Genomic DNA, 136587 nt, shown 5'->3' with positions numbered 1-136587 from the left:
TAGGGAGGGTGTTCCAATACAGTTATTTGTTTACTGGCTAAAAACTCTCTCATAGACGGTGCCTCATGGAGCTGGTGCATTGTCGTGATGCAAGAGCCATGGATTGTTGGCGAAAAGTTCAGGTCATCTAACTTTTTCATGCAGCCTTTTCAGCACTTCCAAATAGTAAACTTGGTTAACTGTCCAGTTGGTACAAATTCATAATGAATAATCCCTTTGATAACAAAGAAGGTTAGCAACATTGTTTCAACAAGTTTGCACACTTAATTGTCAGTCCTTGTGTATATATAGTGCCAAAAAAATGTATACACATTTTAAGAAAGGAAAACTGTATTAAAATAGTAATACTCAATACATACCAATAACAAAAGATGAGTACAAGCCACCTTTGACTTCTGCAATTACAAGAGGTGCTCAAAGTAGTTACCATCAGCATTCAGACACTTCTGATTATGGCGAACTACTGCTTGAACGTTGACCAAATTGTCCACTTGTATACATTTTTTTGGCACCCCCAGTATATGTGTATACACACATATGCTAGGTGTGTATATATATATATACATATATATACATACATATATATATATACATATATATATACATATATATATGTATATATATATACATATATATATACATATATATATATAGATATATAATAGATAGATAGACAGACAGATAATAGCTTTGTTCTCTGAGGAACCATGGCTAATGCAGAGCCCTGAGCATATTTCTATCTCTGGATGGCGACCAGCAGAGCCTTTCATACAGAGGGATTAAAAGCTACTTGGCCTGTTCAGGAATTCTGAGGAAGCCTATGTGGCTAGAGTGGATTGAGAGAGATGGAGAAGGGTAGGAGATGAGGTCAGAAAGGTAATAGAAGCTTAGGTCATATGGAACTTGTGGAATTTTCATTTTCCCTCTGGGTGAGATATGGTAGAATGACATGATTTGTCTCACATTTTGAAAGGATCAGTCTGACTGTTGAATCGAGAAGAAACTGCAAGATTGCAAGCCTGGAAGGAGAGGCCAGTTAGGAATGTTTGCGTATAATCCAGGCAGAGCTGATAGTGGTAGTGGCAAAGCGGAACTTGTTCTGAATATGAAGCCAATAAAAGGGTAATGGATTTGATATAGAGTGTGAGAAAATGACAGAAATAGAGTGTCAGAGGAGTTGCCATTTACTGAGCTGGGAGACACTGTGGAGGAGAAGGTTTAACTGGGGAAACAGGAATTGGTTATGTTCATATTTGAAATGCTATCCTATTGGACAGTCAATTGAAGTTGTTGAGTAAGGTGTTCAATAGAGAATTCATTGCCAGAGATGTATATTTGCTGAGTCAATGTATAGATACATTTAAAGACATAGGAGTGGTGTGATTACCTAGGGTGTGAGTGTAGATAAAGAAGACATCTGAGGATAACTGAGTCCTGGGATGTTCCATCATGTAGAAGTGTGGGAGGCGAGACAGAGTCTGCAAAGTGGATGAGAAAAAGGTCCCAGTGAGGCAAAAGAAAACCGAGGGAGTTCATGAGAGAATGCTTTGCTGAGGTTGTTGACCTTACTCAATTATAAACGTGAATTTTAAATCAACAACCTATGCCTTTCTGATAATTTCCTAATAATATAACCACATATTCTTGTGAATGTTCTAGCTAATGGAGTATTTAACACCAAATTGAGCATTCCTAAAGCAGTGATTTTCAACCAGGGCCGATTTTGCTCCCCAGGGGACATTTGGGAAAATATCTGGTGACATTTTTGATTGTCACACTGGGGCTCATCTAGTGCTACTGGTATCTAGCGGGTAGAATCCAGGGACGCTGCGAAGCATCCTACAGGGCACAGGAGAGTCCCTCATGACAAAAGATTATCTAATTCAAAGTGCCAGGAGTACTAAGGCTGAGAATCCCTAACCTAGAGTAACTACATTTCAAAATGGAAATGAAGCGCTGTGTTACTACAGAGAAATGTTACGGAAAGGAACTGAAACGAGATAACACCATGAGATAAAATAGCTGCTTCCTTTTTTTCACATGATGTTTCACATAAAGAACCAAATAAGATCTCTGAATCAGTAAACTAAATAGTCTTATCATCATGAAATAGAAACCCTATACCTAAGACCAAATTAATTATTAATTATATCCAAATATATGGATACAAGTATGCTACAGGTAATATTTTTAAACATTTTTAAGCTCTACAGTTTTGATATTCTATATTTAAAATGCATATTGCTGAATCGTAGTGTGTGCGTTTCCTATTGCTGCTATACCAAATTATTCCAAATTTAGTAGCGTTAAACAAAACAAATAGATGTCCTTCAGTTCTGGAGCTCAGAATTCTAAAGTGAGTCAATAGGGTTGTGTTCTTTCTGGAGGCTCTAGGAGCAGAATCCCTTGCCTTGCCTTTTCCAGCTTCCAGCGGCTTCCTACTTCCCTTGGCTTGTGGCCACTTCTTCCATCTCTACAGATCATAGTGTAACATCTTCAAAAATCTCTCTCTCTCCCTATCTGACCTCTGCTATGTGACCATCAGTAACATTTCCTTCTCTGACTGATTCTCCTGCCTCCCTCCTTCACTTATAAGGATGCTTGTAATTACATTCCCCCCACCTGCAATAATCCTGGATAATCTCCCCATCTCAAGAGCCTTAATTTAATCATATCTGTAAAGTCCCTTTTCCATGTAAAGTAATATATTCTACAGGTTCCAGACAAGATGTGGTCAGAGGGCTATTCTACCTACAGCACTAGGTAAAAAGGTATACAACGAAATCAGTATTCTAGTTTGTTGGCATTTTGGGTAAAAGCTGACAACCTGAGAAGTTAGTGCATTTTTCCACTCTCTGTCACCAATTCCATCTTCAGCCTAGACCCTCATTTCTAAAATAGAAAGTAAATATAATTGTAGCTGGGGGAAATCTAGTCAGCATTCCATCTCTTTCCTAATCCTTGCAAAGCTGCTGTTCTTGTTCCAACCTGACAATCTTATAAACAGGGATAGAAAGAAATCTCTCATTCTGGACTCACAAAAGGCAGCTGCTGTCTGCACAAGGATAGGAACACTACTGGAAAGACCAAAGTGTAGGCGGGACAGTTACGGACACAGGGAGTGGGTAGCTATCTCATTTGAGTCTAACCAAATATTTTTGAACAACTCTTAAGGCTCTTGAGATGGGGAGATTATCCAGGATTATTGCAAAATATTTTTGAACAACTAAACATCTAATTTAATAAGATAACTTAGAGCTTTGGTTTTTGAGAGTGGCATTTTTCTATTCTCAGTCACAGGATATCTGTAAATTTTATGTATTTGAAGATCCAGTGGGGACATTGCTGGAATGGTAATGTTCTTAGTGAATCATCAGTGAGGGTAGGCAACAGGCTTCTAATGGCGCGTAATATTCAACCCAGGTTTGACTGAAAAGAAGGATTATTTGAGATTTTGAGTTATGAATGTAAAAATGCTTCTAAAAAGGTGATATTTATATAAGGTCAAGTATTATTTTACCTGAACTTTTATTGAGGGCACCAGAGACAACATCTTTTTTTTTTACAATCTTTGAATTGTCTCATTTGAGTCTGCATTTTATTCTTTCGTTGTAATGTTTCTGGCCCCACGAGGTCATCAGTGACTGAAAGCAGAGAATTTTCATAGTGCCTTCACATCCCATTGGAATCCACACAATCCCTTCTTTATGTTCCTGTGATGATATTCCTTAAGAGAAGAAGTCACTGCCAGACACAGTATATTTCTCAAGGAATTTCATAAATGACACATAAGAGCAAATCATTCTATATTCCAGCACCCAAACCGCTACAAGCTCAGAAGAATGTGTAGGCAAAAATAGTCACAGATAATGAATGATTCCCCAATTTTTAATGAAAAAAGAGTTAATAGCAAAAATTATAGAAATGATGTTGTAGTAGGCTGGTGCAAATGTAACTGCAGTTTAAAAGGTTAAAAATAATTGCAAAAACCACAATTATATTTGCACCAACCTCATATTTCCTAACAAAGATTATGGGAACGCTGTAGTTTGTTAAAGTATTCTATGATCCTAAAACTTCCAGCTCTATGGGTTTCTTTAAAAATGTACTTGTTGGCTTTTAAGGTGACTATTAAGTAAGACCAAAATGGAAAGGATGTCATTTTATTCAATTTTCTAGACGTGGTTTTCCACCCCAGGAAAGTAATCTATTCAGCTTCTGCAGAACCAGGTACCCTCTTTAGCATCCCCATGATGACACCTAGCAGTCAAATATAAGGGACAATCAGTGATGCTGTTGGACTTCTCTTGCTTTGTCTGGTTGATTATAATAACAGTGCAATACTAATGAACACTGTGTGGTGTCTCGATAGGTCCTTTAATTAGAAGGCCCTGGGAAGAATCCTGACCCCACCATTACTCCACTGGGTGCATTAAGTAAATCAATCACTTTTTAACCTGTTTCTCTAGTGGTTAAGCACACATTTGCCTACCTCCTCACCTTACAATCCACATATCAGATGGCCTTCACTGGTTAGTGTGGGTGCAGGGGAAAAACCTAGCATTGCTGCAGGGAGTCAGGAGGAGGTCGTTGAGCTGCTGCCCCAGTTTAAGCCAAATGAGAAGAGAAGAGGAGATTTAGGAGAGCAAGGCATAGTCTCAGGACATACAGAATGTAAAGACAGAAGGACAGTCTGAACAAAATAGTTTGAATAAACAGATACATCGAAAAATGGGTATGCTGAGGAAGGGAGTTATAAGCCTAATTGTTCAACTGCTCTTGGAAACCTCGGGGGGAAAAAGGAGGGGATATTGGGAAAAGCTCAAGGATTGAGTAAACTAAATAAGTAAAGCAATAATGATGGTAAGCATGGAGTAATGATAAGAAAACTGAATGCCAGAAACTATTACTAGTTTGAAGTACTTTGTTTTTGCTGAGATCTGTTATACATACACAGGTGAGAAATAAAAAATGAACACCTAAAAGGTCTGACAATTAAGTTCACGAACTTGTTGCAATGATGTTGCTAACCTTTTTGGATATCAAAGGGATTATTCACTGTGAATTTGTACCAACTGGACAAACAGTTGAATAAGATTACTATTTGAAAGTGCTGGAAAGGCTGCATAAAAAAGTGAGATGACCTGAACTTTTCGCCAACAATTCATGGCTCTTGCATCATTACAATGCACCAGCTCACATGGCACTGCCTGTGAGGGAGTTTTTAGCCAATAAACAAATGTATTGGAACATCCTCCCTACTCACCTGATCTGGCCCCCAATGATTTATTTCTTTACCCAAAGATAAAGGAAATATTAAAAGGAAGACATTTTGATGACACTCAGAGCATCAAGGGTAATATGCGACAGCTCTGATGGCCATTCCAGAAAGAGTTCCAAAATTGCTTTGAAGGGTGGGCTAGGCTCTGGCGTCAGTGCAAACCTTCCCAAGGGGATTACTTCGAAGGTGACTGTAGTGATAGTCAGCAATGAGGTATGTAGCACTTTTTCTAGGATTAGTTCACAAACTTAATTGTCCGACCTTGTACGCTGAAGGTAGAGAAAATTCCTTCCAAAGGAATTTTTGAGAAGGAATTCTTTGGAAGAAAAAAATAAACAGTTCTTATAAGTATATTTATTAACCATTTTATATATTCACTCACCTTTTTCATTATGTATCATATGTAGTCTCCCAACATCAAATACATCAGTAAGAAATTTTGAACATTTTAGAAAGTAGAATTTAAAAGTTTAGAGAAGTATTCTCTCTAGCTCTGAAAAAACCTGGTAACTTGAAGGACAAAAGACAATAAAAAAAGCAGAATGTAATGTAATTTAAAAATACTCTTATTGCTTAGTGACTTGGCGCTGATAAACAGTCTGAATAGTCCAAAGGTATGAAATCTAGGTTGAAAATATATAATCTTGTATGTGATTTGGGAGCTAAAAATATTGTTTCTAAATGCACATGTTTATTTCACCCAAAGTGATGTCAAAAAAAAAAAAAAGCAAAGGAAGAACAAATTATATTACTACGATATTTATGTCTGCTAATTGGTCTCTATTATCTATTCTTTCCTTTTTCCTTTTAATACTATAATAGATACCTGCCTGCACTACGTAGTAGGTCACGTTCTCTGTCTCCCTGGCAGCAAGGTATGGTCGTCTGACTGAATTCTGGCCAATGACATGTCAGTCAGCAAAAGATCTAGTTATAAGGGCACATTTCTAGTCACTTCATTTAAAAGGAGGCTCTTCGTCCTTTACTTTTCTATTCTCCGTTCTGCTGGCTAGGAAGTGATGAGAGTTCCTTAGACCCAGAGATGGAAGCCACATGTAGCAGAGTTTCCCTATCACGGCTGGATATGCTTATTTAAAGACTGACAGATAAAAAGGAAAACCTTTCTGTCTTATTTGAGCTACTGTATTTTAGAGTCTATTTTTAGAGCAGTTCAGCCTGTACCCTAATTAATACAAAAATTGGTATCAAAAGTGGTTTTGGATAAAAATTTTCTAATGTATGTGACCGTGCCTTAACGGTAAACTTGCTAAGAGTGAGTAAATAGATATTGCAGGCTGGGGAGCCAGGAATCCTTTTTTATGCTAAAACATTAAATAACACTGTTACCTGTGGTAACTAAGAGGGCAGATCATATGCCTACCAAGGCTGTATGTGCCTACTAGAAAAAGGGTTAGGAAAACTCAAAATATTAATGTGCATTGGCCGTTGCTGGTAGCTTTTAGCAATGTACTTACTATAAAAGAGATGAAATCAGGCAAGAATTAATCAGTTGAAAGCAGAGATGAAGGGTGGGAGTGGGGGATAACTCTGCTCTATTCTCAGCAGGTGTTCTTTAATCTCAGTTGAGTAAGGGATTAGTGGCTTGGAAAAGCCAACTGTTTCTGTAAACAAAATAACAGCAGATAAAGTTGTCCCTGGGGACATTGCTCAAGAGCCTTCCCTATGTGTCGTCAACCAGTAATGTGAGTCAATCCAAAATCAGATTAAGGTGTTGTTTTCACACCCAATGTAGCTGCTCTTAATTCAAGGGAGAAAGGGCTTATAGCAGTCAGGTTATAAGCCTTTGTCTGTGGTATATTCAACTACCTGGAACCAAATAGACAGGGTCAAATGTGTTTTTGAGCAAATTGCATTGCTAAAGAACTTGCAAGTCTAGCCTACAAATGTTTGTGATTGCTTGACCATAAAGCACCTCCTGAGATCCTAACACTGGCAACAAGTTGAGAAACTTGTGCTGCATTCAGCTCAAAACCTAGAACTCTTTGTCCATCATCCCATCTAAAGTGGAAAGAAGGGATGCTTTCCAACATGCACAGTAGATGTGTCCCAGAAGATTGTGGACAGAGAATTTCCCAAAGGACAAACCCAGGAGGCCAAAAGGACAACGGGCTGAGAGAGTTCCTCCCTCCCCCCCACCTAGAGAGCAAAGCCAGAATTTCAAGATACTTACTGCACTGTTAGTGAGGGAAGCCTTTGCAATTTCCATAGCAATGCGGAAAGATTTCAGCATTGCTACAGACAAGTGGCCCTGTGTTTCCCTTTCTTCTCTTTCCCAAGTACAAATTTCTATCGCAGTTATCCTGATTCTATTCCACTAGGTGTATCAGTGTATTTGTGTGTAGGGATGTGGGGGCTGGAGGGAGTGGCAGTGAAATTATCCACTAGTTTATAGGTCACTCAATCAGAAGAAGCCACATCAGGCTTCATGGAAGGAACTTGGAATCATGTAGAGATCCTAGATTTTGAGCTAAACTGGGTTAGACTCCACATTGTTCATCATTGAAAAAGAGGTGTGCCCTTCATGTGGGATGAAAGAAACAAGAGATAGAGTGATCATACAATTGGTTATGGTAGAAATTGCTAAGTGTCCCCTAGAACTCAGCATCCCTAATTCCTTCTAACCATAGAACACACTAGAATTTTAGCAAAGATGCTGTTGTCCAGATAGAACTGAAATTTCTCGGCCTCACTTGGAGCTGATTATGGCCACATAACTCACTACTCACATTTACCTAATAGGACATTTGCCTAAAAAAGGAATGAATCTTCTTGCTACAGCAGCTCAACCTGTAGACTGATAAAGGTAGCACTTCTGCATTCAACAAGAATGATATAGCAAGGTATTTAACTATTTCTAGGAATAATAATGGAGTGAAAAAGAATAAAAATATACATTTATAACTATGAAGCAAGCTTAACATTATACTTGTTTAAGGATAGTGAGAAGGAAATTTTTAGAGTATTGTTTCACAAAATTAGTAAAGAGCAAGGTTAGTGGGTCAATGTTAATTGTATTTGACTATGTTCTGTAGCTTCGCTACTGGCTTTTCTCATCTCCAATTTTGAAGTAAGGCCTCAGCTAATACTTATTGAATGGCAATCTCAAAAGTTCTCTGGATGACAAGATAATAAGGTGGACTATTGTGAGAGCGTATAATGTTCATTCAATTCTGTAGCAAAGAGTTTTAACCTGCCTTCACAAAAGGAGAAGGGAACACAGCTATATAATTTCTGAATGTGTCACAGGAAAAATATATGCACTCAGAAGGCAAAAAAGAAAAACATGATACAATTTAGTACATGAAAATATAAGACATACATAGTACCAAAAACAGATGAGAAACTTAGAAATTAATGTGTAATTTCTTTAATGTGTACAGTTAACATTATACTAATTTCTTTTATTGAAAAGAAACTCATATAGCAACAGAGCCAACAACCCAATGAAAAAATGGTAAAAGGACATGAAGAGACAGTTCGCAGAAAAGCATAAAAATAACCAGTAAATATTGAAAAGATGTTCTATGGCACTTATAATTTAATAAATTCAAAATGAAACAGGAGAACATATTTTTTTCCATTTACCAAATTGTCAAATGGTAAAATATCAACATGTTACTAATCATCAGGTCCACAAATATACTGTAAATGGGTATATAAATTGGTCAAAACTTTTTGATCTATAGCAAAGTGTTATTTTTATAAAGAAAAAAATACTCCTGAAACATTATGCATTTATTGAATATATACTAATCTAAAATCAAAGACATTAGATTGAGAGGGATGTATGTGTTCCCAAGGAAACTTGCATGTTGATGTCCCTTCAAACTGATATATTGCCATATTTATCTAATATTTAATTAGAGGCAAGGCAAGACAGGATCCAGATACACTATTAGCAGAGGTCAGTCTCATTTCTCCTCTCTGCTCTCAAATGTGCATACTTTCCTCAGTCAGTCAGAAGTCCTGAAGTTACCTTGGAGAGCCATTCAGAGATTGCCTATGTTTATTGAAGCATGATTCTTGGTATTCTCATCTCCTATCTCAAGCAGCTTATCAAATAGTTTTCACACCACCTATTTCTCATAGCCCTGGTAAAGAGAATTGCCTTCACATTGCATGTTTAGTAATGGCCTCCAGCAACGGTTAGGAACCCACTATAGATTTAAACATTACACATCTGTCTAACTTGCTCATCATTTGATCATGCAGAAGTTGTCACACGGGTCATTTTCCAAAGCTATACACTGTAAATGTTTATTGTTGTTTAGAGAAGTCAGCCCTTCTACTAAAAAATAATAAATAAGCTGAGACATACTTTGAATTAAAAAACAACTAATATTTATTTTAAGCCTAATGCATTTGAACTAGGTTTGAATTTAAAAGTCTGCATATGCCCAGTATGTTAGAATGACCACTCATTCCAGTTTGCTGTTGTCCTTGGGTAAGATAAACAACAAGAGAGAGAGAGAGAGAGAGAGAGAGAGAGAGTCTTCTAAATGCACTTCACAAAGAATGATATAAAAATGCCATAAAACCTCTAACATGTGGTTCAACCTAAGTATTCATTAGGGAATGGCTAAAATCACATATTTTTACTTGGCAATATCAAGTAAAAATATTGGCGAGAATGTGGTGCAACTGGGACTCTCATCCATTGCTCGTAAAAGTACAGATTGATACATTGGTTTGAAAAACTTTCACTTTCTATGAAAATGAATGTGTAGGGTATGTGTATATGCCCTATGACCCTGAAATGCCACTCCATGGTATGTGCCCAACAGAAATGCATACAAAAGTGCACCAGAGGATATACTGAATTTTTAAGTGATAAATTTCTTTTTTGCATTGACAAAGAAATGAAGAGATTGATTTCCTTGTATAATGCAACCAGGAGAAGACAAATCAGAGGTATTATTATTTTCCCTTGTGCTTTGCAACTTGTGTTTCTGTCTTTCATACTGAATGTGAAAAGCAGCCTACTATTACATCAGCCCCTTAAGATGTCATTTTCAGTATATAATTGACTATGACCCTTGCATGTATTTCATCAGATCTCCTTCTCTTCAGAATGATGATTTCTAATATTTTTCTCCTAAGGTAAGAATAAGAATTCAGTAATCATCATGTTTTTTTGTTACCTCTGAAAAATAAGTCTTTTAATTTAATTAATATGACAAAGTCCATCTTATTTAAAGGGATTCTTTTTAATGTTATTATAATAAAAATGACACCTTTATTTAAAATTCTTGATCATAAAATACTTTTGCATTATTTCTGCACTGATTGTAAATAGTACTGAATTAAAGTCTTATTCCTGAAAATTAACTGACTCGGTATAAGGCTTTAATAATTCATTAATTTAGATTAATATTGATGTTATCCATATCATTCTGTCTAATGCCGACTCCTACATAAATAAGTAAACAAGAAAGAGTGAATTTCCATTTTCCTAAGTATCTGACATTGGCATTAGCTTGTGCTAGATCCATAGCTGGAATATAGTTTTTCCGATCTTTGCTCCCAGGGGACTGATGAGGCCTCACTGGAATGGAGAGAGAATGACAGGGGATGGCCTTCGACTCCTTAGAATGGTCAGAGGAGGAGGTCAGCATTGAACCACCAAAGATGCTATGGAGGTGGAAATTGCTTGTGATTCATTCCCTTTCCAATGAACAGAAAAGAGCAGGTAGGCATGGAGTTATCCGTATCACAACACCTTCTAGAAAACAGTCTCGCTCCATGTTTTAGGTTTTTGGTATGCATAATGGAGTTCATGGCACATCAAGTTCAGGGCACAAGGTGAAACCAGGAAGGGAGGCACCTGAAGTAAGGTTGTCTCCATCTTTTTAGACACGCCAGGTTCTTGGAAAGAGTGACTGTAATGACAGGTGGTGCCAAGACTCACATGTCTGATCTTTTTCTAGCTTCGTGCTGCTTCCTGCTTTTTGTCTGTGGGAGGGAGTCCAGACAGTATTTACATATCTATCTATCCTTTCATTTCTTTTAGATAGATCGACTCAGGGGACTCAATGGAGTGTGAGAAACAGAAATTGTAATTGCTATAGAGTATGGAGTGTTCTGGGCGGAACTGCTGTATGTTTTTAATTTGATGGGTTAAACATTGCTGCATATGCTTTTTGAGAGCACATTTGATCACTTATTTGTGGATTAAATCCACTTCTCTATGGATGGTAAATAATGGGCGGGTAAATGCCAACTTGGCTATATTTAAACACCACCTTTAAAAATCAGAAGTCATAGATCTGGTAGCTAGACCTGACATGGAGTTAGAAGATTCACTGAACTGGTGATGCCTGGAGTGGAGATAAGAGGTGTGCTAGAGGTAATGTGCCATTTGGGCTTGGATATACAGCACTGCCATGATAGCATTGGATTAATGAAAGAAATAAAATTCAGAATAAGTTTCTCCATGGCCATCCAGGGGAAGAAAATGACTTAGGTAATCCATTACACGGTGACTTAACCTAGAGACAGAGAGCACATGTAAACATAATACCAATCACTGTCCCTATTCTGAACCATATTTGATATATTGATAGAGCCACATGAGCTGGCTATAATGGCACAGTGACAAATCCTGGCCATAGGGTGCCCCATGCAGAATATATCATCCCCCACTTTACACAGAATGTTCTGCACGTGGTCTTGGAGCTTTTAGATATGTAGACTGCTGCGTGTAAGCATCTGATGTTCACAATGGCCTCACTCATTCAGCATCAAATGGGAATCAAAAGCAAGGTTTCCAGAGCAGAAGTATTCCCTTGTTTGGGCCTCTTCTTTTACTCCCTGGTAACTGGGCTGTGGGAATTCCTGAGTGTTTCACAATATTGCTGTTGCTGCTGCTGTTGCTGTTTTGGGGGGTGCCCAGCATGTAGATTATGGTGCACACGCAGTGCTAAAATCCATAGGCTATGGAGCAAAAAGGAGGAGGATTTCCAGTTGCCTGCAGCTGTTCCAGGCTGAATTTTAACTGGATTAGTGCTACAGAGCCCCAAAGGCATACTTCTGGGGTGAGTTTCCCAGGCAAATCGTGTAGTGATAGATGTTCTAAAGACTGGGAGAAAACATCTCTTGTCCAACTGGAAGAGTAGATCCTGACTGTGGAAGTCTGGATACATCAGGGTGCCTCGCAGAGCAAAAGTAAATGAATCTTTTCTTAAACATCTGTAGCTGTCTTTGAATATGAGATATCACAAGTACCCTAGTATACACACACATACACACACACACACACACACAACCTTATACATTTTGTTTTGCCAAAGAGAAATTACCTTCATTTTATTTTCTGATTATAAAAATGTGACCTAACTTAAATATTACATACCACCCCACTAATCTCTTAGTAATACATCCTAAAGAAACAAAGACCCAGCCCCAGAGACCCTCTGAAGCAGTTCCAGTGTTTACTGACGTCCACTTGAGAAGGCAACAAATGGGGATTTATATTTTAGGACATAGAGCAAGCCTTCCCCCAGATCTTCTCCTTGTCACAGAAGCTGCTCATTTTTTCTAGTTTTCTCATGCCCTTCCCACCCTCCCTGTCCCCAGCTTCCAGCCCAATCCCTGCTCTTCCTGTTACCCTCTTTTCCACCCCTCAACATGATCGAGCACAAAAAGAACAGATACGCACAGTAGCTGGCTGAGCTGGCAAGTGCTTCTTCCCCTCCAGAAGGGAGGAGAGAAGAGAGGATTGTAAATGTTGTGATTTAGTTGCATTATTTTGTCGCTGTCACAAAGATTATAGGTGCAGTATTAGTTTCTTAAGGCTGCCGTAAAAATTACCACAAACTTGGTGGCTTAAAATAACAAATTCATTCCTTCACAGTTCTGGAGGCCAGAAGTCCAAAATCAAGGTGTCCTCAGGGCTAGTCTCCCTCAGAAAGCTCCAGGGAAGAAGCCCTCCTTGTCTCCTTGAGATGCTAGGGGCTCCAGGCATTCTTTGGCTTGTGGCAATGTCCCTCCTTTGACTGACCTCTCTCAGGTGTCTTCTTTTCTTAGAAGGACATTTGCCTTTGGATGAGGGCCCACCCAGTTAATCCAGGATGCTCTAATCTCAAAATTCTTGATTAGATCTGCAAAAACCCTGTTTCTAAATGAATTCACATTCACAGGTATAAATTAACACTCCAACTCACATTTCCCAATATAACTATGCACAGCAGAAAAGCCTAGTTGGATATATGTCTTCCCTTGTTATGTTCCCTGATATAGTCCAGAGTGCAGTCTTGTCAAATTGGCTGAGCTGTGATGTAAATGCAGGTAGCTTGTCCCCATAGCCTATACCTCTAACCTCAAGGCCCATCTTGAGCCAGTACTCTCGAGCGTGGGTTAATTGCTTCCACCTGGGAATGAACCCCCCCCTCCCCGCCCTGCTAACTAGACCTGTATGAGAACGTGGAAGAGCTTTTCCACAGAAGAAATACAGACTATGATTCAGAGTAGGGATTGAAAGATGAGAGTGTCTTCCTTTATCAAGATAGTCTCCATCGGCTCAAACTGAGATTGTACCACAGCCCCTCCTTGACTCTGTCAGTGTCCAGTCCCACCCGACGAGAGTTGTGGGGAGCGAGGAGGGCAGTGCAAGGTTAAGAAAAGACAGTAGTCAATAATACATTATAAACTAGTCAATATTAGATTATAAACAGGGCCAAGGGACCCCCAGTCTCAAGGACGCCCCAAATCGGGCCTAGCATCAGCTTTTATTAGTTAGGTGGGGGAATAAAGGAGATAAAGCTTGTCAATCTCCAGATCTGTGAATCTTATACATCATAATAGGAAACTGATTTGAGCCAATCACCCTTGCCTGCAGGCAGCAGAACCATGAGTCTCAGAATGTCTGTACTTCCCCAAGGGACAAAACCTTTATGCATATGAATAGATGGAGAGCACATCACTGAATCTCTTCCCTTGCAGGTTTTGGGAAGGAATGCAGCCACAGAGGCAGAGGCTTTTCTTAGCCTGGGGAAGGTGGGGGGCTGTGCCCACCGCCCACCTCTACAAACCCCATGGATTCTCCTGTTGGTCTCCACTCGACTGCGCCTGGCTTGAGTTGTCTCCCCCATGGGGAATCTTACTCGTCATTGGCTGACCAGCCATCTTTTTTGGGACAAACAGGGAGATTATAAGGTGCAAACACAAAGGTGTAGCAAAGTCCCTGAAAGGATCCGTCTCACAGACTCTCCTTTCTTTGGGGGCAGGTACAAGGAGACAAATGGGTAGGCTGCTGCGTGACCACATGTCAGGAGAGGAGGGGGATTGCTTGGGCACCTTGAGAAATCCTGAGCACATCCATCAACAATGGACCCTCGATGTGTTTATCCTTCAGAAGTTAGGAAGATTGTGGCCTTGTAACAGTTTAACATGAAGAATGTTCTTGAAACCTTCTAAGAAAGGAGACTGTGAAAAAAATGAGGAGAATGTCTTGGCATCCTTTAGAGTTTTGGTGGCCACATCTCCCCGAACATATGGCTCAGTGCTTCTGGGGAGCTAGGGGTGTTGTTGACCAGTGTTCAGCTTGTATGAAAGGACACTGTTACATATCACTCTGCCTTCTCCAGAAGCAAGCTTTCCTGCCTTCCTCCTTTCCTTCCCTCCTTCCTTCTTCCTTTTTCTTTTCTTTCTTCCTCTCTCATTTCTTTCTTATCGTGTAACATCCTCTTTGACAAGTATTTATTATATATAAATTTACTTCTGCAGACCATTTTTTGACATTCATTCAAACAATTTTTGATAAATGAAATAGAAATATTAAACAGAATATATTACTGTTGCAGAATCCAAGACTGGAAAGAACCCAAGCGGCACTCAGTGAGTTAGGAGAGTCAGCTTTATTACGCTGGTGGGCTCAGCAGGATCCTTCCCAAAAGACTGAGCCCCTAGCAAGGTTTTGAGCAGGTTTTTATGGGTTGGGGACTTTCTTGAGTCGAGGAAGGGGTAGGGTGTCATCTGGTGATTGGCTCAAGGTGTCGCTTGGAGGGGGTTATGCAGAAGTGGCTGGGGCTTAGGCTGGGGACCTCTCTCTCTACTCGGGCCACTATTTTAGGTCAGTTCCACATGGCAAGGAACCATTTTAAGGTCAGTGTCCCCATCATTACCCTTGTATAAATCAGAAAAACTGCTTTCCTCATCATCTTTTTAGGAAAATCCACTGAAGTTATGAAATGAAGGTTATTTCTTAAAGAATGCACAAAATGATTTCTTAAGAAATGTTGGTTCTACCTTGAAGGCATCTGCTTAGCAAAGTCAGACAGAAAAAGACAAATGTGTGGTAACTCTTACACGTGGAATCTAAAAAAAATAAAATATAAAACATAAAAAATAGAACTCAGAGGAGCAGAGAGTAGAGTGGTAGTTACCGGGGTTTGGGTAGGGGAAATGTGGAGATATTGATAAAAGGGTACAGACTTCCAGTTATAAGATTAACAAGTTCTGGGGATCTAATTATATCATGATGATTATAGCTAATAATACTATGGTATATACTTGAATTTTGCTAAGAGAGTAGATATTAAATGTTGTCACCATGAAAAGAGAAATGGTGATTACGTGACAGGATAGAAGTGCTAACAAATGTTATGAAGGTATCATTTTGCAATATATAAATGTAGCAAAACATCTTAAACTTAAATAATATTATATGCCAATTATATCTCAATAGAACTGGGGGAGGAAATAAAACAAGAGAGAGAACAAAAGGAAAATATTGGTTCTAGGTTTGGGAGCAAATGTTTGCCCAGCAAAATCTTGGAGGCTTCCCTTATATCAGGGCATGTGATAAATATGGATGAAGATATAGAGAATGCTTAATTAATGGTTTATTTATGAGTTGGCTTTTAACTTCACTTATACCTTGAGGCCATTCTTTATTTGTTTTCATCATGTTTTCGCAATCTTATGATAGCTCACTAAAAATATCAAAGCTTCACCACAGATTGTCATCGCTTAGTGTCTTGCATTATTCATATCAGTGAAACTTTAGTTATATTGTATATTTTATTCCGAGATATGGCTAATTTTCCCAAAGCATATTCTCTGATGTCTATTCCACTTAGAATGATGTTAGCAAATATAAATTCTTTCTGAATCTTAATTTTCAGTGTATATTTCAGTTTTTATTTATTTTTTCGGAAAGCATTAATCATAAGTAATCTATCTAGATTTGGAGCCCATGTTTAGTCAAAAGTGAGGATTTCTGTGTTAAATCATCAGTACTTGTCATAAGAGAATGATTAGGAAAGAACAACAGAATTCTGCATTGAGAAAAAATTAAGCCTGAGAAACCAGCAAGGGGTCTCGGCCTTTTGCAGAATTCAACATGAAAATCCCTAGGCAAGAGTTTTTTCCTAAGCTTTATCAATCTCCACCATTTTTCTCCCAATATGAGGAATAATGACACATCCAGCCACTTTCCCTGCATGTATTTCATTCAACAAATATTCATTTAGTTTCTGCTAAGTGCTAAGACATTGGGAAATGTGAGAGGATGTGTAATAATATTTGAGAGTTGAGGCTGGAAATAGAACTATTTCTTTTTTCATTTAGAGAGATTTCATTGCCATGGTGAGATAGAGAACTATTAGGATCTCTCCTTTGATCCATTACCCGACATACGCTTTAATACTTGTCCTTGTACTAGTCAATCATTTCTTCAAAGTAACTAACTTTATTAAGTCTCATCTATCTGTTTTATATGTACTGACATCTTAACGATACATCTGAGAAAAATAAGCAAGTGGCCCAGGGGAGAGTAAGGCCAGTCCATGATGGGTGGGGAGCATATTATTAATTGCAAGCAAAATTGATCCACTCCATATGATTCACCTCATATTTCTTTTCAAGTATGTTCTAATGTCGTGGATCTCTGTATACTGTGCTTCATATATATAATATAGATTATAACATATAATGTATACATCCTTTTGATCTCTATCATATTCATGTTTATTTCATATTCATTCAACAGCTTATCTTGAATGCAGGTATATACTATGTACTATGGACATGCAGTGGTGAGCAAAACAGGCATACACATAGTCTAGTGGGATATTCTGAGAATTTAAGAGAAAATGATAATCATATTTTAAAAAAACAAATCTTGCTGAGAATACATAGGAAGGTTAGTTTGAAATTTGAGGGTGGGTTGGATAGGAGGGGCTCAAAGACGACATTCTAAAAGAAGTACCATTTAAGCTAGCCCTGAAGAATAAGTAGAAGTTAGCCAGGCGAAGAAGAGTTATGAACCTGTTCTAGATGAAGAGAGCAGCAGAAACAATGACAAAAGGACATACTAGAGAAAGTTTTATATTTTAGGATTCAGAGAAGGTTCCTGGGGTATATGCTGTTATGTAGTCAGAGCTCTGGCCAATGAGACATAAGCAGATGTTTGGGTGATGTATGAGTAGGTTTTGCTCTCCTGATATAGGCATTGTCTCTTCCTTCTTGTTGCTTCCTTTCTCCTCTCCTATCTGGAATGTGGCTGTGCTGCTGGAGGTGGAGCAGCATCTTGTAACCATGAAGTAACCACAGGGAGGAAAGATGTAAGCTATGGGTGGTAGTATAGAAGGATAAAATAAGGAGCCTGGGAGGTTGATGATATCATGGAACCTGTGTTCCAGCCCTGAACTGTCTACCCCTGGATTTTTTGATATGGTAAATAATAATAATAATAATGCCACCACCAATCCCCATTCTGTTATTCAAGTCACTACTTACATGTGGCTGGATGTAATCTTTAACAGAGCCAGTGCTTATGGCTGGTGCATTGTGTGTGAAGACTAAGGCTGACAAAGCCAGTAGGAGAAAGCTCAATGAAAGACCTTAAAACATGTTAGTTAATGCATTTAGACTTTACCCTTGAAGACTGAGATACTAGGAAAATATGTTAGATGAAGAAGCCAGTAGCCAAATTTGCATAATAGAAAGTTCAGGTTCACTGTAGGGTAAAGAATGAACTGGAGGGAGCAAGAATGAAGGCCGGGGGACCACTGAAGCTGGGAGCCAACCAGACATAAGTTAGTAAGGGCATAAACTAGTGTAGTAACTTCAGGGAGGAAAAAAAGTGAGTGGTGCACAGATGTATATTGAAGCGGTAAATCAGTAGGGAGAACTTTGCAAATGATTGCATATTAACGGTAAGAAAAGTAGACGCCTGAACGGTGAAAGCAGTTTCTGGCTCAGTCAGCTGGGAGGATGGTGTCGTTCCATGAAGATGTGGGAACAGGCAGATTTTGAGGGAGGAATTATGAGCCCAGTTTTGAGCATTGTGAGTCTGTGATGCCTATGGGATGTCCATGAGGCCATGTTAGTTAAGTGTTGGTAACACAGGTCTGAGCATAGGTGATATCTCTAGGTAGAAGATACAGATTCGGGAGTCATCATCATTTAGATCATATTTGAAATCCTGAGGGGAAATGCGGAAGTCCAAGGAGATGTGCAGAGGGAGGAAAGGTGAGGTCAAGGACAAAGGCTGGGGGATAACGACATATTTAAGAGATAGGCAGTAGGGAAAAATCAAAACCTTTCAAGAAGCCTGAAAAGAGGCCAAAGGATGCAGGAAAGGAGGGAAAGACTGTGGTATCAGAGAAGTTCAAGGAAAAGGTGTCAACAGTCTCAAAGCTGCTTAGTGATCAAGGAAGATAAAAATCCATGAACTGTTTGTTAGATTCAGCTCTAACCGTCTTTGGTGACGGCTGTGACAGCAGCTACAATGGGATAGCAGGGGCTAAAGACAGACTAGGAGGTGAGATAATAAAGCTGGTACAGGAAACTCTTGAAAGGAGTTTGGCATCGTTCTTAGCCATGCGGTTTCTAAACCAAGTTCTCTAGCCCTCCTATAGATTCAGAAAGCTACCTAACATCCTTATAGTACGTCCCTTTTCTGCTTAACTAACTAGAACTGATTGGCAGCTAAGAATCCTGACTGCTACATGCAGACCAAAATGTTACAACTGAAAATGTCTTGAAGGAAAACACGATCTTTTGATGTAGTCCCCTCTAATGCTGACCTCAGTGAAAGCTTTGGTTCCAGAACATTAGTGAATAATCAAAAAAACCCAAGATCTCAGAAGAGTCCCCAAAGTTGTTTCAGCAGATAATTTCAGTTATCTCAAAAATCTATGAAAGAACTAACAGTTTCTTCCTTCCATGTGTGAGATGATTTGTTGTCAGAGCGCTTCAGGGTGGAAAAAGAGAAAGCTGGTGTCCTGATCCCTTAGATGTCACTTAAAGTTAGTGACTTAAGTAACTTAAGAAGAGGAGTAAGGGGAAAACAAAGCAAATTTAAATTTTAGTGTTCTGTGTATTTGATTAAATAATTTACAATGTGTTTAGGGCTAACATCATGAAAGAAAATAATATGTGGTGACATCTATTATAACAATGCTTAAAGAAAGTATTGTATTTCTTTTGCTTTTTTTTGCATACATGCATGTTTAATTTCCAAGACATAAATATCAGTTGCCAGAGGAATTCATATACATAGCACTGTATGTGTTTATGTCAAAGTTTTACCAGTCACACGAGTGTTCAGCTTGGTAAGGAGTCTGAGAGTTCAGTCTAGATTAGAATGTATACAACGCAGCTGCCAAAACCGAGTTCTGTCTCCATCCACTGGCACAGTGGATTGCCAAATACCTTTGGTTAATCTTTGTTTAGACCTCTTCTTTGATGTTGCAGCAGTGTAATTTTTATATTACATTTGGAGTGGATTATCTGTGAGATGAAAACATGCAGTAGACACAGTTCTAAACCTAACCCCTCAAAGGCCTTCTGCTGTTTTGTGAAGTCTTGCATATGTAACTAGAGATAGTCAGCTAGTACATGCTAATTATTTGCTTGGCAAACAATCACTCTTCAGATGACCAGATATTTAGATACAAACACTCAAGGCGATCTATTAAAGCCTGATGATATTTTCCCTTTGAAGTAAAAAGCTGTAATGCATTTTATCAAAATTTAGTTCTTCTGAACACAACACATTTAACAGCCTATATACCTATCCTGAAGAGCTGGAGTATTGCAAATGATTTTTTTAAAAATTTCTATAAGTATGCTAGATTTAAATATTCTTGTAGCTGGGAAAGTGTGTAAAACTTTTTAGGAGAAATGTGATTTACTCGTACAAACGGATTACTTTTTGAGTGCTTGCTTTTGCCCACCCCATTTATTTATTTATTTATTTATTTATTTATTTATTTATTTATTTATTTATTTAACCAATTCAATGATTTTGGGTATAGTCACAGTTGTATAACCATCATCAAAATCAATCTTAGGACATTTTAATCCTAAATAGAAACTCCATACCGATTAGCAGTCACTTCCCATTTTTCTCCAACCCTCCCCCTTCCCAGTCGTAGGCAATCACTGACATACTACTCCCTCTCTACAGATTTGCCTGTGGTGGACATTTTATATAAATGGAATCTTGTCCTTTGAGACTCACTTCTTTCACTTAGCATGTTTTCACGTTTCATCCATGTTACAGCATTAATCAGTATTTCATTTATTTTTATTGCCAAATAACATTCCTTTGTATGGATACACCACATTTTGTTTATCAATTCATCATTTGATGAACATTGGGTTGTTTTCACTCTTTGGCTATTATGAATATGCTGCTATGAATATTTACATACAAATTTTTGTATGAACATTTTCATTTCTCTTGGGTATATACTTAGGAATGGAATTGCTGGCTCATATGATAATTCTACTTGTATGTTTAACTTTTTGAGGAACTTCCAGATGGTTTTCCATAGCAGCTGCACCATTTTGTATTCCCATCAGTAGTTGCATATAATTTTTTAATATCAAGCTATTTTTTATATTTTTGGAATTTATTAAAACTTTAACCTCATATTCAATAATATATTCCTTAGTATTTGAGTAAAATTTAATCAAATGGAATTTTTAAATTGTTTGGAAATTATAGTTTGAGATCCAAAATATTAAAACGTTTGATTTTCAGAAGCCTCATTTTAATATCCATTTCTCCAAAGAAAGGGAATTTTTTTTGCTTTATTGCATATAATTATATTTTGTAAATTTACAAGTTGTATATGAACTTCAGAAGATTCAATTACAGTGTACCTCATATTCCTGCATTACACTAATCCAATGCCTACCTCTAACCTCCAACTAAATATGAATGGAAAGTCCATTTAGTGACAGAAAGTACAAAATATGAACCATGTCCATCATTTATAATTTCCTTTTTTAATAGAATATACAAAATTCTTAATATTTTACAGATGTATTTACCTATATATATATATATTTTTTTACCTTCTGACCCCCTTCGCCCATTTTTCCCACTATCACCTCACACCTCTGGCAACCACCAATCTGTTCTCTGTACCTATGAGTTTGGTACTTTTTTATAGGGGCTAAGTGTTATTGGATTCCACATATAAGTGAAATTATATGGTATTTATCTTTTTCTGTCTGACTTATTTCATTTAGTGTAATGCCCTTGAGGTCCATTCATGTTGTTGCGAATGGTAAGATTTCATTCTTTTTTATGGCTGAATAATATTCCATTGTATATGTACACCACAATTTCTTTATCCATTCATCCATCAATGGACACTTATGTTGTTTCCGTATCTTGGCTATTGTAAATAATACTGCAATGAGTGACCCTTAGCAGTGTCCTGATGAAAGATTGGGCCAAATAATCTGCCAGGGTGAATGACTCAACCATTCATTCATTCCACAAACATTCCCAACAGACCTAAGATGCCCTGGAGAAGCATACAGACCAGTATGGAGGGCAGACACAATTGGAAACCTGGGGTCCATAAAATCTTACCTTCACTAGCCATTTCTTTCTTCTTTGCTTTCCCTGGTTACTCAATAAATGCATCTCTTGAAAAAAATAATAATATTACAATGAACATGGGGGTGCATATATCTTTTCAAGTTGGTGTTTCAGTTTTTTTTGTTTGTTTGTTTTCTGGTAAAAACCCAGAAATGGAATTACTGGATCCTATGGTATTTCTGTTTTTAATTTTTTGAGGAACTTCCTTGTTGTTTTCCATAGTGGCTGCACTAATTTACATTCCTACCAACAGTGCATAAGGGTTCTGTTTTCTCCACATCCTTACCAATATCTGTTATTTACATTTACCATTTATAGATATGAATAAACAGAACTAAGAAATAATTATAAATTTACTCTCTAAGTTACAAAACATTACATTTCTCTTGGATAAAAACATTACATTTAAAATTTATCTTCTGATACTAATAGTTCAGCAATTATTGGTATGGTCAGATTTTAACACACACACACACACACACACACACACACAAAGATCTGTAGTCATCCCAAGATATTCTGGTGGATCATTCATACTTTCTCTATGTATCTGTTTTGGAATGAAATACAATTTTTTCCAGTGTGAGACTGAAACAGTAAGACTGAGTTCTAGTGTGTGGTCTATGTCACAGACTGTTTTATATAGAGCAGGATTTCAAATTGAATACTACTTATCTTTGTAATCATTCAACACAGAGCTTTCTAACATCTCAGATTTTTCCTGAAACAATGTTGCCTTATTATACTTAGGATATCTTGAGTACAAGTTTAATTTCAAAATTATAGAAATAGTTGAAAACCTGACTTATTACACATTTTTATCTAATGTCTTAAGCTATGATCTGAAAGAGAAGTGATTTACCAGTCTGAATATTAGACTGATTTAATGTTTAGATTCCTGAGGAAGCATATTGCCTCCCAGTTTAATAAGCCATCCAGCATACTTTGAATTTGTATCACAGAGAGTTACTATTCTAAAGAAAATATAAAGACCCACTGGTTTGATGTATAATGATCACTTGGGGCATTAAGAAAACCCCAAATTTTCTATTAAAAGGCAGTTTTATCTTTAAATAGAAGATAACGGGGCAGTCCCCCAACACTAGTTATTTCTGGGTAAGTGTTCAACTTTAAACTTATTTCATTCCCATATTTGGAAACCACATCTGTATATGTCTTAAGAACATAAAATCATTTTGGATGGAGAACATCATAGATTTGTTGCCAACTCATAATACATTCCTGACTGATTGTTATTAGTCCTTACATATCATATCCTCGTGATAAATGAAGTCTACTGAGGGATTATTGTGCTAAAAACAGGAAATGTACTTTCAAAACAAGGACACATTGATCTTCCATATTTTTTCACTGCCCTAATCTGTTGTAGTGGATACTTTCTGAAAGAACCTTCTTTCCTCCCTTGCACTCCACATCCCAAAGAGAGTTAGCGTGTGGTCACAGGCAGAGCTCTTACATGGAGTCAGCCAAGTGACAACTTCAAAACACTAGCCTAGGGACCCTCAGCAAATAAATCACTTACCCTCACAGAGGCTCAGTTTCTTCATTTATAAAATCAGAATAAATCACACAGATCTTGCTTTCCTTATAAGGCAGTTTGGAGGATAATTGATAAATAAGGAAAATTCCTTTTTAAGTAACTTTGTAAACTGTATGTGTTCTTCATATATTTAACAAATACTGATTTTTATAAAATGCAAATGACTTACTCAATATCAAATTAGGATTCAGTTTGCTCATTAAATTACTTGAAAATAGACGGCAATTTTATTTTTCTCTTCAATGGAAGGTCAAAAATAACGAAGTATTTTTGCTCAGTTGTTTCACACCAAAAACATTCAGCAGCTTAGAGTAATTTTTAGATCCTAATTATTTATGACTAAAATGCTGTTGAGTTAATACCATCAGGAAGCTAAAAAATAAAAGTAATCATATACCAATAAGGTACTATTTATCTAACAATTATTGGGTTATGCATAGAGTAAATTTATTCAATGTCCAAAAACAATTCAGGGAGGAAATGAGGAACGAAGAGTCTAAGACACACTTAATTTCCTCATTCATTCATTCTGCAAATATTTTCGAAATGCCTATCAGTTGCCAGGTCCTGGACAAGTTGTAGAAATGAGGATAATTAAGGTTCTGTTTGATTCTTTCGTTGATTCTGTACCATCGACAGAGGACACTCTTCTCACTCATGTCTCAGATATTCCTGGTAATCTTGTTCTACTCTCATAGCACAACCTTCTGGGCCAGGGCTGACCTACATTCCCTCTAGTGAAAGGAAGGACCTATGTATTAGATCTTTACATTTTTTTCTGTTGAATTTTGTTCTTTAACACCCTCAATCCATTTTCTCCGTTATTAACCTTGTTTGTTTAGGACTTTCATTATCTCTAACCAGGAGTCTTAACAAGCCTCCTAACTAGTCCCCTCCCTCTAATCTTACCTTTTTTATACTAGCGTTATCTTCCTAAACCACAAATCTGATATTGGCAGTCTTCAAATGAAAAAACAATACATATATTTGATGACTATTCATTCTGTGTTTGATATGATTCACCTCAAGAGCGTGGGGTACAAGTAAGATCACAGATCTTATTTTTCAAAATAACACCACCTCAGGATCAAACATTAGGATAGCGGGAAGATTGGTATCTTTCTCTCTGAGCCTCTCCTCTCTCCCTGAGTGATCCCATAACGATGGGAACTTAAAGTGCCAACCTTCCTTCTAAATACTGTGATGAGTCAAAGATAATCTGGCCAGTTTTCTATAGACGTCTGTTTTTCAACCACTATTGTTTTGGTCTATATACTGCAGTATTGCTGTTCCAAACAGGACCTACTATCATAATGTGATTATTGAGCAATATCTCTGACGTAAAGGAAGAATAAGCCTATATCTGGAGTAAGTCCATCATGCTAAGAAGACAGGATAAGGAGGGACATATATTAACTAACAAGCACAAACATAGGATTGTATGACATGAAACAAATTCAGAAGGGGAGAAAAAGACCCGATAATAGTGTCTTGGATATCTTAATAAGGAACTTGGACTTTAGCTTTGGCAACTCCTTAATATTACCACCTCCCACCCAGTTAGCTCCAAAATCCACTTATGGTACTTAGTAGAGTGGCTGGCCAGAGCAATAACTCATTAAAAGAAAGTGATTATGTTTTCTTTCCTGATATGGATAGTAGTTACATAGACAGAGAGGCATGAATTAGCATGGTATACTATGAAATATCTGGAGAAATAAAAGTAGTTTCTACGCAGATGGAGCACAGGAATAAGAGTGAGGGAGTGGGGATGAAAGAATGGTGCAGATGAGGTTAGAAAGCAAGCCAGAAAATAGTAATCAAGGGCCTACAAATTGAAGTTTTATATTTTCAGGGATACAGGAAGTTGTTTGGGAGGCTATGCAAATCTATAGTATAAACATGGTGCATTTTGCTGAAATATTAATTTCACTTTCTGATGAGAAGAGTGGAATTTATGGTGTGGATGAAAAAGGGGTCACATACTTAATCTGACAAGCTCATTCGAAGCCAGCATGGTGGGCCCTACAAACTCAGAGACCGAAAGTAACCACACAGGATGGTCTGAACTTAAAAGATTTCTAACTAAAAGCAGGTCATGGTGGATAGTTACAGCCAAGGCCTGTAGCTTCCTTGACAAGGTTATTCTTTACCTTTCAATTTCTCTATTGTCTTTGTACATCTAAGATAATATACCTTTGAGGTTGTCTATTTTGTTTGTGCATCTAAGATAACATACCTTTGAAATGTCAGTGATTTTCTTTTCCAAACTGCTCAAAGGCACAACCAGTGGCATCAAAGTATGAGACCACATTATTATCTTGTTGCCTACATACCATCTTTATGTGCTATTAATATTAACTACCCTGTACCCCTAGTGAATTCTTATGTAGGTGCCACTATAAGTGAATTTTGGGTTGTACTTTCCTCTTAACATCCTCTTTTTATAGTCTTGTCAAAAAATGTACCCTGGCTTTATGTTATGGTGGATCAAAGTGAATTAACTTAAATGTGGACTCCCGACAATGTAATGAATAAGAGAATATACTCTGGTGCCAGACATAGTGGGCAAATCCCAGCACCGCTGCCTGTTCACTGAAAAATCAGTTAGGAGGTGAATTAACTAGTTTAGGGGAGACATCATGAGAACCAGATGTAAGTGGTGGAAATGGAATGTAAAGAAAGAAATTGATTAAAGAGACAGTGGTGGGTAATCATAAGTGGGGCATAGGAGAAATTTGAAAATAACTGAGATTTCTACTTGGGGCTCTTAAACAAATTACTATCAGCCAAAACAGGAACTACCCTGTTTCCCTAAAAGTAAGACCTACCCCCAAAATAAGCCCCAGCTAAGATCTCAGCCAGACAGACGCATTTAGTACGTTATGACGATGTTCCAGAAGATGATGACATGACTGGAATTAAATAAATGTAGATTGCTGTACATGAAAAAAATAAGACATCCCCTAAAAATAAGCCCCAATGGAGCAAAAATTCATATAAGACCCAGTCTTATTTTCGGGGAAACACGGTAACACAGGAAGACAGAGGTGACAGTGAAGTGATAGTTAAGTTGTGAACATGCTGGGTATTTGGCAGAGGAGTTCAAGAGGCAATTGGAGATAGAGTCTAACTCCAGAAATCTTCATAAGGTTATGAAGCATTCATAAAGTATCACGACTATGAATGATATTGATATACTTCAGAAACATAAAATGCACCAATTTTCTTCTGTCATTTGGGGCTCAGGAATATAGCCTTTTTCTAGCACATCTTTCCCCTCAGCTTTATTGAGATATAATTGACATATAACATTGTGTAAGTTTTAAACATACAAAATGACTTGATACATGTATATATTGTGAAATTATCACAAGGTTAAAACATGATCTCCCATAGTTACCGTGTGTGTGTGTGTGTGTGTGTGTGTATCAATAACATTTAAGATCCACTCTCTTAGCAACTGTCAAGTCACAATGCAGTATTGTTAACTATAGTCACCATGCTATACATTAGAACCTCAGGAATGTATTCATCTTACATTAAGTTTATACCCACATATGACTTGACCAATATCTCCCCATTTCCCCTACCCCACCAGCCCTTGGCAATCACAATTCTACTCTGATTCTGAGTTCAAAGATATAAGTGATATCATATAATTTTTATCTTTCTCTGACTGATTTAGCATAATGACCTCCAGTTTCATGTTGTTGTAAATGGCAGGGATTCCTTCATTTTTAAGGCTGAATAATATATATATATATATATGTATATATATGACATAAATATATGATATATACATATATGACATAAATATATGATATGTGTATATATATATATATATATATATATATATATATATAAACTTCTTTATCCATTCATCCATTGGCACTTAGCTTATATCCATGTCTTGGCTATTGTGAATGATGCTGCAATAAACATAGGGGTGCAGACAGTTCTTCAAAATAGTGATTTCATTTTCTTCGAATATATACCCAGAAATGGGATTGTTGTTCTATTTTTAATTTTTTGAGGAACTTCCACACTTTTCCACAGTGGTTGAAACAATTTACATTTTCACCAATGTGCATAAGAGTTACCCTTTCTCCACATTCTTGCCAACACACATCTCTGGTCTTTTAGATAATAGCTATTTTAACAGGTGTGAGGTGATACTTCATTGTGGTTTGGATTTGCATTCCCCTGATGATTAGTGATATTTAGCACCTTTTCACATAACTATTGGCCTTTTTATGTCTTCCTTGGAAAAATGTCTTTTCAGGTCTTTTGTCCTGTTTTAATTGGATTATGTTTTTCTGAAAGGAGAAAACTTACACATTTCCTCATAATGTCTAATCATTAATACCTGGGATACGCGTTGGAAATGCAGATCTCTAGCCCCTCCCCTAGTGTTTCTGATTTGGCAGGTCTGTAATGGGGACCAGGAATCTATTAATATAGTTTTACAAGCACTACCAGGTGATTCTCATTATTAGCCAAGCTTGGAAAACCAGAACTAAAGGCAGAGTTTCATGGAGTCCCTAGTGTCTCAGTAATTTTCATGGTGCCTCAGGCCAAAAGAAATACCCCAAGGTTCCATTTAAGTACAGATTCAACTTTAACAGTTGTAGTTTTTAAAAAGGTCCAACAGATGGCACTGTGTTTCCCTCAAAAAGTTAAATTATCCCATAGAATCCCCAGGAGTTCCCTGAGGGACCCCAGAGCACCTACCTCAGCACAGTTTATGAACTGTGACCTTAAGAGAACATTTTCCTGGCATAGCCTCTAAATAAAATATCTGAATGGGCCTTCTATAGGAAGATTGTGCAACAAAGGAGAAAGTGTATGCCATGAATTTCATCACTTTTTATATCATTTGTTAGTTTCATGATTATGATTGCTTATACAGTAGAAATATCATTTTCCTATGAAGAGCCAGGCAGCAAATATTTTTAGGTTCTGTGGGTCACAGACGGTCTCCAATTCATATTTTTATCTTGTCTGTTGCAGACCTTTAAATATATAAAAATCATTCTTCTCTTGAATGTGGCCTAAGGCTGTAATTGCCACCTCTTGTTCTAGTTAAAAGCCTAGTTCTAACATTAAAGTGCAGTTCAGTGAAGGTGCTCCCGCAAGGCTGGACGTTCTCAAGTTATTTTCCTATCTCATCCGTTTTGCTCCAGGGAAGTCTCTGAAGAAATGCACCCCTGCAACTAATATGGGAAGGGCCTAGTTGATTTTGAAGTTATTATAAACAGAAGGCTATCATTGAATCTTGCTCTTTATTCTTGATTTAATGAGAATTTGCAAGTTTTTCCAGTTTAATAAAGAATCCTGTTAAATTTCCAAGAAAAGGAGACTAGCTGTTCCATTAAGCCCTTTGATGATTATTATAAATGGTTAATGAGATTACATAATTATAACTATTAATAATAAGGCCTTAGCTTATAATAGAGTCAATACATAACTTGGTGGAAAATGCCATTTGAGACTTCCAGCTTTATTTCCAAAATTAGTATGGCTGTCTTGGAAATATACATTGTCCTTAGTCCTTAGGTTTTATATCAGTTATTTTTTAAAAATCTAGTAGGACAAATACTGTTCCTATGCTAGTCATAAAGGAGATAAATATCACTAAGAATAATGGTTTTGAGAAAAATCAGGAAATTTCAATCCATATTTGAAAAGTAAAAACTTTTTAAATGTACCATATAGATTCTTCGAAGTTCCAAACTATTAACAATCTTCACCAAGAAGATGTTTGTTCATTAACGCTTTCCCAGAACTTTAAGTCAGTACCCGTCCTTCTCTGTTGCCACAAGGACCCTGAAATTATCAATGATCACATTTTGTAATTATATTTATTCATGTGGAAATTTGGTTACTTTCTTTTTCTCCCAGGAGACTCTAACACTCCAGGAGAGCGGAGGCAATGCCTGCATTTGCTCACGGTTCTATCCCCAAGCACACAGAATCGTTCCTACTAGCGATTAGGTGTTCAAACAATATTTGAAAATTTATGAGTCAAGCACACAAATTGCGTTTAGTCAGAAGTATCCAATGAAGGCATTACGCATTTAATGACCAGTAGACTTCAAAATCATGTTCCAGGACCACTACTGAGCTTCCTTGGGTCATTAGAAACAGCCATTTAATCTTTCACTGCATTTCCTCATTTATAAAACCCGGGTAGTTCTACCTGTCGCCACGTCACAGAGATGTTACTACGATCACGTGGGAGACAGAGCGTTTACGGGCTTTCCGAAAGAAGGTGCGTTACAGCCACCAGTCCAGCCCAGGCCACTCAGGACAGCTACTGGGACACGTCCACGTCACCCATAATATAAGGGGCCCGCCCGTCCGGTGTCCTGTGAAATCCTTGACCTGCGTCACCGGCCACCGCCCCGAGGAAGCCGCACGACAGTGCCCGAGAACAGGCGGTGCGGGGCGGGACCCGCCCCCAGCTAGCGAGCGGTCCGCTGAAATGAGCGACCGCTAAGGGGACTGAGACCGGAAGCCCCACCCGAGCTCGCCCGCCGCTCGCCAGCTCCAGGCCAGTTCGCACACGACCTTGTTTTGTGGTTGCTAGGAGACCTGGCTCCCGCACGCCCCCGACGGGCCCGCGCCGCGGCGGACGCTGGAAGGGGGCGGGGCCGCGGGAGGCTCGGGAAGCGGGCTGCCGGGCGCCGGTAGGACAGCCCGGGCGCGCGGCGCGCTGTCGGCGCCCCTCGGAGCGGCGTCTCAGCTCCTGCTCCCGCCCCAGCCTCGGTGGTGCCCTCAGGCACGTCTCAGCGCGCTCCCCAGCGACTGTGAGCGACGTGGGGTCTGGACGCGACACAGTTAGGTGAGCCGCAGCGGGGCGGGCGGCTGGTGTGGCCGCGCCCTGTCGAGGGAGACACCGCGGGCGGGTACGGAGGGACGAGGTGCAGGCATCGGGCTGCTGGCAGAGTGGACCACCCCGGCGAGGGTCGCGGATCGGATCATTCACTCCAGGGGGTGGCGCGGCCGCAGGGAGCAGGCTCCGGCCCGCGTACGAAGGGTTAACGCGCCGGCAGTGCCCGCGGGCCCCGGATGTGAGAGCCGCGGTGTGGCGTCCGAGGGCAGCGCTGCAGGTGCGCCCAGGCGGGCGGAGCGAGCGGGCTGGCGACCGGACGGACCGGCCGAGGCTCCCTCTCCCCGGCAGGGGGCGCTCGATTCCCTCCGCGGGCGCCTTGTTGTCTAACTTGAGGGCAACAGGTGGTGCGTGCGGACCGAGGGAGAGTCCGGCACCGCGGCCCTGGGAGCGGCAGTTACTGTCAGCGATTAGGCTGTGGGGGCTGGCCTAGCGCGGACGAACTGCCGCGGGTGACCAATGGGATTGGGGCTCATGGGTGGACCATGAGAAGTGGGCGTGGCCAGAGTCTGAATCCTCGGTTTCTAGTGCAGAAAGCGCCAGAGCTGCGTGGAGAGCTAAGCAGAGCAGACCTGGGGTGCTCTCCCTCTCCGCGTAGAAACGCCTACCAATGTTTGCTCCTTTGGACCCAGACTCCAGTTCGGGAGGTGAGAGCATTGTGCTGTTTTGGGGGGGATGAAGGAAGGGTACTAGTGACATTGGGCAGGCTGTTGAGTAAGTGGAATTAGATCCTCAAGATAAGATTGTGTTGTGCGTTTTCTGCCAAAAAAGACACTTGTGTGGTTACTGTGACCTAGACTAGTGTTAATAGGTTGTCTCCGGGATGAGGTCTTTGAGGTTTGGGGACTCGGGGGCGGGGTCAAGTACCTACTACAGCGATTTCAGTGCATGTTCAAGAATTGCAATCACAATGTTTATTTTATCGTTTGCCTCGGATTGCTTACGTTTCTTTATTTCATTTGGTTTGTTTACTGAAGCAAGTTTTATTAAGTTCCTCGTGTTGCCTATTTTAGCACAAAGAAATAAAAAGGGTGCATATTTCATAAGAATAACTTACTCATTTTCCCCCTCAGCAGTCTTGTAGCTGGATCTTCTAGGAAGAGAAGTCGTAAAGCAGAAAGAAGAAAGCATTTCAATTTGGAGCACTCATTTGCAACTGAAATGGGGAATGGACTGTCAGATCAAACTTCTATCCTGTCCAGCCTGCCTTCATTTCAGTCCTTCCACGTTGTTATTCTGGGTTTGGACTGTGCTGGAAAGACAACTGTATTATACAGGCTGCAGTTCAATGAATTTGTAAATACCGTACCTACCAAAGGATTTAACACTGAAAAAATTAAGGTAACCTTGGGAAATTCTAAGACAGTCACTTTTCACTTCTGGGATGTAGGTGGTCAGGAGAAATTAAGGCCACTGTGGAAGTCATATACCAGATGCACAGACGGCATCGTGTTTGTTGTGGACTCCGTGGATATTGAAAGGATGGAAGAAGCCAAAACTGAACTTCATAAAATCACGAGGATATCAGAAAATCAAGGAGTCCCTGTCCTTATAGTTGCTAACAAACAAGACCTGAGGAACTCATTGTCTCTCTCAGAAATTGAGAAATTGTTAGCGATGGGTGAACTGAGCTCCTCGACTCCCTGGCATTTGCAACCCACCTGTGCGATCATAGGGGATGGGCTAAAGGAAGGACTTGAGAAACTTCATGATATGATAATTAAAAGAAGAAAAATGTTGCGGCAACAGAAAAAGAAAAGATGAATGGTTAGACCTTTCATATCTGTGTGGAGTAGGTTTTCTCTGGTCTGACTTTGACAAATGGAAGCGTGTCTACAGCCTGGTTTGCCTGCCTGCCCTCCTGGATGCTGTTAAAGCTTTGTTTTGTTGAACAGTCGGATGCCCAACTCTGTTGCCTTGTGGAAGATGAGTAAATGCAGTGCTTCTTAAAATGGTCTTTTCTCCCTACCCTCAAATCTTTTGGTACTACCATTTTGGGAAGCCGAGCAGGGATAGTTAATTGACCAGAAAACAGTTGTGGGAATTTGACCTGAAGTTAGTGAAATAAAACTTTGAAGAATGTCTCCATAGTGTTTTGTCCTTATATCTTTTTTGCAGGAAACCTTCATAAGGAAATTGCATACAAGTCTTTGTATGTTAAGATAAAATGCTAATGAATGGAAATGTTAAGATAGATTAATATATATATTTATCTATATTGGTAGATAGATATATAGATAGGTAAATATTGATCACATTGGTCCAGCGAGTAAGGGACAAAGAGGAAGTGTTTGGTTTTTTAAGTTTTGGCCAAATGAATTTTGACATTTTCTGGAAACAAATCATGTAATTCTAGATCTTAATTCTAGTCAATGTTTAAGTTGGTCTAACTTAAAATAATAAAGGTAAGGTATTTGGGGCATATTCAAGTGCATGGATCAGTTTTCCTGACAAAGCATGTTTTGGTGTGTAGTGTTCTTTTTAGAAATAGCTATACGTCTTACTACACTGTCAGGTTTAAAACACTTTTGGGATTTAGGGCTGCTATAGAAGTAGTTTGTTGTCTGAAGCACTTTCACTTGGAAAACCTAAAATAACTTTTTCATACAATAAATTTGGGCATGTAGACTGAACAAAAATTCATATGCTTGGATATATGAATGGATTTATGAAGCAAGTAATTGAATTCAGACAAGTGGATGTAATAACAATACATGGTCTCTAAAGTATTACAGTTATAAAATGTTTTATTAATATTTGCTGGCTGAACAGAGATGTGGTTTTTCGTATATTTTTGTAGTATTTTGAGAGGAACGAAAGCTTTATAAACACCACCTGATGCACTGTGGAATGAGAATGTAAGAGATATTGTGCTCTGAGCTTTAATTTTTTGTTTACAAACTGAAAAGTGTTACACAAGCAGTTCAGTCCTAATGATAAGGTAGAAAGAAATGATACGATACCGCAGAAAGGAATTACAATTATATAAAATGAGGGGAAAGTAGCAAAGCTGTGTTTTGTGAAAATTCACTGGTGCTATTTACATTGGAATCCAAAAAACCTAAATTACAGGAGAAACCTTTATCTAAATCTTATCTACAGGCAAAGACTTAACTTCCAGTGATCACATATGAACAAATCAACATAATTTCTACGTGTAAAGCCAACAGCTGTTTGTTCTGAAGATAACTAAAAGAAAAGCATTTTGCAAGCAAGATTTTATTTTTGTTTGGTTTTGTTTTGTTTTTTAGTGGCACAGCTGAGTTTTGGAACCTTGATTCTTGTTATACACAAAATGAAATAGCTTCCTCTGGAGCTTTCATATGTTAAATGTACCTGCACTAGTGACAGTCACTTAGAATGTTTATAGAAATGTGGATAATAATTACCAATAAACTACTAGAGGCTCTAGGAGAGCAGTGTTTTGACTTTTCATGTATTTCCACTTTCACTGAAGCTTTTAATTACCATGTGTGAAAACTTTGACATCTGGGTTACATAGTCCTATAGCAGTTTGGTTCTGCTCAAGTGTGACAGAGTTACTGGAAGCTATTTTCTGGGAGGACCTTTATTTTGCCCTTCATTGATATGAAATCATAGTGTATACTACAAACATCACTAGATCCATGATGGATTAATAAAGCTGGCTGAAAAAAATGAATCAATTTAGATTTTCAGCCTTCCTGTACTTTTTATATACTTGCTATACAAAACAGTACTGTTTTAACTATCTATTGAAAGTTTAAGTGTGTTGACCTTTATTTTGTACCCTAAGAATTTGATAAGCAAGTTCATGTTATCTAAGTTTTTCATATTTAGTGAACGACAAAAAAAGATGTGAACACAGTACTAGCTTTTATTTATAAATGTCGATTACAAAACTCATTGTAAGATTTTCCAGGTCGCTAAATTCAAGTTCTCCACCACCCTGTTAATACCATAGATGTTAATACCATAGGATAGTAGGGTGAGTCTCAAACCTGGAGGAGTTCAGACAATGTTTTTATGTCTAGTTTTCATTAAGGTACACCTTTCCAAAGTATATTTCTAAAATATTTTTATGTATTTGAGGTTATTCGGTTTAATATCAGATATTAATCCAGGACTGGACAACTCTAATTTCAAATTACTGTCAAAGGCAATGTTAAAAGAAAAAAAAAGTTAAATGTCCAGACTTGTTTAAAATGGATTGTAAGCATTTAGGAAAAAAAAAAAAAAAAAAAAAAAGCCAGCATGTGTTCATTAAAAATCATAGAAAACTGAATAAGAAAATCATTGAAAGTCAAAAAGTGAACTTATTAATAATATATGTATATAGAGAATTACATGATGGTTTATGAACACAGGGAAAGGCATAGACTTAGAATGTTTTTGTACAAGGCATTTGACACTTCAAGAGTGTTTCATTAATTATTCACGTTGACCTGGAAGCAGATCTTGGGTAGAGTGTTTCAAGGTTCTATTTAATACAATTTCATCAGTAATACAAACAAAATGGTTTCATCAGCAATGACACAAATGTTTCTTTAAACTTTTCGGTGGTATAACACAGTATTTAGCTAATACAACTTGGAGGCTTACATATACCAATATTTAAGTTGGAATTTTACATTTAAGATTTAAATTTAGCAGTACATTCTGTAAATGAATAGTGATGATGCTTGTGCAACATGGTCAGTGTACTTAATGCCACTGAATTATACATCTAAAAATAGTTAAAAACGGTAAATTTTGTGGATATTTTACCACAATAAAAATTTAGCATATTAAATGTACACTTAGTTTCAAAAATCAGCTAAGAGTAGAGTGAGGGCAACCTGATTTAGAGGCCAGATTTAATTGCAGATTATTGAACTAAACTGAAGCTTAATATGAACCACCAGCATGATAAACTAATAAAGTTAATGAACATGTATGACAATCAGATCATAGTCTCAACCAACCACAGCTGAAGTATGTATCCCATTCTGTGTATGCAAGTTAGTAATGTAGGAACACCTATATGGGAGGCTACTTTAGAGGGATGTTAAGTATTGTAGCTTTAAACAGCATGAGCTTTGGAGTCATATCAGGGTTCAAATCTGGACTCTCCTGCTGCTGCACTTGTGACTTAATTTGGCAAGTTCCTTGAAACTTCTCATGGTGTGAATGCCCTCCTGGTAAAATGAAGACTCAGAATTTTGAGACATTTGAATGAAATAATCTAAGCTATTTAGCCCATCACTAAACATTTGATAAGGGCTCAATAAATTGTAGATATTATTGAATCAATATGTGTTGAGAGGCAATGTGGTATAGTTAACAATGGCCATACAAGTCCAGGTTTGAACCCTGGGCCCACCACTTACTAGTTTCATCTCGGATAGTTTACTCTCAGCCTTAGTTTCTTCATTGGTAAACTGAGGCATGTACCAATTTGGCTTAAAGGGATTAAATGAAACATTTAGCAGAGTAACACAGTAAACATTTAATTGATGGTTATTAATATAGTAAGAATATTTTCTGACATGTATTTAAAGAAAACTTACTCTGAGGGGGACTGACAAAAAGCTCTTAATATGTTTTTCTTAGCACTCATAGCATGACAGAATGGTAGCTTGATGGAACTTGAAAAAGACTAAACATACTGAATTTTATTGAAATCTGAGTCATTTCTTTAATTTTCTAAAGCACCAGTATTTTAGCAAGTAATATCCTCCCCAGTAAGAAACAAAATTTAAAACCCTGGTTATTTTTTGGTATACACACAAATCAAAATAGAATACTTCACTTTGCAGAATTAAAAATCTGGAACTGTACATTATGGTTCTTCAAAATGCCTCAAGACTGTTATCAGTCAATTCACAAATTTTATCTAATGATAAGTGGGGATCTGTCTGCTGACCCTTCTATGGAAATTTGAAAATATTGTGGGCACGTCTGATAGATCATGGTGGTGGTTTGTGTTTGTGGGGCAGGTATGTGTGATGTGTTATTTTTCAGTTACTTTCAGGTTTTGGTCTTGTTTTTATGTCTTCTGCTTATGTTTTACTGGAGTTGAGATTACCATATTAGGCAGTGGGTTATAAACAAGTTGAGTAGAAAATTCTGGGTTATTAGCCAAAATAAACCCAGACTTTCTTGGGTCCTCTCTTCCCTAGCTCTATAATAAGGAAGAAATTAAAGCATTGCCAAAACAGAAGAATTACCTGGAGCATTGTCCCTTAGCCCTTCCCCTCCTGTTTGAAGACTAACTCAGGTAATGCAGCTTAGATACATACTGTATTTTATTACCTGTTCTCAGCGATTGGAAATGGTATGTGTTAACAGTGGTTTTCAAAGTGTGGTCCCTAGACCACAAACATCGTTAAGCAAAGAATTGGCTAGAAGTGCAAATTCTCAGACTCCACACCTGACCTGCAGATACAAGTTTGGGGTTGGGCCCAGCAATCTGTGTTCTCACAAGTGCTCCAACTGATTCTGATGTTCCCTAAAGTTAACCATTAAATTAACAGAAAACCTAGTCATTTGTCATGCTTAAAAATTAAGATAAACTTTTAAATAATTTCAATGCTATAAAATTCAGGCCTTTTTAAAAAGTGCTTTTTCAAAAAGCACAATGTTTGCTTTATTTATAGTATGCATCCAGTAAAACTTTGTTGAATGAACTTTAATTGATGTCAGCAGAAAAACTATCTTTGTCACATCTTACAAATTTATACGTAAGTATACATATACACACAAGAAGGGAGTTTTACTTGTGAACTATGCTAAATATCCTAGGATGTGTGGCGTTCTAAAAATCGGTAGTTGAAGAGAGATGTTGAAGTTGATTCATTTCAATGATGCTCTAGTTTTAAATAAAAATCTTAACTTTTTATTATGACAAACTTACACAAAAGTAGCATAATGAACACCCAACTATCTCTCACCTAGTTTCAGTAATTATAACTCATGGCCACTCTGGGTTCCTCTGTATTTCCATCCATTTCCTCCTCTGCCACCTTTCCTCTCCCCTCCCCCCCGCCCCATCACCCCTCTATTAATAAATATTTTGGTGTCTCTAAAAGATAAGGTCCCTTTTTAAAAACAACATTGACACATGTAAAAAAAGTTAATACTTCTTTAAAATAACCAAATGTCCATTCAGTGTTTAAATGTCCCCAATTATTTTAAAGTTTTTCCAATTCTTTTTTGGAATCAAGATCAAACCAGTAACAGTCCATACATTGTGATTGGTTGATCTGTGTCTCTATAGGTTCTCTCTCTCTCTCTCTCTCTCTCTCTCCTCTCTCTCTCCACCCCCCTCTCCCTCCCTCCCTCCGTTTCCCTTTCCCCCCCACTCCCTTTTTTTATTGCAATTTATTTTTGTATAGTTTCCCACATTTTGTATAGTTTTGTATAGTCTTGCTGAATGCATCTCCCATGTGGTGTTTAACAGGTGCCTTTGCACTCTCTTTTTTTTTTTCCTTAAGACTATTTCAGAGGTGGTGGTTTATCTTTCATCCATAGACCCTATGTCTGGTTGTCTTTTTTTGTGAAGTTAGCAGCCATTGATGGTCCTTAACCAATAGATCTAATGACACTGTGATGATGAAAATATTGTATATCTACACTGGCCAGTATGGTAGATATTAACCACATGTGCTTATTGAGTGCTTGAAATGTGGCTGATGTGACAGGAGAAATAAAATTTCAAATTTAATTCAGTTTTAATTAAATAGCCACCGGTGGATCTGGCCACTGTCCTAGATAGGGCTGGCCAGATTTATTAATTCACTAAGTCTTGCAAAATGATGACATTTTATATTCTACCATCTTTTTCATTTGTGAGCTGGAATATTTCTATATTTTGATTATTCTGAGGTCCAATTTTTAAAGGAAAGGCAAGACAAATGTTTGTTTCTCTTGAAACAAACAAATTTTCAATTTTCTCTTGAAATCAAATTTTCAAAATGAGTTGGTTCCCTAGCATCCTCCAAAGGTAAGCAATGAGTTTTGCTTTAAGTATCATAACCTTACACATTTCAACATATTTGATACATTTTGATCCTTTGCAGTCTGTTATCCCCATTTATGTTTACATTGCCCTATCTTTACAGAACTGAGGCCTATTGACATTTGCTAGTAATCTTTGGTAGTTTATTTGCTTTCTAGTTTTACAAAAATTTCCTGTCTTACCTTGTACATTTCTTGCCCCAGACCTGTGGTTTTTCTAGGATCCTTTTGGTGGGAAATAGTATGTAGAGTCCACAGTATAAACTACTAGATTTGGCTCTATATCTAGGCCTTTTCAGCTGATTGGAGCTAGAGCTTTTTTAAAAAGATACATCATTAATTCACACTGATACTTCCACTTCAAATCTTAAAATTCACCATGGTAAGGTTTTTACTTGACCTTAGTGATATTACTTATTATCTCTTTTCACCAATGCCAAAAGTCCTACTTATCATCAGCAACACACACTTACTCCTTTGCTTTATTTCACTCTAATCTCACTGCAGTCTCAAGAATAATACATTACTGCAACAATATGATTGCTGTAAATGGTTTAACAAGTCGTAGTTCTTTTTATCCTTAAGTTATACCTCACGAATGGTATGCAGTCAAATTCATGTGTTTTAATTTATTTTTCTTTTAAATGTGTGATGATGCCACAACTGGTATGGGTTTAGGTACATTTGTTTCACAAAAATTTGTATTTGCTTTATAGAAATGTTGACTGGCTTATTTAATATATATAGTTCTTCCAATACATTGGAAAATTTCAATTTAGGATTAAAAAATTTACACGTCATACTGAGCTACGTGAATATTTTCCACAAGAATGTTTTTCCAGGCAATTTATTTTTAACCATTTTTAATTTGAGACCCATACTTTGCAGTGGAATTGTTTCACGAAAATTTAAGTTCATGTCGTTTACTTTGGAAGACATCAGATATAGAATAGTCTCTGAATGAAAACGGATTTTTGCCATCCTATTGAAGTTCTATATCATGTCAGTAAGAATATGCATAGCCATTTTTTTAAATTCAGAAACAGAGTAAGTAAGCAGCCAGTAATTAGAAATCATGGGCATCTAGTAGACCAACATATTTTTGAAATACTAAAACAAGATGTGCTTGTTTCTTTTAATCTGTCATCTATGTGTAGATCCCCTGAGATGGATCAATGACGTAACAGACTTCCCTAGAACAGTCTTTTTCAAACTGGCTATACTTCAGAGTGGCTTAAGGAGCTTTTTAAAATCTCTAGACTCCACCTCGGACATTTTTTTGAACGAAATCTCTAGGAGATGGAGTCAGTAATTTATAATTCTAACTCCTCCTAGATTTTTAACACATTTATACCAGCCAGATTTAGAAACCATTCCTTTGTGGGAAATGGCAGAAGGATGGTACTTTTAGTGGCGGGAATGAAGGGATCATAAGTACAACTGGCCTAGGAAAAATTTACCTGTCTCTGTTGGATCCCTTTTCTGCTGTAAGGTGTGATTTTTTTTTTTAATTTTTTTTTTTTTTTACTGTGTTGACATTGATATCAAAATAACTAACCTGAGAACATTGTCTGATCCAGGGATGTCTCACATCAGATGGCTTAGGGGACATTTGAGAGCACCCAGGGGAAAGGCAACATGGAATAGACACTTCCTTCTATTGGCGTTGCATATACCTTGTGCTAAGAGGTGTCAGGTGTCCTACAAATTCACAACAAGTCCTATCATATCACAAAAGATAGAGACCATTAGCGATTTAAAGTACTAACTGGTGCCTACAGTGCTGCTTTTCCATAATCCTCGGAAACTAAGCGTCACAGGTTTCACTGATCATGATCATAATCAATTATTTGGGGACTAGCGGGAATGGTAAGGAAAAAATCAAAGGCATATGGCAATAGCAACACCTGAAGAAAACGGACATTGTCAAATGGCCTAGACTAAACCCTGACACATTTGATTAATCAAATAAAACATTTTTCAATCTCTCAGTTTGGTAGACGGTTCCTTTTGCTCAATCTATCAACTCCCCAACCTAAAAACTGGGCGCTTGTTTTAAATTTTACAGAGAGTTTAAATCAGGATCTTGATATATATTAGCTATGTGACTGAATGCAAGTTACTTAATTTCTCTGAGCTTTACCCTTGTCACCTTTAAGTGGTGACACTACCTCTCTTACAGGATTATGTGATGAGAAGTTTGTACATCGTCTGGCATAGTTTCCGGCACAAAGATCAAACATTCACTCAAGAAGTATTTGAAGGACTGCCTCATGCTGCCAGAAGTTTGGGATACAGCGGTAAGCTACAGATGGGTACTGTGTCTCTCCTACTTTAGAAAGTAAGCTCCACCATCCACTGCCGTATCCTTAGCTCTTAACGCCCTACACGGCACATGCATGCTCATACGGAACATTCACAGGTGCGTCATGAACAAAAGACGCTTCATTTTAATTGGGAAGCCAGACAAAAGTTAGTAAACAAAATAAATATAACATGTGAAGAGCACTATAAACGAAGCAAAGGGCTGAGGAATGGAAAGCAGTATTGATAACTTTCTTTCAATAAAGTGGTAGGAGAACATTTCTCTGATGTATCTAAAGAGCTACAGAAAGACTAGAGGGAAAGGCATGTCAGGCAGAGGGAACCTTATATGCTAAGGACCTAACATGGAAAACGCACTTAATTAGAGTTGAGAACCAAGAGTAAATTAGGATGGTGGGAGCTTGTGAGGAAAGGAGAGAATGGCAGGCTGTGATGTTGAAAGATGAGAGTAAAACATTTATTCAGTCTGACAAGTGGGATAACAATAACACTCCCCTTTAGAGTTATTATGAGAATTACAAGAGTCGTTACTTGTTAAGTATTTAGAATCTTGCCCCACCCTTTCTAAGCATTTGATTTATTATTATTATTATTATTATTATTAATTTTGCCAATAAAGTTTTCTCTAAAGTTCCCCAGATACAATAAGGTTTGTGTAGAATATCTGCAATCCCTGACGTCCTGTCTATTGATGTAATTTTCAGGGATTCTTCAGCAGTTTGAATGAGCTATGGCTCTCTCCAATATGACGTTGTTTATATCTGTACCAATTCTATATATAGCAGTCTGTGATCTGTGTAATAATAAGCAAATGTTTATTTTAAAATCAGTGTTGGAAGCGGGAAGGGTAGATTTTGACATAAAGAAGTAATAGAGAATTGGAGAGATTTTTCAAGAGCCAGCATTAAAAAGTTGCCTCTTAGCTGTAGAGAGGAATGTTCAGGGAGCTGTGATTTTGAGGGAGCAACAGCAGCCAGCCACTGGTTTTCTCAGGTTCTGCCTTTATGGGGTTCCTCTGGCCCCCTTTGTAACTGAAAGTCAGGTGGACAGAGGGCTGCTGCATCCTGGAAGTCACCGATATTCGTAAGTAATAAGAGTTACCACTCTAATTACACAGCCTTGACGAAATGTTGACGGTTGGGGTTGCACAGGTGTAGTGTAACATAAATTGGCCATGACCACAAACAGGATGTCATTGTCATTCCTTTCAAATTACAGGGCAGTAATTTGGTAATGTGTGAACACCTGGATTTGTATCTCCTTTAACCTGAAATAAAGGGGGGAGGAATAGCTAGTGTCTAGTTTTATCTTTGTGAGATCTGACCCATGTTTCTCCTTTAAAAATATTGTATTTGGCTATGTGCTTATGTATACGTAAGTTTTTTTTTTTTTTAGAAGAATTCCTTGAGGGAACCATTACTTTTGCTATATTATGTACAACAGTTTGGGTGCTAAATTAATATTAAATACTACTGATAATAATTCACAGATAAGACATTTGGTGAGTGTTCAGTGTTTAAACCTGGTTATGCAAATGTATCAGATTATTTCTTTTATGAACTTGACTCAGAATATTTAATCACTGGAGTCATAGTCAAGGACTTAATTTTTTTTTTTTCACTTTTAATTTTGGAACAATTTCAAACTTGGAGAAGAGTTGCAAGAATAGTACAAAAAATTTCTGTATACCCTCCACCCAGATACTTCACCCAAGGTTGGCCAGTTGTCTCAGTATGTCAATCCAGGGTGCAATCCAGGATCAGCTGTGGTATCTGTTTATCTCATTTATTCTAGAATGGTTTCTCTTTCTTTCCTTGACTTTCTCAGCCATATCATTTTTGAAGATTATAGGCCAGTTATTTTGGAGACTGTCCCTCAAGTAGATTTATCTAATGTTTCCTTATAATTATATCCAGGTCATGCATTTTGGGGGCAACATTTCACAGAAGTGATGCTTTGCTGTGTTTCTTGCATCCACTCATGTGGCACATGGGGTCGGTGTTTTTCAGTACCGGTGATGTTAACTTTGATCACATAAGTGTGATGTGCCTCTGAGGTTTCTCTACTGTAAACGTACGGTTCCTTTTTTACATTTTGAAGTTAGTCATTATTTTGTGGGGAGAAATTTTGAGGCTGTAAAATCCTCTTCCTAAGCCCACATTCACCAATTAGTTTTAGTATGCCTGGTTATTTCTTGCCTGATTATTGTTATTATTTTGGTTGAGGAATATTGATTTTCTAATCCCTTCATTCCTTCTACATTACTTATTATTAAACTGTGAGGAAGGGCTTTTTTTCCTTCCCGTTGATTTACTTATATCACAAAGACTTCATGAATTCCTATTTTATTCAACCAGCTATATAATTCAGTGCAGTCATATGCTGCATAACAATGTTTCTGTCAACAATGGACCACATATATGATAGTGGTCCCATAAAATTATAAGGTCTCATTTATTCTGGAACGGTTCCTTTTCCTTTCCTTGACTTTCTCAGCCATATCATTTTTGAAAATTATAGGCTGGTTATTTTGGAGACTTTGGTGATGTGGTGTAAACAAACCTACTGTACTGCCCGTAATCGGCTGTACTATCTGGGTTTGTGTAAGTGCACTCTGTGATGTTTGTAGCAGGACGAAATTACCTAGCTACACATTTCACAGGATGTATCCCTGTCACAAAATGGCGCATGCCTTGTACTATCATTATTTATCTTTATGCTCTAATTGTCCCAGGTTTGACCAGTAGGAACCCCTTTACACTGGCTTCTGTGGCATGTATCCATCATTCTTTGAGCACTTCCTTACTTTCTGGCACAGTCAGATGATCCAAGCTCATCTTCTTTCCTTGTATCAGCCCTGGGATCTCCCATTTCTCCAAGAGTCTTTTTCCTTTTAGCAGAGTGGCATCTAGGAACTAAAATCTGAATGCAAGATGTGTTCATTGCTGGGATACTACTACTTCTAGGTTCCTCTAATAAAAAAGGATATGTATGCACATATACATACCACTCTCTTTCACCCCCCCATATATATACATACCACATATACATACGACTCTCTTTCACCCCCCATATATATATATATATATATATATATATATATATATATATATGTATATATGTATATATATATGTGTGTGTGTGTGTGTATATATATATATATATATAGTGTGTGTGTGTGTATGTGTCTGTCTATATAGTCATGAATATACACTAATACCTCCAATTTCTGCTTCCTATCACCACAGAATTTATTATAGCTTTATTCCTTTCCATATTTGTACCTTCCTTTTCTGGCAGTAAGAAATCTAGTTAGATGAGGGTAAAGGGAATCAAATATATGGTGATGGAAAGAACTGACTCTGGGTGGTGAACATACAATGTGATATATAGATGATGTGTTACAAAATTGTACACCTGAAATCTATGTAAATTGTCAACCCAATAAGCTTTAAAAGAAAAAAAAAAGAAAAAAGAAATCTAGCTTCCATTATCTTAATCTATTATTTGCCCAATCTACCTATATGTAGCCAGTCTTTCAGGGCTGCCTGCCTGCCTGCCTGCCCTCTTACACCTGCCTAATGGCATTTTCACTGAATAATAAATAAGGGACAGAAAGAAGGATAGAGGGAGGGAGGGAAGAATAAAGGGAGGAAGAAAAGAAGAGAGGAAGGGAGGATGGGAATAATACATTTTAAAATAAATAAAAATACTTTTTTTTGCAGATATTATGTATAGGTATGGTAGAAGTAAAGTTCTGGGAATGGAGTTATTTTTCAGATCTTGAATATATATTCTATTGTATTTATGTATTTCTTCACAGCACTTAATGGTAACAGGCATTAGGCATACAAAGATGAATGAGGGGCTCAGTTGGTTAGACTGCAATGCTCTTAACAAGGTTGCCAGTTCGATCCCTACATGGGCCACTATGAGCTGCGCCCTCCACAACTACATTGAAACAACTACTTGACTTGGAGCTGATGGGTCCTGGAAAAACACAGGTAAAACAAATAAAAAAGTTAGAAAAAAAAATGAATGATCCATAGTCTACAAAGAAGTCTGCATTTGATAAAGCAAGTAGATATGCTGACAATTCCTATGATAGTAGGATAAGGGTTATAAAAGATGAATACAAAAAGATCTAGGAGCACAGAGAAGAGGCCCATAGATTTGACACAGGCAGCTGAATGATTCTCTTTTCCATTAAGAGTAAGAATTGACATGCTAAAGGCTTCATTTCTAGTTGGCCTTCTGAATTCTTAATCTCCTTTTCCTTCCTCTCTTGTCAGTCTAGAGAAGGCCAGAGAAGCCTGGACAGGAACAGTCTCCCTCCACAGTCAGTTAGAACAGTTACTGAGCAATAGGAAATACCACTGTCCCTTAAAAGTCTATTGTCCTGTGTCCCTAGGTCTGAGGTTGGGGGCCTTTGGCAAATTTTGAGGGTAGCTTCTGACTTCAATAGATCAGAATTTTTTTATATTTAATACCACATAATTCTTTTGAATATTATACTTTTTCAGTGATTTTTAAAGTCACTATTATACAATTTCTTATCAAATGTCAATATTCTAGAATTTTTATGCAAATCAACTGTGTCATTATAATTAGTGGACTTATAGGCAAATCACTTCAATTTTAATTATTTTGGTTAAAGCTTTCATTGTATAAGGTGTCTTTAAAATATGCTTATTAGTTAAAAGTCTCAACAATGTGGAAATGTGGGTTGGTTTTATTGCTCTCCAATTAAAAGTTATGGCTCCATGGTTTTCAAGGAAGGAGACATTAGTTCAATTTTACATGATACAAGTAAAATAAATAAATCCAGATGAATGAATCTTGACCTGTTTTCTGCCCCAAGTCATCTGAGAGAGAAATACAGAGGGTGCCAAAAACATGTATACATGTTTTAAGAAAGGAAAACTGTATTAAAATAATTGTAATACTCAATATACACCAATAATAAAAGATGAATACAAGTCACCTGTGACTTCTTCGATTACAAGAGGTGCTCAAAGTGGTTACCACCATCATAATCCATACACTTCTTTTTTTGTTTTATTAGTTTCGGGTGTACCAAACGATATAATAGTTAGACATTTCAGACACTTCTGATGACAGCGAACTACTGCTTGAGCAATGTTGAACCAGAGTGTCCACTTATATACATTTTTTGGCACCCATGGTATACCCTCTGCTCTGATTGTCTATTCCTGTTCAGAAAACCATTGTGCCTTCTCAGCACTGGCCTTCAAGAACTTGAGATGCTCAAGTTTTAAATGAATCAATTTGAATGAAAAAATAATCTTTGAGATTACAAAAAAGACAATCGTAACGAAATACAAAAATCCATTAAAGCTATATTTCCCCCTGCGTTACAGAAATTGACAACTCTTTAAATATTATATTAACCATATTACACCCCCATCATATATTTTGCAATATAAAGACATTTCTTAAACCAAGTACTAGTATTACAACCACAATTATCTGTCTACGGTTGATATGGAGCATGGATATTGATCATATCTTGACAAGGATTTCAGGTCTGTTGAAAGCTGGTTGAAACTCAGGGTGGAGTCTGCATGAGAGGCACGATATGATTATATGTTGGGCACAGCACAGTGACATTTTCCTAATAGCTTACAAGTTCACAGAGTTCAGAGGCAATTCGTATAAACTCAAAATGTCTTAGTAGCCACGTAAAAGACTACTTGTACCTTGGAGGCACCTGGGTCTCAGATTGAGACTCATTTCTATATATCTAGAAACTGCTAGAGTCATCACTTTGGAATCCTATCTTAGTGTAGGTATAATTAACTCTCATTACTTACTTTGGATTTGGATGATTTTATAACCAGAAACTCACTAATTACAGCACAATCTTCTTGTTCATTTTTTAAAGAGCTTTCTTCCTATTTTCTTTGGTTTCACTCATAAGTAAAAGATAAATGTCATGTGAATAGATAAGAATTTTTGAAAACCTGTTTTCAAAGCTGTTAATGGAAGATAATCATTCTAAGATTTACCTTCTGGATTGCTTTAGTTAGAAGCATACCATGATGAAATACTTTCACAATTATTTTTATCAAGCATAATATCCAGCAAACTATAATACTAACCTTATCATACAGTTTCAGGAAATAGGTAATAAGTATTATTATTTTGTGTTTAGTGATAGAAACATTAAAGCTGACAGTAACAAGTGATTTTAAAATAATGATTAAGTTCCAGCTAAACTAGTGTTTTGACAAGCATTTACTAAAAATACTTGAGACAGCAGCAGTGGTAATGATACCAGTAATAAAACATAGCAGGACAGACTTGCCTGTTTCATACCCCTGACTCTTGTGCAACGTGTGTAATTAACAATCCATCGAAACCATTGGAGGAACATCCTGTAACATGGTTTAGGGAAACCTTTGTCCTCAGATTTATTAGCTACTGATATTCTATGGTGATTTGGTAAATAATCGAATTCTATTGATTTTTGAATACATAGTTGAAAAATATAAAGTCTGGTGGAGGACTTGGAGTTGATACCTTTTCTTTTAAACTCTTCACAGTAACCTCCCAACATGTTCTCCGTTTCCCTGAAATACCTAGAGTGTCTATCTCTCAGCAGATGAAATGAAGTGTCAACAAGAGACTTTCGTTTTGAAATCCAGCAGTTACATAAGCGTATCAAAATTAGGTTCATCATTACTAAACTCTACTGGTATAAATATTACGTAACAGAATTGTGACTTATTGGTAAATCCATTCATTTTAATTTGGGTAACACAAAGATTCAGAAATGCAGCATGTTCTGCATTTCTTTCTGCCAACAAATATCTAAATCAATATATTTTAAAATTATAACATCTGCAATTGTAATAAATGTCATAGGTCTTTAAAAGTACAAAGTTTTGAGGAATAAAAGTTATATGAGATGTACCCACTCACAGTGGCAGTAATATGAGTGCTAAACTGAAATGTAAAAATTTGGCTGAGGATTTGCTGAGAATAAGTGGGTAAAATATGTTTTCAGGGGAAAAGAAAAAGTAAAATAGATTGAAATTAATTCTTTTTAATACGGTTTCAATTGAATTAAAGAAAACAACAAAAATAGGCCACTTCTTATTGCCTTCCCCTGAAATAGTGTCCACAGATAGGCATGTTTAAGGATGTTCCTAGCACAGTTTCTTAAGCTTTCTTAGTTTCTGGAAGTCTTAGTGTCTCCGTAATTTTTTTCTGGCGAGCCTAGGACAAAAGGAATATTGAATATTCTGTTTACTAAGTAAGTATAATAGTTAGGCCCAAATTTAATGGTAATGTGGCAGTGGTAGTTTGTCAGACTGATGTCGCTGCGCTTCCCTCAAAAGTTAAAAATGTCCCATGATACTCTGAGTATGCAGCAACCGTCACAGTTTGGGAACCATGGTCCTGGCAGCATTAGTGGCAAAACACTGGTGATGACTCACGTGCTCATGAATTAGAAGGTGTTTAAGTGATAGTGTTTCTATATGATGGAATAATACGTAGGAGTTAAAAAGAATTAAATAGATCTGTATACTGATTTAGAAATATCTCCAATACATACCATTGAGTGAAACTTGGAAATATTCAGAGGAATAGCTTTAAAACGATACCATTTAAAACACACATATATATATAGAAGCAAAACTGTGGGTATGTCTGTATATTATACACACATACACACAATGTATATATATATTCTCTCTCTCTCTCTCTCTCTCTCTCTCTCTCTCTCTCTCTCTCTCTCTCTCTCTCCATATATGGATGCATGGAAAAGAGCCTGGAAAAATCTATCCCTGACTGATAACAAAAAATAGTCTTAGATATAAAGTTGAAGATAATTATCAAAGGGACCTTTAGCTTTATCTGTAATATTTGTAATTTAGCTATAATATTTATAGTTTAAGACATTAAATTTATTTAAATTAAATATATATAATATGTGTTTTAGTTAAGCTCTGATATTCTTCTAACAGCTAAAAGCCTAAGATAATATAATTTGAAGGCCTAGATCTTCCCTTAAATATAAACAAATGAATAGAAATAAATATAAAAAAAATCATCCTAAGATCACTTTAAAGATATACAGGCATAAAAGTATTCTTTCTTCCTTCCTTCCTGCCTTGACCTATGAAAGCAATACATGTTTTTTAATAATAATAATAATAATAATAATAATAATGATGTAACACAAATAAAAAGACAAGTCTCCACTTCTCCCCTAATCCCAGTCATTGAATGCATATGTCTCTACGTGTAAATTTAGATAGTTCTTGTTTTTGTTTTTTTTAACTATTCATATATGATAACTTGCTTTTGTCACTTAATGTTTTTGGAGATCTTTCTAGGATGACCAATTCGTTCAGGTTTGTCAGGGAATTTCCTGATTTCAACATTGAAAATCCTGAGCACTGCCCCTCCCCAATCTCATACAAACCAAGAGGCTGGTTACCAATCTCTAAGTCAGCTTATATATATCTATCTCAGTGGTAATAGCTGCATAATAGTCCATAAAATAGTAATACCTCTATTGCTAGTCACTGAAATTGTTTTCTTTTTTTTGCTATTATAAACAATTAGATTTTAATTTCTCTGTTATAAATTGTATTAATTATACATCAAGTATCTGAATCATTCTTGCTCTAAGAAGGAGTAAAGCAATGACTTGTGCAAGCCTCTTAATGGTTTTCAAAATGCAGAGCTTTCTGATTAAGAGAGTAGTTTGGCAAAATTTTGATCCAGTACTTACAGCATGAAGTACCATCTCCAGATTACCCCTAGCCAAATTTGAGGTGTTGTGTGTTGTGGGTTTGCACACATTTTGTATGTTGTGTGTTGTGGGTTGCACACATTTTGGGCTGGTTCCTGAAAATCCCTGATCTGTTAAGCGTGTTCCCACCCCTTACTGTTATTTCATCTGAAGTGTGGGGTGGAAAAATCCAGGCTTCTCTATTATTGTCTTTTTCCCTTTTTCCCCAAATTGCTGTATCTGGTTGTGCATATCCCATTCCCCCACCCCCTTTTTTTAAGAATTAAGACAATTTTGAAAAGAAACTACATTGTGAATGGAGTAAAATTTAAAGTTATTCCCTGTAGGGCTTTCCTGATGATAGAAGGAAATCAACTAAAATCGTAAAAATTTCTCAAGGAATTTTCATTTACAGAGCGTATCTACCTAACTAGGTTCTTCTGAGCTCAGGTGCATACAATTCTCTCCTCCTTGTAACCTTTTCTGTGAGGGTCTCTAATATGTTACACAGGAAGCTCCAAGCCCTGCCTACTGTGTATTCTCATTCAGTACATTCAGATCTGCCCTGCCTCTGCAGTCCATTTCCCCATTCTTCCTTAGCATGTTTCCCCTTGGCCTAGGGTATGAGGTGGGAAAGAGTTCTCTTGGTCAGTTCTTGACCCTCACAATTTTTCAACCATGTGATTTGCACACATGTGCTTTACCTACCAGGCATGCACACTTGTTTCTGCTCTAGCTTATTTCTGGCATGCTGTCAATATCACATTCCCTTACAGAGGTCTTTCCCAACCTTCCAATTTATTAATAAGAAGTCTCCCAGATAGAGATGCCAGATAAAATACAAGAGGTGAGTGAAATTTGAATTTCAGATAAGCAACAAATATCGTGTCCCAAATATTGCATGGGACATATTTATTCTAAAAACATTATTCGTTGTTTATCTGAAATTTAAATTGAACTCTGTTTATTTGCTACTTCTAGTTATTTTCTCTTATCACACTCTATTGTAATTTTATTTTTGCATTTCCCACTATTGTTTATTTAGTTGTTTTTGTGTTTAATGCCTGTCCACCTTCACAGGAATGCAGGGTCAAGGAGAGCGGGAACCCTGTCTGTTTTATTCCCCACTGTAGGCCCAGAATCTAGGGCACTGCTAGATATTCAACACACTCTTCAGGGAATGAATACACATCTTCCAATGACAAATGGTAATTATCAATGGTAATGCATTTTAAACGGAAATATTCTCTACCTGCCTTGAATTTTGTAAGGAACTTACCTTTCATGGAGTTTTGTTGTCACATAATTATAGACAGTACAATTTATCCTTTACTGCTCCCAACTGTGCTCTTCAGAACTTCTAGGATAAGAAAGGAGTCATGTAATCAGTTACAGAAAGAAAAACTTTCAAAAGACCATTCTAAAAAAACCCACCAAAACCCTATTACCTTATTACATTTACTAATCTCGATGAAGGGAAGGGGGATCCTATATTTTTGTCAATCACACATACTGTAAACATTCTTTAAAACTTTAATAAAAACATTCAAGAATGTATAACATTTTAACCCATAGGATACTGTCAACATATTGGATTGTCCTGGGGTTAACTTTAAACGTTTTTGCAAAAATCTCACAATAAAACTTCTCTTAACTATACATATTTTTGAACTTTTTTGTAAATGTAGCATTCTATCCAATTCATGATTTTTTAAAAAATAATTTGTTCTTAATAACAGCTTTCTGGTAGTTTAAGGAAAGGTAAATTAACTGTTTCTTGTTCATCCTAGTAAATTTTATTTGGAATGGAAGTTCCACAGAACTATAATCTTATTAATAGAACATAAAGTTCGGTATGATCTTTTTCACAAATAGTTCTACTTCTTTAGGTGAAGTTAGTTAAGTGGTATTTAGACAAAATGATCTGAGTAAAATTAGAGTTGAGCAATTTCATCATCACTGTGGACTGATTTTGCATGGTTTAGACCTCTTTTCCTTAATTCCAGATATAGGGATCAGAAAATTTTAAATTATGTAACAGTTTCTAAAATATGCTCTGTTTATTTATATGAAGTCTAAACTGCTGGGGGTAATGATGTGTTTCTGTGTAGAATCAAAAAACTACATGACTGAAACATTTGACGGATTTTAACTCACCAGTTCATTTGTACACAGCAAATGTGTAACTATCAATATTTTGCTTTCAAAACACAGACCTCTTTTGGACATTGATAATCAAAGCATCTATTTATCACGATATTCAGAAATCCTCCCAATATTAAGTGGGGATGTTTGATGTGGCAGCCTCTTTCACCGCTGATGCCAAAGGTGATTCAGCATACGGAGTGGGCCTCCCTCACCCCTGACACCTACTAGGTTTTGCTTGAATAAAACAACGAAAAAGCAGGAAGCTGCAGAGAGGTTGTAAACAGCGGGCAGTGGCTTCCACCAGAGTTCCCCACGGGCTTATCTCATCCTCTCTTCTGTGTGTGTGTGTGTGTGTGTGTGTGTGTGTGTGTGTGTGTGTGTGTGCGCGTGTGTGTGCACGCGTGCATGGCTGCTGAAACCCCTTTCCTGTTGAACTGGGACAGAACTAAGTTGGGAAGGTTAGCTTGGGGTGGGGGCGGGGGTTGGTTCTGAAATCTAAGAACAAGCTTCCTTTCCCACCACTTTCCGCTGAGTCAGTTCACTGCCGCATGCTCTGCAGGATCTGAAGCCTTTGTGTTCCGATTATTTTACTAGCTACAAAAGCCACACCCTTGTACTACACAAACAGAACACTTTGTCCTTCCCGGAGTTCCCTACTTTGACCACAGCCCTGGGATTTCACAGCTGCCTCACAGTGGCTTTCCTATGGTGATATGAAGCGTTAGGCTGGTGAGAGTCTCCCTGTCCTAATGCAGATTTTTACAGTTGTGAACTCTGGGACTCCCTTGCTGGTAAAGACTTTGAACAAAGATTGACTCTGTCACTTAAAACAGGTTCAGAAATCCATTTATTATACATTCAAAAAAAAAAAAAAAAAGGAAAAGTTCAATGACAGTGAGAAAGAAATATATTAAAGTGTTTTGATTTAGAAAATCATTTTATTTTTTATTGTTTTAAATTAAAGTTTATTGGGGTGACAGTTGTTAGTAAAGTTACATAGATTTCAGGTGTACAATTCTGTAATACATTATCTATATCTCCCATTGTGTGTTGACCACCCAGTCAGTAGTTCTCTTTTCATCACCATATATTAGACCCTGTTTACCCTCTTCTAGAGCCTTCCTCTCCCCTTACCCTCTGGTAAACCCTAAACAATAGTTTATGTCTATGTCTATGAGTTTTTGTTCCTTCATTTGTTTGTCTTGTTTTTTTGCTGTTTTCAGTTTTATATCCCACATATCAATGAAATCATATGGTTCTCTACTTTTTCTGTCTGACTTATTTTGCTTATCATTATAATCCATGTAGTCACAAATGGTACTATTTCATCTTTTCTTACTGCCAAATAGTATTCCATTGTGTATATATATACCACAACTTCTTTATCCATTCATCTATTGAAGGACATTTTGGTCTCCATGTCTTGGCCACTGTAAACAAAGCTGCAGTGAACACTGGAGCATACGTGTCTTTATGTATAAATGTTTTCAGATTTTTTGGGTAGATACCCAGGAGAGGGATTGCTGGGTCATATGGTAATTCTATTCTTAATTTTTTGAGGAACCTCCACACTGCCTTCCATAGCGGCTGCACCAATCTGCATGCCCACCAACAGTGAATGAGGGTTCCTTTTTTTCCACAGGCTCTCTGACACTTTTTTCTGTTTGTATTGATGATAGCCATTCTAACTGGGGTGAGATGATAGCTCATTGTGGTTTTTGTTTGCATTTCTCTGATGATTAGTGATGTTGAGCATTTTTCATATGTCTATTTGCCATTTGTATGTTGTTGTCTTTGGAGAAATGTCTCTTCAGGTCCTCTGCCCATTTTTCAATTGGGTTATTTGTTTTTTTTGTTGTTAGAGTTGTATGAGTTCCTTGTATATTTTGGATATCAGCCCCTTATTGGAGGCACTGTTTGCAAAAATCTTCTCCCATTCAGTTGATTGCCTCTTTATTTTGTCGATGGTTTGTTTTGCTGTGCAGAAGCTTTTAAGTTTGATTTAGTCCCATTCATTTATTTTAGCTTTTACTTCCCTTGCCTTTGGAGTCAAATTCATAAAATGCTCTTTGAACCCAAGGTCCATAAGTTTAGTACCTATGTTTTCTTCTATGCAGTTTATTGTGTCAGGTCTTATGCTTAGGTCTTTGATCCATTTTGAATTAATTTTGGTACATGGTGACAGGTAATAGTCTAGTTTCATTCTTTTGCTCGTGGCTTTCCAATTCTGCTAGCACCATTCATTGAAGAGGCTGTCTTTTCTTCATTGTATGGTTTTTGCTTCTTTGTCAAAAATTATCTGTCCATCTTTATGTGGGTTTATTTCTGGGTTCCCAATTCTATTCCATTGGTCCTGTGTGTCTGTTTTTCTGCCAGTACCATGCTGTTTTGATTATTGTTGCCCTGTAGTACAAGCTAAAGCCAGGGAATGTGATACCTCCAGCATTGTTTTTTTTTTTTTCTTAGGATAGCTTTGGCTATACGGGGTCGTTTGTGGTTCCATATAAATCTGGTGATTTTTTTTGTTTTATTTCTTTAAAAAATGCTATTGGGATTTTGATGGGAATTGCATTAAATCTGTATATTGCTTTGGGTAATACGGCCATTTTAACTATGTTGATTCTTCCAATCCATGAGCACGGCTCTCTTTCCATTTCTTTGTGTCTTTTTCAACATTCATTTACAGCAAATACTCATTTATATACATTAGGATTGCTAATGACCCGTTGGTCTACACAGGCTGCTGCAGGAAAGAAGGGGTGTAGTGGAAGGAGGGCTGAACTAGGAGACTGAGCTGCAGCCTAAATCTCCTGCAACCTACATAGCCACAGTCTTCTTCACGAGATTTTAAGTCATGTTCCTATTCTCCTCAAACCCTGTTACAGGATCAAATGCTTCTTACATGATATTACATTATGAACTTAATACGATAGACAGTACAAAACTACCTTTTTATTGAATGGTGATTACAGAGGCTACACTAAATGCTACTAAAAAAAATTCAACTGAATAAATTTGAAGATCTAATTGACTTTATTAAGCCATTCATGAATGGGGAAGCATCTCATTTAGCAACAGGAAGGGTGACGCAAAGGAGCTATTTACAAAAGAAAAGTTTATTTTCAGACCAGGACATCTTTTGGGGAAAGGGAATGGGAAGGGTTTTTATCATGCAGATTGCCTCTTCTCTCTATGGGGAGAGATGGGGGCCCCCCATCACAGATTACCTTACTGGTGCCTAACCAGAAAATTCCAGAGTGGTTGATTAAGTTTATGTTTCTGGGAGAGGTTGAAACCGCAATTAGATCAGATATTAAATCTAGGTTTGGTATCATGAGCTTTAAGTCCGAGTGACACCATTTTGGGCCTATGGTTTTCTCTTTAACAGAGCTATGTTCATTTTCTCATTTAATTCTTTGCATAACTGTGAAGTAACTTCAGTAATCTGCTTTTCACTCACAAGGAAAGAGAGGCTTAGAGGTGTTAAGTCTCTAGACATGCATGGTCACTCAGTTAATAATAGGAAGAAAAGGGCTGCTAACAAGGCCTGGTAGAATCCAGAGCTCAAGATCTTAACCACTAAGGAACTCAGCCCGCTAATTACAGGCTGGCTGGTCAAACTGGGGCGGGGGTGGGGTTGGGGTGGGGGTGGGGAGGACTTGCTTTGAGGTACTGGCATAAGAAGCATATTGTTTTTAATGTTTTTATTTAGATTGGGTGCTTACCGGAGGAGTGGATGATGTTGATAGATATTACTACCAGATAATAAGTACTTCCTACACTGGCCTCACAAACACTCCTCCCCAAACCTTGGCACCATTATGTCTTCTGTTGCTTTGCAGCCTTCATAAAACTGTTTGGGATAGAATTGTCACTCTAGCCAAATGAAGTCTTTCTTTTTATTATCAAAGCCCCTCAATGGAATAAATAGGTTTTCACTATCATCCATCAAACTATGTCCTACCCCTTCTACAAAGTGAATCTCAAAAAATTTATTATTAACATTTTCTAAAGTCTCACATTGAGGGTAATCCTACCAACTTCAGTCATTGCAAGAAATATTGTAAAACAACCTAGTCCTGCATTTCTTTCTTGACAAAATCCAATTGGGTCTCTCTGAGGCATTTTTTTACAAATTTTGGTTTATGTATGCATATTTTTTTATTTTACATATGTGACTTTAATATTAGCCCAAAAAACCAATACAGATATCATTCATTTGGTGAGCTCTTATTTATTTATTTATTTATTTATTTATTTATTTATTTATTTATTTATTTTAAGAGGGATGACTCATTCTAGAAACATTCTATTCTCATGGATTCTGTGTCTCCACAATTGTCATCATCATCATCATCATCATCATCATCATCGTATTATTATTATTATTATTGTTGTTATTATTTTATGTTTCATTTGCTGTTCCTCCTTGCTTACCTTGCTAGTTTTTCCTTCTCTACTCAACTAGTAAATGCTGGAGGACCTTAGATTTGGTTTTGGGCTTTCTTCTCTGTCCATTCTGTATCTTTTTCTGATTTCATCTGGCCCCACAAATTAAAAAACCATGTCTACGCTGATAAGTCTAAAATTTTTCTTCGGTCCTGACATCTCCCTAGTACCAGATGTCTAGTTCACATCTCCCTTCATCTACACAATTGCAATGTTTGTCACATGTACAAAGAAATGAAGTAGGAATATTTTCCCGTGAGTCCCCTAATGATGTAAATGATGTTGGATCTGCCGGCAGTGTCTGAGTGTGGGCTGGGATCCTGTCTTGTGAAGTTGTAGAATGGACACACGGACCAGGGAGAGGCAAAAAGTTGTAAAGGAAGATAGTTTATTAGAGGCAGGAGAAGAGGTTGCAGCTCCCAAGCAGGAAGGGGTCCCGAATGGGGGTGCCCACTGGCTAAGGCAAAAGGCTTTTACTTTTATACTTTCCCCTGCCTGCTTGGGGAAGGGGGCTGGAGACTTCTAATAGAATTCATCTATTAGGTTTGTCCTGTTTGTTCATCCTGAAGAGATTAATGAACCAACCCATTCCTATCTATCATATCTGCTTCTTTGTCCTGCCAGAAGGGATTTGAGATTATCTATTAACCTTAAAGCGCATTCTCATGTCTTTGTCCTGGAGTGAAGGAGACATTCCAGGGCCTGGAGTTTGGGGATATGGCTGTTTTTGTTTGTTTGTTTGTTCCACCGGGGACCCCCTGTCTACCTAGCAACCATAGTGACTAACCTGTCTCAGAAAGACTTTAAATTTTCATTCTTCCTATCCCAGTATTGTCCATTTTAATTAAATCACCAACTACCTTATAGTTCAAGCTGTTTTGTGGTCTCTTGTTTCTGCACCTCTTCACATCTCTTTCATTCTTTTCTCCCTCTACAGACAAGCTTTTCTGCTATATATTACTTCCTAGTTCTGGCAGCCAGGAGAGAGGGACAAAGCTTCTGAATCCCAACTTCAGCCCTGGCTTAGAAAAGAGAGTCATTTGGATGAGCTCTCATTACCTGTCTGCCCTGATGGATGACAGCAAGAATGGGACTAAGGTCTTTTCTATAATTAGGCCTGGTTATGGGGAAGGTAATTGTTAGAGAAGGGGGATTGGTGGTGCATGGGTTGGACAAACATCCTGATAATGTTACCATACAAAATTACCAAATTTTCAACATTTTTTATATCTGTGACCCGAGTGACTTCAACATTAATGTAAAAAATCAGAAAGGATAATATTTTTATCAATAATGATTGTAGTCAAAAGATTTCTTTTTCTGCTCTATCATTTCTCTTTTTCCCTATTGATTAAGAAAGAACTTAGACTGTAAGGTTTCCCAGCAATCTTCTCCTTCATATAAGCTCTTTCTATAAGCTCAGTCTACCAAATTTGGTTTTATTTTATTTTTTTCTTCTCTGAATATGCATGCCTAGTTTAGACTACCAGCTTTTGCCAAGAAAACCTTTTGGGGGCAATCAAATATAGTGGGAGTGGTGGTGACTAAGTAGCCTCAAATTCAATGGACTCTGCTAAAACTGACTTAATATTAGGTTGGTGCAAAAGTAGTATGTCCCCAAGTAATTGAAAATAATGTACAATTATAGGAACTCCCCCAAAGAGAAGAAATCTAGTGAGAGGAAAAACTAGAGCAAATACTCTTAATTTTGACTATTCAGTGACAGTCTGGTGGATGGTATTTACCTTTCCTTTAGCCAGGATTTTTATCCATAGTCAGCGCATCACAAAAGGATAAGCTGATTCTACACTGTGATCTATCTTTCTACAAGAAAGTGGCGTTGCTGCTTAAGGGGAAGACCTCTCTTTTCATGAACTAGAATTAGTCATCTTATTTCTTACCTTATCAGTCTCTCAATAGTAATGTTCAAACGGAAATCTACTGGGGTTTTTTTTGCTGGGATGGACCTTCCTGTCCAGCCATGCAGCTACTTTCATTTGATAATTACATAATTGTTATGGAAATTCCCTTTTAAAAGAATTACTTAAGAACATTCTGTAACATTTCTGCCTAGACTTAAAGAATACATCTATCACACCAAGAATAAATGATGTTGTGAAATTGCTTTTCTGTGATATTGTTGCCTTTAGAAAGAAATTAAAGCAATGTTTTAGTAGCCTATTGCTTCACAGAATAAGCATCATGTTTGTCATTATTCATGGATGGATTTTGTCTTTTTGACAACAGAATTCCTCCCATGATAGCTAAATTGTTTTAATTACTTAAAATGTCACCATACAAAAGGTGGTACAACTGTAATTTCCTCATCTTTAATCCAAATGATGCACCAAAACTGAGAAAAACAAGTCTGTGGATATTGGAGATTCACAAGCAAGTGAAAAGTGGAGAATAAAAATGAAAGAATGAGTCATAAAATACATTTGTTAGATAAAATCCATTTATCCTTATGAATGATATTTCTTTTTCCCTTTTTTTCCCCAACACCCAACTTTCGTTTCTTCTTTAAAATATCACAAATAAGTCTAAGGAATCACCTGACATCTTGGTGTTTCTGTAGCTGGACAACTTAGATCTTATTCGTCAGCCTGCTGAACTGTTCCTTTTTCAGAAACATAGATACCATCAAAAATTTTTCTCAGATCCTTGTTTTTAACTGTTGTGACTTGTTGAATCAAAGCAGCTGAATTTGATACAAGCTCAATGTCATTTCCTTCAAGAATTAACTTATCTTTCTGGGCTTGAGATACTGAACAAGTAACACCTGACCTCTTTGAATCCTGAGGATGTATTTTTCGCCCAAGAAATTTCAGATTTCAACAAGAGAACCATTCTCTTGAATAACTCCGTTAATAGGGAAGTGAGCACACACAAACCTTATCTTGTAACAGAAGCCCCATATAGTAACACCCTTGAACCTGTCCTGTACATGACTACAGACAGTGCAAACAGTAGCCGATTCCTTTTGATTTCCCCACGGTTTGTCAACCTGGAGCTTCTTTTTCTTCCTAAGAGACTGAGCTCTACATTGATGTAATAGGAGTCCCTCCACAGGGTGCCTCTGGGACCACAATTACAGTGGTCCTTTCAGACCATATTTTGTGGTCCGCATTTTCTGGAATGTCCACGGTCTGATTGCTGAGAATGGTCTTTATCCTCACAATAGATGCAGGAAAGAGATGAATATTTCTAACATAGTTCAAGTAAACTGATAAAAGGTCTTTGATAGAATAATAAAGACTATGTAGAAGGTTCAGATAGGGGTCCCTGCTCTGTCTTCTTCCTAATTTTCTTTAATAGCTAATCCATTGTTGAAAAAAATGGGAAGGACTCACTGATAAACCTTCATTATTTTCTCAGAAGGAGAGAATTATAAGCTCTTCTCAGAACACTTGCTTTGGTCAGATGAGTTTGGGGATCAGTATTGTATACACACCCCGTGATTTCAGCCACGACCCAGGCCTCTTCTTAAGTGTCAGTCCCACACATTCAGCTACCTTTCTAACACGTCCTCCTGGAAGTTCCACAGGGAATTCAAACTCCAAAACTGAATTCATAGTTTTTTCTCTCCGTAACTGCTTTCTTCCATTAATTTCTTGCCAATTGTCCTATTGCCTCAGTCAGAAAACGGGTATTCATTCCATATAGTACCTCTCTCTCTTTGTCACCTCCCCACCCACCTTGATGGAAGTCATCCAGTTCTTATCTCATGCCTTTGTGCTCCCTATGACACTCTCTTTTTCTCCCTTGTGAATCAGGCCACTGTCCAGGTTCTGGCTTATTTAGCCTGCATTCCTTCTCCTCCTCTTCCTCTAATTCCTCTTGCACACTGTTGACACAGATTTCATACACAAATCCGCCCCAGCAGGTCCTCTAAAATATTTAGATGGTTCCTCTTCAGGGTAAAGTTCCTACCTCCACTCTTTCCCCGTCACACTCCCTATCTCCCTTCCACGAACCCGGTGCTTCTCAAGTTCCCTGAAGCTGATGCTCTCTTTCCATCACTGTAAGTGCTGTTTTACTGAAAGCACCTTTCCCTTCCTTGTGTGATTGGCCAATTCCTTCTCAGTCAAGGCTCAGCCCTTGCATAAACTTTCTGACACTTCTGTCTCCATCTTTTTCTGAATTATATGCCTCTCCTTTATGCTTCCTAAACACAGCTCTGACATAACACGAACAGGCAATAGGATACTCTGTAGCTGAGAGATTATTGCCACCTAGAATCAAACAGATCTGGGTTTGAATCATGACTCTACCATTTACTTATTAAATCAAAATCCCAAAATATAATTTCATCTCAATATACCTCAGTTGTTTACTTGCTATTAATTGCATTAATAATACCTGCCATATGGAGTCTATGTAAGTTTTTAGTAAAAGTAAATAAAGCATAAAATAATAGTGCCTGGTATGATAGGGAGATATTGTCTGATCTCCCCCTTAACCATTGTTGTATGTGTTCTCCATAGGGTTCTCAGGTCTGGAACAGAAATGGCCCTCAGATATGCTGATAAGATGTCAGCATTTGACATTGTTGCCAAATTTCTCCTAAAATACACTCTCCTGTCTTGGATTTCTTTACACAATTCTCATCTAGGTTCCTCCTATCCTTCTGGCTACTATTTACCATATATATATTTGCTGTGGATTTCTGATGTATGGTGGGGGGAACCTTTTCCTCTACCCTCTTAGGTTCAGTTTTGGAGGATGGCAAATTAAATTGGCAAAAGACCGATTCAGAGGAGGAAAAGCATAAAAATTTATTTTTCATTTTACATGCATGGAGTCATCACAGAAAAGAAGTGAGAACTCAAGGACGCAGTTAGACTTGGTGGCTTCAATACCATTTTAACAAAGCTTAATAAATTATGGGAAGGTGACTAGGAAATGTATGGTAAATACTGGTTGTTTAATAAGGTTTGTTACTCAAAGTCATCTCTTTTTATCTCTGGTCTTCTTGGTACGGAAGCAGTGAAACACCTTTACCAATAGAAATTTATGTTACCTGTATGAAGGGAATCTTATTCCCTGCTTTAGGCAAAAGGGAGGAGGACAGAGAGCTCCTCCTACGTCTGCTGTTTCTCAGTTTCCTTCAGTTCAAAATAATCCTTACTCCAAAATGGCATGTTTTGGGGTGGCATATTCTGATCCACTTCATATATTTACCCTTTCAGTGTTATTGTTAATCAAGCCCTGTCCTAATCCTCTTTCTTCTAACTCATTCTCTCCTTCTAGAGTTTCTTAAAGTTTAATTGACCAACTATGTAAGAGTCACCTGCCTCTCCTTTCCTGGATACATGCAGGGTAAGAGTAGTGTGAGTTGGAGGGAGATGGGATCATGGATTTGCATTTTTAGCAAGTTCTTCAAATGAACCTTGGACAACTTGCACTTGAAATTTTGGTTAGACATTTCATTCTCTCCTGTGGCTTTCATAACCACACATCTGCTAAAGATTTCACATTTCTCTCCTCCTCCCAGACCCTGGTATTGGACTTCCAACCCATATAGGCCACAATCTCTTTGGCATTTCCCTTTGGAAGCTTTTCAGGTAACAGGTTCAAAAGTAAAATTTTCAGACTCCTCTGCTGAGTGTTTCTTATCTTAAAGGAAGCGACATCTACCCAAACGCACAAACCTAGGGTCAGCCCTCTCCTCCCTCTTACTTCCTGGACTCCAGCACTAAAATGCATGTCATACCTTGTAAATCTTTATATTTCTCTCTAACCTCATTCTGTACACCACAGTTATCTGAGTTTCTGTAAAGGGCTCTTAACTAATCTTGTGGTATCCACAGTAAATAGTAATGAAGTATGGACTCTGAAGTCTGACTTCTAGGTTTCAAAATCCCTGCTTGTTGATACCTTGATTAGCCTCAGTTTCTTCTTCTATGAGATGGGGATACAATAGTTTTTACCTCAAAGGGTTTTCCTGAGGATTACGCAAGGTAATGTGTATAAAGCTCTTTGTATTGTGTGGGGCACATAGGAAGCTCACAAGTGTTAGTTGTTGCTCTGATCCACTGCTACGCCCTTGAGCCCACCGACCACCCAACATCAGTGATCTTTTAAAAGTGCAAATCAAATTACATTTCTACTAAAAACTTTTCAGTGGCTTAGAGGCATCTTTAGAATATTGACCTTTACAAAGCTTTCATGACCTTCTGTGATCTGATTAGCTATAAAGCCCAAATGCTATCTTTTATTACCCTTCCTTTTGATTTTTTTCTCAGCAGTTCTGGATTTCTTTCATTGCTTAAATATATCACCCTCTCTTTTGCATCCAGGCTTATGCATTTACAGTTCTTTCTTGTCTGGCATATAGTCCTGCCACTCACTTCACTCTTTAGAGGATTCTACTCTTTCATCATTTTTTGTATTTGTTTGTTTTAGTTTTTACTCTAACAGGTTTGCTTGTTTTTTTTTTTGTTTTTTTTTTTTTTTTGGTGTGGGGATACTTCCCTGGGGTCAGAGCCTTCCTTTGGATTCATTTTTTCCTTTTTGTAGCATTCATCACAATTGTAAATTTTCTTCAGCCATTATTCCCATGTTTCACTTTGATGATGGGTAACATATCTGTCCTCTTCAGGGTTATGTTCCCCAACGCACACAATGTTGAAGACACTCAGTAATATTCATTAACTGAATGAATATTATGATCAAGGTATTGGCAATTTGCCATTTGTCCTTTGCACATTTATTTTCTCTTAAACATTAAATCAAAATTTTATTTTCTCTAGAGTTTTCTTTGGTTATTAGATTTGAATTAGTATTAAGAACAATTGAACGATGTTCTAAAAATCCTGACATTTTTCTCAGAAATGTCTACATCTGCAAAATTTTTCTTAGAAAATGAGTTTCCAAGAATGAGACATTTTAGATGTTGAGTAAATTATTTAATAAAATTGAGTGTTCTTGATTATGAAAACAATTTAAAAATAATGTACAGTAAGTACATAGCTATTCCATTTAATATGCAAAACTGTTTTCAGACATATTTTATCCTCAAAAAGAGATATTAGGTTTTGTTTGGATAGGACTAAGTATTTTCTAAAATGTATTTTAATGATGGTTTGACTTTTTCTAGTATTTAATATGATAGTTTATATAGAGAGAATTGATCAGTTCTGTAAGCTAATGGAAAATTTGGGGTCTATTGTATTGAAAGCATCAGGGTCCCTTAGCTTGTTTCATGTTTTACTTATTGTGTATGTGTTTTGTTTTGTTTTAAACAGTAAAGAGAATATTTAGCCTTTTCTTCCTCCAGACTTGTAGCAGGTCATCAAATTTGTCCACAGCTGTTCTTTTCATCATTTTGTTGCTTGCTCCACCCTTTTTAAAAAAATCCCTTCATTTGTCTCACACAGTTCATTAGAACCCAGCCTTTTAATTAGTTACAGTCTCTTGGACCCTGACCTTCCAAGTCAGCACCCAAATTGCCTCTACGATTTATAGCCCAGGATGAGAGCTATAAATAGCTCATTTCTATCTACATTTAAGTTTCAAGAAAAGAATAAAATGGAGTGTTGCTGTGGATAAGGGTTGGTGAGGAATGCAATTCTTGTAGGACTGCTAACCAGCTGCTAGACAGAAAATATTATGAGGAAAGAAAATTTGAGCTCTAGGTCTCCACTGTTTGTACACTGTCACACATCTTGATACTTGTGATTCTAATATCATTTATTTCACAGAGTCTCTCTGTGCCTTGCATATGAGCTCTTCTCTGAGGATGTGTATAGGTGTGTTTGAAATGGAGAATCTGCATGTGAACATGAATAAGTGATGTGTGATAACCCTGTCCAGTAAGTTGTGAGGTGGTGTCCAAACCCAAACCTTCCTGACAGTAGAGTCTGTTCACTTTCCAGGTACCTCGCTGCTTCCCTTCAACATGCAGAGCAAGACTACTCTGTTCCAAGTGGCTGATTTCATAAACGATCCTTCCTATTTTATGTTTATTGCAGCTCTCTGCCACACTAAGTAGCATGAATGCTACTCATGCAGTAGCATGCATGAAAGTCCTCCGTTGACTTTTCCCACTATTCCACACCTCCCTTCAGCGTTTGGGAGGTTGGCTTCCTTGAAGGCATCGCATTATCAAAGTACTCTTTCCATTAAGGGATAAATCTACTAAGAACCAGCTTTGTTCATAATAAAGTAGTCTATTTTTTTACAAGGTATAAAATGAGGGAAGGCCTTAGCCAAAAACATGTCCACATAAATCCCGTCAATAAATATTTGTTCCTTAGGCTATACAAGTCACCTAAAACTATATAATTTCCCTGGGAGGGTTAACACTTCTTGCTGCTATTTAGCATAAACTGAATGTTTTAGTCAATAGCTTTCCTTCTCCCAATCAGCTGAGATCAGCTTTCCTGAATGAAGGTAAATATTAATGTGCTATGGGGTAGAATAAAGGGAGTGGGAAGGGAAAAATAGTTGGAGGTGGGTGGTACTGTGACTTCCATTTTGGAGTACAGCCCGATCTAGGGAAGGCCATTCTGAAACAAATTCTATTTTCTTGTAAAACTGCCAGGAGTTGGCAAAATCTGCTGCACCTTTAGAGCAGGTAAGATGAGACACAAGGAAGATGGCTCAGTCTCTGTGTTGGAGATAAAGTGTTTCCCAGTTTGGGGGAGGGCAGTCCCTGAACTCTGTAAAAGTGATAATTGCATTCCCATCTTCACCCACTAGTTTTGCTGCGGCAAAAATGCTTCCATCTGAGCATATTTTTGTTTCATTCTTTCTAAGTCCTATCAGTCTTGGTGAGAAATTGCTAGGTTGCATGCTACCCGCTCAACCTGGCTTAGGAATTTTCTATGGAGCATCCTCGTGGCTCTCATGAAAGAAAATTGCAGGACATATAGCTGGCCTCATGTGAACTGGCTGGACATTGGTCAGGAACTGGCTTTCTTTCTCTCCTATTCTTGGGCCACCTAGTTTCTTCTTGTCTCAGCTTCTCTCTTGGAGTCAGCTATATTTTTTGGTCTCTGGAGACTAATTTCCTATAAACATTTCCAAAATTCTATGTAGGAAAGGTTAAAGACAACACTCTGTGGTGGTTGTGGCCGGAGTGTTATGGGACTTATACAGAAACTTTGAGCAAACTTTTAAATTAAGACTGTGTATTGATTTTGGATGAGATGGGGGCCCAGTGAAGCCACCCATCCACACACCAACACCCCCCTCCCATGCATTTGGCCTATTTGTGAGTAGCCTGGCAGATGACTTAATGCACCCTTTCAGTGTCCTGATTCCAAATTCCTAGGCCAGATAATATACTTTCCCCAGCTTCTGTTTTCATCTGGTAAAAAAAACATCAGTGCTCAACCTGTTGTTAATAGTTCCTTCCTCTTCCTGCCTGTGTTTCAGCCCAAATCAAGAAAAACTGGCACTAGGCTTCAAGTGAACAGCTTTCTGTAATAGAAAAAAGCTTGGGGCTTATACCCTTCTAGATGTTATCTTATCACCTTGGTATTCCTTTTTTGTACATGTGAAAGTCAAAGCATGAAAAGCAAAACAAAAGTACCCACTGGGAAAAGCTTTCCTCAAATCCCTTGAACCAGACATCTCCCATTTCCTTTGCTTAAGCTCATTTCCTGACAGACAGCCTTATGCCTTTCTGAAGTCTTTTATTTCAGTTTACTAAAAAACAAGTAGCTCTCTGCAAGCCCTTTGCTTGCTGACATCATCTTTGGAAGGTAGTTTCTGAGACTTTTCATCTATGTGAATTCTTTGATGGGGTTCAATTTTCTACATACACGTCTATAATTCTAGAGGAATTATTCATTGATACTTTTCAAATTTTTGAAATACAATTGTCAGCAAAGTTATATGCCTTATTTTCAGATTTTATTCTTAAACACCAAGAAAAATATCGAACCTTTGCCCACTTACTCTAAGGAAACTGCTTTTCTCCCTCTGTAGCTTCTGAGAGACAAGCAGACTAATTTATTTTTTATTTTTAAATTTGTATCTGTGCATAAAGTTGGATATTGATTGGTGATATTTCTGAGAAGTCTTCCAATAAGGTTTGACATGCTCGTTGTCTCCTTTTTTCCTTTCTCCTTGTGCCATGCTTTTCCATTTCAGTCATTTACCTAAACTTATTTCTTATAACCTTAGATAACTTCATCCAGAACTCATTTTTCTGGGTTTTCTCTTTTCAGTAAATCAAATAAAACCTCTATCTGCAGTTTAGGCCAAAATGTGTGTGATCATTCAAAACAAAACAACACTAAACCACACACGCAGGCTATAGCTCTGGCTGGTTTCCAGGTTCCATAGCCAGACAATGGAGGCCCCAGCCCACAGGAGGGGGGGTGGGTGGGAGAAAGCCTGCCTTGCCCTCTTTGGAGTGTCAGAACCCTAGGCAGGGTCAACAGCAGGTTGAGGCTGGGAATGAGATAGACTGATTGTTTCGCAAATGGTTGGTGATAAATATCTGACATGGCCTGTTTCACTTATACTTCAATTAAAAATGAATTAAATTTGGTAGTACATGCTTAGAAATCCATTTTACAAGTTTATTTTTTTCCCTCATAGAGCAGTTCAAACTAGACTGTGACCAATTTGGGAACAACTAGAGCCAAACAAGGAATGGTTTAGTAGGAAGCTAAAAATAGATGTCTGCCTTTAGATTTTTTTTCATGTTTATTTTCAAAAAACTTGCCAGCGTACTTGGGATTATAGTTTAAAGACTAAATTCGTCAAATAAAACAATGAAAAATGCACGGATTAGCATTTTATTGCATAAAAAAGTAATTGCTGTTTTCTGTATTTGGATTTCTGAATTCTTATAGTGTCTCAGCAATTGTGTATCAATGTTGGCAAGAGATTGACAAAAGTGAAGAGGACTGATATATGAGAACTATACATGCCTAAAGTTGTATTTTTGAGGTGACATTTTAATTTAAAACACTAACATATAAATTCAGTTTACTATATGTTATTTCAGTTACTCCTCCAAATAACCCCCACGATTCCTAGAATGTACAATCCACAAATGTGGGGGATCTTGGATTACTAACCATGGCATCCACAGACCATATCCATGCTTCTCAGCTCAGATATGAAAACCTCTCCAAGAGGGAAAGGGTGAGAAATCGCCTACCCATTGAAAGAGAACCTGCCAAAGCTGTGCTGGTGCTTCACATACATAATTTCATCTCATAACATGGCCTCCTCCCACCTTCTCCTCTCCCCAGAGTTAGGAATTTTTATCTCATTTTACAGATGAGCAAACCGAGGCTCAGATAAGACCTACCCATTCTTACAGAATGTATCTTTTTTTCTTTTTTATGCTAAACCACAACACCACAAAAATTATATCTTGAAAATTGCACAGCTTCTAATTGGCAGACCTAGTACATCTGTCCACAGGTTACATCTCCATTACAGTCCCCTTGTTTTACTGCATGTCACCTGTTTGTTGTATTTTTTAAACCTACCTTTTTGCAAATATGGAATAATTGGGAGACACTGTTTAAGACTGGGCTGGAATAGACAGGAAGAATTTAGATTTTGACTTGGGAGATCTGGCAAGGGTCTGGAAGGAAGACCTGCATAACCTCCCAGTAGGATTGTAAAGAGTCGAACAACAGCATATAGTCCCCAGGTTGGCACGGCTAACAGCAAGGTGGGAAAACAGGATATAGCTTTTAGGATCCCTGTGTTCTTGCTTCTGCCTTCCTCACTGCTTTCCCTGTTGGCGAGATACTCATTCTTTGAGATCCACTCCTTTGTCATCCTCCTTTTATCTTTTCTCTTCACATTTTAAAGAGTAACCATGCCCCAATCTTTTAAAGAAAAGTAGGGCCTGCTGACTTGAGTTTGGAGCAAGGTGAGCATCTGGGGAGAGAGATTCACAGGTCTCGTGTATCAACAACATGTGTTGACTTGGATATCCTGTTCCAGTTTAAGGGTGACTTGGTAACTTTACAAAAACATCTACTCTAGGTTATTTCTACCATATGAATGTGAGTCAGGTGGGGTGGGGGGGTAGAGGTGGGGTAGGGGAGGGAACGCTATACTGATACAACAGGAGGAAAACACCAGGCATGGAGTAAGACAGACTAGGTTTTCTTTGAGAAAGGAGGTCTGCATGACCTGAGAAAAAAAACAAGAGACAATGAAAATTTTAGGTACAGCTTTTGCTTAAGTTTTGAACTTACACAGAAAGAAGTTGGGTTTGGCCTGGAGGAGGAACAAAAAGGAATATTCTAGTTATCTACAGCAGAATTGTTTCTAACAGAAATACATTGGAAAATCTTGAAATCCTTACTATGTGTTCATTTTCTTTTCTATTTTGTTTTTTTATTGTATAGTTAACATATTTCATTCCGAATACAAATTTGACCTAAAATATTAATAATTCTGGACTTCTTGTTTTGTATTTAAGAGAAACTATATAATACTAATTGAATTCACACATGCATACACACACATACTTCTTTTTAATAAACATAAGGGAGTGAATGAAAAAGACGGGGGTTTTATTTTGGCCCTCACTTAGAACTTTTTTTTTTTTTTATCAAAGGATGACAGGTTCTCCAGCCACACCCACCCAGGAAGTCTCTTAAAAATATTGATAAAGTCGTTGCTGCAGACACATCCTTAGGTAAAGGGAAATCAGCACATTGCTGGTGTAAGAAATTTGTATTTTATGGAATAAAAAAGATATTTTCTTTATGTACAAGGTCTAGCAACATATTAGAAAATGTGTACGGGTAATTTCATTAATATACACTTTTTAAAATTGCCAAAGCCAGGTAGCTTCTGATTTTACTCAACTTCACTGAACTCCTCTAGGACATTTTGACTCCTGCAAATAGATTAATTGGGTGGAGAAATTTACAGACCTCATTTTGGTGAAATAAAAAATAAAATAAAAAATTAAAGTATGAATAATTATCCAAAGCCAAGTATTTTGAAGTATCTCCTGTGACTAGATTATAAAACAAGTACAGATTAAAAACAAATGTGCCTCTAAATCCATCTGCAGCTGCCATTGCAAGGGAGGTTTTGAACAAAAGGTTTCAGTTCAGTGGAAAAAATTGGTTATTAGCTGATTATCATCTCTTCATTTAAACATAAAAAGACTGTGAATCCAGCCTGCATATTTTTCAGTTGGTTTACAGGCTTGCTTACACTCTTAAACTTCTTCAATCAAAAATTCTCTTCATGGGGCCGGCCCGGTGCTCAGGCGGTTAGAGCTCCATGCTCCTAACTCCGAAGGCTGCCGGTTCGATTCCCATGTGGACCAGTGGGCTCTTAACCACAAGGCTGCCAGTTCAATTCCTCGAGTCCCGCAAGGGATGATGGGCAGCACCCCCTGCAACTAAAATTGAACACGGCACCTTGAGCTGAGCTACCGCTGAGCTCCTGAATGGCTCAGTTGATTGGAGCGTGTCCTCTCCACGGCAAGGTTGTTGGTTCACTCCTGCAAGGGATGATGGGCTGCGCCCCCTGCAATTAGCAATGGCAACTGGACCTGGAGCTGAGCTGCGCCCTCTACAACTAAGACTGAAAGGACAACTTGAAGCTGAATGGCACCCTCCACAACTAAGATTGCAAGGACAACAACTTGACTTGGAAAAAAGTCCTGGAAGTATATACTGTTCCCCAATAAAGTCCTGTTCCCCTTCCCCAATAAAAATCTTAAAAAAAAAAAAAAAGACAATCATGTCTCTCTCCTTCCACCCTTGGAAAGTGAGGGGGAAAAAAAAATTTCTTCACTTTTTGACTTAATTGGTGTATCAGCCAGAGCTCTCCAGAGAAACATAACAAATAGAATGTATCTCTCTGTCTGTCTATCTCTTTATTGTGGAGTACAAAAAATAATTTTCTCTCTATTCTTTCAGGTTCTTAGCTGAGAGTTCCTTGTAATAAAAGACAGATTAACAGGGGGCAAAGAAATAGAATTTTAATAACAGGTATACTTCCTGTATACATGGGAGACACCCAGAAAAAATTGAGTAATTCCTCTAAATGGCCCAAGCCACCACCTTAAATACTATCTCTAGTGAAAGACAAAAGAAAGATGTTGAGGGAAAAGAAGCCAGTTATGGGAGGTTACTAGGAAAAGCAAAGTAATCAAGGGTTATGGTTGTTATGTGGATTTAAGTGAGTGCCATCTCTGTTCATAAGAATTTCTAGAGATTTGGTCAGTCTCCTCTTGCTACTACTGAGGGTGCTACCCTTAAAAATGGAGATTTCTCATATAAATATAAATGTCTCTTCTAAAGGGGTAACTTTTACTTCTTTTTTTTGAGCTTCTCCTATGTCTACAGTTTCTTAAAAATAACCAGCTCAAGACAATCCTTATGCCAAAGGCATATTTTGGGGTGGCAAATTTTGTTGCCCTTCACTACCTTTGAGAGATTTATTTCTTCATTTTAAGGAACTGATTTATAGGCTTAGAGAGGCTGGCAAGTTGAACACCGGCAGACTAGGCCACAGGCTGGAGACCCCAGGAAGAGTTGAAGTTGTTGCAGCTTGAGTCTGAAGATAGTGTTGAGGTAGAATTCCTTCTTTTGAGGGGGATGTCAGTCTGTTCTCTTAAGGCCTTCAACTAATTGGATGGGACCCAGCCTCATTATGGAGAATAACTTGCTTTACCCAGTGTACTAATTTAAAGGTTAATCTCATCTAAAAATACCTTCATAGCAACATCCGGGCTGGTATTGTACCCAGTATCTATGAACCCTGGCCTAGCCAAATTGACACATAAAATTAACTATCATAGTTATTTAATCTCTGAAGTTAGATACTCAAGTTAGATTCCCTGAAGAGAGAATGGATCAACACTGTAAAGGGGAATGAAGAAATTCCCCATGGGTTCTATGGCAGATAATATTAACTGCCTGTCCAGTAGTTAGTTTCACCCTTTTTAGAACTGCCAGATTTAGTAAGTAAAAAATATATATATAGTATAAGTATGTATGGGGCTTACTTACATGAAAACTTTATTCATTTATGTGAAATTTAAGCTGAACTGCATGTCCTCTATTTTTTCCCTCTAATTATGTATTTTTTAAAAAATAAGACTTTATTTTTCAGTGCGTTTACACAAAATTGAGAGGAAGGTAAAGAGGTTTTCCATATACTCCCAACCCCCTCACATGTGTAGTCTCTCCCATTTTCAGTATTACTCACCAGAACAGTACTTTTATTTATTTTTTTTTCACCAAGGATGGTGCGACATTGACATATCATAATCACCCAAAGTCCATAGTTTACCATAGGGTTCATTTTTGGTGTACATTCTATGTATGGGTTTGACAAAAGTATAATGACATATATTCATCATTATAGGATCATACAGAGTATTTTCACCACCCTAAAAATCCTCTGTGCTCTGCCGATCCACCCCCTACCCTCCCACCAGCAATCACTGATTTTTGAAATTTATTGTCTCCATAGCCTTTTGCCTTTTCCAGAAGACGTCCTGTATTTTCACTTAGTACTATCAAATTTTTTTTTTTGAGAGTGATTACATCTTGGTCAATATAAAATAGTGTTCCAGTCCCCAGCTTGGCTGGTAGTTGGACACACAATTGTGGCCAATGAAATACAATTAGAAATCAAATGATTAGCTTTTTCATTTTTGCTATCTGATCTTTGCATGTTCATACTTCTTTATGTCCAAGCAAAAATATAGTGTCTAGAGGAAGTGAGACTACCTTTGGACCATGAGAATGAGGGACATCTGTTAAAAATGGTAGTGCAGAAAGAAGGAGTCTGGCTTCTTGATGAGACTCTTGATTTGATGCACCAGACCTAAACTGCCCACTTTAGAATTTCCTATTATGTGAAATCATAAACCTTTTATTTGCTTAAGCCATTGTAGTTATGTTTCTGTTACATAAAACTACAAAGAAGTAGATTTCTATGAGTCTTTTGGAATCAAATTCAGGAAATGCTTTAGTTCGTTTCTCCAGGATATACCCTTTTTTTTTTTCCCCACTCTTCTTGTCTATTAAAAACAATCCTTTCTGTTTCCTGGTTCCTGAGTGAGTTGCAAGATAGATAGAATTATGTCTAAGCCAGTCTTGAGGAAATGATAGGGTTTTATCCTGTTTGTTTGTTTTTTCTTTCTCTTTCTCTTCTCTCTCTCTCTCTCTCTCTCTCTCTCTCTCTCTCTCTCTCTCTCTCTCTCTCTCTCTTTCTTTCTCTTTCTATACACTTGTGTACAGACATATGTGCTGCAGCATAGTTAATTTTGTCAACTACCGAAATAAGAGGATGGTTTACCCTTTATAAAACTGTGGAAGCAGAAAAAGGATTCCCTTTTATCTGCCCCAAATTGGTATCTTTAAATTCTGTTCCAAACTCGGTTGCTCTTTATCAGACCAAGTAAATTTAAGAAACAAGGTATAGTCAGCTATTTTTCCGAAAGACCTTGTGTAAAAGTAGGATTTAGTAATCCATAAGGCTGCACTTGGAACAAATGGGAAAAAGTATTGTTAATTATTTCTAGTAAATCAACTAGTAGCTACAAGTAAATTAGGGGCTTGAGTAACGTGTAAATGTGAGAAACATAAATACAGGTATTTCTGTATCTAAAAAAATTATGCAGCTCTCTCATGAGCACTGATGGAGCTTATATTTATCAGATAAAAAATAAATTTAGTGTAACTTCAAAGATACTTTTAGAAGCATAACCCCTGCGAAAGTCTTTATCATTCATGCATCCCTGACGCTCTGTTCATTTCAAAGGAATGTGTGAGTCACAAGAGTTTTTTGTAGCAAATAGAGGATTATGTCTGGTCTTTTGAGAACAACTATCGGTAGAAGGCATAGTGTCTCGTTTTTATATTGCCTAAAAAAGGAAACTGAAAATTACTTATATCTTCTGTTTTTATTATAACCAAACCATCCAAACTTTCTGAACCCTAATTTATCAGGATAAAAAAACAAAGATGGTCATGAATATAATCCATTACTGAGGGATGTTGAAATAAATAACAAGAGAAAAGATTAATATTCTTTGTGGAGAAAACAGATGTTCTAGCATATAAATTGTTTCATATTGTTTGTCAGGATATAGGAAACATATTTCTTTAGCAAATAAAACCATATTTGACAATAGTCAGGAAGTAGGTATATAAATCCCATCCCTGAAAGGAAATGCAAAAAAAGAATGTTTTAAAAGCAATTTGTTTTTTAGATAATGTATAGACCATTATTTTAATATAAATTACAAACACACACATAAACATATATATATATATACATATATGTGTGTGTGTGTGTGTATATATATATATATATATATATATATATATATACATACATATATCATATAAAATTTTAGAGAACCCAAACTCAAAGTCCAGGAAAATAAACTGAATTTTTCACTGTTGATAGGATCACCTTAATATTTTAGATTATAATTGTATCTACAACAGTCAATTTTAAACTATGTGGAAAATAACTATACTTTTTGACTTAACACTGTAGGGGTTCAGAATGAGTCACCCCAAGATATGCCCCTGTGGTATGACATTATTTTGAGCTGAAGGCAACTGAGACCCTGTGGGTTCAAGAGAAATTTCTGCCCTGCAACCCTCCTTTATGTATTAGGTTGGTGCAAAAGTAATTGTGGTTTTTGCAATTATTTTTAACCTCTTAAACTGCAATTACTTTTGCACCAACCTACTAGAAAAACTTAAATTAGGGGTTTTGCCCATAATAAGAGATTATTACAGATAATCTCTTTTGACCTATCTATTGAGTAGGGCGAACTATTAATTACTGAACCTCTGCTCTTCTTATAGTCCTGTAATTACCTTCCTCCCCTCTCAAAGCTCCAAGATACCTAACCTCAGCTCAGAATGCCATATATACCTCATTTTAACTTTCTGTCTCTGAACCTCTCACGTATCTGGGGTCTCCGACTCACTCATATATACGTTCGTATATAATTAAGTTTGGTTATTTTCTCTTGTTACTCTTGTTTTATGTAAATTTAATTATTAGACCAGCTGAAAGAACCTAGGAGAGTAGAGAAACGTTTCTTCCTCTCCAACAAAACAATGATGTCTACCAGTCATTACTGATATTATTTTGAACAATACCTGAATTTTATTTAAAATAAAACAAAAATAAATTTTATTTTATCTAAAAATTATTTAAAATAACATCTAAACTCCTATTATACAGAAAAAGAGAAATTCTTGTTTGTAGAATTTAATTAACTAATAGCCCAGATGCAGCTGAGCTATATGCCTAAATCGAAAATATTTTTATACTGTAAGGTGAAGAAAATGTAAGGATATTTGATATAAAGTAGAGAATGGTATTCCTGATAGTCTTTAATTTTTTAAATTTAATATTTACTTACTAATTTATAGGTAAAATCGGGGAAAATCATAAAATAAAAAGCTCCAAAAAGTAGGGGTAGGGAATGAAAAAAACATCTTGGCACTTTTTTTTGTCACCTCACATTTAGTCTAGTTTCTGATTTTTGGGGCCATTCCTCAGGGCTACAGCAGTGATTGGCATCTGTACCTTTACTAAGACGTTTTATCAGATTAAGCAGTTCCAACTAGTGCTAAGAACATCTACATAGATCTGTGCAAATTGTCTGTCAGTTAGTTAGTATCCCCAAGGCAAAGAGGTCATGCTGGAATTTTCTTCTCTTTTCGGAGCACCAGAATTTATTCTGATATAGCTAGTTTGAATTGTTTTCTCCTGTCTAAAGGCTTTCCTAGACATTAATTTTAATCTGATTTTCCCTGTTTCTAAATGTGAGGGTATTCCACAGTGTCATTACTGCCTATAATTATTCAACATAAGACTAATATTCAGAAATCATGTTAGCCCATGTTCATTTTAATACACTGAAGTACACTGAATACCAAAGCATCGACATATTTGAGAATAATTTGAAAGTTAAAACCCTGATTGACAGCTACTCAGAAAATTCAGTTAATCAGAAAACTACAATTCCCTACACATTCCAAACATTGGGATTTTTATGATAAAAATATATAATTACACTCAGCATAATTCAATTTTGTTTAGAAGTAAAGCATAATTTTTTCATACCTTTAACTAATCGTGCTGTGTTCTCAATTAAATCAGTCTAGATTACCTTGGATAGGACCGGAAGTCCATGCTACTGTGGGGAAGGGGAAAAAAAATACCCCTTTCCCTCCTCTGGTTCTTTTGGCTGGCCAAATAATCAAATCAACAGGGGGCAGATTGATAAGAAAAAAAAAATCAAAGTTAATATCTGCATACCTGAACCCCACATACATGACACTGTCAGAAACCTCGCATACATGAGAGGTTCAAAGATAGAAAGAGGGATTGAGGTCTGTAAGATATCCTGAGCTAGGGATGAGGTGAGGTGCCTTGCGGGCTTCTGAAGGTCATTGCAGGATGATAAAAAGGGCAGATGGTTAGTAATTAGTAGTTTGCCCTGCCTTATAGATAGGTGAAAAAAAAGATAGGTTTCAAAAGAAGGGGGTCAAATACCGGGGATGCCAAAAAAATGTATACATTTTAAGAGGTGTTATCTATGTATTACTTTTCAAAGTTGAATTGAATTATAGTAGTAATGTGTAGTATGACGTTCACTCAAAAGATGGAGTTAATCAAATGAATGCTAGCATCATTCATTGTATTACAATTTTTATACAGTTTTTTTCCTTTCTTAAAATGTGTATACATTTTGTTGGCACTCTCTGTATATGGTGATGGAAGGAGAACTGACTCTGGGTGGTGAGCACACAGTGTGATATATAGATGATGTATTACAGAATTGTACACCTGAAATCTATGTAATTTTACTAACCATTGTTACCCCAATAAATGTAATAATATTAAAAAAAGATAGGACTCTGATAATGTCTTATTGGCAAAGTCTTTAATTCAAATTCTTCTAGGTAGTTAAAGGAATAGAAAGAAGTTTCTAGTGATCCTAGCTCAAAGTAATCTTCAAACCACTGAAGCACATCTTGGGGTGGCTCATTCTGAACCCCCACACTACCCAGGTCACTGATATCATCCCATCCCTAATATAACCCAGCTTCCCACCGTCCCTAGCTCCTCTAATCTTACCACTGTGTTCACTGTACCTTTCCCCAAAATGAAAATCTCCTTTATACTTCTTCATATTTTCTTTACTTGCTCCTTTACGGTTTTTTGTTATTGTTGTTGTTGCTACCCTTCTTGTTTTCCCCAACTTCTACATATTGGAGTATTTTTCTCTTCCCTAACTATACTCCCTAGACAAGCTCTTCCAATCTAATGGCATTAAATGCCATTTAATGCTGATGAATCCCATATGCTAACCTTCTTCCCTCATCCCTTTTTTTCTCAGATGTCTATGTATATTTGTTTACTCCTTATTTATATTTTGGCATCTCATTGGCATCTCAAATTAACATATGTAAAAATAGGGCTCTTGAGCTCTACCTTCTCACCTCAGAATTTGCTCCTTTTGTTTATTTCTCACTTTAGTATATGGTATTTATATGCATTGTGGCACTTAGGCTAACAAGCTAGGAGTCATCGTCAACTATTTTCTTTCCTCTCCAATCTACCATCTATTTCTTTGACTCTATCTTTGAACTATGCTTTAATTGAACCACTTTTCATACTTTCCCCCATTACCAACTCACCCCAGACACTGCTGTTTCTTGCCTGAACTACTGCAGAAGCTACCTAACTGGTTACCCTCCTTCCATATTTGCTCACTTACAATGTGTTCTTCATATAGCAGATTTCAGTCTATTTATAATTTAAATCCAGTCACTTTAGTCTCCTTATCAATGCTTTCCAAAGACTTTTCTTCATATTCAGGGTAAAAGCCAATGCATATTTAATGACCTACAAGACCATCTGTGGACAAGCTCTTGCCTAATGCCCTGTCTTGGCCCACTTGGCTTCAGATCATATTGGCTTTCTTGCATCCTTAGGTAGGTCAAAGTTTGCCTGTATCTGGATCTCTGCAGTGCTTTCCCCATTGCCTGGCACAGTCTTTTTGAAAGCCCTTTCATGTTTATCTTCTTCACATTATTCAGATTGCTTCTCAAATTTCACCCTATTGAGAGGTCCTTCCTTTAAAACTTTCTGTTTCCTTTCTACCTTGCTGAAATTATATGGTTCTTAAAAACATGTTGCATACCACTACCTGAGATCTTCTGATTTATTTATTAAATAAGAGTGGCACCTAATTTATCTTTTTCACATCTTATATGGATAGCACCTGGTACATGATGAATGCTCAATGAGTGTTTGTTGAAGAGACAAATGAATCTATTAACACTATGTGGTTTTATAACTTTGAATGCATGAAATTGGTAGGAATCTTGTCTCATCATGTTAGATCATTTTGAAATGGCTTATTCAACTTGCATATTTCTTTATTCTTTCTTCGGAATGTAGTGATAATTTATTCATGAGCTTTGTTGTTAACAGGAGAGACACAGTCCACATCCTCGGGTTCTTGCTTTGGTCAGGTGTATCTACCTTTCTAAAAATCTGTTATCTCATTTTTTATTTTAGTAGCAGCGGTAATGCTTTCTACTTTGTTGAGTTAAAATATTGATAGATAGTATATTTAAAGGTGTCTGTTATAGAAGCCAGTACACAGTAAGTTCTCAGTAAGTGGCAGCCATTCCTACCATTGCCCCATGTCATACACAGCCTTCACACACATTGTATTACTTTTTTGTTTTTTGTTTTTAAACAGGTAACAAATAAGGACTTGTGATGGGTATGTAATAAAGTAAAAATACATTGGGTCAGGAGTCTGAAGACCTGGCCTCTAGGTGAAGCTCTATCACTTACTAGGTTTACTAAGTGATAAGTGTATATTACTAAGTGTATTGCTAAGGTTAAGTGTATATTAAACTCTCTGATCCTTCAAATCTCCATATATAAAATGATGGTATGGGTGGGCATGAAGGGTAGAAAAGAACTGTATTATTTTCAGATTTCCTAGGTCTCATCACGCTCTGTAAATTCTGTGATTCTGTGTGTATGGAAAGCTGTTTTCCAATCTCAAAAGAACTTGTTGAGAGTTTCTTTGGCAAACTTCATATATTTCAAAATGAACATTTCAAGGCAGTTCGTATTTCTTCATCTTTTGTGGGGTGGTTGAGGACATGGGATTGGAACCATTGGTGACAGAAAGTGATGTTTTGAGAGTATTGCCTGTACATATTTCAGGCTTTAATTCTAACTTATCCAGGATGTTAACTATAACAAGTATTGAAAGCAAATGTGACTTCCCAGCCTTGTAAGCCTTGATTTTGGAAAAGAAGGCCACATGTGATAGTGGTACGTAAAATCAATCATTCTGGTCCCTAACTATGTGTTAACAGACAGGTCAAATTAATTTAAGCCTTCTTCATATGGTATTAGCTAAGTCTGTCAGGGTATTTTCCACAGTTTAATTGAACTCTGAAAACCTCCTAAAATCAGTTGTGGTGCACACAATAACAGCCCCACAAAGTTGTCCATGTCTAATCTTTGGAATCTGTGAATGCAGGGCCAAAGGAACCTTGCGGATGTAATTAAGTTAAGGGTCTTGAAATAGGGATGTTTTCCTGGATTAAGTGGGTGGGCCTGATGTAATCATAGGATCCTAATAAGAGGGAGGGAGATCAGAGAGGGGTCAAGGTGCTAAGAAGATGGAAGAAGTGGCCACAAGCCAAGGAATATATGTGGCGCCTAGAAGCCAGAAACGCAAGGTAACAGGTTATGTCCTGGAGCCTCCAGAAGGAACATAGCTCTGTAGACCTGTTTTATACTTCTGTCTTTTAGGACTGAACAATAATGAAGATTGCTGCTTTAGCCATTACATTTGGGGTTATTCGTTATGGCAGCAATAGGATACCAATGTTTGTGTCATAAAAATGATTGTATGATGTAATTTTCATTAGAAGATCTTTCTACTAAGTTTATAATTAGGAGGTCAAGTTGATAACTTTACTTAAAATTTTTCAAAAATTTAATCATCTGGGGGTGGCCGGTTAGCTCAGTTGGTTAGAGTGTGGTGCCAACACCACGGCTGCTGGTTTGATTCCTGCATGGGCCACTGTGAGCTGTACCCTCCTTCAAATAAATAAATAAATAAAATTTAAAAATTAATTATATGGAAGTGCTAGTGTCTGTAACAAGTTACCTATAGCTATATTTAACCACAGGGAAACCACCTAGAATAGCTTTTTATTGAGAATCATATACTTTTTAAATTAATTATATTGTGGTAAGACCATATACCATGAGATCTACACTCTTAACAAAACTTTAAATGTGGAGTATTGTTAACTAACAATGTTGTACAGAAGATTTATAGAACTTCATCATCTTGCATAACTGAAACTTTATACCCTTTGAACAGCAAGTCCCCATTTCCCTCTCACCCCTGCCCTTGGCAACCACCATTCTACTTTCTGCTACTACAATTTTGACTATACCACTTACCCTACTAATATAACTGGGATCATGCAGTAATTGTCCTTCTGTGGCTGGCTTATTTCACTTAGCATAATGTCCTCAAGGTTCATCCACATTGTTGCATTGATAGACTTTCTTCATTTTTTATGGACAATAATTGATCTACATCTCTGAGGAGTGATTATTTTTCAGATGGAGATTTCAGACATTGTATATGAGATTGCTGAGATAGGTGACCTTCAGATAGACTTCCCCTCTGTGGTAATTTTAAAAAATATCCACAAATTTGAAAGGCTGAACCTACGAGTCCTCCCTTGTGTGAATTGGGCTAACTAACTTGCTTCTAACAAAGGGAATATTGTACAAATGATGGTATGTAACTTTCAGGACGAGGTCATAAAGATATTGCACATTCCTGTACTCTCTCACTCTAGGGGAAATAAGTTTCCATATCCGAGGACAACCAAACAGGACCATGGAGAGGTCCATGTGGTGAGGAGCTGAGACCACCTGCCAACGGCCATATGAATGAGCCATTTGGGAAATGCGTCCTTCTGCCCTAGTGGAACCTTGAGATGACTGAAACCCCATTCGAGGCCTTGAGTGCACTTCATAAGGGACCCTGCGCCAGAATTATTCAGGTATGCTGCTTCCATCCTGACTTGCAGAAAATGTATGGGGTAATAAATGTTTATTGTTTTGAGTTGTTGAGATTTGGGGGAATTTGTTATGTAGTAATAGAAAACAAATGCACTCTTTCATGGTATTTTTCCTGAGCTAAGTAATATTATTTGTTATACTATGCAAAATAACTGTTCTAATATTATTGAGATGGTTTCCTTTTTTTTTTTTTAACCATAGAAAGAATAGGAATGGTCCAGCTTCCTATTTAGAGAAGTGGAAAAGTGAAAAATCACTTACTTTGAAAATTCCTTTTGAGAGACAAATTAAAAGTATTCACAGGAAAGCACTAATGGGGGATGAAAGGGTGAAAGCAGAAAAAGGCTTTTCTTCTGCCTCCTTTATTCTGTCTGTCCTACTAATTAACATCATTTACTTTCACGGTTCGCAATCAGGTCATATAATTAGAGAAGGATTAAGCTCTTCTCTCTTGGAGAGAATGGTTAATTTAAATTGCTTGGAAACCTCTTAAAGAAAATCAGTAAAAGACTCTGAGGGATGGAATCTAGACATCATGTAAAATGAGTGTATATATGACCAAAGCCAGAATGATAACACCCCACCAGTATCGGTGCCAAATGATCTCAAGATTAAATCATGGCAGAAAATATTTGTTATTTATGAGTTTGCCTGAGTCTATAATGCTGCCTTTCCTAACTGCCAGTGTGTGACTGTCTAAGCACTTAATGACAAGATATCATCATTTATTTCAGATAGTGTGATTAGAATTAACATGACTGAATTATTTAAGTTGTTTTTTTGCTTCGATCTTCTCATTATTTTTATATTTAGAGTACCTGCAAGTATGCCACCTAAGCGGGTCCTAGACATTTCCCTCTTGGCATGTAGAGTGACTGAAATTTGTACTTTGAAGAAAGTAGCAACAATGGCCTACCACCCCTTGAAACTCCCATCAGAGTGAAAACACTGTATCTCATCCAGTGCAGGTATCTAGCTTCAGAACTAGATTATGTTTAGTCTTCTTGGTTGCTTTGTTGAATTCAAGTCTTCAAGTCAACAGAAAGGTCTTATGATAAAAGAAAAGTCTCTTCTATAAAAGCCTGAAATTGTGTGTCTGGCCTAGAAGTCAAATCTTAAACAGAATGGAGGTCATTCATTGTCCTTTATCTGCAAAAATGTGATTCTTCTGGCTATGATAGGGACAGGTGATGGGTACATATGAATATGGCTGCAGTAAACCATGCTAAAAACATACACTTCTTTGTCATCCTCAATGAGTTCAGGCACACCAGACCTGGGTTTCCAGTGAGAACTCACTCCTAGGGGCTGTCTAGCCCTTTTAAGTCAGTCTACTGTTTCATTTGCAAGTGAACCTTTGCAGGTCCTTCCTTCAACCCCCAATCTGTTTCTGGGCCCCTTCAGTCATTTTATTATAGATAAGAGCTTTATTTATAGTGTGAAAGGAAAGGCAGATGGAGGCCCTGTGTTGGTGTCACCACTTCAGGCAACCACAGTTGCTGCACTCCCCAAGTGGAGTGACAGATCTGGGAGGAGGCTGAAAAGCCAGGGGAACATTCCCAGCATAGAAAATGCCTAAGAAACAAAGAACTCTAGCTGACCATGCAGACCATGTCACACGGAATCCCTTTATCACTTTATTGAGAGACTTCAGGCTGCAGCTGTTTCCTCTAATTCATTCATATTGTGGCTGGGGGCTTAGGTCAAAGCTCATTACTCCATTCCCCCTGTTCAAACCTACCTGATGTTCCATCTTGTCTCTGAATGTATTCTAAGAACGGAAGAAAATACACCTCGTTTTATGGAAAGTGTGAGGGCTGAAAAAGAAATTAATACCTTTCCTCATCCCTTCTAAGTTCTTCTAGCTGGGTTAACAGTCAAATTAACAGAGATTTGAAAGAGAAAATCAAATGTGTAATATATGCACATGGGAAATTTAAATAAGCATGAAAATCCCAAAGACAGTGAGGCAACATTGGGTATGTAAGACATTTTGGACAAAGGAGAAAGAGAAGATGGAGTATTAAATTTCAGTAGTGAGAATGGGTAAAATCACCGGTAGTTGAGGAAAAGCAAATATATGCAAATACAGATGCGTGGAAAGAAAATTCTTGCTTGGCAACTCAGAAACAATGGGACACAATGAGTATCTGCTAATAGGCTTGGAGTCTTCCTGACTAATGCCGGGGTGAAGATACTTATAGAGATTAAGCCAAGATTTCTTTGTAAAGCAGGTTTTTAAAATCTGAATCTGTTGAGGAGGAAATGGGTTGGGGCAAAATTTATTTCTGAGTCTTATTTCTTAAAAAATCATCCTAAAATCAATATCCCAAAAAGAAGCTTCAGTGGCAAAATTTTGGTTCCCTTTATACTCCATCAAGTAGATATCACAAATTGGGTTCTCTGGGCAGCAGCTGCTGAAGTGAAGTTCAGTGTGTAGGATGTTTATTAGGAAATGCCTTGGGATTCACATCTGTAGAAGAGAGGAAGGAAACAGGACTGGATCTCTATCCAGGAGAGATTGACCTGCTATGCAGATGTGAACAAGTCTCTGTTGACTCCTTGGGGGACTATGAAATTAAAATGTCTTGTCAGAGTTTTCTTGGTTTGGAACAAAACAGCTTGGTCTTTTTGTACATGTCAACTATTGGAAGGGTGAGACCTTAACTGAGATGCAAGGTGGCTCTGCAGCATAAGCCATCCCTGAAGGGGCTGATAGAGGATGGTGTTTGATGACAGTGCTTTCAGCAGCTGGGCAACAAGCCCTTCCTTGAAGTGACATCTGGGCTGCTGAGATGTGTGTCCATTACACTGTTCAGTGACTTTCAAAGTTTTTTACTATGCTCCACAATAAAAAATACCTCTCCTATCACTACCCAGACATATGCAGATATGCATGTACACACATATAAACAAACATTTCACAAAATGATATTTTAGTATTTGTCCCTGTTGCATGGGATACCCTCTGATATTTTTTATTTCAATTTTTGTTTCATTTCATTTCATTCCATAGTGTTCTATTCTCCTTTAATTTTGAAAATGGTGGTTATAACACACTTATTTGATTTCAACATGGAATTTGAAAAATATGAAATTAGATTGTGGAAATTAACCAAATAATATTGAGCAAGGACAACACTATAAGTAGAATGGGCTAGTATTCCATGATGCAGTTGGGTTGCTTTCATTTCCAGGAAACTGGAATTTTGCCATAGTAGGCATTTGTAGATCTGTGGGCCCCAGAGAGGGTATGGTTCACCCCAAATCTCTAAGTCCTTGAATACCTTGTTCCAGGTAGCGTGTCATTTGTGATTATTTGGTCTAACAGTATGAGCTCCAGGCAAGATTTTCAAAGAGGAATCTTAATTATGAGAGGATAATATAGTAACTGGCAGGGAGAACCATGATTTCCATTTACTTGTAGAGATTTTGAATGAGGTCAGGTATAAACACCTTAGTTTTCCAGACAGTGGATGCTGGTTATCTGTTTTGTATTGCAATTTTCACATGAGAGGAGTTACTGCAAGACACATTTGATGTCATGCTATATAACAGATTTGAAATATATAGGGTAATGCCTGAGTGGGATAGTGTAGCTGAAAATTAAAATTAAGAAGAAAGACTCCATTTTTAGACAAAGACATGAAAAAGATCATAAATATAGTGAGATGAAATTCAGGAAGATGACAAATCAATAAATGTTATTTCTCAACAACAACAATAGCAAACTAAAAGATAATCCATATACTTGAAACTAGAGAAATGAGTTCAGCGTACTTACTTGTATAACATTTACCCTGGAACAATGTGGAAATTTTATTACATGCATGTAAAATTTCAGATATATAAGCAGAATAAATATGGTCTTACTGGAGAAGTATATAAGCAAAAAATGTAGTAAGAAAGAAAATGAAAGATAGCTACTATTTTTCATGTTTTAATGTTAGGAAATCTGCAATCTGTTACCATATTTAATACTTGCAGCGACCTTCCAGGTGGACTTGATTGCTACCATTTTCATAAATGAAGAAACTGAGGCTAAGCTGTGAGTGACTTAGCCAGGTCAATGGAAGCAGGATTGGAATTTAGATCTGGTGCCATCCTTTTTAGTACTTCAAAGTCCCATATATGTTTAAATTTCTAACTTTTAAAATTCTGCAGAATAACTATACATTAAAACCAGATATGTATTTATTTATTTACATGTCAAAATATAAGCTGAAAACTGGTTAGCTATTTCTCTACCGTATTTCCATATTTGGCATTATTGCTGTTTGTGAGATGAGTGCATTACACACTTAAAAAAATATTTACTCCTTTTGCAAGTCTTTAGAAATTTTTTCTCACATGGTTGTATCTGTCCAGTTACCTGTTAGAAATCCAGAATCCGAGTTTTATCAACTTGAAGTAGTAAGTACGCATATACATTTAAGAAAAGTTGAGATTGAAATCAAGCAAAGATATGAAAACCAGTGGAAATAAAATATTTTATTGATGTATTTCACATCAATTATATGTAATAGTAGGGACTCTCTAGTTCTCTATCTCTCTCTCTGTCTGTGTTTCTATCTCTATCCCTATCCCCCTCTCTGTCTCCCTATCTCTATCTAATCTATATCTCTTCAATGTGTGACTCTTTTCAAACGTTATCACATCAAAAAATTGTAATATTGTGTTGTAAAGAGAATATCAGACTGTCTTTGACTTGGCAGGATATATCCACTAGTGAACTTATGTTCCCTCTAGGTGTTACTGGTGCATTACCGACAATAGTTCTACAAAAGGGGAAAAGACACTCATAAAGGACAGACTTAAAAAAAGTCATTATTAGCCCAGTTAAATCAAAATAGCACAAGAAATTAAGTGATTGACCTCATTAGATCTCTCTCCTCACATCACGTTATTATCCGGAAATTAGCTCTGAGAAGTGTTACAGGACAAATTCAACTTCAACACTAGAGTTGAAAAATAAACCAGAAAATATATTCAGAAGCTGATGAAGACAACTAAAAAGAGCAAAATATAATCACATTATCTATATTTCCATTGTCCATATAAATGAAGTTTCAGAGTTTAAATTTGTTGTACAATTATTTTTATATCTCTCTGAACTTGGTCAAGTCATAACATTTCTGGGTCTAACCTTTCCTTACTTGTAAGATGGGACAGTATTTTGGAATTTATGTATTTATGTATAAAAGGTACACTATCGCCCTTTTCATCTCTATTGCTTCATCATAGGAGTGATTACAAGAGACTATGTGAAGATTTTTAAGGTCTTGTACTTGAAGAACAGGAGAGAGCAGTTTTCTTATTTATATTCTGATGGAGCTCTTCTATTTGATCTTGAACACGTCACTTAAACTTTGTGTGACCCAATATCCCAAACTCTGGAAATTCCAATTTGTACTCCTCATTTCTCACTGGAATCTACTGAGGATAGACAACCTGGAAGTATTCGAAGGGTATAAAATATGACAAATATATAAGGTATTATTACTGAAACAATCTATGATGACTAGTACTAAAGAAAATCAATTGTTCTATTAGTGAGTCAGTGAATTACCACTTTCATATATGAACACAATTTCAACTCTTGATTTGCCTGACATTTGTTAAATAACGATACATGAAATATTTGTCTTTTGAGATGAGTGTTTAACGATGCTACACAGAATAGAAATCTAAACTTCTTACATCTTCTGGAGGAAAGATATATTAGATATTTTGGGTGTATTCCAAAATGATTATGGGAAACAAAGACATTTACATTTTGATACCAACTTAACAATGGTATTTATGCTTATTGTTCTCTATTATCTGGGTATTTACTGATACACAGAAGTTTTTGAAGTATCTAACATGCTCTTCATGAATGCTTCCCTCAGAATACTCACAGTTGGTGTTCACAAATTTGTAAGTTTCAGAAAAGATGAAAGATAAGTCAAATTTTAACATTTGATCATATTTTCTTTTATAGTTGAAGTGTTGAGGGTCAATGAACTACCAATAAGAGAGTGCAAAGAAAGAAAACATAGGGCCCGGGACTGTCTGTGCCTGAGAATAGACTATGTTTAGGAAACTAGCTAACAATAAAACCCACGAAAGAAGTGGCAAAGAAGTATTCAGAAAGGAAGGATGGAAAACAAAACAACCCTGAACAGTTCTAGAAACTAAGGGAAGAGGTAATTTTCACAACTTGGGCTTTGTTGATGTAAGACATAGGGAATTGGAAATGGCTGGGATTCAGGAATCAGACATATGAAGCCACAGTGTGAATAATGGAACGGGTCTGGGAAAAAAATGAATATAGTATAACATGGGGCCTGGTGGTAGTATCAGGGAGCCAGATGTGAGCAGAGATCTGGTTCCAATTCCCTGGATCCTTGGTGGGAATTCTTTCCAGACTGTCCAGTCTGGAAAGAACTGGACAGGAAACCAGAGGAGAGACTAGGACATATCTGGGATGGTATGGAGAATCAGCAAATGGATGCAGCGTTGAGGTTGGGGCTAAGCAAAAGGAATATGACCAAATGTCCATTACTGGAAAGAGGGAAGATCATCATAATAGTGCTAATAGCAAAATGGATTTGGTGCTCACCTCCAGAGCTCTACAGAGAGGTTCTTTACATTTCGCAAGTTTAGGGATCTGATTGAAGTTTGGATCAGACTTAAACGAACAAGTGGTAATTAAGTGCTTAGCAGATGCTTAATCAATATTGCATAAATGAATGAATTATAGCATAGCTCTGGAGAATGGAAGTCTTCCATTCTCAGCCACATAATTCCAAAGGTATCAATTTACAATAGTGTTTCCTAAATGTGTTCCATGAAAAATGAATTTCTCAGGCTATAAGTTTTAAGATCAAAGAATGTTTTGAGCAAGTAAGTTAGGGAAGTGCCAGGTTAAATAAAATAAATTGCATTTCTATGCTGTAAGATGTCTCAGAGATTTTATCTTAATGTGTCTTATGAATCTCTGAAAGATAGGTAGTAAGTAGAGCTTTCCAAGTTTATGTGACCACAGAACTTTCTCTTCAAAAATTACCTATCTTTCTGTAAGTATCCCGTGGACTAGTGTTATGAACAACATGTATTAGCAAGTGTTGGGATCTGGAGTCACATAAAAACCAGTAGACAGACGATAAAAAGATAAATGAATTTTGGTGATATTGGAGAAAAAAGGGTATTCTTTTTAGGAATTTCAAGGATTTCAAAAGCAAACATTGAAAGAGAGAATCCTCATTGTACGTACACCTAATGTTCATGTCCAGGGATGAGAGCCTCCAAGAATCTTTGTTAAATTCTGGTCCACACTTGGATGCTGGGCTGGAAAAATTTGGAGAATAGGAGAAGTTTTCAGAAAAGCTATGGGTTGAGGAAGATCATGAGTCAGAAGTAGCAGATTATGAGTCAGTCATTGTATTGTTTATACAACATTAAAGCTTTATGTAATTTTTTTCTCTTTGACTTTCCATGGGGGAAAAAGAGTTGTCTGAGTATAGAGAGAGGGTAGTGGGGTGTGGGAGGCATGGTAGAAGAGAGCCTGTTCCTCATACTGGATGATATTTTCCATTGCTCTGTGTCCCCCCATTTAAGGGCAGGGTATGCACCTTGATTCATTTTTGCATCGGCAGCACCTCTTACTGCTTGTGGCATGCGGTAGGTGCTTAGTAAACATTTGAACTGAATTGAACTAGGAGGATCTGAAGAAATGAATCAGGGCTTGTATTCTTATGGTGCTTGTTTTTACCAAAATGGCAGGGTCATAGATAGCCCTCTCGTCCTCCTTGTGTGGGTAATCTAGGATAACAGGAACACTCCTTTCTTGAGGATGATGTTTTGTTGACACTGTCACATGGTGTTTTCAAGGTGTTTTGCACTGTGTTTCACCTAAGTGGATACTGAAATGTAGTTTAAAAACAAAAGCCCCTAGGCTGCGTTTTATTGTTTACAGAGGGCCGTAGTGGGAAGCATCATCTTTACAAAGCTTACAGTTCCGGGAAAGGAGGAGAAAACTGGCAGAACTTAAAAGCCTTTACTTCCAGGAATTAGGTGGTTTAGGGATATTATCAGAGGGATTGATATTCTATCCCTTCCTCCAGCTTTCCATGCAGAAAGTAGTTTGACTCATTCCAAAACAGATCTCAGAATAACGTCACCACAACAGTGGCTAATAAGCTCTTACAGAAATGAGACTCCTGGATAAAGAATTCAGAATTAGTTGACAGTGTATCTTTTATGTGAACTTTGTATCTGGTTGAAGCAGTAGTATCTCATTAAAGTATTATTATCAAAAATTAGAAGAATTTTATAACTCTTTTTTTTTAACAATTGAATACCTACAGTGACGAAGTACTATGCTTGTCACTATGGTACGAAGATAGGTAAAATATGTCTGATATCTTTTAAGTTGTTTATAGTTGAGTTACAGTGACAGGCATGTACCAGGATAATAAAGTGAGTGACAGGAGTCAGTGCAGGCAGATCACGGAGGAGCTCTGAATGAGGGCTGAGTGAGGAGCTCTAGATTCCAAACTCACACACTTTTGTAGTGAGGGAAATGTGCTGACTTCCCAGGCCAGCCTCTTGGTTGGCTTTGAGAATCCTAACAGAGGATGTGTCTATGTCTTAGGTAGGCAAACTCAAAAATAGTTAAATGAAAGTCATTATGATAAAATGGCTAATTCCAAAAGGATTCCTTATAAGAGAATCCCTCCGCGCTTATTAAGAATTCCGAGAGATCTAGACATCACACAAATTCTAGCTAGCATCCTCTGAGAAATATATTTTGTCTTTCTCTAATTCTTAACTTTAGCGTTTAGAATAAAACTGGGATGGCCACTTCACAAAATCATGTGATGTAGGAAAAAGACCACGAATCCTGAGAGACTACCACTGGCTTAAACCCTGGCTCCAACGCCTAGTTTCTGATCGACCTTAGGGGAAATTTCTTACTTTCTCAATGTGTCTGTTAGCACCTGTGAAACAGAATTGCAGCATCTAACTCAAGTGATTACTGTGAGGGAGGCAACACATGTAAGGCTGGCTTCCTTCCTTCCATCGTCTCATGGAACCCTACACTTTTCTTCCATAGCACATTTTGCAATTGGTAATTCAGTAATTGTAAAATCAGCTCTTTCATGTGTGTCTCCTCTGCCTTCTGCTGGGAGATACACTTCCTGAGGGAAAGAACCACATCTTTCCTATTTACCATGTTGCCTACTCTATTCTTGGGTAAATGCCAACTGGAGGAAACCAGAGCAGTATGTATCATATCCTACCCTATTATCAAGCCTGACTTCCCTCGTGTCTCATACCCAGGAACCTGACAGTGTTTTCTTGCTCTGTTCCTCTGTGAGTTTTGGGAATTTCTGTGCCTCTTTTACAATACATGGTATTTTTAGCATTTGCTTGCTTATAACATTTCTGCGGTGCTACTCCTCGTCCTTCTTAATCAAGATCATTCCTTCTGAACTAAAAACATAAGTTCTCCTACTTTTACCTGTCCTTAAAATGGGATTTTTCCTAAGTTGTTTCTAGTAGGTAGATTTTTTTTTAAATGATTTTTGGGTCTACTTATACTATTTTGAAATTTTTTCTTTCATTTTGCTTAAGTTCATTGGACAAAGTTAAGATTAGGCTGATTATTGGTACCTTTGAATCTCACTGCTATTGTGCAGTTAATTATTTCATATACTAAGTAAGAAACCTAAATCCTATAGATTCCTACATTATATTTACCCAAACACAGAAGGAAAATTAAAGGTATCACCTGACCCATTGTTTGCTCCTTTTACTCATTTTCATGGTGACTGACCTCTTTATGAATACAACAATTATTCCTTGATTTCACCAACTCATGGCAGAACTGAAATAGATTACAGCTTAGGTTTGTCTAGCTTGCATTCACGATGAGGGCTCTGAAGAATTGCACATTCCAGGACCAGAGTTTCCATGGAAACCTGGACAAAGGCAAAGCAGAATCATTCTTTGAGGCCCACAAGAAAAAAAAAAATTCCACCTTGCTTTTTGTTTGCAGTTCTGTGCCCCCTGAGCAGTTCTTCTGGCTGACACTAGTCCTTACTCTCTAGGAAGTCCTGTTTGAAATTTATATATAGCATTATGCATCTCTGAAATCTGCAAAATAGGATTTGGTGAGAATGACTAGAAAGTTATCTCTCAGGAGGGCTTAAATCCAGAGGTTTCTTGCAATAAGATTAAAAAAACCCAAAACAACACAGCATATATTTAAGCAGCCACTGAACTTATGAACATGGAGTTGCTTTTCAAATTATAAAATGTTTCAAATAGGTCTTGAAGAGAGTGTTAGAGCAAATAAATGGAATTAATGATTAGAGGTAATTTGGTATTTCAAGACAATTTTTCAGTTGAAAATAAAGACCAGATCAAATGGTTTCTGATGAATTTTTGGGTCATATATTTTATGTAAAAGGAAGTCATGGGGTTCATATGAATTTCTTTGGAGACTGATGTCTTGCATTGGTTTGCAGTGTTCCAAAGCCAACTGTCTTATTTATGTACTTCCCATTGTACTGAGCACAGTACTTTGAAGCTATTTTGGGGACTGGATTGAGGCGGTGAAGAGCCCCTACCATGTTCTCCCACAGAGGGTGTTTTAGTGTCGTAGAAACGTCTGTGCTTCTGAGACTATTGCAACTAGTTAACAAATGTATGGCACAATTCATACTTCACTTTCTTTTCTGCATTGAACTAAATTACAATCATGTTTAAAAGTGTATTCACTGTTTGATTCATTCTTTCAACAAATAATTCTGCAAAATTACTGCACACCAGGTACTAGGCTAGGAACATGCCCTCAGGGAGTCCATCAAGGACTACCAGATTAAAAACAAAACCAAGAAAACCAATGAAAGAACACAAAAGAAACACAAACAACACAATGCATCCATTACTACATGCTATAAAAAGCCATGGTATGAAGGCTTGTTCTGGTTTTTATAGTGGTCCACCGCAGGTGCATGCCTCTGCTTCGTGGTGGTGACATGGTGGTGACCATACGGGGTTGAATTGGGTAAGGCCTTCAAAAAGAAATGACATTTGCTTTGAGTCCTGAAGGATGATTAGTTGTGAATCAAGCAGGCAAGTTGGGGAAACACATTCAGAGGAAACAAATATAAAAACACAGGAATAAGGAAGAATGACATTGTTTCAGGCACTCCCTGATGTAGGGAGTAAGGAAGTGAGCGTGTAAAAGAAGGCAAGAGCCAGATCCTCCAGGGGTTTGCAGAGCTAAGGAGTATGAGTTTCACCCTAATGATGGTGAAACCACTGAGCGAATTTAATTGAAGTGTTAAATCTGTACAGTTGCCCTGGTGGAAGTGTTGAAGGTGGAGGAAGTCACTTAGAGCAGGGAGACCTGTGAAGACACCCAGAGCAGTGCTGATGAGAAATGATGAGGGTCAAAACTAAGGCTGTGTAGAGACGGAAGGAGAGGAGAACTAGATTGGCAGGATGGCTGGACTTGGTAACCAATTGTTCGGGTGGGGTCTAAAGGAAGGGAAGACTGGGTTTCTGGTGCAGGTGCTGGGAAGGTAATAAAATGTTAAATGTTAAATGAAATTAGTATGAAAGACAGAAAAAAAAACCCACAAAGTCCATAAAGATTCAGAGTAGAGCTTTAACCCTTGTGGTGCCTGACGGCTCAAGTGAACTGGGGCAAGATTCTGAAACTATTTGAGCCTCCATTCCCTTGAAATGATCACATGGGATTATTTGGAGGATTAAATGAGAGAATGCTTATAAAACATTCACATATTCACTCAATCTATATAATTTTTTAGCATTTATTATATACCAGGGCAAGGGATTTAGAGGTGTAGAAGACAAAGGCTTTTACCTCTTGGAAATTCTACTGGATTAGTAGGAATGTAGACATAAATGAGTTAATAAATAAATGAGTAAATCAATGATAGATTTGGAAGAGTGCTTTAAAAGAAACAAACAGCTTGATGGGACGGAGATAGGGTCGAGAGCTCTATTTTTGATATTTTGTTAGGGAAGACTAAAACTAATAAGGGATCCAGAGACAGCTACTAAGTAGAAGAACATTCCAGACTTACAGAACAACCAATTTAAAGACTGTGAAGTGGGAAAGAATTTTGAAAGACAGTACACACTTAGCAGTTCCTCAAATTAGTAAGCGTATAGTAAATAACATAAATTTAGAAACAAGAAGGCATCTGTTTGATTATACGCTATGGAAAACAATCTTAACAAAATACCTCTTTCATTTATTACATATAGTAGTCAGAACAGTGTTTAAAACTGCTATCTTTACAAATGTATTTTCATGTTATGAATGTAAATAAAATTTAGTGAAAAGTGGGGGAGGAACTCTTGGAAGCAGTGTTGGTTTATTGGCCAGGAAATCCCACCGGGCACCTTGTAATTAATATTTTTCTCAACAGCTCTAGAAATATATTTTTCTTTCTTTTTTTTGTGGGGGGGGTTCGGAGAGGAACAGGACTTTATTGGGGAACAGGTGTGTACTTCCAGGACTTCTTTCCAAGTCAAATTGTTGTCCTTTCAATCTTAGTTGTGGAGGGTGCCGTTCAGCTTCAAGTTGTTGTCCTTTCAGTTTTAGTTGTGGAGGGCGCAGCTCAGCTCCAAGTCCAGTTGCCATTGCTCGTTGCAGGGGGCGCAGCCCACCATCCCTTGCTGGAGTCAAGGAATTGAACTGGCAATCTTGTGGATGAGAGCCCAGGCTCCAACCAACTGAGCCATCTGGGAGGCAGCTCAGCTCAAGGTGCCCTGTTCAATCTTAGTTGCAGGGGGCGGAGCCCACCATCCCTTGCGGGACTCGAGGAGTTGAACTGGCGACCTTGTGGTTGAGAGCCCACTGGCCTATGGGGGATTCGAACCAGCAGCCTTAGGAGTTAAGAGCACGGAGCTCCAACCGCCTGAGCCACCCGGCCGGCCCAATACATTTTTCTTTTAATTTTTCCAATTATTATTGTTATTTGTTTGTTTGTTTGTTTGAACCAGACTCAACCTTACACACAAGTTGATCCTTCAAAGATGGGAGACTGTTAACTACCTTTTTGAAGTCTAAAATCCATACACCCATATATGGAAAACTCCATTAACCTTCATGCGTTTAGTAGGACTTTTTATTACTAGTCACTTCTGTATATTTTTCTGTGCAGCGATAGAAGATGTATCATTTAAATGATCAAAAATGATTATTCATTATATATGTAGTGTTACACATTTGAAAAATTGCAAAGGAGAATGTCATATAAGAAAATTTCGAGTAACTGCACTGTCTTGTTGTTCAAGCATATCTGATAATTTACTGTATTACATGCCGAGGAAAGATTATATATAAACAACTTCTGTAACACACTAACAAAGGTATTTAAAATTGATATCAATCCTAGTTAAGAGATTTTTTTTTTTTACCATTTATTCTACTTATTTCTTAAACTAGAATGTATAGTGAAAATGAGTTGCAAACATGTGGTAGATACAAATTTAAAATTTAAAATGTAGAAACTAAATTTAGATAAAGATTAATGCATGACATGTATTAAAACATGGTAATATAATTAAAATATTATACATCAAATGAATAACCAAAAAAGAAATAGCTCGGTAGACACCAAAACCACATAAAACATTGATAGAATTGCTCTCAAATTCGATGAATGACAGCCTCCAAGTCTGTTCAAAGTGAATTCTAACAAAGAGCTAATGAAGATAAACAGTCTATTTAAGTGCTGCTGGAAAATTCCCCTTTAGCCAGCAGCTGGCATGACTGTTGTCATTCAAAGGATGACACATAGTAAAGTAAATGACACATAGTAAGTAAATGTCACATAATTGAGTCATTGAGAAACTGAGATGACAAGGGGCTACATTCTCATTAACACTTTTTAAAAAAAGTGCTTACTTGGACTATTAAATAGATGATGTTTAATAGTAGTATTAAGCTAAAGAAAAACTACCAGAAGTCAAAGTTTGAATAGGTCTTAGCTCAGCAATTGGAGGTTCCGAGAGAAGTTGGTTGTGGCTGTTGCGTGGAGTGTGTTTCTATGAAATAACATTGAGAGGATTCTGAATCACCATCTTGTATAAGGATAAGAAATACAAACTTCATGAGACAATGTGGTGCTTCAGTCAAGTACTGCCAGATTCTCGCATAGACAGTGCCTTCCAAATGCCCTTCCTGCCTCTGTACAACAGAGCAAGGGTGTCCTCACATTTTTAAAGGTGCTCTTTGCCAGAATTCAGTTGGATAGTCTCCTTGTACCCATTTCCTGCTTCCTCGTTTACGTCTGGCTTTCATCCATTACTATAAACTCATGCACTTATTCATTCATTGTTCGGAGTCTTCTAGACTGACACCATAATTGACCTTGGTTTTGCCCTTTGATTCTGTCTTTTCTTTTTGGATGTAATTGAAATCTTTGTTTTTGGAACTAACTCCATACATTTTCCTGGATTCCTTGGTTTTGCCCCTTGATTCCCTCTTTTCTTCTTGGATGTAATTGAAATCTTTGTTTTTGGAACTAACTCCACACATTCTCTGGGGTTTAGTCTTGCTATACCCTGCCCTGAGGCTAGAGTATTCTAGGCATACCCTGCAATACCATTCTAGGAAAGAGACATTTAAATAATAGAGATTTTAATGCCAACTCCCACACATCCTTTATGATGAGCAGAAATAATTTCTACATCCTTTAAGTTCACACATGTTCATAACAGATTCTCAGAATCTTAATGACTACTCAGAATTGAGTTCAGTGACATAAACTATCTAACATGTAGGAAGCAAAATCTCCTTATTAAACCTGGGACTATAGCCAGGCAACCAAATAGATTGTCCTGCATATCATATGAATAGTTTTATAATTTTCGTTAAGTATGTCCATTAGTTTAAGTACAAGGAAACAAAAGTATAATTAATTGTAAACATCACCATAAATTATATATAGTTGACATGTTAATAGAAACCACTAAAACATAAGTTATTTAAAAGTTCTCTAATAATTCATGAAATTATTATTGTTTTAGATCAAAATATAGTTGGGGTTATCTTAGATCTATGAAATGTGATTATGATGGGAGACATCTGAGTCCATAGCCCATACATTAAACCAACCTTACTGTCTTAGTCATATATTAAATATGTCTAGTAGTGAATGCTGTTAACTGCCTTTTGGGATCACCCTGGAGCCCCTTTACTGAGCCTGAACACCCATTCCCAAGCTTCTTTGCTAACAGTCTTGCCACTAACAGCTGTCACCTGCAGCCCTCTTGTAAGGACTATCTTTGGGCTACTAAGCTGTTTTGCAAGCAGGTGGGAGAATGGATTGCCGGAAGTATCTGGAAGTTTCCACTTTCTGGGGTGAGCCAGGCCAAGGACTGACTATACATGAGCACACAAGGCCAGTTCCAAGGCAAGACAAACTGATGACTACACTCATAGACACACCTTGAAATGATTTTAAGAAACACACTTTTCATATTTTTTACATATTTGAAGTGGATTCAGTTTACAGTTGATGTGTCATATTTTAATTGGCAATGTTTTCTTCTTTCTTTTTTAAATATTAAAAAAAAATTAGTGACAGTTGACACATAATATCGTATTAGTTTCAGGTGTACAACACAGTGGTTAGTCATTTATATAAATTATGAAGTGGTCACCTCTATAAATCCAGTACCTGTCTGACACCATATATAATTATCTTTTGTTTTTTAGTACATATACTAAGGATGTATCAAATGGTTGATGGTGAATTAGAGTTAATGAAATTAAGGACTGGAAAAGAGTGAAAAAAGCCTCCTGTTTGAAAACAATCAGGAAAGGATTTAGGGAAGAACTAGCATCTAAAGTGGCTGTGACTGAAAGTGCCAGGCAGATTGTCCTATTGTTTTGAAGACACACTACTTGGAGGTTAAGGCCAATCATAGTTTAGGTAAGAAGTTAAAGGGAGGCAGCTACTTTTAATTGGGTTCCTACTATGTGTCTAGCCTGAAGAAACTCTTTTATTCCCATAGTACCTCTTGGGCCATGAGATAACATAATGAGAAAGAAATTTACTGCATAAGACAGCAGTCCTGGCCCAAGTGCATACTTGGGAGTCACTGCATACACAGGCATTTGGGATGGTTTTACAACCATCTGCTTTTGAGTACTTCATTTCTCCCAGCAGCTAGAGTCCTATTCTAGGTAGGAAAGACACTAGCTTTCGGAGTGCGGAGATTGGGTCAAGCCCAGGCTCTTTGTTTAGTCACTGCATGATGATGAACAAATGACTTACTATTTAACGTAGTTCTAAAATAATTATACCTATCCCTAACAGCCAATAGTATACTATTTGCACATATAACATGAATAAGAAATATTAGTTCACCTCTCTTTCCCTATACTCACATCTTTTCATTGTAAAATATGTTTTCCTAAATGACAATGAAGCAACTGAGTTCAGGAAAAACAACAACAAACAACAACAAAAAAGCCAACAGGGATTTTGGGAGCAGTGGTCAAGTTTAGGGGCCAGGCCCTTGGCCACAAGGACATTCTCATCTAGTCTCTGGGAAGCAGTGGTCACAAAGAATTGGACTCTACAAGTTCAGCCTCTTATATCCATCCTCTCCAGGGCCAGCATTGGCGCGAAGTAGGAGAGAACGTGTAGTTTGGAACCAGGGGTAGAGAAATGCAACAGTATAGAATCAGGCAGACCACATTCAGAGCCTTTATAGTCTATTAGTCACATCATATTCTACTCTATTCACGATCTGCAGTATTTGAAAGATTTTTTTTTCTGTTAAATGGCATTTAGTCATAATTTATCATCCATTTTCATTCATCTGTGAGCTGTTGAGCAACATAAAATAGCCAGGGTTGCCACTTTGAGCAGATAGAATGTATCCACCCTTTCATACATCCAACCTTTCCTATCTCTTATTCCTTTTCTGTGTACAAGTCCTGCGTGGGTAGAGGGTTACAGTGTGATCCCTGCTGCTCCCTGTCTTGAGGCGTCTACTCTTCAGGGGAGGTGAAAAACAACAGCGGAGTGTTTTGATCTACTAAGAATAAGAAGAGGGCACTGCGAGGCCTTAAATGAGGTACGGCCTTCACCTCTGTTGTGACACGAACCCCTTCTGAGGAAAAATAAAAACTTAAATACATGAAAGAAACTGTATACAGCATTACCAAAGAAACTGATTAGAATGAAATAAAAGTCTACCCATGCAGGCCACAGTCTCAGGATAGTTTGTCCTAAGCTGAGGGAAAACATCAGGAAGAAGTAGCCAAATGCTAGCAAGGAGGCAGAAATGTGCATCCTAAGCAAGAGAAACATTATGTGGAAAGAGCCCGCAGTAGGAGGACAGAGCACAGGGTTTGCTTTTTGAACTCAAAAGTCGAGACTGGTACAGGTCCAACAAAAAGTGAAGGGATTTGTTGTTTTAAATTAGTCTGTGCAGCTACAATTTAGGCACAGGTATGATTTCTATTAGCTTTGTTATATAAACAGAATACATAAAAATCTTTTCTACAAAATGTTCTCTATGGTTATGTGCTAGTGAGAAAAACATGTAAATTATTTTGATATGTCAAGCTACAAATATTACTATGCCAACTTTCAAAATGAAAATGATTTAAATAGATGAAATATACGGATCTGAATCACTCTTTATGTAAATTACTATACAGCGAATCAAGCCACAACTAGGAGCCTAAATGTATGTTTATAAGAGATTCTCTCCCCAGACCCAGGAATTTCCACTCTGAAACACCTTCTGTAGAAAAACAAAGCACAAAGTAGCAGTCTTCTCCTTTTTTGTTTTTTCCTTTCTAGTATCTTTCTGAAAATTAGGGCACTCTGCAGATTTAAAAAAATGTATTATGTATATCAGATGTCCTGTATCTATTACTTGGGCTCTCAATAAGTACCTGTTGATGGAACAAGAAATACTTTTCATCAACTAGTACAAAAAAGGTAATGCAATAAATATGCAACAGTTTAGTCATAGAAAGAGCCACTTAATCTCTAAAATCAGAAAAACAAAAAAGAGTTTGAATTGTGACCTTGTTGTTTACTCACTTGTGTAGCTGAAAATCCTTAAGACTCATTCTTTTAATGGTAAAACAACATATTAATACTTACACTTTGGTATTAAATAAAATAATATATGTAGAGCACTTAATGCAAGGTGCTTTGTGCAAAATAGCCTCCTCTTCTTTTGCATGGAGTTTCCTGACTTCCTTCCATTCACGCCACCTACTTGCACAGAGAACTCAGTAATTTATAGAAATGTGTGGAGGGTTAGGGAGAACTGAAGGTGGAGCAGAGAATGGAGACTAGAGTTCTATGTAGCATTTTCCTAGACTATTGATTTGAAGATTGTAGTTCCCCAGATACTTTATAGATTTTTGAGTTAAATGTGTAGTAAATTTAATCATTTAGGGATCCCGTATGAGATGGTTGTTTGTTTTGTTTTGTTTTTTAAGATTTTTTATTGGGGAAAGGGAACAGGACTTTATTGGGGAACAGTGTGTACTTCCCGAACTTTTCCAAGTCAAGTTGTTGCCCTTTCAATCTTAGTTGTGGAGGGCACAGCTCAGCTCCAGGTCCAGTTGCCATTGTTAGTTGTTAGCCCACCATCCCTTGCGGGAGTAAAACCAGCAACCTTTGTGGTTGAGAGGACCTGCTCCAACCAACTGAGCCATCCGGGAGCTCAGCGGCAGCTCATTGACTTCATTCTAGTTGTGGAGGGTGCAGTTTGCTGGCCCATGTGGGAATCAAACCAGCAGCCTTGTTGCCCGGAGCTCGCGCTGTAACGAACTGAGCCACCTGTCTGCCCAAGATGGTTGTTTTTATAAGACTCTACTGAAGGGACGGTAAGATTAGATAGATTAAAATGCGTCCTGAAATATATTTTCTGAAACAGAACAACGTAAACCAAAAAAAGGTTATGTATTCATTCATAGCAATTGTCCTTCAAATACATTTTGATTTCTTAAGCTTCATCCAATTTCACAAATTATGTTTGGGACCTGTTGGGTGTCAGACTGTGTACTCAGTACTTCAGATCCCAAAGCAGATAAAATGTACTTCCTGGACTCAAATAAGTCACACTGGAATTGAGAATTGGGGTGCAGGTGTGGCAAGGGATGGGTTACAAAATAGAGGGTGGGAAGTTGGGAGGCCAACAGGCGCAGACATAGCTAAAAATTCAATGACATGAATGTAAATGAAGTTCCAGTATAGGGACACAAATAAGTGAGCTGTTTAATTCTGCCTGGGGCAGGAGGAGAAGCCTCTAGGAAGGTGACAGGTTCTATAAAAATAATTTTATAGACCCAGGTGAGAAACAAATATCCTAGTGTGGGGCTGAGGACAAAACCCAGTGTGAAGAGAGATGAAGAGATTTCCTCTAAAAACCACGATAGAATGCTGAGTTATGACAAAAAATAGAAGACAGCATTATAGCATAATGGTCTTATTTTTTTCTCCCTGCATACTTTCTCTCTCTCTCTCTCTGTCTCTCTCTCTCTGTCTCTCTCTGTCTCTCTCTCTGTCTCTCTCTCTCTCTTTCTCTCTCTCTCTCACACACACACACACACACACACATGCACACACACACTCACACACTCACACTCTCATATTCCTCAGCACTTTGAAAATTTCTGTTTCTCAGTCTTGCTTTTTACCTCAGGAAAAAAAATGAAGAGTGATCAAATCCCAAAGTTCTGTCATTCTGTTACAGAGAAAGAAGGAATTCAGTCTGCATGAAGACAAACTGAAGCTTTACTCACCTGACTCACACAGGCAAAGGGGTTCTAGGAGACCGTTACTAACCCGCACCCTAAATCTTCATATTTCAAAAGTGTTCTACAGATGGTGCTTCTCCCCATCCACCTTTGAAGCATCTGCTTCCAAGAATTCTTTATGGTTCTTTACAGTGTACTTGTTAATTGAGCCTGAAATGAAATGGACCAAAGCAAAAAACTACCTTTAAAGTGACCAAATGTGTTTAATTACTTAATTTTGAGAAACAAGGCAACCAAGAAAGGCAAAATCAGTGTGCCACACCAAATCAACAAAGACACCTCTGGAAAAAAACACTGTCATGATAGCAATAGTTATTGTTTATTTTTAATTAGAAGCTGCACCCAAAGCTACAGCCCTCTCCAGAGTGAGGAATATAAAGATAGCCACCAATGCAATCGCCCCATTTTGGGCTTATAGGTTATTTTATTATTATTATTATTATTATTATTATTATTATTATTATTAATTTTACCATCTATCCATGCCCCTTCTCATGATCATGCCCAATGTTTTGCTTCTTTAGAAAAAGACCTCTTCTTGGCTCAGCGGTTATTAGATGTGACTGCATGGGAGCTGCAGTCACCTGGATATTCTGGCTTTTGCTGCTGGGGGTTGGGAGTGGGGATGGGAGGATGGTGAGTGAACAGTGTTCCAGAGTAGATGAGTCTGCTGTGGCATTCTGCCTCCTTTCCTTTCTACCCTCTTCTTTTGCTGGAATCCCCTGGCTCCCCTACAGTCACCCCACTCACTGCACAGGTAGCTTGGCAAGTGATAGGAAGGGGTCAAAGTTGAGATGGAATTAAAGATTTGGGCAGGGAGATACCAATTTCTATGTGAACTTGCCTAGGTTATTGACTTAAAGATCTCAGTTCCCCATACTTTACAGGTTTGGGGGTGAAATAGGTGTACAATATAATTTTCATTGCCAAAGTTACTTAAACTTCTAATGTAAAATAGTCATGGTCTAAGGAATTTAAATAGGAATATGTCACTTCTGCTACTAATGGTAAGTGTGTACCATTATCACTGCATCACCAACAGATATTTATACATATAAATATACATATACATATACATATATATGTACATATATACATGTATAATATCTTTTTTTAAGTGAACTAGAGCTTGCTAGGCTGTAACTAATTCTAGTCCATGAGACATCCTTCTCCATTAACCTGTGGTTTTACTGTGTCAGTTTCTCTGTTTAACGTGGTGAGTTAACCCTCCCAAGCCCATCTTTTTAGGGAGTGCTAATGAGGTTTCTTCCTTTGCAGAACTAGATTGAGATTTAAATTGTGCTTCTAAAGAAACATACTTTTTTTTTTTAATGTACAGAATTAGCATTATTTTTTCTCTTTTTGATTTTTCATGGGCATAATTACCAAGCTGTTCTATTTGTTGCTTGCAGATATTCTGTAGCTTCCACACTCCACATGTCAAAATGCAATAGAGTTATCAGAATAAAATATGAGCGAGGCAGTAAAGCAGGAAATATTGTAATATATTTTTGCAATCAAGGCTTTGAAAGTGAAAAGTTCCCAGATCTCTTCATTACAGTGCCAGCTGATAGTGTATTTCTCAGCTTGCATTAAAAAAAAAGTTGTGGATCGGCAATTCTGCTGAATAAAGCTGTATATAAATGAAGTATTTGCAACACAATCATAGGAAGCATATTTTTTGTTTCACCAGTACTTGCTTATGTTACTCACATGAATAATATGATTGATTTTTACTTTATCTCCAACTGGCAGTGTAGTCATAAATCTATCTGTGAGGTACCCGGTACAGGATAAAATGTTATTTTTCCTCAGTGTGGTCTCATTTGATTACAATTGCAGCCTGGCCTGGCCACATTCCATCCATAATTAATTGTGGCTTTGGTTTCCAGTTGCAGTGAGGCCAGTGCTCTAGCTGTTCACATCTTTAGATAGCAGTCTACTATGCCAGCTGGCAAGTGAATGGAGACCTTTCACACTGAGTCTAATGGGCACAAGAGCCTGAGCCTTTGTCAAAGGCAGTTCTTGAAATGATACCGTGCCAGAGAAGGTCCAACTTGCCATGACTGACGGTCTCTTTGGCACTTTACCCTTCTGAGTGAACACCATATGCAGAGAGGTTTCATTTTGCCAATTTATTTAGTGCCTCTCATTCTATGATAAAAAGTATTGTCAGTGGTAATAGGAAAATGAATACCTTTAAGTCTTTACTCCAGGGTCAGATCACTCTCTCTTTCATATGTTTCGAGCTGTAATCCTATTGGCGTTAGTGACTGCCATTTTGTCATTATATAGATATTTGTTATTCATCGTATTATTTATCTCTATATAGTTTTACAGTACTCCCAGGGAAAGCATGTGAAGTATACTAGGCAAAAATGTTAGGTAATTATCCATGTCAAAGGCTGAGATTTATTATTGAACAAGAGGGCACGTTACAATTACTTGTACAAAGACATATTCGATATAATTTTACATGGATGTATTTAGTTACTTGATTCACTCTCTGCAAACCTACTTTAAAAACAGAAAACACTGGATAGCTTAGTGTCGTTTGGTATGAATTAGGAAATAATCTCAGAAATTGTCAGAATTCTAGTTCATTTGTGAAATTGCTCAAAGACAATTTAAGCCAGATTTTTAAACTCTCATGTCTTCCTGAGCCACATAGGTAACTTTGAGTGAAGCGGACCAAGTGCACACAATTCTGAGAAACTATGTACAAAAAAAGAAAAAAAGTTAAAAAAAAAGTAAGAGATTGTTGACATGTATAGGAAATGAAGAAATGAGGGAAAGTGGGTTTAACCATGCTGGGTCTTTTTTATAAAAGTAAGTCACATATGTATATTTTTACTGGACCTCTTATTTTTAAATAACAACTGCAAGTAGTTCAATTAAAAACAATAAAAACAAAAATTCCATTTGTGGAAAGGGCTGGACCTGCAAACTGACTTTACATTGTACCAAAAATCTTGTAACAGAGTAAGACATTAAAATGTGCTTCTCCCTTTAATACATTTACAATCAAATGTATTTCAAATTGATGGATAAGTGGAAAAAACACCCAAATCCCAAATTAATAAAAATAATGGTGATCCAATGGAACAAGTCAATATGTTTTTAATGTCTATAAATTCCTCTCAACCCAACTGTCATCAGAGAATATATCTTCCATCATTTAGAGAAGACTTTTAGGCTGGTCTGGAGAGGAGATCAATTTTGTTGCCTTCATGAACTGTGCTATTTTCGTATTTGTCTTTGCTATCCAATTTGCAGCAACTGCCATGAAATGATTGATCAAAATGTATTTTTCTCATTATGTTGGCTATTTTAAGTTTATGCCTCTATATAACCTGCTTTGCATTTTACAATACTAACAATAATTAGAATTAAAGATTAACTCTTAATGCAATAATACATTCTGTAGTACAATCACAATAAAATCTAGAACTGGAATCCAACAAATATACTGCTTTGTTCATGATTGCAAGGAAAGTTCTAAGGGTGAAAGAATAGTTCTAAGCAGAGTTTGAGGTAGAGGTAATATAGAATTATGGAACATGAAAATTCAAGGAACTTAAGAGTATAGAGATTGTGTTTCTTCTCCTCCTCTTCCTCCTTCCCCTCCTTCTTCTTCTTGTTCTTCTTCTCTGGATGTGGAAAATAAAGGCATGATTTCTTCTAGAGATATTACCATTATAGTAAATAATTCAACAATATTGAATATATAAAAAAATTAAAAATTTCTTTATTTTCTTCAAGTCAAATTTAATTTGATGCCAAGCTCTTACTCATTGGGACTTTCAGGAAGTCACTGGGGCTGCCCCTCCCCTGGGGTTCTGTGAAGATCTAGGTGGCTCATAAAACATTTTAAAGCATCTCAGTAAGAAAACCCCAGAAATATCTAAGAACATACAGAAAAGAAGCAATAATGGGGGTGGGGAAGAAACAGCAAGGGGGAAAAGTATAAGTCTTTATAGAAAATACTAGAGATAATATTTATACCTATATATCTATATCTATACCTAGATATCTATCATCTGTCTACCTATCTATCTATCTATCATCTATCTATTATCTATCTATCTATCTATCTATCTATCTATCTATCTATCTATCTAGCTAGCTAGCTAGCTAGCTATCTTATTATATTTTATATTTGTGCAGTTTTTCCCAATAAAGTTATAAAAGGTGGAGATTGGGAAGAGGGTTTCTAGAAATTGACTTTACACAAAATATACTTAGAAGGCTTTAGTTTCTTTTTGGGAACATGTGTGTCGACATGTTTGGAGTGGGAAAATTTTAACTCAATTTACAGAGCAACATAAGGTTTTATCTTATCTACCTTAGTCTAATTTGTTTTTCTCCTAAAAAGTATACCTTAGAAAAAAGAAAATTGCTCAATTTTTAATTAATTTTAAATTCTCTCATCTTCTAGAGCTTTTAAAGAATTACTTTAATTTGAACGTCAAGAGACAGTTTAGAGTAAGCATATTGACTGAAAAACAATTAATTTCCCCACTAAAGAATTTGATGCATTTACATGATTTTTATTATTAGTATTACCTCACTATTGCAGGTGATGACGCCTGCAGACAAGCATTCAGCTGACATAAAAAAGCAAGTGATTCTGTCATGGAGGCTGTATTTACAGTGTGAATATGAAGCTTAATGTTTTGGTTTGTAGTTTGAGTTATAGTTTCCATCATACATAGATTAAAAGTACTGTATTTTGAAATTTTGAACAGAAGTTAAAAATAGATGTTGAAAACTGGTAGATGACTCAACAAGAAACTCTAGTAATGATGGAAGATGCATGTAAATGATATGGATGAGAAATGTGGGAAATTGAGCATAATTGCTTCATGAAAATCTAAGAGCGAAAAAAAGCAACATTTTCAAATAAATCTATTCTTTTATAAATATAATCTTAAACATAGATGTGTAATTAAGTTAAAGTATTAAATAGTATAAATAAGCCTTTGATTGTTTTCTAAAAGTTTATCTATTTTTAAACTTACCCCTGAGATAAATAAGATTTTTCAGGTGGCAGGGAGTGAAGCACATAGAATAATAGGAATTAGGGTTCATTAGGGTTCACCTGAAAATATAAATGCACCTGAATCTTACAGGATTTGAAGTCTAAATCGAGTTCTTAAGCCTGGGATGATATTAGGTAGTTTGTTAATCCCCTGTAACATGTGAAATAAATTTTGAGTGTCTGTGCGTGTGTGGATTTCTGTGGGGTGAGGACACTACATAGCTCTTTTTCAAAAGTATCTCAGCCCTTAGTTAAGAACCAGTGCTCCCAAGCACCTCAAGTTGAGGGATGTAGCCTAGATATCCTGGTTTATCCTGAAGAGAGGGAAAAAACAAAGTGAGTACAAAATGTATTTGGACTCTGAAATCCAATGTGGCTATAAATTGTATCTCCATCAGATGTGAAGAGTCCAAATAAACATTCAAAGACCTTGATCCACAAAGATATTAAAATTTATGTTGGTGGGAGGCATTGAGAGGTAATAACAGAAAGTTCTAGGGAATGGTGATTGTTGAAGAGAGGTGAGTATTTCTGGTGTTCTGTTCAGAGCAGGGAGCTTGCAGTAAGAACAGTGTAAAGCCCTCAAGGCAGGAACCGTTGGCTTTTCTAGGTATTGTGTTAGGGTATCAAACAAGTAGGTGGTAGGTTCTACCTGGGCTCCAGTGCCAGAGAGGGCCTGGCTGTCATGAGGAAACCACTGCCAATCAGGTAGACTCAGCAAACTGTAAGAGTAACTGCCACGGATGCATTATAGGCTCAGGTTGGTATATCCTGCTTACCTTGGTCATAGTTCGCTCAATAGGTAGGCAAGACGGAACCTGTGGATAAACAAGGCTGGACAAAGGCATGGATCTGAAGAAGGCATGGTTCTGTAGAACACAGCCTTGAATAACAATCAGTGTGATATCACATATTTACTCTAGGTCACAGTTGTTTGTAAAAAGCTGGTTTTCTTATTGCTGTCATTACAATTTATTTTGATTGTCAGTTTATTGTTTACTTGTGAATAGACAAAATAAATATACTTGGGTGCCATTGGCATGTACATACACTTCTTTAGTATTTAAGAAAATAATTTTACATCGAGAGAACACATGATAAATCCAAATGCCAGTGCATCCCCACGCTGTCATTACAGTCTATGCTGTGTGTCTATCAACTTGGTTCTCAAGGAAAGAAAGCAAATATTATAAACTATTTTTTTAGGTACTAATCAGCTATTTTCCCCACCAAATCCTTATAACCACTAAATATTTGTGTTTCAAAGTAAAGATAGATGGATACGCTTTATGAGGACGCAAAATTCTTTCTATAGTTAATGAGAGCCGGATGCTAAATTCTCCGAACATCTTCTGGAAATTTCGCTGGAAAACTGCCTTAGTAGTCTTAAAATTGTTCCTGGTAGGCCCGAAGTTATTTCATTTGCCTAATTAAAGACGCACGTATGAACCAAAGAACATCACAGTTTATAGGTGCATCAGGCCACCAGTCTCTCAGAAGTATATTCAAGACAACACTTTCCCATGTTTCAAAAAAAAAAAAATAAAAATCTTTTCTTGTCCTAGTAAATGAATTGTCTAAAAATCTGCTGAAAGTCATGGCAACACTGACTTTAATTTTTAATGGGCAAAGGAAAGGAGGAAAACATCGTCTCTTATCATGCATTTTATTTAAATAGTTAAGCAGCTACGTAAATCCTTATGTCATCTGTGGTGTGTATTTTATTTACAAGATAGGGAGTTTAATTTTCTTATGCCCCAAGTTGGAAATAATATTATTGCATGTTATTATGCTGTATTTCATAAATGGTTTCTGTTTGCTAATGAGGCATACGATTTCTGGTTTCTTTTTCTTATCTGCTTTTGAGTTGAGGATAGTAAACAAAACAATTACATTGGGTTCTGTTTAAATCATTAGATCATTGAATTTTTTTAGAAACATTAACTTGTTTGAAATATAGGAATCAAATACACATTAGATACCAAAAGGGAACATTTCTTTAAAGCATAATGTGGTAAATGAGTTTTATCCATAAATAGTTTAGAGTGTGAGCGTCTATACATTTGCTTCTGTGAGTCTGAACTCTAAGTATGTCTCTATTTTTTTCATACCAAGAAAATACTTTACATAGGTGTGCACGACAGTGGTATTGCTGTAGGAGGAAGAATGATAAGACTTTGGTTTGGGATATTTGCAATTAATGTAGTGTGAAGGATGGCTGGTGATGTTTAAAACAATGGCATAGAAAAATGAGCATCCTAAGATAGTGTGATTTAATAGGGCAAAGGAGTCACTTACTTTGAGCTTCTAGGAGGAATGTAATGCTAGGTGAAGTCTGAAAGAGTTTAAAGAAAAGCAAAAGAAAGAAGAGGGGAAAAGGTAATTGGAAGTTTCAGGATGGAGAGCAGTAAACTGCCACTAGTTCAGTTGAGAAGCAAACACATAGAGGAAGACATTATTAAAGAAGAGACTATGCTCTTCAAAGGATTACATTTTATAAATGTGGAGAGGTAGGAGAATGTTCCACACTGGGGGTTCTAAAGAGTCATAATAGTCATTTAAATAGCATAAAACTTTATTGAAGATTTTTTTTTATGTGATCATTGGGAAAATGTGATAATGATCTGGAAGGTTGGATAATGTATTTGGGTTAATAATGATTTCTTCGGAGTTCTGATGGTATTGTGGTTATGTGGGAAAACATTTTCATTTTGGGAAGACACATTCTGATGTCTTTAAAAGTAAAGCGTCAAGATCTACGTGACCTATTTTCAAATGGTTTGGCAAAAGAGAAGTATGTATCATATTTAGAGAGAGATGGATCAGTTGTGACAATTTGCACATCCTTAAATGGAAGTGAAGGGTTTATGTTGTTCCTTATACTCTTCTTTCAAATTTTACTTGGTTTGAACATTTTAAAAATTAAAAAAAAAACCCTACATAAATAAATAATATCACCCTCCACAAACAAGCAAACAACAAAGAACAGGTGCCAGGGAAGACAGTATAGTGAGCTCATATATTTATAATCACTTCCTCTTGTGACCACACTATAATGAGACTGAAGAAACACAAAAGTGTGTAAACTCGTAAAAATGAAGTGAATGTAAGGAATACATCTGCTTAGTACTTATTTCCACATATTTCTGGAATCAGAAAGTATATACACTCGATGAAGTGTTATAGAGAAGTAAGTCACACCTAGAATATGCATGAAGGTGTGTAAATTAGGAGAGGCCACCAAGGAGCAAGTTGTATTATATACCCAAAGTTCTCCATCAATAATTCTAGTGTTGCCTTAATTAGGTATAAACAGAAAATCATGAATCACTACATATTTGTCAAGTGCTTGAAAAATTAGAGAAAGTCCAACTTAAACAAATTTAAAAGGTTACTTTGGAATACAAGAAAACTCATCAAACAAAAGAAAATTAAAAACAAATAAACAATGAAAAAAGGTGGACAAATCCTCAAACTCTAATGTATATTCTTAGAGAACATCAAGGAGAATTGCATCCATAAAACAATGGAATGCAATGAAAAGGAACAGTTAGTAGAGCAAGAGCTTAAAAATTAAAAATATAATTACCAAATATATTAACAGTAGTGTTGAAAGATAAACTCAATTAAATTATTCAGAAAATATAACAAGAACACATAAAAGAAACAAAATTAAGTAAACAGCAAAGTCAACCTAAAGGATCCAGCATGTCAATAACTGGTATCCTAGAAAGAGAAAACAGGAGAATACTAACATGAGACTAATATTACAACTAATAGTAATTATGCTACTGATAATATTAATATTACAACTAATGATAATGGTAATAATTCCCTGATATTTTACTTAACTGTATTAATTAATTTAATCCTCAGATCAGTTACAAACCATTCCCAGTGGCCTGAGGCTAGTATGGGAGAAGCCTGCCATTAGAGGTGATGTTCTCTTAGTGAAAAACATCAGTCTTCATGTTGGTAGGCCGCACTAAGTGCCAAAGTCAGTTATTTAAAGAAGTCCAAGAGGACAGAAAATTAGTACAACTTCTTACCATGAGAAAAATAAAACACTTAAAAATTTTTGAAGAGCGGAAAAGAAAATCAACCAAAGCTGGTTGTCTGAAAGGGGAGAAATAATCAGACAGGAATACTTTTCAACAGTAACTCTAACGTTAGAAGACAATGTTCAAAGTTCAGAGTAAAACAAGAGTGCTCAAATTAGAGCTCTATCCTCAGTCAGAGTTTTAAATGTAACTAAAGGAAAATAAACATATGTTTATGCATCTAAGGACCATGGTGTTTAGCCTTTATTAGGAAGTATCATTAGAAGTATTCCAGCAATACTACGATATGATATAGCTGGCAGAGGACTATATTAAAAAAAAAAAAATTGAAGAATTTTTACAAGTCAGTAATAAGATAATCAGCCTAATTAAAAATAAGCAAAAGACATATTTAAACAGGTACTTCACGAAGAGATCTTTAAATGATCAGTAAGCATGTGGAAAGATTTCAAATATCACTAGTCATCCTGGAAATGCAAAATAAAATCACAATGATTTATCACTACACACCTACCGTATTAAATGGCTAAAATTAAAGGATGATAATACCAAGTTTTGGCTAAATGGTGGAGTAGTTACGTTTTTTCTAATAGGATTACAAAAGGATACAATTATTTTGGAGAATAGTTAGTCAACTTTGTACAAAATAGCATACAATCCAACAAGTCCAGTTCTAGGTTTTAACAAAGATAAATGGAAACCCATGCCCATGAAAAAATTTGTCCATGGATGTTCATTGCAGCATTATTCATAATAGTCCCAAAGTATAAACATTAATAGGTGAAATAAATAAACAAATTGTGACATAGCCACATAATAGGGCAAACTGGTACAGTAACAACATGGTGAATCTCAAAAACATAGTAAGGGAAAGAAGCTAGACATAAAAGAATACGTCTAAATTAAATTATGGAAAAGGAAGCTCTAATCTGTAGTAACAGAAGTTTTCTCTGGCTGGCAGTGGGAGAGATTGAATGCAGATATGCATAAAGAAATTTTTCTGGGTGATAGAAATCTTAATATTGGTAGTGGTATGTATTTTCCAGCTGTATATAGCTGCAGAAATTGCAATGATGTAATTGGAAGTTAGGAAGAAGCAAAGAAGGATTATTTTCCTTAGAGCTTTCAGTGTGAATATGGCCCTGCCAACATCTTGATTTCAGACTTCTGGCCTCCAGAACTGTGAGGGAATGAATTTCTGTCATTTTAAGCCACATAGTTTTTGGTAATTTGTCGCAGAGGCCCTAGAAATCGAATAAAGTAAAAAAGAAGTAAAAAAAAAAAAAAAAAAAAAAAAAATATATATATATATATATGTAGTAAATATATGTATAGCAAATATACATTATATATGTATATTATATACATACACATACATGTATATACATACATATTTATATATAATATAAACTATATATATATATATATATCCGCAAGATGAACCAAAACCAGTTAAAAGTTGTTGCCTTTGGGGAGAGATGTGAGAAGGTAGAGATTAGAGATTTCTCCTGCTTTTATTTCTTATAAAACCCTCTATATTTGACTTAAAACTTACATGTGTCATTGAGTTAGAAATTTTTAAAAGAGTGACTACGTTAAAAAAGTTTCCAGGGTCAAGTATAAGTGAGCAGATAATTAGGTAGGGAGTTTAGATGGCTGAAAATGGGGCCGATTTGATCTGAACATAAAGATTTGAACTTCTAACAGGACTGAGTATCCCAAAGGGCACTGTGGTATGAGTTGATTGGTTTCATAAGTGATTCAATGACTAAGTTGAATTGCTCTAATTTATCTAAAGACTCTCTCGTTTTGCAATCATAAAAAAGAACTTTGACCTCGAAATACAGCGACTAAGCATATGATGTGCTAATATCGTCTCTCTCAGAGGGATAAATGAAAGAGAGGCCAAAGGTTCTGAGAGGATTTTCCTTCTCCATGACTCCGACCCTTTGTGGAGAAAAAGAATTGGAGACAAGAGCAGGGTGCCTTGTGTTTGAGGACACACAAGGGGAATCATCCCAGTTAATGCTCTTGGTGCCTTTGCTGGCTCCAAAAAACCCTGTAGAGATTATAACCTCTGGCCTATATGTTTTCTCACCTTGGTTTGCTCTGCCTCAGGATGTTTCCAATGGTGTTAGAATTATCACAAACCCAAATCAGTTTCACATTGCTTTACTTAAAACAGGAAATACATGATTGATATATATATATATGGAGAGAGATATGTCTATCTGTCTGTCTGTCTGTCTGTCTCTCTCTCTCTCTCTCTCTCTCTCTCTCTCTCTCTCTCTCCCCTCTCTCTCTCTCTCTCTCTCTCTCTCTATCTCTATATCTACCTGGGCACTACTAGAGTTTCTGATTCAACAGGTGTGGAATGGGGACTGAGATTCCTTATTTTTTTAAAAATGCCTATCTTTAAGTTCCTAAAATGGACAGGCTGATTCTTTGGCTCTAGTCCTAAACCATACACAAGTAACCACTGCCCAGATTTTAATTCAGCCCTGGTTTACCAGTCCTGCAATTCCATGCAACAATGCTGCTTCAGTTCCCTTACTTTAGAAAATCAGCCAATCCCTAAACTCCTTACTTCCTTAAATGTGACATAAATTGGGCTCTTTGCTTCGTTCAGAGAGATTGTTTTCTACCAGCAGTTTCCCCTTAGCAAGTAAGAAATTCAACTTTGTATTAGATATAGTGGAGAGGTAGTCTCTTCTCTTGACACTAGTTTTATTTATATAGAGTCATATTTTTTCCATTTTTTTCTAGAGATGAAAAAAGTGCTTAGAATCACCTTGGCAAAACATTAATCTGAGCCAAGCCAGTCTCCTTTTCCTGATTGTAATGCAATGGACTTTATACTCCAATGTGGTGACTGCCCAGGGCAGGTCTCAGCACCAGCTTCTTTACAGACCAATAAAAGGTCCTTGGAAAAATGAGAGAATCAAGGACAATATTCATAAATCAGCTCAGGTTTACTGAAGTAAATAAAAATGATCCCTTGTGTGTGTAGTATATAGGTAATCCTCTGGAACAATTGTATGAAGCCATCTCATTTATAAAGTATTTAAAATTAAGCATTGCAATACAAAATTCAAATGATTTATTGAAAGAAAATATTCTATACTTAAAGCATAACTGATAAGTGTACATTGTGTAGTAAATAGGGAAAAAAGTATCCTTAAAAGCATATTCGATAAATTGAACTTCACTAAGATTGAACGTTTGCTTTGCTCTGTGAAAACCTCTTAAGAGAATGAAAAGACTAGCCACAGAGAGGGAGGAAATACATATCTGACAAAGGACTTGTAACTAGAATTTGTAAATTACTTTCCAAATTCAATATAAAGATGAAAAAAACAAACAGTAATCCATTTAGAAAATGGACAAAAAACAGGAACAGATGTTTCCCCAGAGAGGATGGAAAGAGGCAAATAAGCACATGAAAAGATGTTCCTCATCAGCCCTTAGAGACCTGTGTATTGAACCATAATGGGGTATCACCACACTCCGAGCAGATGAGAATAACTCCCAATGCTGGTGAGATTGCAAAGGGAATCATTCATGCTTTGCTGGTGGGAGTGTATCAGTGACATAGACCCTTTGGAAAATAGTCTGGTAATTCCTTAGACTAAAAATGGACTTCCGGTATAACCCAGCCATTGGAGTTGGGGTATATATCTCAGAGAAATGAAAACTCATTTCACACATAAGTTTGTCCATGCATATTCATAACAACTGTGATAGCTGAACACTGGAAACTACCCAAATGTCCTTCAATGGATAAATGGTTAAACATCCATATCATGGACGACTAATCAGCAATAAAACGAAAAACTTGATAGACACACTAGCTTGTAGGAACATCGAGGAAATTATGATAAATGAAAAAAGCCAATCTTAGGGGTGCCTGGTTAGCTCAATTGGTTGGAATGTGGTGCTATTAGCACCAAGGTTGCCGGTTTGATCCCCTCATGGGCCACTGTGAGCTGCGCCCTCCTTAAAAAATAATAAATAAATAAGTAAATAAATAGAAAAGCCAATATCAGAAGGTTACAACCTATATGGTTCTACTTACATTACATTTGTTAAATAACACAATTATAGAGAAGGAGAACAAATTGATAGTTGCCAGGGGTTAGGGATGGGGGTGGGTGTGGCTACAAAGGGGTAGCTTTGTGATGATGAAACTGTTTTATATCTTGACTATACTAGTGGATATATGAACCTACACATATGATAAAATTGCATAGAACTAAACAACATACACACACACACACACACACACACACACACAAAGGAGTACATGCATAACTGGTAAAAATCTGGATAAGCTCTATTGTTTGTTCAAATGTCAATTACCTGGTCTTAGTATTGTACCGAAATGATGTAAGATGTTAACGTATGCCGGCTGAAGGGTGAACGGAATCTTCTTGTACCTTTTTGTTTTTGCAACTTTGTGTGATTCTACAATTATTTTAAAATAAGAAATTAAAAACTATTAGTCATGTAGTTTGTTTCAAAGTCATTTAGAAATCTTGGAAGTTAATTAAACCATGTTTAAATGTGTTTGCTTTGGGAAGTTTCATGATTCAGTCGTTTAAAAACATAATTCCTTGCTTCTGTCAAATAATACAGTCCCAAAAGAAGTATAAGAGAGATATCAACAGGTAGAGATCTTATAATACAGGTAAAATATTTTACAAAATTAATTTTTAAAATACAGAATTCAGTGGAATAATATAAGATATTTTTCTTTATGTATTTTATTTTTATTTCAATTTAGTTTTGTTTTTTTAAGTTTTAAAAAATATAGTTATTGAAATCTAAAAAGAAGGCAACTACTACCCTAGTGCATGTAAAATATAATTCTGTACTAAAATATTCGATTAACATTCTCTCAGAAATACATCTGTTACAATGAACAGGGTACAACTGTATTTAGAATTTATTTTAATGCACATGGAATTCTGTTGAAAGGAAAGATAATAATGTTGATTTCTGTCACACAGAGAGTGTGTTGAAATGGCACATGTTTTCCTATTTTTCCCTCATGTTTTCGGTTAGAATTTCTAAATGCTTGGCTTTTCTTGTTCCAAATTGGAATTGGCTTGAAAATGTCCATGCTGGCAGATTTTCCAGCACTGTCTTAAATTTCAGTGTGGCACATGAGATTGATTTCCATTCCACAATAAAAATGTCACAGTTCAGAAATTGATTAACACAAGCATGTCCCAGGGAATTCCTTGAGCCTAGTTTGCATGTTTTGTTTTTTCCAAAATTAGTTTGATTTTATGTCTCAATATGAAATTATGTTTCCTATTTATGAACAATTTTCTAATTCTGAAAATATTGGGGTGTCATACATTTATTTAGAACTATTAACTTATTTTCCAAAAGAATTTTATGGTCTCAGTGTTTTGCAGATTTTATTCGATCTGATCATAGTCATCACTCCTCCTACCTGAAAGCATCAGTAATCTCAGTTTAATGATGGAATCTAGCTTAAAGTTTTCCCCATAATCCACTCACCAGAGGCTGGGACATGGCTTCTGGTTCTTCTCAGAGAATGCTGAATAGAAAAGGCTCACAAGCCCACTGATAAACCCATGTATTCATTTGTCTCTTTTATATATAAAGGATTTCCTCCTCTGAATGTTCTGTCTGTGCTAAACTGTGTACCATGTTGTAACTCATCCAGTGTATTTAAAACATGTCTTAGTTATCTTGAACATATAGAGTAAGAATTATTTGTATAATGCACCAAAATTACTAAATTTATCTCTCATGTTAATACGCTAAGCAATATGTAGACATATATCCACACGTCTTAGACTTATAAATCAAGTTCTAGCTTAAACCTTAATAAGAAATCTTATAAATTTTAATTGTGCTTTCTAGTAACATCTACTTAGTTTTCTTAATATTTTGTATTCTGGAGCTTAAGGGGTATATGATAATGGATCTGCTCTAGGGAGACAGTGTGTGTTTTCACATAGATAAGGCCCGTGGCCAAGATGCCTTCATTTACTCTTTTATTGTTCAATGTATGTTAGAACAAGGTACATTTAGTTGCAAACTGCAGTTATTAAGTTTGACAATTTCTTGGAATTTATTTAATGGCTCAACTATGGGCCTTCGAAGTTGTTTTGTGGCCATGGTAAATGTGTGCAATAGACTCAGCAGCATCTATTCCTGCTTCATGAGGATAGGCCATTAGTAGAAGGAGCAGGAGCCTTTTCATTAAGAAATCTAGAGACTGGATCACTTTTGGCCAATATTTGCTGAAGTATGAGGCTCGTACCCCAGTAGCTTACAACATGACTTCAGGTATTAGAAGAATAAATTTTTTTGATAGTTACACACTTAAGTTAACATGTATTACAATATAAGTAAACTTTAAACACGTGACTTCACATATATTATTGTATCAAGTGAATAAAGTAAAGCATTTATTTAAAGAAAATATGCAAAGAAAATGATATAATTTTATGTTAATGTTAGATAAAAATGGAAAAAGTTTCGAAGGATTTTTTTTCCAAGTGAATGAATTTTGTGAGATGGTGTTTAAGGTACGAAGAACAGTGTTAGTAGTAGTAGAACATTCAAAAGGGGTCGAAGAAACAGGAAAGTTACTAACATTTATTTTTATAGGCAGCTGTTTACAGATTGTTTTCCCATTTAAACTTCTTCAAACCTATGAGGTAAGTATTGTTTTCCATAATTTGTAGGTGAAAAAATCTCAGCTGTGGAGCAAGAATTCAAACATAGGTCCCCTTGCTTCTGAAGCCCATAATCTTTACTCCTTAAGATAAGAGAAAATAGAGCATAAGGCATGTAGGCAGCTGTGTTGGATTTCTGGGTCTGCCACTGCCTGAATGGGCTATTAATAAATTGTTGCCTCTTATTTTTCATCTTTAATGAACACAAAGACTGACCACTTATAGTGTGTTTTTCAAGTGCTACAAGCTAATACCTTTACTACGAAGAGAGCTTTTCAAGTGAAAGATAAAGACTGATTACTATATATATATATATATATATATATATATATATATATATATTTAAATTTTAATTTAGATCAGTGGTTCATCAGATGAAAGTATACCTACAAAAATCATGGGTGTTTATGGGCAATGCCATTCTAATTTTATTCTATTTACAGTATATAATTTTCTTTTCATCAACAATGTCTTTTTTTTAATCAAAATTTATTGGGGTGACAATGGTCAACAAAACTACACAGGTTTCAAGTGCACAATTCTATAATACATCATCTATATATTGCATTATATGTTCAACACCCAGAGTCAGTTCTCCTTCTATTACCATATATTTGACAATAATATTGTCTTTTGACTTAATTATGAGACTTGTATTGGGGAAGGCTCAACTTAATAATAGCTAATCACAGAAACCTGGCAATACGTTAAAATCCAGATGAGAAGGAAAAGCAATATCAATTTAAAAGACACGTGTTTTAAGAATGAGTAGTTCAAAACTAATCTTCATTACTCCTCTCAGAAAAGTGATACATTTCTAGTACAAATGAGAATCTTGATTTTTCAAGATACCCATTTTAGGCAGTGAAAATGAGGTATTTTTCCTCATCTTTATCAGCCGTCCAATACACACCACTCCACACCCCCCCACACACATACAGGTATCCATCCATACACCACACATATGCACCACAGAAATGCACACACCGATTCACATACACACACATTCTCACACGCACCACACATACAGATGGTGCCAAAACAATGTATACACATTTTAAGAAAGAAAAAAAACTGTATTAAAATTGTAATACTCAATATGTACTGATAACAAAAGATGAATACAAGTCACGTTTGACTCCTGCAATTACAAGAGGTGCTCAAAGTGGTTACCATCAACGTAATTTTAATACAGTTTTTTCCTTTCTTAAAATGTGTATACTTTTTTTTGGCACCCTCTGTATATACATTCATACCACCATCATCCATACACACATCCACACCCACATGCCCACACATTCCAGTCTTAGAAACCTGGAACTAAGGCTAATGAAATTGCTTATTGAGATTTAAAATATTTAACTCATGCTTAAAGTTTCAAAATTGAGATATGCTACTTTGCCTTAATGCCCTGTTTTGAAACTGTACCAGGGCATAAGAATCACCCGGGACACTTGTTAAAAATATAGTCTGGGCCCTGCCTCCAATTCTGAACAGAACCCACAGGGAGGGGCCTGAAATCGGAATGTTTAATCCTCCTCCTTGAGAGAGGATGGTTCCCTAGTAAGACCTGTCTAACTTGAGTGTGGCTGGATTCAATTTACCTGATGCTGATGAAGCTTCAGCTTCAGGACCCTCACTCATAAAGCCGCTCTCAAGGCCCACTGTGTTCTTCTCTGGAAAGGCAGGAGGAGGCGGTTGCCTCTGGTCAAATCTGGGGGCAAAGGTCCCTTCTAAACTGGGCTGGGCCAGGCTTGGGCCTGGGGGGCGAGCCTCTGCTGCCAGCCATGGTGCAGACCACCATCAGGAACTGGTCCTTGTGGATCTGGAAACATCATAGCACTAAGCTAGACCGCAAGGAAAAGATCTGGACCAGAGTCTGAATTGTGGCTTGGAGGCTCGAATGACCCTGGTTCACGACTGTCTTGTCCATTTCCTCCTCACAGGACCAGGAGCAGGGGTGGGTAGGGGAGTGGGACAGTGGCTGATATTCTTATTGAAGCAGCTGCAGCAGCAGGGGATTTGCAAGCCAGCAAGATCAAAGGGCTGGGGTTCTTCAAGGGGTCTCTTATTCGTCCCCCGGGCTGAGCAAGAAACAAGGGAGGAAGATACAGATGTGGCATTCTAATAACAACTTGAGAAAGGAAGACAGACTTTTCTGAACCTCTATAAAAAAACAGACAAAAATTGGTATGCTAGAGGAAAGACTGAAATATCTTTCTATTCTCTCTACAAAAAATATTGCAAAATTGTAATCATATGAAGAAGGGATCAAAATGTAGGAAACATATTACGTGGTGAATTATTAGGCAGTTAGTAATATTAATACAAATATACAATTTTTGTAGAGTTTGGGATGCTTTTGATATTTACCAGCCTTCTAAATTTGTAAATGTTTGTGATTTCTTTTTTCTTTCTAAATAATCACTTTTATACCTAATTTTATATTATTTACCCTCCCGGAGGAATCACCAAATTATATGAACTCCAAACTTTGGTCTATTCATGGAATTATAGAAAAAGCATAATCACATAATCAATGCCAGATTCCATCAAAGAACTCTTTATCCAGGAGAGATGTTGTCTTGCCCTGCTTATGTAAGTTTCCTAGTCACTTTTCAGAAACACCAGTTGTGTAGAATGAAGTCTGTGTCTGTCAAATAGAATGAGATTCCACTAAATAACCGAGTCATATTGTACCTTCCTCCAACCACTGTCTGATGATTTGGCTTTCTACCTCATTTTCCAAAGACAAGAGGATCTGCTGGTCAGTTCAGTGGGGTCACTAATCTCATTGCTTGACACTTGCTATATTAATAACTTTTTTTTAATGAGTCCTTTGGGACCTTTGTTAGTGTGAATCTGTGTTCTTGAAAGTAAACCATTCTGGGGAAAAATCAATTTCTAAGCTGGAAAGACTACTGAGGAGCAGATCTCAGACTGCGGTGTTTGTGCCAAGATAATCATCACCTTATGGAGAACCTGTTTGCACCTGGCAGAATATGCTATTCCAGTAAAAACTGTGACCAGACACAGTTTCACTTTTCTTTCACTTCGTTTTCCTCTAAATCCTAATACTTTATAAAAGTGGAGGGCCCTTTGTCAAGAAAATTATTTCCTGACTCATTTTGTAACTTTAAAATGAGAGTCATTTATTATTTTTTCTTTTGTTCTTTTCCAAAACTTTAGGAGGTACCATTTTTAAAGTTTTGCTATGGTACGTAGAGATTGTACCATTGACATATGTTGTTTTAGCACATGTCACAGCCAAATAATATATATATTTTCTTAGATTAAGAAAATGTTTGAAGACATGTAGTCTTAAAATATGCACAGTTCTTTTTCAAAAATAATCCATAACTCCTACTATGGTTTTTAGAAAGTGACCTGTATTTGTTCTTATCTATTCTCAAAATTCATTTGTTGAGTTCGGTTGTTCTTGGGTCTACAAGATAAAAGGCATCTCCTAAATATGTACTAACTGGAGCAACATACACCATTAAGAGAGAATAAACTCATAGGCGCTTGTAAGCCAATACAAGTGGTATTCCATTTCATAGTTGTCCAGGAAAAAAAATAGTTGGAAAAAGACTGTTCAGTATCCTAAGAATCTTTATGTCTTTTCTGCCAAACTGTAATGTGTACATAATTCTTCCCATCCTATGCCACCCATTTACTTTGGGCAGCCTCTTACATCTTAAGAACCAAACCACACTCTAAAATTGGGACATTGGGACATTAGGTTAAAATGAAAAACTCTTAGAATGCAAGGGTTGCTTTTTCCTTGTTCTTCTCATGAGGTGACTCAGAAACAAGTCCCTAAGAATGGTTTTTACAGTTCAAAGTTCCAGAGAATTGGCTGCATGGAACTTATCATAGCACCAAACATGATTAGTTTCTTAGAAATTATTATTATTATTATTATTATTATTATTATTATTATTATTGGGAAATAGTGGGGAATAGTGTGTTTCTCCAGGGCCCATCGGCTCTAAGTTGTTGTCCTTCAATCTAGTTGTGGAGGGCGCAGCTCAGCTCCAAGTCCAGTCGCTGTTCTCAATCTTTAATTGCTGGGCATGAGACCCACCATCCCATGATAGAATTGAACTGGCAACCTTGTTGTTAAGGGCTCACGCTCTAACCAATTGAGACATCTGGCCACCCTAGAAATTATTTTTTAAGATAATGATTTTTTCTGTCAAATCTCTCTCTGAATTTTATTTCATGTTAGTTTATGAGTGGTATATTGATGATTGTTATTCTAGACATGTTAAACTTTAAACCATTTAATTTACCAAACTAAATATAATTTCTACTTCATTTGGAATAATTCTGAAAATCCTAGGCTTTGTAAAAATTTCATCACTATAGTGGATGCTGTGGTATGTTACCCAAATGCCCCTCTTATGGTGAAAGCACTCATTGTACCAACTGCTGAAGGCTTGCATCTGAGCACCTCTCAGAACATTGGCCTCTGCTGAAGGGAGCTACTACATCCAAGTTACAAACTCTCACCAGAGGTAGACCATGTCCAGTGACTGGTGGAGGCAGCGGTGTGGAGAAGTGGAGGCTGGGCCTTGTTACCTTATCCAGGGCAGCTATGAAAGGCTGTTCCATTTCCATAGTACCATGAGATCTGGTGAAACTTCTGTTACATTGTAGTTAACTTCTGCCCAGTCCTGCTTCTTTCACTCCCTTAAAGGGAATTCATCCCCAGAACATTTCTCAATATGATTAATGCACAAAGATTTCTGTTCCTTAGTCTTCTTCTTGGGGACTCTCACCTGAATCAGTCATATACCCCCATTATTTTTTACTTCGGAATATGAATTATAAATTTAACAAATAGATATCAGCTTTTGATTTTCATCTTGTCTTTAGTAGTACTGCCAACAAAATAGTGTGTTCTGGAGTGGCCAGATGGCTCAGTTGGTTAGAGCACGAGCTCTCAACAACAAGGTTGCCGATTCAATTTCCACATGGGATGGTGGTCTCTGCCCCCTGCAAATAAAATTGAAATCGGCCACTAGACTTGGAGCTGAGCTGTGCCCTCCATAACTAGATTGAAGGACAATGACTTGGAGCTGATGGACCCTGGAGAAACACACTGTCCCACAATATTCCCCAATAAAATTTAAAAAAAAAGTATGTCCCATTCACCATCAGCAGTTATAAAACTGCTAATCTGAAATCTATTTACATAATCCTTTAGGCTTAAAATATATACTTAAAGCCACAAATACTTTCATGACTAGTAGGATCATCAATGACTATTAAAATGCTACAAGTGACATATCACCGAGGTTCTTGATGGTCTGTTTAGTTTCTTTTATAGTCCATTTAGAAATTCTAGTTTAGACCTTGCTATACTAGGAGAAATTTAATTCAAGAGATATTCAGTGCTCCCATCTTCCACTGTGAACACATAGTGATGACCTACATGGTGATGGCTTTGGGGTTGTCAGATGTGCCATATCTATGTGAAATATTACATGATTTTAAAACAACAAACATCTATATCTATCTATCTATCTATCTAATCTATCTATATGGGTTCTCGCTACTTTTGAATGAAGAAATCATGAGAGAAATAACATTTCTATGGTTTTGTAGATAAAAATCCAGGTTGTTTCTGCTTCATAGGCTACAAAAAAAAAACATTAAGCTATCTCCACTCATGGCATAGATCACTCAGTTGCTAGCTAATTTCCTGGTACCTCTCTTATGTCAAAGTGATATGTAGCTTTTTCCCAAAGATGGTTGTTAATAAAAGTGAGAACGATGACATTTCGCTTTAGGCAAATTGTGGGAATTGTCATAACCTGCTATTGCTGATTTTAATTTGTGAAAATCGTAACTGTCCTTTGTATATATGACAGTTGAGAAATATGGTAAATCTGACCTTTTTGCTTAAGAAACTATTTAGAGGCCAGAAATAAAGGCCTATGGAACTCAATGCTGAGGGCAAAAGTCCTCTCTAATGCTTTCTGAGAGGGACAGAAGTTCATATTTATTTAAATTTAAAGGCTAGTCACTTACAAATTTTGACTGAAACCAAATTTTCCTTATTTCAAAAGTAGATTTTTAAGAATGTAGTAGTAGACTTTTTTGTTCCAGCTTTGTTTTGTGGAAACATAATTACATAATTATTTTATCAACAGTATATTGGTACAATTTTTTGTGGAATATTCAAATAGACAAGAAAAAGTTCAAACAATGTAAAATATATTTATTGTATAAAAATAGTATACACTGTTGGGGGAAGGAATTATAATTGGACTTGGAGCCTACAAGGTACTTTAAAAATTCAATTTTTCTCTAGTTTTATGTGACATGAGGACATCTATTATCCAAAGAAATGTTATGAAATTATTAAAATATACAGTTATACTGTAGCCAAAGCACTAACATGTGAAAATAATTGAAACCATGTAGTGTGCTAAGTCTCTAAGTAAAAAAAAAAAAAAAAAAAAGATTGGATTTTAACATAAATTCTTATATTGCAAGGAAAAGTCTGTCCATGCTGTCATTGTTGTCCAAGCCCTGGCTCCCCTGGCTCACATAAGATTATATGTCCTTATATATATGCTATGATGTGAGTTGCAGTTTAAGGAGAAGTTCCCATTTATCAAAAATATAGCAAACCCTGAAAATTACACCACATGAGATGAGCTTTGTATAGGAAATTTGTTCTCTAGTAACCTTCACTTCTCATGCTTTGATTCCTACCCCACCCTGCTCCTCACATCTTTGTCTTCAGTTTACTCATTGCTTTATTTCCAATATGAGAATTGGCCTCCTGGGTTCATTTGGCTTTGGATCCTTCTCATTGCAGCAGTCCTTGGACTGACAGCATAAGCATGCCTCCTTTGAGTTCTTCCCCAGGGATTTAGCCTTCTGTTCCTTCTCCCTGTTCCACTTCCCCACACACACTTGTACACACATATGTGTAAGAGACTCCAAGGCAGCTTTAACTGGGTAAGGTCTAGACCGTTCTCATTTTCATTCTAAACTAAGAGAGTTAACCAGAAAAATCACACCCTTTGCTAATTCTGGCTCTCCTTCCACCATCCCTGCTTTGTTTTTGTTGATCATTGAGGGATTTTGGTTGTCTAAATGCAGACATGTTTCTAAGGAGGTGTGTGTGTGTGTGTGTGTGTGTGTGTGTTGTATTTTGTGTTTATGTGTTTTGAAGGACCGATTACATAATTCGGCCATTTCAAAGAGAGATATTATTCTGCCACCTACCAGTTAGTTCCTACCCAACTTTGAAAATACATTTAGTTCTTATTAAACTGTTCAGATATAAATAGTAAAGTATTCATGTAAGGAAAATTGCAGAAATCAATCCAAACAGAAATCAATCCAAAACAGACATTCTTTTATATCTTGTGGGCTGCACTGATTTTTAATATATCTACATTTTTTATATATGTATACACATATATATACATATATATGTTTACTTAATACATCAGGAAATGATATTTACTTTGCAAAGAGGCACAGTTGTATGTCAATGGAAATAAAAATCCAGTCATAGAATTTGATCAAATATACACTGTAGTCAAAGCTTTTCAACATTTTGAAAGTGATCGTCACCCAAAATCTCACACAAAAATGGAAAATATGAAGTTGGTCTGATGGTGACGATGGTGGTGGTAGGGTTGACTGGATGCTCAATTGCCACTTCCAATAATGGCTACAGAGGGCCAGATGCTCTTCAGATCATGATTTGAAAACTATATAATGGTCTAACTTTTTCATTCTGAGGCATAGGATTTTAAGTGACACTTCCAGAGACTCCCAGGTGACATGTAGCAGAGACATGGTTTAAATCCTGTGTCTCTGACTTATAGATTAGGTCCTCTTTCATCACACAGACACAGTTTCTTATATATCTACATATGCATCATAATATGAATGTTGCACAATATTTATATTATGATTGTATATGAATTTTATGGGGAGAAAGTTTTTGCAAACTGTCCCTTAATTTTCATACAATTTATCCATTCTCAATTTTGAATCATTTGAGTAATTTAAAGAGGCCCAATCAGATATTTGATAATATATATATATATATATATATATATATATATATATATATATATTCCATGAGTTAAATAGAGTCTCCTTATTTAAGTTAGTTCAGAATTTAATTATTCCGTGGATGGCAAAGAAAATATTAATAGCACAAAAGCATTTCTGAATGTATCCAAAACCCAAGTTGGCTGCTTGCTGGTTGGCAATTTTAAGCCGATAAAGAATAAAGGCACCCTATTTTAAGCTCTTTATCCAGTTAGCTGTCTGAAATGATTTCACAACTCAAGCCGGAAGGCTAGCTGGGTAAACAGAACATTCACAAATAAGTTCTGTAGAACCAGTGTGGAAATTGAAGAAGCCAGGAGAATGTTAGGCCTTCTGACAACTGTGGAATTTGAGTCAAAAATAAAAGTACTGCTGGTGATTCCCTAATGACTTGAGGAGTGGCTGCCCAACCCTGGAAGTTATTTCTTTGTATTCTGTTTTTAGAGGTTTCTAGCTCTATTCTAAAAAAGAAAATATTGAATGCCTATAACAAGGCACTGAGTCCATCTTTTAAAAAAAATGATGAAAAGAACATAACTCCATCATTTTCCTAACTAGTCACTTCCTATTTACCATTTTTTGCCCATGTGGGAAAAGTACAGATGTGTAGATTTTCTTATTTGGGGTCTGAATCCATGCTTTCAGACTCCTTAAAGCAAAAGAGATATTAGGACTCAATGTTGTTTGTTAGAGTCTCTAGGCAAATGAATACTGAGTCTGATAGCACATATCCCTTATGATTTCCTATGACATCATTATGTCTGCCTAGAGTCACTGACTCATTTAGTTCTATCAAGATGTAAACTCACTGGGAACAACATCTTTCTACCTGAGTAGGCGTTATTTTAATTTTATTGTGACAGCACACGTGTACAAAGGCAGGTGCAACTGAGATAGTCATTGGCCCTCAGGGTAATTGCAGCGAGCCTACAATCAATGGACTGTTGCACACTGATGTGAGGCTGGCGAAATTATTATTATGGGTGAGGTACTGCATCGTTGTAGACATAATAAAATGCTTCCTTTGTAGAAGGGTGTAAACTTCAGGGGCAAAGTCCATAGGCATTGAAAAGTGGCAGGATGGTCTCAGCAAGATAGGGGAATGGGAAGAGCTCAAAGACTGATTATTTTCCTTTCTCCTTCAACATTCAGCCCCTTCCTGACTGCTCTACTCCCTTTACCTCCACGATTCTCCCTTTAATATTCTACCAGATAGACATTGGACCCTGTGCAACTAATCTTCCCTTTTAAATCTTTAGGTGGTTTTTGCTTTTCCTACTTTCTGCTAGGAAAATGTTAAACTATTTTGGATTCAAGTTCTCAAGTGCAGTCGGTTAGCAATAGTAATGTGGTGTGGGATGAACTGAGTGGGCTTTAGAATCAAACAGGCCTGGGATCAGTGATTCACTTTGTATTTTCTGTGTGGCTTTGGACTAATTATTTAAATCATTTGGGTCTCAATTTATCTGTAAAATGTGGATAAAAATTTATAACCCATAAAGTCATTTTTAAGATTAAATGAAATAAAATATGGAAAGGGGCTAGTATTAAAAAATGTTAGTTCCCTCTTGTCTTTCCAACTCAGTGCCAGTGCTATCCAACATTTACAGATTACCAGCGGTATTACATCTCTGAAGTATCTGATGGTGGACATTTTGAGCATGAAAAACATCAACAAAGTGCAAATGTCTAGGGGAAATTCTTTTCTGAAAGGTTTTAAAGTTATATGTGTAGTATATTTGTATGTCAAGGAGCCTGTGTAGGCACAGGAATTTAATCATGTGTGTTGGGTATCTTCATAGGCCTCCCTTCTTCTATCTTGATCTTTGCCCCAGGAAGCTGACTCATCTATACTTTATCAACTGGCTCTTGTGCCTTCTGGCTCTTGGTTAGGTTTGGTCATTGGGGAACTCCTGCAGGAGATCCAGATGTATTCATTGTCCTTGATATTTGTCGAGAGGTTTCCTAAGTGGCACTGGTGACTGAGGGTATTAAAGCTTCCATTCCCTCAACGTTTCCTGTTGGATTGTAGAACAGCAAAAGACTCCCTGCCCGGTGCCCTAAGGCTGGCTGTATTCTCCTTGCAAGGTCACTCATCATTTCAAGGTGGATATCTCTGCATGACTCTCTCTTTCCCATTCCAATGACTGCTCTTTCTCATGTTCTTAGGAACCTAGGGGTAACTTGTAACCAGCTCAGCATTCTTGTACTACCCCTGACAATTCTCCTACACCCACACTTCTGTAAATAGTCCCTTTGTAAATAAACCCTCCTCAAATTATCCTAATTTAAGTTAACCATCTGTTTCCTGTTGGAATCCTGATTTGCACACCAGTAAACAGAGTAGAATTGGAAAAGAGGACTAATTCCTGTAATGCAAGTCAACAAGGTTTGTATATCAGAATTCCAAAATTTATACTGTGTTCTCTAGGGCATGTTTTGACTTGAAGTGCCTCTGAATAACAATTATTATTGTTTAAACCTTCTCTGTGATCTTGCTTAATGCTGAATCAGTGTTGCTTGGAAAGCAGAATCTGAAACCAGAAGAGAAAGATGAGGAATGAATAGGATGAATACAGGATGAATACAGATGTGTGGAGTATACTTTCCTACAAATATTCAAAGAAATGTGTTGAAATAAATTTAGATTTTTTTTGTTGTTGTTGCAATTGTGTCCTTAATTGTAATGAATTTCCCTTCAATGTCTCTGAACTCAGTATTGTATCTAAGATATAGAGTTCCCTTAAGCTCCTTAATAAAACTGGGTAGTGACCATTCCACTCAGACTATTGGGAGCTAAACAAACATTATTAAGATATCATTTGCTAATTCTGTGAGTCCTGTCTTCCAGTTGCGTCTGGTTCCTTTATATTTAGTTTTGGGGAGACTTGATGAGGTGGCCCTACATAGAAGAAGAAACATCATGAGTGTTTTGTAGCCCAAGAAGATGGTGGCATTGATGTAAGGCCACACCTGGCCCAGGTATGGGGTTGTTTAATGATGGCCAGGGGTGGAGTCTCTTATTAGACCCAAACTTAAAAACCTAGCTTTCAGCAAAATGTATATTTAACGTAAACATAGGGTCCAAAACCAACCAACCAACCAAACAAACAAACTCCTTGAGCCAAAGGAGGATTCCTGTATTTTAACTTTCTGGATATTTTTTCCTTTATCAATAGACTGATGAATATGGCAAGACCATATTGAAAATACCAATTTATTCTCTTCCCAGGTCTTGAAAACTTTATTCTTATTTGAACTTTAAATAACTCTTTACTTCATATTATTCATTTGACAGCAATTGTTTTAAGAGATGGATTGCTGTTCCCTGGCAATCTTCTCATCTGCTAATATAATAATAAATGTAAATCAGTACATATTTCACAGAGAACTGGTAATGTCTTATATTTTAACCTTTTGACTGGTGCTGCACTAAACTAGAGTATAAAAAGTCTAGTGATAGATGTGCAAGTGTTTCCACTCACTAAAGCTTGCATTTGCAGAGCAAATAAGTGCAGTTATGGCACATATGTGAACACAGAAGGATAAGATTAGCAATCTTACTGTATAACAAATAATACAAGGTAATACAAAGAGAAAAGATTAGTTTTATGTGGCTCTTTGGATATGTTTGTTTTATAAGACAACATAATGCTTGTTAAAATAAGATGATCTCAGTCGCTGTTTCTTCTCCTGAATATTTCCCAAAACTATTTGGTTATCTACCCATAAAAAAAAATTCTCCATTTTATATTTATTGGGGAGAGCTAATTGTTTCCCTTGCTTGATTCTTTTTTAAAATCAATCTTCTTCCTGTAGACTTATTTGTGGTTGATACGTGCTGTATTCAGAGGTACAGACAAAAGGTCATTATGTTTTTGTATGTCCTGTTATTTCCCAGCTAAGTATGAATAACAATAGCAAATACAAATCTTGAATTGTTCCACATTAGTTATTTTGCAGAATGGGTTTTTCTTGTTTAATGATTTTTTAAAAAATTATATTTATTTTTTTAATTTTTAAAAAATTATTTTTCATTTACTGCCAATATACAATATTATATTGGTTTCAGGTACATGAAACAACATAGTGACTAGACATTTATATACTTGACAAAGGGATCACCCCAATAAGTCTATTACTCATCTGACACTGTACATAGTTATTACAATATTATTGACTATATTCCCTATGCTGTACTTTACATCTTATTGACTTTTTTATCCAATTATAGTTGACATTCAATATTATTTTATATTAGTTTCAGGTGTACAGCATAATGGTTAGACATTTATATGATTTATGAAGTGATCCCCCTGATAAGTCTAGTACCCACCTGAAGCAATACACAGTTATTACAATGTTATTGACTATATTCCCTGTACTGTACTTTACATCCACTTGACTTTTGTGTAATAACCAATTTGTACTTATTAATTCTTTCACCTTTCTCACCCAACCTCCCAACCCCTGTCTCATCTAGTAATAATCAATTTGTTCTCTGTAACAACTTTTTAAGCAATCAGAAACCTAGTAGGATGAATGGAAACACTTGTACATCCATCACTAGACTTCTTAACTCTAGTTTAATTTAGCACTAGTCAAAAGGCAAAAATCTAAGACATTGCCAGTTCTCTGTGAAATATATACTGATTTCAGTTTATTATTATATCAGCAGATGAGAAGATTATCTAGGTTCTGTTTCAGAATATTTTCTCTATTTCTATTACTTTTATAGTTGTGTTTCTTTTTCAAATGGTAACATTTCTTCTTTTGTATTACATATAGAAGGTTTAATATAGGGAAGCTATTGATTTTTGTGAACTAATTTTTCTATGTAGCCAAATTAGTAAGTTCTCTTATGGTGTTTATTAATTTTTCTGTTGATTATTTTCTTTTTTTCAGTAAATAGTTATCCCAGGATATACCCACATGCTCCCATGCAAACATACAAAAATGTATACATATAATTATGTATATTTGCGTGTGTATGTATATATGTATATATATATTCCCTATATGTATGTATATATGTGTGTATATATATGGCACTTTTTAGTTTTAATTTTATTTTTGAACGATGATATATCCATATGGTTAAAAAAAAACTTAAAGTATGAAAGATACATTAAAGAAAATTACAAAAAAAATCCTACCCCCATCTCCAGATCGTAAAGTCCCCTCATATGAGTTAACATATGTTATTCATTCCTGTTAATCCTCTTAGAGTTATTCTATGTATGTATAGGCAAATACAAAATAAATACATTTACTTTTCACACAATTGATGGTGTGCTATACACACTATTCTACACTTTATTTTGAAGATAGAAATACACAGATGAGGAAAGTAAATATATAAGACCAGACTCTTTGGTGAGACCAGATCTCTTGGTGAAGAGATCTGTTTTCTTCAGTTTTTACTTATAGTCTACTCTCTGTCATGGATATCAGGCATAAATCCTTGCAAGCTGGGACTGGTATGCAAATTAAAGTGACAGAGATGACAGAGTACTTTGTTCCACTCTCCTAACCTATGTACACTTGGTTATTGGGCCAATCGGTCAGCCTAATGCCCTCTTCCCTTTGGATTTCTTCCATAAAGTTCCTCACTTCCTGGTGGGGCCAAAGCAACCTTTCTTAGTCATGCCGTACATATCCAGTTGTGGGCTCAGCCATGTGAGTGTGACAACTGTCACAAGCAAGGTGATCAGTAGACATTTATGGAGGACTGGGTTAGTATATTCTGAATGTGTTCTCTGCTAACTCAGCCCCAAGTCTGTGTAGGATCCAACTACAGTGATTCAAAAAGACCATCACACTAACTAAACCCAAAATACCCCCTAGCCTATAGCATCATTAGTCTTTGATTTCCCCTCCAACATGATTCTTGGCGCATAATTTAGGAATAAATGTGACTTTTTTGCCTCCCATAGCAAAGGAGTTTAGTTCTGCTTTGTAGTTGAATAGCATAATTTGTGTATGATGAAATACAAAAGTTTTAGGGACATCAGATATGTAATTGAATTGAATTCCATGTATGTAATGTTATATGATTGAGAATACAGTATCAGAATGTAAGCTTTAGAGGCAGGGCATTATGGTGTAATTTTTTTCTCCATAATGCACAAAAAATACATAGTTTTTTTTAATGCATGCCTTTTTTTAAGCTTCATTGAGATATAATTTATATGTATAGACTTCATTAACATGCACAATTCAATGAGTTTTTTTAATGTAAATTATGTTTACATAATTGTGTATCCATCACCAAATAAAATTTTAGAACATTTTCATCATCCCCCGCCCCCCCACAAAAGCTTATACACTTTAGCAGTCACTTCCCACTAGCCCCCTTTTCTGCCCGTCTCCTCTTACTACCTAGCACTAGACAACCACTAATCTACTTTCTGTGTTTATGGGTTTGCCATTTTTGTACGTTTCATATGAATGCAATCATAATATATAGCCATTTGTGACAGGCCTCTTATATTTGCATAATTTTTTGGAGTTTGATTCATGTTGTAACATTTATTAATTCTTCATTTCTTTTCTGTTGACAAATAGTATTTCATTATATGCATATAAATATGTCATCTTTTGTTTATTTATTTTCATATTTTTGGACATTTGGATTGTTTCAGCTTTTTGGCAATTATGAATAATGCAATGATGAACTTTCATGTACAAGTCTTTGTGTGAACATGTGTTTTTAATTTCCTTGGGTTTATTATCTAGGAGTTGAATTGTTGGGTCATGTGGTAACTCTGTTTAATATTTGGAGGGACTGCTGCAATATTTTTCAAACTGGCTGTACCATTTTACATTCTCACCAGCAATGAATGACAGTTCCAACTTCTCTACAGCCTCATGAAAAATTTATTGTCTGTATTTTTTATGATAGCCATCACAGTGGTTGTGAAATGGTATCTCACTGTGATTTTGATTTCACTTCCCTAGTGATAAATAATGTTGAACATTTTTCTTGTTCTTAGCCATTTGTATATGTTTTTAGGAGAAATGTCCATTAAAATTAATTCCCCACTTTACTTGTGATGTTTGTCTTTTTTATTAAGTTGTAAGAGTTCTTTACATTTTCTGGATACTAGACGCTTATCAGATTGATTTATAAATAGTTTCTGTGTGTTGTTTTTCTCTTTCTTCATACTAGTGTATGAAGCAAAATGGTTTTTAAATTTGATGAAGTTCAATTTGTCTATGATATGTGATCAAACAATATGGAGAATGTTTAATTAAAAAAATTATTACAGTAAAAGACACATTGCCATTTATCCCCCTCAAAATATTCCCCTTTCCTTCAAACACACTTATCCCATCATTCTTGCCACTTTCTGAAGCAGTTCTGGAAGTCCTCTTTCATAAGTGTTCTTTACTTCATTCTCTATTATGACAATGCTACATGTCACACATCGCTTCTGGCATGGCAATTTCTGTCAAATAGAAACATTACGATGTGTTCTCATTCACCTTATTCACTGGATCTGGAACTGTGTGACTTCTGGCTCTTCCCCAAAGTCAAAATGACCATGAAAGGTAAACATTTTGGCATCCACGACAGCACAAGTAAAGACACTCATGAAAGAGGATTTACAGAACTGCTTCAGAAAGTGGCAAGAGCAATGGGATAAGCGTGTTCGAAGCAAGGGGGAGTATTTTGAGGGGGATTAATGGCAATGTGTCTTACACTGCAGTACATTTTTTAAATTTATTCACTGTATTTTTTGATCACACCTCATATTTCGCCTTTTGTCATTTGTGTTTTTGATACCATGTATAGTTTTAGTTCTTATAGTTAAGCCTATGATCCAGTTTGAGTTAATTTTTCAGAATGGTGTGAGGTCAGTGTCTAATTTCTTTGTTTTGCACGTGAGTGTCTGTATAATTTTAGCACATGTAAATTGTACTCAACATGAAAGTAGCCTTCTCTTGGAATCACCTGGGATCTTTAATTCTCTTTATAGGACTGTAGTTAAACTTGACATAGAGTGGATTGATAAAAGGTTTACAGAGAAAACATTTAGGCTTTATGTATTATGTTATATCCCGTATCAAATTTATTTATTATATTTTATTATAATATAGTTTTGAAAACATGTTATAGCAGGTTTATTTTGTAAAGTTTGGAAAGTCTAAGGCCAGAGAAAGACTTAGAGTACAGCAGGAACAGAACCTCTTTCTTTCTAAGTCACTTCTGTGTTTTAGTGCTTGGAATAACTCAGGTGGCTATTTCTATATTGAGGCCAGAATTCAGAGTATTTTCCCAGCTCAACTGGTAATAAGAAAATTTGATAGCAGGCAAGAATAAAAGTGAAAATAAGTGTCATTTTAACAGCTTTGGGAAGGGACGTTTACTTAGTTGTTCTTATCTTTGTTTTTCTCCTGGGTTTATGATTCAAACTCTTAAATTCAGATACACAGAATGAAACCTTTTTGACATGGAGATTTTAAAAAAATCCAAGTTTGTGCTTATAGAAAGGACAATGGATCTTTTTAAAAGAAGTGCATGTCTATTAAGAGAATTGTTGTCCTTTCAGTTGGGAACAGCACTGATATTGGAATTAGTGGAACTTAAGGTGTCAAATTTTGAAGAAAGAAGCTACTGACAATGGAATTATGCAAAAGTAGCTTTTGGGGAAAAAAACATATTAAATGAAGTTAAAGGTGGTCAATAATGTCTTGTACACCTGAAACTAATAAATAAATAAATAAAAAGAAAAAAAAAAAGAAAAAAAAATCATCAGTGGCCAGACCATTTAAAATAACTTCAACAGATCATTTTTGATGAAGCAATTCCACATAAATGACTTTTATGTATGAATGCATCAAAATTTACCCCCAGAGCCAATAGAATTCATTGAGCATTATGTAAATTGTCCAAGTCCAGTTGTCTGCATGGATTCCAGATGGCTATCCAGGGAACACAAAGACACTGCACCAACAACAGCAATCCGTCATGAATCAATTTAGCCTTCACTTGCTTAGCATTCAATCTTAAATAGACATTCTCTCATTCTCTCAGTTATTGATGAGAACTCACCCTAGAAAGTTTTGGGCCAGTACTTCAATAAGCTTGGATAAACATCTGTCTCTCTCTCTCTCTCTCTCTCTAATCTATTTAATCATCTATTTTTTGTTTGTAATTAGTTATGAAGTTTTCATCCTGCTTTTACGTCCATTGTAACCACTGGGAGTGATTTTGCTGTAATTTGTTTCCCTCTGTCTGTCATGGTGGCACGGTGAAGTGAAGCTGTTGATTATGCTCAAAATACTAGGGGATAAGATGCAATTATCCCAGTTAGGGTGGACGTCAGCAAGCTTGTTCCACTTCCTTTCAATAGAGGGATTATCTTTAGATATTAAGCTCTTTTGCAACAATGTTAACTTGTTCATTTAGGAGAAAAAAAATCAGAAAACTCCAGGGGTGGAATTAATCTTGATGAATCAGCATTACTTATGACAAGTGGTGAAGCAAACACCAAAAAGTAATTTAGTAAAATGGCTTTTGAAATGATTAAAATTAATGACAGTCTCTGGTAAGAGTTTAGCCCTGAGTCAAGGTGCCTTGCATCTCCTCTCTAGTCCACCCCAGTTTACCAAGTGTTTACCCTCAAACACCCATTCTACCCTACCTCCCTTTCCCCAGTACCTCCCCGTTTTTCCCAAGTTGGCTGCCTGATTCCTGGTTCCTGGGCGACCCTCCGCTTCCTGTTCAGCCTTCCATGCTGTTCTATAGCACCCTAGGCATCATTTAATGGTGCTTCATGGGCTAATTCATCCTGCTATCCTTGTTCTCCAGTTGCTCACACTCTGATTTTTACAACCTTGACCTGAATGTGGGAAAGGCAACTTGGAGACAGGTAAGAGGGGAGGTGGTACCATGACAAGCCCTTGGAAGCATTATCTGACGACAGGTAAGTTTTGCCCTCCATGAAGCCAATCATTCTCTTTGCCAATGAGTAAGGCCAGCTATACTTAGAATTAAATAACCCACACTCTTGTTCAAAAATCATTTCTGAGAAATCTATAAAGGGATTTTTAACAAGAGTGCCAAGAAACTTTTGCTTTCATACAAATAAGCCTTTATAAAGAAAGAAGTTTTGGGGTCATGTAAGCACAATACCCTGCTGCTTCTGGTTGAGTAGTTATGACAGATAATGCCTATGCTGTCCCTTATTCCCATGTTCCTTTCTAATTCCAGGTGACTTTTCAATAATAGAGTTTTCTGTAATAACATTTGTATTAGTGATTAATGTCTCAGAGGATAGAGTTTTTGAGGGCAGGCATAGACGTTACCATTACAGATGTTGGCTCAAGATGTTTTAAGGGATAATGGTGCTCCTAAGTGCATGCTGACCGGTTAGAATTAAAGTCACCAAATTATAGAAATGGAAAGGAGCTGACAGATCTAGCATCCTTATTTTTCAAATGAGAAAAATAAATTTCAACCTTTGACCAAGTAACACAACCAAGCAGGGACTAGAACCTAGGCTTCCTGACTTGCAGCTCAAGCACTGGTAATGGAATGGTAGGATTCTGGCTCTCCCCTTTTCTTCCATAGGCCCTCAGTGCTGACCTGCTCACCCACATTGCCATAGAGAACCCTTGCTCCTCCTTCTGGGCTAAAGGGAAGATGTGTGGTGATTGAGAGAGCTCACTAGAGCAAACTGATTCTTAAGGTTTTTTTTTACAGGAAGATTTGGGAATCCATAAGTAGCTGCACAGCAGGAGAGGATTTGTCAGTACAGAAGAATCTAGAATTCATAGTTACCATTCTTTAGCAATAAAAAAACACCATGAAGGAAAAATCTGGGACATAATTGATTTCCTGAGTTTTTTTGTAATTGTTTGTTTTGGTTTGTTTTGTTTTAAGACTAATTGTGGTCTCATCTAGTATATCTAGTATCTTTCTAGTGATTATCCTTGTGTCCTAAGGCCAATTATGGTCTTATTACAAGTCTAGTATCTTTCTAAGAAATTTGGGATTACAGTCATAGTAGAAACATTTTCTTAAAAATCCAAGTAGCAAATTTAATATTTTATTAATTTGGGAAAATATCCCTTATTGGCCTCTAATAATTAAAAATGTATTTATGTTTAACTACATATGTAGTATATCAATAAAAGCTCATTCAGTCATTGCAGATGAAACTAAAATCCTCCATTATTACATCCATAATCACTTCTCAGAAATGATAGCTGTTATCAGTTTGGTGGGGATTCTTCCAGAACTGCCTGTAGGTATATATATACATATATACATGCCTGCAAAATACATGATATTGTTTGCTCTTCTTTTAAATTTTTTAAATTAATTAATTTAAAAAAATATTAAAAAATGTTTTCAATTACAGTTGACTTACAAGTACAATGTTATATTAGTTTCAGGTGTACAACATAGTGACTAGACCTTTAGATTATAGCATGGGGTACATAATTTTCTGCTATTTGCTTTTTTTTTTCCCCAACCATAAATTTTGGAGATTTTTCTATGTTAGCAATATATAATAGTAATATGTCATTTATTTAACAATTCCTCTATTTATGGGCATTGAGGTTATTTCCAACTCTTAACAATTATAAACAGTGTTGGGGTCTTACATCCATATACAAACCTTTTTATTCTTATATGCAAGTGTTAGTAAGGGTATATATGGAGAGTTGCCATGTCATATAGTGCGCACATTTTTTTATTTTCACAGACATTGCAGATTTCTACTCCCCAGTGACTGTATCACAGAGAATGTGTATGAGAGCACCACTTCCCCTTCACGCTTAGCTATTCTTAGTGTTTTAAAAATTTGGAAGTGGTGACAAATTTGTGTTGCTCGTGATATTAAACAAAATATTTTTGCTATCCTGCTATTATCTATAATGTTTGCTTCAGGTTTTTAATGGAATATCATTTTCCCTATTATTTCTCATTTACGAAGAGTTTTTCTTGGTTTCTATGAATAGACATTGAAACTTAAAAAAAAATTTTCTGCATCAATTTTTATGACAAAAATAGTTGCTCTTTTAAATTTTTAATGTCGTAATTATAGTAATAAATTTTGTCACGCTAGACTATCTTTCAATTCTTTGAATAAACTATGAATAGTCATTATATATTAATTTGTTTATATGTTATTGTATTCAGTTTGCTAATATTTTATTCAGGATTTTGAATTTATGTTCATATTCTTGTTTTATACAGTTTTTGTCTGATTTTTTATTCCAATGTTAGGAAAGCCTTATAAAATTTTGGATAAATATTCCTCTTTTTCAATAATTTGGATCGATTTTATAAGGTAAGGATTAATTTTTTTTCTTGGAGGTTTAGTAAAACTTGAGTAAAATTGTGGGCATGGTGCTTATTATGATGAGTAGATATATGCCTATGAGTTCAATTTCTGAAATGGTATGAGTCCAGTTATTTTCTATTATTTCTTGAGTTAATTCTGTTAATTTTATATTTTCCTAG

General features: G+C 36.7%; 1 protein-coding gene and 1 pseudogene across 5 annotated transcripts; one reads left to right on the top strand and one right to left on the bottom strand.

The window, feature by feature from the left end:
- The first annotated feature begins 30252 nt into the window (after window positions 1-30252).
- Window positions 30253-34802, top strand: ARL4A (ARF like GTPase 4A). Of its 4 annotated transcripts, XM_081079355.1 has the most exons (3): window positions 30446-30556; window positions 31138-31251; window positions 31681-34802. In XM_081079355.1, exon 3 carries the CDS (start codon window positions 31766-31768, stop codon window positions 32366-32368), a length of 603 nt encoding a protein of 200 aa, XP_080935481.1. In that variant the 5' UTR covers window positions 30446-30556; window positions 31138-31251; window positions 31681-31765; the 3' UTR covers window positions 32369-34802. The 4 variants fall into 4 exon arrangements, with proteins under 4 accessions (XP_080935483.1, XP_080935482.1, XP_080935481.1 ...); XM_081079357.1 differs by lacking the exon at window positions 31138-31251 and having other exon boundaries at window positions 30253-30556; window positions 31678-34802; XM_081079356.1 differs by lacking the exon at window positions 31138-31251 and having other exon boundaries at window positions 30368-30556.
- Window positions 34803-58864: 24062 nt separating this feature from the next.
- Window positions 58865-120638, bottom strand: LOC308510418 (large ribosomal subunit protein uL6-like; annotated as a pseudogene). Its single transcript has 4 exons — window positions 120531-120638; window positions 119710-119731; window positions 117620-117793; window positions 58865-59508 (listed from the first exon to the last, which is right to left on the bottom strand). The product of its transcript is annotated as a large ribosomal subunit protein uL6-like (transcript).
- Window positions 120639-136587: the final 15949 nt, after the last annotated feature.

Source organism: Rhinolophus hipposideros, assembly GCF_964194185.1.
Source record: "Rhinolophus hipposideros genome assembly, chromosome: 18".
Lineage (NCBI taxonomy): Eukaryota > Metazoa > Chordata > Mammalia > Chiroptera > Rhinolophidae > Rhinolophus > Rhinolophus hipposideros.
The sequence above is the reverse complement of the archived record's forward strand: the minus strand, read 5'-3'. Positions and strand labels throughout refer to the sequence as shown.

Bases quoted from the DNA above. Each gene is read 5' to 3' on its own strand.
- ARL4A (XM_081079357.1), top strand. From the start codon at position 31,766: ATGGGGAATGGACTGTCAGATCAAACTTCTATCCTGTCCAGCCTGCCT.